General features: G+C 42.4%; 2 long non-coding RNA genes across 2 annotated transcripts; one reads left to right on the top strand and one right to left on the bottom strand.

The window, feature by feature from the left end:
- Positions 1 to 4,737: 4,737 nt before the first annotated feature.
- LOC102155177 lies at positions 4,738 to 10,196 on the top strand. Its single transcript, XR_005378203.1, has 3 exons — positions 4,738 to 4,828; positions 9,138 to 9,451; positions 9,572 to 10,196. It is a non-coding gene; the product is annotated as an uncharacterized LOC102155177 (long non-coding RNA).
- A 41,669-nt stretch (positions 10,197 to 51,865) lies between these two features.
- On the bottom strand, positions 51,866 to 119,034 carry LOC119865917. Its single transcript, XR_005378456.1, has 4 exons — positions 118,768 to 119,034; positions 71,509 to 71,544; positions 52,921 to 53,147; positions 51,866 to 52,304 (listed from the first exon to the last, which is right to left on the bottom strand). It is a non-coding gene; the product is annotated as an uncharacterized LOC119865917 (long non-coding RNA).
- Positions 119,035 to 139,306: the final 20,272 nt, after the last annotated feature.

Below are 139,306 nucleotides of genomic sequence, written 5' to 3'. Positions count from 1 at the left end.
TATTTAAATTATTATTTAATAATTTTTAAAAAAATATTTCTGTTTTGCTTTGGTTTGGTTTGGTTTTGTTTTTAACACACTGGCTCCACTCTGGATGTGGAGCCCAATGCAGGGCTAAAACTCACAACCTTGAGATCAAGACTTGAGTCAGACACTCAACTGACTAAGCCACCCAGGTGGCGCAATTGATATAATATATTTTTAAAATATTTTATTTATTTATTCATGAGAGGCACACAGAGAAAGAGAGTGAGAGAGAGGGCAAGACACAGGCAGAGGGAGAAGCAGGCTCTCCACAAGGGGCCCGATGTGGGACCTGATCCCAGATTCCAGGATCAGGACCTGAGCCAAAGGCAGATGCTCAGCTGCTAGGCCATCCCTGTAATATTTTTTAAAAACAATATAAACTACAGCACAGAAACTATATAGTCATCTTAATAGACCAAAAAAAAAAAAAAAAAAGAATGACATGGTCCTGTTCATAGCCTGATGGGAGAGCTAGAGAGCATCATCTCTGAGAACAGGGACCACTATGCACACAGCCTCTCTAAATGCTAGAGACCTACCCTCCAGTATCCAGCCATAAACCAACCACACATGAACAACAACAAAGACTCCTTCAAGAGCCTGTGGCCTCTTACTAGGAGTGAAATAGGCAAACTCATGTGCAGGTTTTCTGTCTTTCTTTTTTTGACATTTAAAAAATATTTTATTTATTTATTTGAGGGAAAGAGAGAGCACAAGAGTTGCATGAGCAGGAGGAGCTGCAGAGGGGGAGAGAAGTAGACTCCCCACTGAGCAGAGAGCCCAACGCAGGGCCCGATCCCAGGACCCTGGGATTATGACCTGAGCCAAAGTCAGACACTTAACCAACTGAGCTACCAGGGTGCCGCAACGTGCAGGTTTTGATCACTCCTAACAGCTATTGCTGTCAAAGCAAGTAAAACTTCAGGACTCTTAAAATCTCCAACTTGACTTAACTATTGGTCAAACAAACTGAAGAACCAACCTGAGAGTCTGGAGACCAAGGTTTCCTCCAACTCTGTGCAGGTCACTTCACTGCTCCAATGCACCTGCTCCCTCCATCTCCACTGCCATGTCTGTGTCAGTGATGAGATCTCTGCTGGAATACCGCGGATTCCCCAGAGGGCTCTCCATGAACCCAGCCTCTGACAAGTCCCCTCACTGTATTCAGCACTCTTCTACATTACACGTTACCAGGATGAAACCCAGCATGCTCCCCACAACTCTGCCTACTCTTCCCAGCTCATCTTGCACCACCTTCCCCTTGCTTTCTCTGTTCCAGCAACACTGACTTTTCTGTTCCTGAAACTCCAACCTGGCTTTCACACATGCTCTTCCCTCTGTATAGAACTAGTTCTCATGGCGTACGATAGGTCCTGGAGCATATCTGTGGCCTCCTCAAAGAGACCTCCCTTCACCATGCTATCTAGAGTAACAACTCCTGCCCTTCCCAATTGAGACACCTCATCCATTCCTTCATAACACAAATCACCATCCACTTATTCATATTTTTTTTACTGTTTATTTTCTGTTCCTATCTCTAGGTTGGAAGGAGCATGAGGAGGACAGGGCTCTTGTGATTGGCTCACTATTGCATCTGGAAAGACTAGCACAGAGTCATATTATTCAGGCCCCACAGAGCATGCTAAGGATTTTGGACTTTGTCCTGAGGAAGTGAAATTCATGGTCTGGCAGTGACATATATAGGCAAACTTGTACTTTGAAATGGTCTCCCCACTTGACTATGGGGAGAGTGAGTTAGAGAGGGAAAGGTGAGGAGATAGGGTCATCCGTGGGGAGGTTGTTGGGGTGGTCCAAGCAAGAGGTGATGGTGACTAAGTATGATAGCAATGGTGAGAATGGGGAAAAGTGGAATGGACGAGAACTATGTTCACTGGATAGTCAGCACGACTTGGTGGTGGCATGGAGGGCAGGTGAGCAAGAAGGAGATGTCAAGGTTGAGGCTTAGATGGTGATACCATTCAGTGAGAGTGGAGACAGCAGGAGCTTGTGTTTGTGGGGGAAGATAAGCTTCTGCTAGATGGTTGAGTTTGAGGTATTCATGGGACATCCAAGTGGAGATGTCAATAAGCAGTTAGATATAAAGATCTGATGGTTGGGACAGAGCTATAAAAGTAGAAGTTCCATCTGCATCCAATAATGTTCACAAATGTCATGTATACATTCAACTCCAGCAAGAGTAGAGCAAGATAGCCCCCCATATATGAATTTTAATGGGGAAAAAAACGGATACAAGTCCATACAGGATGTAGAAATACAGAGAACTGGGTGGGTGACAAATAAGCATATGAAAAGATGCTCAACATCATACACCATTAAGGAAATCCAAAATAAAATAACAAGATATCACTATACACCTATTAGAATGGTCAAAATCCAAAACATTGACAACACTAAATGCTATCAAGGATGAGGAACACTAGAAACTCTCACTCATTGCTGTTGGGAATGAAAAATGGTACAGCCACTTTGGAAGACAGTTTGGCAGTTTCTCACAAAGCTCTTCTGTGCAATTCAGCAGTCACAATCCTCAGTATTTACCCAAAGGAGTCGAAAATATTTTCATGCAAAAACCTGCACACGGATGTTTATAGCAGCTGTATTCATAATTGCCATAACATGGAAGCAATCCAGGTGTCCAACAATAGATGAATGAATAAACTGTGGTACATCTAGACAATGGAATATTATTCAGCGCCAAAAAGAAATGAGCTATCAGGCTATGAAAAGACATGAAAGAACCTTAAATGCATATTATTAAGTGAAAGAAGCCAATCTGAAAAGGCCACACACTGTATGATTCTAACTATACGATAGTCCGGAAAAGGCAAAACTATGGAGATGGTAAAATGATCAGGGGTAGAGGGAGAGAGGGATGAATAGGCAGGTCACAGAGTAATTTTAGGGTAATGAAACTTCAGACAACCCCTGAGCAACAGGAGTTTCAACTGCAGGGGGTCCATTTTTTTATATGTGGATTTCTTTCTGATAAATACAGTACAATATGGTAAATGCACTTCCTCTTACTTATGATTTTCTTAATAGCATTTTCTTTTCTCTAGTTCACTTTATTGTAAAAATGAAGTATATAGTATAGAAAACGTGTTAATTGACTGTGTTACTGGTGACATTTCTAGTCAATAGTAAACTATTAATAGTTAAGTTTTGGGGGGGTTTGTTTGTTTTTTCTTTTTAATTTTAAATTAGTTACGTTTTTGTAAAGTCAAAAGTTATATGCTGATTTTCAACCCCACAGTGAGGTTGGTAACTCTAACATCCACGTTGTTCAAGTATCAATTGTACTCTTATGACACTATAATGATGGATACCTGTCATACATTTTCTCAAACCCATTGAATATACAATACTAAGAGCAAGCCCTAATGTAAACCATGGACTTGGATGATTGGTACACCAGTGTGCCAATCTGATGGGGGATGTTGATATGCAGGAAGCTATGCATGTGTGGGAGCAGGGAGAATGTGGGAAATCTCTTTACTTTTCAGTCAATTTTTCTGTGGACCAAGAAGTGCTCTAAAAATTAAGGTCTATTAAAAAATATAAGGAAGGAGCACCTATGTGTCTCAGTAGGTTGAGTATCTGACTCTTGATTTCACTCAGGTCATAATCTCTCGGGGTCGTGGGATCAAGACCTATGTCAGTCTCCATGCTTAGCAGAGAGTCTGCTTAAGATTCTGTCTCCCTCTCCCTCTGCCCCTCCTGCCACTCTTGCACTCTCTCTCTCAAATAAATAAATCTTAAAAAAAAAAAAAGTAAATGTAGTTGCTACTTGCTAGGACAACACCAAAATTTTGTCTTCCAGTCGTTGATCCATCAATCAATATTTGTTAACAAATGTATCAGTTAGAAGATAAAACAGTAAACATCCAGAGCTACACACTAAGTTCCATATATATTTTTATCTCCAGGGGAAGAAAACCAAAACTGAAGCTCCACACTCGAGCATAGAGTCTAAACAGAGTTCAGAATCTGAAGTCAGTTGAGTTTTTTTTTTTTAAGATTTTATTTATGTATTTCATGCACAGCAAAAGAGAGGCAGAGACATAGGCAGAGAAAGAAGCAGGCTCCATGCAGGAAGCCCGAAGTGGGACTCGATCCTGGAACTCCAGGATCACACCCTGGGCCGAAGGCAGACACTCAGCTGGTGAGCCACCCAGGCGTCCCATCAGTTGAGTTTAAATTCTCATCCAATTTAGACACTTGGTAGTTATGTGGCTTTGGGTACATTCTGGAAGCTCTGAACCTCAGGTCTGTAAGATGAAAACAAGACCTACCCCAAAAATTGTTTGGGGATCCAGTGCCGCAGAGCAGAATTTAGCTAGCACACGTTAATTCCCAGTCTCCTGGAACCCTGTCTCAGCAGCACACAACTTCCTGTGACAATTTGTCTTCACTTAGAGAATTAAGATCACAAGAACAGAAATGTGTGATCTCAGGTTGCTTAATCCTACTTAGACAGTTGACAAATTCACAAATTAGAGGGTCAGACACAGCTCTGGAGATATTAGAAAGTTATTATTAAATACAGTTGGAAAAAGGAGGCCAGGGGAGAAGCTGAAGGAAGGCCTGAGCCTTGGAAGGCTGGTTCTGGGTGAGCGGCTCATCAGAGTGGCTACAAACCAGCCAGCAACTTGCATCACAAAGGCCCTAGCAGGTCCTTATCTGTCGGCTCCCACAGCAGCTGCATCACCAGCAGTGCCTCCAGGCAGAGAGGCAGGGGCCCCCCTGTGGCCTCCCAGAGAGCCAGGCTCCATAAGATCCAGTGAGTGGGAGATCAAAGCACTTCCCAGGGTGACCCAGGGGAGTGTCTGGGTGGGAAGGAAAGAAGAAGGGCCAGGGTACTTCAGCCAGTTCTCACCTCACTTGAGAATGCCTCATTGCATCCTGCCATTCTCTGACTTTGCAACTGAGTCTTTCACTTAAAAATCTTTAACGTTGCAGTCAGAATGTCTAAAACCCAAAGATTTTCACCTGAACAGGAGCCAGAAATCCTTAGAATCTCATTAAGATTCCAATAAATTACACTACTTGCAGTCCCTGGATGCTGTCCATAGCTAAGGGTCAAGATTGCTTTTTTCCCTGTGTCCCTGACTCAGAGAAAACCAGCATGTGTGATTGGTCAAGTATGTGTCCAAATACTGTCCCTTGGGGTGGGGGTGGGGGCACAATGGGCTGATCAGCAGTTGGCTGTGACTGAGCCACTTTGCAGAAGTGCAGAGGCAAGGAGCCGGCCACTGAGTGAGCCACCTAGCACGGCTCTGGTGCAGGATTAGTGCCAGGACTGGGAGGACCCCAGACCCTTAGTGTCAGGCCTCCTAAACTCCCCTCAACTCCTTCGCTCTAGATTTGGGCTGACAAGCATGGGAGCCAACAGCATCATCAGGTTTTACTTGTGATCCCTGAAGCATCTGGGTGATGCTCAGAGGGCCAGTCTTTCTGGGCATTCAGAGATTTAAGACTACATCCCCCAACTATGTTCATAGAAGGAAGCCTGTTATGGCAACTACACTATTTCTCCATATCTGCTTTCCACCTTTATTGAAATGAGAAGAAAAGGTTGAAGCCACTAGTAATTGAGACTCACTTGTTAGTCCAGAGTAGAGACCGGAATCTATTAAATATGCAATGAATTTAAGCTTTCTTCCCTCCGTGAGCCACCTTTATATTGAACCTCACTTTTCCTCCTCCCTTGGAGGGCTCATCCACTCTTCAACCTACTTCAGCTGCCGCCACTATCCAGGGGCTACCAAGCCGACAGTTCCTACCCACTCTCTCTTCTGGAATTTAGTACTGCCTCTCTCCTGCTTGCGGAAACTCCCATTTGGTATCTACCATGAGAAGGTCTTCCAGAGAACTCAAAATTCCACCTCTTTCCTCTATGTCATTCTTCCCCTGAACTATTTCCTCCAGGATTCATCCCAGCCGCTGAGACTAAACCTTGAACTCATCCTCGCTACCGCCACACTCCTCTGCCTTCTCCCCCGAACTACTTCTGGCCAGTCACCACAGCCTGTTGACTGAGCCATTGAGCTCATCTCCTGAATCCATCCCTTTGTTCATATTTTTACTATAACGCAGACCAAGGCTCTTTTATAGAGTCAAGTTGGGACAATTTCAATCATTTTCCAATTTATTGCCTGTGGTACTGTGATTTATAGTAATACATAATATTGTATATATTTTAGTCTTCACCCATGGCCGTAGTTCTACAGGGACACATGGGGCACATAGCTCCTAAAACTTTGTAATCTCCTAAGTGATAAGAAAAATAGGAGCATCCTTTGTTACAACATTCGGTCTTTTGTCCACGGCTCCTGAGACAAGTCTTGAATAGAAAAGGGGAAAAAAGTGTCTTATTATTCGTAACAAGCCCTTTCAATCTGAAGTCCAAGTTAAGGAAGGTGGTTTTTGGAAAGCCTCTAGATAACCACAATGGGATCTGGTTGCCAGGGAAACAACCAAGAGATTAGAGAGCTGGAACTTTCAGCCCCACCTCCTTTTTTTTTCTTTTTTTAAGATTTATTTATTTATTCATGAGAGGCACAATAGAGAGAGAGGCAGAGACACAAGCAGAGGGAGAAGCAGGCTTCCCGTGGGGAGCCCGATATGGGACTTGATCTGGGATCCTGTGAGTCAAAGGCCGAAGCTCAACCGCTGACCCACGTGGGTATCCCCAGTCCCACCTCCTGACCTCTGAGAAGAGGAGCTGGGCTGGAGGTTGAGTTAATCACCAATGGCCAAGGCTTCAGTCAATCATGCCTACATTACAAAGCTTCCATAAAAAAACCCCAACTGAAGGGTTGGTATACAGGTAGAGGTAGTGGGAGGCTGGAATGTCCAGAGAGGACATGGAAGCTCTGTGCCCTTTCCCCCATACCTTGCCCTGTGTGTCTCTTCCATCTGGCTGTTGTTGAGCTGTATCCTTTTATCATAAACTGTTACTCCTGTAAGTAAACTGTTTTCCTGAGTTCTTTTTTTTTTTTCCTGAGTTCTATAAGCTGTTTTAGCAAATTATTGAACGGAGGAAGGGCTTGTGGGAACCTCTGATTTGTAGCTGGTGTGATAACCTGGCCTGGAGAGTGACATCTAGGGGGAGGGGCAGTCTTGTGGGATCTGAGCTCTCAACCTGTGAGATCTGACATTGTCCAGGTAGATAATGCCAGAACTGAGCTGAATCGTAGGACACCCATCTGGTCGGAAACTGCCCCCAACATCTGGTAGCAGAGGTGAAGTATTGGGTGTACAGGACGAATAGAGTTTTTTCCTTCTCTAGCCCTGACTCTGTGTCTTCCTCCTCAAATTCATTGGCCACACAGCAGCCAGATGACTCTTTCCAAACTTGACACAGAGGACTCCCTTGTTATAAAACTTCAGTGAATTCCCCTTGCATGAGTTACGAAAGTACAAAATGCCCAGTTAAGTCAGAGTTCCAAATAAACCACAAACACATTTTTTTTTTTCAGCAAGACTAGGTCCCATGCAATTTTTAGGACATCATTATACTAAAAGTTATTTGTTATTGATCTGAAATCCAGATTTTACTGGGCACAGTATTTCATTTGCCAAATCTGACAAATCTACCCCTTGCCTCCCTAACAGAAGTCAAACCCTTATGTGGCATTTAAGGCTCCCCATCATTTGACCTTTCCCCACAGCCTTGTCCCACTGTCCTTACAGTCAGGCTTGTCTACTCCCTACCTTGGCAATAATATTCCTCCAGCCCAGGGTCTCCCCTCCCTCTCCTTGCTTGTTTAAATCCAAGCATCTCTGAAACTCCCTTTCTTCCCTGAATCCTTCCCTGGGCTCTCTGAGAGCTAGCACCTTGAGCCTATAGAGTTTATTTACTCCATGGCTCTGATCTGGTTAAGACGCTTTGGAATATTAAGAGCACCCTAGGACTCAGTAACCCCAAGAGCTAGGGGATGCATTGGCCATAAATGGCACTCTGCTCCTCACCTGGGCAGGAGCAGGAAGGCTTGAGTCCCACAGAAAGGCCAGCTGCAGCAGTGCTCACACCGAGTAAGCAGCTCACTGCAAACTGCCTGGAACAATCCTGCGCAGCATGGGAGGAAAGCCCTGCCTGCAAAGGGAGATGGTTCACACGGAAGTGAAGGAAAAATCAGGTAGGGGCGAATTCAACATCTATACAAGGTACATTACTGCAGGTGAGGGAGCCTCCCTCTTGGACTAGGGTCCCTTGGGCTCCCCGCTTTGGTCCAAAAACTCCCAATTTCTGCAGCTGTCCCCACCTAACAAAGCTTCCAGATTCATTACTCTTACCTTGGACATTCTCAAGTCAATCAATGCTGCTTTTTGAAAAGCAGAGCCAGAGCCAAATCACACACTCTGCATTAGGGTCTCCAGGATTAAAGCTAAAAACAAAACAATGGTCTCCCCTTGACCGGAATCCCATGCTTCTAATGGGACACATGAGATTCAGTTAGGTATTCATCACCCCTGTCATTCTCAAGTTTGTTGTTGTTTTTTTTAAAGATTTTATTTATTTGGGCAGCCTGGGTGGCGCAGTGGTTTAGCACCTGCCTTCTGCCCAGGGCGTGATCCTGGAAACCCGGGATCGAGTCCCACATCGGGCTCCCTGCATGGAGCCTGCTTCTCCCTCTGCCTATGTCTCTGCCGCCCTCTCTCTCTCTCTTTCTCTCTCTCTCTGTTTCTCATGAATAAATAAATAAAATCTGTTTTTTTAAAGATCCCTGAGCTACCCAGGGATCCCCTCAAGTTTTATATTTAGTTCATGATTCAGCAAAATACCCAATGCTTTTCTCATAAATTGTTATCAAGCGAGGCTTCCTCTGACCTATACTTGAATTTTCCAATGGAAATAAGTGGCTGGGGACACCTGGGTGGCCCTGTGGTTTGGCACCTGCCTTCGGCCCAGGGTGTGATCCTGGAGACCCAGGATCAAGTCCCGTATTGGACTCCCTGCATGGAGCCTGCTTCTCCCTTGGCCTATGTCTCTGCCTTTCTCTCTGTGTCTCTCATGAATGAATAAATAAAATCTTTAAAAAAAAAAAAAAGGAAATAAGTGCCTTTACATGTCTCCTTGATTTCAGGTCTGTATTCAAAACCTGGTTCTGGCAACTCTTCCACTGGCGATCATTCCCAACCTGTGCTTTCTGATGAGCACGCTCTGGAGCCTCACGTGACCACTGGCAGTCCCACCGATGGGTACTGCGTAGTCACCTGAAATTCATCTGCAGCTCAAGAAATGTACAGCATATCTCTTTCCATGCAAGACACAAGATAGCAAAGATACCCTGACATTTTGAAAAGGAGAGCTCAGAGGGCTGGGGGGAGGCTGCAGAAATTGCTTAGTTCTCTGGAATCAATTGTTGGCCAGCCCACGACTGCACATGGTTATTAGAAGGTAAGAGTGAGGGCCCCAGATTCCCTTCCCTGGGCAATCTAGGAATCTTACAGTAGCAATTCAAGCGACTTCTCCACCCCCGTGGGCTCAGCTCCTCCTCCCTCCCTTGTTCCTCTACAGAAGCTGAACTGGGGGCACATACCCTTTCCCCACCTCGCAGATGCCGCCTCACATTGTACCCGGAGCACCGCCAGGGTGCCCGATTCCCCGACTTCCACCCACATCTCAGCAACGAATTTAAATCGTTCTGCTCCTTTCTCATCCAGTACGTTGCTAAGTTACGGAAGATAATTAGGAACAGGTTTGGGAGCTCATTACAATTCCAGTCACGGTGCTCTCTCTCTGCCCCCCTCTTTTTCTGAGGAGCAGGAGGAAAATACTCACTGAGCCCAGCCTTGGCTCGTAGAGCAGGTAACGCAGGTGCTGGGCAGGGTGCAGCGGGCTCTTGCAAGCTGCACCGATGAATACGGGATGCGGAAATCCAGAAACATGTCATTGGACACCCCCCCCCCCAACACCTGCTTTGAGGAAAATGTCAGAAAAGCACCTGGCCTCTAGATGGGGATTGCTGGCGCCCAGGGACAAGGGATGGAGCAGCCCGGAAATGAGCAGTTAAAACTTTAGAATTGGAAAGTAGCAGGCGGAATCCGTCTAATCACCGTTTGGCTGAACGTGGTACTTCAAACCGGTGAGCGCAGCCTTTGTGTCCGAAGACGGACTCCCCCCCCCGGACTCCCCAGCAACCCTTGCAGGACAGATCGGAAGAAAGCATAGTTTTAATCCTCCCTGATTAATGTTACAAAATGAGCTCCCCTGACACCTGAAACATCATTCTCTGCACAGATGGTGAAGGAGGACAGGTCGGAAACTGAGGGAAATCTAACGAAACTCCAACCACCCGCAAGCGGAGAGAAGGCACCATATGCTCTCTTGAGGTCGGGGTCCCGGTTACTCCCTGAATGACCCGGTACCCGCTGGCCCAAGCCAGACCCATCCTCCTTTGACCCCACCGGCTTGTTTATGATCTGCGGGTCCGGTCCCCGTTTTCTCATAGTGCCCGAAGAGGCAGGGCCGAGGCTGACTCGGGCGCAAGGCACCCTTTGTTAGATGCCAGGAGCTGATGCTCCCTGCATTTGCCTTTGGGCATCTGCCTCTATTCTGTTTCCCTGGGAGCTCTCCATTTGCTGGTGCGGGATCTAGTCGGTCCCCAAATTATTTACTTACATATTTTTAACATTTTATTTATTTATAAATATATTTCTGTATAAATTCATTTATTTATAACAAATAAATGAATATATGGGAGACACAGAGAGAGAGGCAGAAACACAGGCAGAGGGAGAAGCAGGCTCCCCATGGGGAATCTGATGCAGGACTCGATCCCAGCACCTCAGGATGGTGACCTGAACCAAAGGCAGAGCCTCAGCCACTGAGCCACCCAGCCACCCTCCAAATTATTTATTGATGCCTTTCTCTCCCGGAGGTTGTAAGCCCCTCAGGGCTGGAGAATGCCTTGTTACTCTTTGCATCCATAAAGGTTTTTTATTAAACAAATAAGTTTTCACCCTCAAATGGAAGCTATAATTTCTAGTCTGCCTTAGAAAGCTTAGACTTTTCCAACCATTAACCATTTAGATTTATACTCTAAAATACTGAGAAAAAATTCTACAAAACTACTATTCTAATATATCAAAGAGGTCTCTAGTAAAGACTGCCCTTCATACTGAGACTATTTAGGAATCTTGGGGTACTGTTGTCAGTGTATTTATGTGGAAATGACGTGAAGATCTCACTTTTAGTTCAGTTCTAGTTGCAAAGAAGAATTTCTGTGGCTCTCTGAGCACCCCACTGTGATGGGCAAAATTCTGCAGAGGGGTACCCCCTCATCTAAAGGGGAGTGCTTGACCAGTGTCACCTTCCTCCATCACAGCTAGTTATGTGATTTTAATAAAACTAACCTAGTACATTCGGTAGTACATATTTTTCAAGTCACATGGAGCTCAGCACCAGGGACTGAGCCTGCCTCGGTCACAGGAGAGCTGCTTGCCCCTTGATGAGGAACTTACCCTGGCTGAACCTTGCTATCCTCACCTGCCAACAAGATGTTGATAAACGCCTTGCAAAGATGTAAGTATTCTGGATTCTGCACAAGAAGCAACTAGCATACAGCTTGGCAGGTAGCAGATGTTCAACAAGTGGCAGTGGCAGTGGGCATTATTATTATGATGATGATTTGAGGTACCAAGCTGACTATATGGAGAGAGTGAAGGGGTGCTGTGGGTGTAAATGGTGCAGCCATCTGAGGGCAATGTGGCAGCAGAACTCAGTGAAATTAGGTGAGTATCCGACCTATGACCCATAAGTCCCACTTTTAGAAGGAGACTCCCAGTGAGCACAGCACAAGAGACAAGGCTCAGGTGACTGATCATAGCATTCTCTGTGGGTGGGGAAAGTGGGAGGCACTTTAAATGGGGCTTAACCTGGGGGAATGGTTGGGAGAAACAGTGGCTGCCCCTGATCGAAGACTGAAGCAGACACAGGAATAAGCCAGAGGTACCATCAGAAACATGCACTGGTCTTTATTTATTTATTAAAGATTTTACTTTTTAAAAAAGATTTTATTTATCTATGAGACACACAGAGGGAGAGAGAGAGAGAGAGAGAGGCAGAGACAGAGGCAGAGACAGAGGTAGAGGGAGAAGCAGGCTCCATGCAGGGAGCCCGATGTGGGACTCGATCCTGGGTCTCCAGGATCACACCCTGGGCTGAAGGTGGTGCTAAACCACTGAGCCACCCACGCTGCCCAGATTTCTACTTTTTAAAAGTAATCTCTACACCCAGTATGGGACTCGAACTCACAACCCTGAGATCAAGAGTTGCATGCTCTACCAACTGGGGCAGCCAGGCACCCCCATCCACTGGTCTTCAAAACACAGTCTGCCATTTGTTTAAAATTAAGAAATAGGATGACTCTCACGGCACACTATTACTATTACTGTTGTTGTAAATTTAAAATGCTTACATTCAGGCAACCATGCTCAGTACTCTTCGAAGATCTGTACAGACCCAAGGATGTGTGCCAAACGTAACAGGGCAGGTGCTTAAGGGTCGGAGGAGAGAAGGGCTAATGAGAGTGGGGAGTGAGGAAGAAGTGGGGAAAAAGGAGTGAAATAAAACAAGAGAAGGCTCTTCCAGACTATTGGCGAACTGAAGTGATGAACGCATCCCTTCACTTTATGTTAGAAAAAAAGTGTGTTGGTTTCTGCTGTGTGGCTTGGATAGATTTCCTTGAAAGGAAATGCAAGGACCCAGTGGAGTTCTTGGAGACTCCTTTTTATACCCACAGCACCTAGAATGTGACAAGCAGAAAACCCATGCTTGAGTGAATGTCTGAAACCAAACACACTTATGCTCACATAGAGCGTTTATGTCCTGGAGGCTGACCGAAACCTTGGAACGAGAGAAGGCATTTTTGCGAAGTTACTAGGAGGCACAGATGCCTCTTGGAGATGAGGAGGAAGGAAGAGAGTCATCTGGAGCTGGTTTCCCAAACCTCAAGGAGGTTGGTATCATCTCTGGAGGGACGTAAGCCTTAAGCAGAGGAAACAATAGGAAGCACCCACGAGACATGAGAAAGCACAAAACTGGCCAGTGCGTTGGACTCTGAACTTTATAGAACCCGGCAGAAGAAGACTCTGCTTGTTACGGGGTAAGGCACACGGTACACCAAGCAGGGTAATTGATGCTCTGTGACATCAGGGTCGAGGGCCAAATCCCAGGCCTAATTGCAAATTTAAGGGGAAATTACCTCTGCGATGATATATGGCATGTCAAGGCTAATGGATTCCAGGGTCTGCCTGGGCTCAAATTCCCAACTGCACATCCCAACTGCAAATGTGCACAATGACTCCGATTTTCCCTTACTACCCCATTCTGTATTTATTGGGTGAGAATGTGCCTTTTGAGCATTTTATTCATTTTGAAGCAATGAGGCATGTGATGGTGGCAAGTGATCGAGATCAAGCAGCGTGTCCAATTCTTTGTTTTAATTTCTGATACATCCTTGCTACCTAATTAATCTCTTCACAGGCCATTCATTCCATAGCAGGAGACTTTCCCATTTGCTGTGTTGTCCCTAGTTGTCTTTATAGCAGTAAAACTTTTGGAGTCTGTTTTAAGAACCTTTTTCTAGATATTTCTATTCTGACAGACAGAGCTACAGGGGACAGACTGTCATGAAGCAAAGATGAACTTTGGGGTTATAAGGGTTTGGGATTTGGATTGGCCTGTTGTAGGTAAGGACCCTAAGAAACAAGACCATTCAGAATTCTCAATGTTCTCCTTCAGTTTGGTGTTATTGCATATTTTAATATGGAATTACTTCTTGTTTCTGGTGTCATTTCCTTTCTGAGACATTGGTGTTTACAAATCAATGTAAACCACTGGTGGCTCAATGGTTGAGCATCTGCCTTCGGCTCAGGGTGTCATCCCAGGGTCTGTCGAGTCCCACGTCAGGCTCCCTGCATGGAGCCTGCTTCTCCCTCTGCCTGTGTCTCTGTGCCTCTCTCTCTGTGTCTTTCATGAATAAATAAATAAAATATTTAAAAAGAAATGCTGTCAGATCTTACTCTGAAAGTCATAGCATCTTTAGAGAGATGCTGGCTGGGGATACAGCCTAACTTTGTGACTTAGTGTAAAAGGCATGTGGCTACACACAAGAATCACCATCGTCAGCTGAGGGACAGAAGCAGGAGCCAGGAAAGTACTGGAGATCATACCTGGTAGGAATAGCTTCTCCCCCAAATCCTCAAGACTCTCCCCAAATCAGAATCATTAGACATCTGTACATTTTAAGTCTTAAGTCAGGATTCTTAGCTAAACCTTCTAGAAAGACTCCCTGAGAGCAATGAGCTACCAGGTCAGCAAAGAAAGTTCAACCAGAGTCTTTCATGTGGAAAAGTCCAGACCAGAACCCTCTTCTCTCCTTCTCTGACTTCTCTCTAATTCACCCTGCATCAGTGATCTTTTTCAAAAGTGTCCTGGATCATGTCATCCCCTCTCCAACCTGAACTCTGCTTAAAAACCTTTAACAGGGGATCCCTGGGTGGCTCAGCGGTTGAGCGTCTGCCTTTGACTCAGGGCATGATCCTGGAGTTCTGGGATCGATTCCTGCATCAGGTTCCCTGCATGGAGCCTGCTTCTCCCTCTGCCTGCGTCTCTGCCTCTTCTCTGTGTTTCTCATGAATAAATGAATCAAATCTTTTAAAAACAAAAAACAAACAAACAAAAAACCTTTAACAGTTTCCTAGTGTGCTGGGTATAGAGATAAAACCCCACTGTGGCTTCCAAGGCCTTGGATGGTCTAGCCCCTATTTATCTCCAGACTCATTTCATGCCACACAATTTCTGCTGTAGCCACACTGGCCTATAGCCACACTGGCCTTCTACACATCCTGCTCCCTTACACCAAAGGGCCTTTGCACATGTTGTTCTCACTGACGGGGATGTTTTCTCTCTCATCGTCTACTGCTTCCTACTCACTCTTCAGTTCTCAAGTAAATATCACTTCCTCCAAGAACCCCTCCCTGATTCTCTGGTTAGATCAGATGCCATGATAGGCTTATAGCACTCTACACCCGCCTCAGAGCACTTGCCAACTGTAATTTTACATTCACTGGCTGATGTTTTGATGGGGTTTCCCACTGAATCATAAACACTGAGAAGAAAGAGGCTGTGTCCATCTTGCAAATTGTGCTCACCTTCTCCAGAATAGCGATTTCTTTCTTTTTCTTTTTTTAGACAGATCTTTCCACTTTCTCTTTCTTTTTTCCTTAAGATTTTATTTATTTATTCATGAGAGACACACACAGAGAGAGAAAGAGAGAGAGGCAGAGACATAGGCAGAGGGAGAGAAGCAGGCTCCATGCAGGGAACCTGACGTGGGACTTGATCCCGGGACCCCAGGACCAGGCCCTGGGCTGAAGGCGTCAGTAAACCGCTGAGCCAACCGGGCTGCCCAGAACAGCAATTTCATTAATAATTGCCTAAATGGGTAAAGGAAGGGATGAACAAACCAGGGCCAAAATCCGCTCATACGATTGGGATGGCAGACGTAGGGCAGAGGTGGATAGGCTGATAGATTTAGTAACACGACCTTCGATTAGGTCAACAACTATTTCCCAAGCACATCCACAGGGAAATGGAGACACAGACGGGCAGAAACAGCACGTAGCAACGACTGGTTGCTGAGGCCCCCGCGTGCTGGGCACTGTGCTGGGCCTCACGTGATGTCTCTGGAGGCTGACAGTTTGAGTCTGAGATGGAGCTCTGCATCGGGCTCCCCGCAGGGAGCCTGCTTCTCCCTCTGCCTATGTCTCTGCCTCTCTGTGTGTCTCTCATGAATAAGTAAAATCTCCCAAAAAATTTAAAAAAATTTTTTTAAGTATTCAAGTGCTGGAGGCTCCTGCTTTCTCATTTGTAAAATGGGAAAATGATGGCATTTATTTTAGACCGTTATTGTGAGGTTTCAATGAACTAACACACACAAAGTAGTACACAAGGGTAGTTGGCCCATGGTAAACACTACGGGTATCATAGCTATTATTATCATCCTCGTTCCAACCGTAAGGAAAGTGGGGTTCAGAGAGATTCGAGTACTTTGTTTAAAGCCTCAGAGTGAGCAAATGGCTAAGTTAGAACTCAACCAGGGTGAATCTGTCTCCAAAGTCTTTCCTCTCTTGACGCTGTTGCGTTTAGGGGCTGGGAGCACTGAGCCTCTAGGCTGATAGTCTTCAGTGTCTGCAAATTAGCTAGACTGGGTCAGCTGTGGGGTGAGAGCGAGCATGAGCAGAGGTACAGGTGGGCAGGCAGCCAGGTACACAGAGTTCTGGCCACAGGTACCTAGACAAAGTCTAAGTTTACAGGACAGAAGTAAAGCAGGGACCAAGTGATGGGACCAGGAAGCTCCATCAAAATTCACAGTGGTGGGATACCTGGGTGGCTCAGCAGTTGACCATCTGCCTTCAGCTCAGGTCATGATCCCAGAGTCCTGGGATCGAGTCTCTTCAGAGAGCCTGCTTCTCCCTCTGCCTGTGTTTCTGTCTATTTTTGTATTTCTCATGAATAAATAAATAAAATCTTTAAAAAAAGTTTGACAGTGGCTGGTACCAGTTTGAAAAGTTAGTATGGGGTGAACAAGATGGTTGGTGATATTAGACCAGGCTTCAGAGGTCTGTAGCTTGAGACTGGGATTAATCTAGAAGCTTGGGATGGCACTAGGTTGCAGGAGGGAGGAATGAAGGTGTGGCCATGGGAACAGAGTTGTGGGGTGAAGCAGGTATCACAACAGTGGTAAAGCCCCCTCCTGAGGCTTGAAGCCAGGGGTGGGGAGCATGGGGGCAGGTAGCAGCAGGAGGAGTGTGACCCTGATGCGCCACATTGGAGCTGGATGTGCATTTTCCTGTGGACGCATAGTCATACATGGTGTTGAGGTCTACAGTGGAGCATCGAAGTCCTACAATATGACTTCCTGGATCTCCCAGTACAAATCCCATTTCAGTATTCCCATTCTGTTCTTTTATTGTGGTCAGAACATATGTACTTGCCAAATCATGGATCTCAATTTGGGGTTCAGAAAATATGACCCCTATAACTATAGTTCAGCTGTACTGTGAATTAAACCAGCTCTTGTGGACTGGAACTGGGAGTCTAATTCCTATTTCTATTTCCTGTGGGAAAATTCATTCCAAATCCCAGAGAACTTCTTGGAACAGAACCACTCATAGGTTGCCTCCCCAGTGGAAAAACCCATTTGCTGATGATTAAGCTCAACGATAATGATATCATGCTCCTCCTCAACTTTAGTCCTCATTCTCTTTATCCACAAGAGATGGTATTTTAACAAAAACCAGAAATACCGAAAACTGTGGCTTGACAAAGGAACCCAGGGTCCCTTCAACAAAATATAAATTAAAGGGAGACAGCTTGGCATTTTCTGATTGAAAGCTAGTTGTTCTTGAGAACATAGCAAGGTTAATGGGGTCATCCTGCTGTAAGGATGTGCCAGCCCACCAGGCCGCCTAATGCACGAGGATTAGAGGAGGAGTCTCGCCTGCACTTCGGGAGGACCTCACTTGAACTCTGCTTTCTCAGCTGCCTTCTGCTTGGCTTCTGCCTTCCTTTCTTGGGGGGGGGAAAGCAATTGCCTTTTTTTTTTTTTTTAATTTTATTTATTTTTTTATTTATTTATGACAGTCACACACAGAGAGAGAGGCAGAGACACAGGCAGAGGGAGAAGCAGGCTCCATGCACCGGGAGCCCGACGTGGGATTCGATCCAGGGTCTCCAGGATCGCGACCCGGGCCAAAGGCAGGCGCCAAACCACTGCGCCACCCAGGGATCCCAGCAATTGTCTTTTGATTAAGCAGAACATTCTAGATTTTTTGTTTCCTGTAAAACAAAATCTCTCTCTCTCTCTCTCTCCTTTCTTCCTTCCTTCTCACTGCCTTAGTTCTAGCACTCTACACCTACTTCAGCACCCCATGGTGCCCTATGGGTAACCAGAGCCACAACAACTATATGGCCTTGAGTTTTAATGTCTCAGATTCTGCTAGTTTGTTTATAGTAATTTTTTCCTCTATTAACAAAGAGCTCTTTTCCTTCCTTCCTTCCTTCCTTCCTTCCTTCCTTCCTTCCTTCCTTCCTTTCCTTCCTTCCTTCCTTCCTTCCTTCCTTCCTTCCTTCCTTCCTTCCTTCTCCTTCCTTTCTTCCTTCCTTCCTTCCTTCCTTCCTTCCTTCCTTCCTTCCTTCCTTCCTTTCTTTCTTTCTTTCTTTCTTTCTTTTCTTTCTTCTTTTCTTTCTTTCTTTCACAAATGATATCCAATAAGAATAAAGAAACAAGGGACCCCTGTGTGGCTCAGCAGTTAAGCATCTGCCTTTGGCTCAGGTTGTGATCCTGGAGTCCCAGGATCAAGTCCCATATCAGGTTCCCTGCATAGAGCCTGCTTCTCTCTCTGCCTGTGTCTCTGCCTCTCTCTCTGTGTCTCTGATGAATAAATAAATAAAATCTTAAAAAAAAAGAATAAAGAAACAAAACAACAACAAAAATCTGTAAATGTTACTCTCCCTTGGAACATCTACTTTCCTCAGTCCTTGACAATGCTTTACCACTGATCTGTTTAGTTTTTCACCCATCACTCAGTGATGGAGCACTTGCCAGACGAGGCTGTAACCTGGCACACGAAGATGAATCACTCTTACCCCATAAGGAATTCAATCTGCAAAGTTTATAATCAGTATGGACACTGTATTTCATTCAACTTTAATGAGGAAAATTGAATAGATTATTTCCCAGTGGAACGTACTCCCTGTCCATGAAGTAAGCAAGTGGATAGCAGCTGTGTTCTTTGCTAGTTCCTTAAGGACACTGAGTAGAGTATTTCAATTCTAGAAGTGATATAAAACAGATTTCAGCTGACTATCTCCATACTGGATTCCTGGCCCTGAGTTACAAAAGTAAAATCCTAATTCCTAATATACTGGGATCCTAACTTTCAACCTTCCTGCATTAGCTGACGTGCCACAGTTTAGTTACATTCTCAATTTATAGCTGTTCTTAAATTGCTAAAACACATAAAATGCTATGTTTCTGTTTTTATATAAAGATCTCTGAGAACCTCCCAGTCAACAATGTACATTAATGATGCTTATTATCTTAATGAAATCCAAAGTAAACACTTTCTTTATTTTACAGATGGAAAAACATGTTTATATGAGAGGGAAAAAGAAAATGGTCAGCTTGGTTTAGACAGCACATTCTAAAGATACTGATAGGAACAGAAGACCTTACAGAAAATCAAGTTTTCTGCCACACGATTTCCTTATTTTAGGTACTTTTTTTTTCTATTCTAGACCATTTTTATTCCTAAGCTGCTACAGAATTTTTTCTTTCTTTTTTTAAGATTTATTTATTTGAGAAAGAGAGAGAGCACAAGACGGGGGAGGAGCAGAAGGAGAGAGTCTTCAAGCAGACTCCAACATGAGTGCAGAGCCCCCCCAACGGGGCTCGATCCCACAACCCATATAAGATCATGACCTGAGCCGAAACCAAGAGTCCGCCACTTAACCAACTGAGCCACTCAGGTGCCCCAGAAATTTTTTCTTCTATAAGGATTTCTCTTCCACAGGAATTTCTCAATAAAGAGAGAAAGAAAAGAGGCAGATGCTTCTGAGGATTTGGCTTTCCCTTCAGTTCAGGAGTGTCTCTGAGACACAGGTGACCCGGTGACTAGGAGCAGAGTGAGCAGAGCTTCCTGTCTAGTATCTCTTGCACTCCTGATTTGAAGGGTAAGATGAAAAACTTTCACTCATTTTAACTTCAGCTGAAATTACAGACAATCTTCAGGTTTCTTGGAACTAAATACTTAACTTTCATGAAGCTGGATAAGCAACTTTGTCATAACCTTTCCAATTGCATAAAATAGAAACAATGCCAGCATTAAGGTGAATCTAATCAACAGATGCAGCTAGAAGGTATCAGAATAGTGCGTGGTCATTAGCAATGAGAGAATATTTTAGCCATTCTGCTTTGCTCTTGGGTTTATTTAAACCCTTGGCTCAATGGAGAGAATTTCCTATATTAACATCTGCTCTATTTTTAATTTTTTTCATGTGAAATTCTACAAGGGCCAAGCTTATTCCTTTACGCATTCATTCACTGTTATGGCTAACAACTCTTCACCGAGTACCTATGATCTGCTAACTGGAGTTCTAGGTGATGGAGATATAACCTTATAAGGTCAGCACAGGCCTCTGCTTTCATGGAGCTTATGTGGTAGTGGGTGACCGGTGGTGGGCAAAAAAAAGTAAATGAATACTAAGATGTTGGAGAGGAAGTGGGGCTTTGTATGGATTTGAAGCAAGGTACTGTGATAAATACAAACTAAAGTGAGGAGTCATGAAAGGTCTTTCTGAGGAAAGACATTTAAATTGGAATGTAAGTGGCAAGAAGGAACCAGCCATCAGAGGTCAGGACACCATTCCTGGCAGCCAGAAGGGCACACTTCCTCCCAGGAAGTGACTGAGGTCCAAAGGCAGTGTATTCAGAGGCAGCACAGATGAGCATCTCCACACAAGAGCCACACTGGGGCATCTGAATCCTAGTTCTACCACCAGAATTCAAGTACCAGGAATATGCCCCCTAACTCCTCTGAGGGTGTTGTAACTCTCTGTTTCCTTGTTGGTAAAATATGGATAATTGTAGTTTCCCACTCACAGAATTGTTGCAAGCTTCAAAGCGATTCATGTATGTTAGAATAATGCCCAATACATGCTAAGTGTGATACGAGGGACGATCACTACTATTAACATCAAAAGTGCTAAGTAGGGACATCTGGGTGGCTCAACAGTTGACCATCTGCCTTCGGCTCAGGGCTGGGATTGAGTCCCGCATTGGGCTCCCTGTGGGGAGCCTGCTTCTCCCTCTGCCTGTGTCTCTGCCTCTCTCATGAATAAATAAATAAAATCTTTTATAAAAAGTGCTAAGTATATACACTCATGTTCATATCAGCATTATTCACAATTGCTTAAATTAAAGCAACCCAGATGTTTACTGATGGGTAAATGGATAGACAAAATGTGGCCTTTCCATACAATGGGATGTTACTCAGCCTTAAAAAGGAAGGACATCCTGACACACACCACATGGATAAACCATGAAGACATCATGCTATACAAAACAATCTAGTCATAAGAAGACAAATATTGTACAATTTCACCCAATATGGGGTGTCTAGGGTAGGCAAATTCTCAGAGAGTAGAATGGTGGTTGCCAGGGGTGGGGGAGGGGGAACAAGGACTTAGTGTTTATTGGGGGCAGAGTTTCAGTTTGGAAAGATGAAAAAGTTCTGGTGACGATGGTCATACAATGATGTGGACATACCTAACATTATTGGACTAGACACTTAAAAATGGCTAAGATAGTAAATTTGTTATGTGTATTTCACCAAAATTTTTTTTTAAAGTGCTGAATATAAAGTACAATGTAAGAATCAAATCAAGGTAGAGACAGAGTAGCAGCTACACAGTAGCAAAAGTTACTGGGACATGAGAAGTTGTACATCTCCAAGAGTTTCGATTTATCACTTTAGTCTACATGGTTGCCAGCCCAGATCTGTTCAGCTCACAGACTACCTGGATATTCATGGTGACTACGGATGGAATTTTCACTTAAGACTATTTCCCTTCCCCAGACACCTGGGTGGCTCAGCGGTTGAGCATCTGTCTTTGGCTCAGGGCATGATCCTGGAGACCCGGTATCGAGTTCCACGTCGGGCTCCCTGCATGCAGCCTGTTTCTCCCACTGCCTATGTCTCTGCCTCTCTCTCTCTCTCTCTGTGACTATCATAAATAAATAAATAAAGTCTTTAAAAAAATACTATTTCCCTTCTCACACTTCCCTGATGTGTTAGTCAAGGTTCTTGTTGCAAGCAACAGAAATTGGAAGGAGATGAGTTTATTTAAAGGATATTACATGGGTTAGAGAGCTCAAAGCATGCTGCTGTCTGGAGCTGGCTGGAAAACTGTACCACTGATGTCACTCAATCCTAAATGCTATCATTTACACAGCTGTAGCTGTAACTACTGCTGCTGTCAGCAACCAATGTCACTTGTAGGTGGGATAGACTCTACCCCCCACCCCCCCAAAAAAAATACATGCCTCAGCTGTCATTCACCAGCACGGATAAATTCTATGTAGAACTTCCTGTTCCAAATTTCTCACTTGTATATGGACTAGGACTGACGGGTGAAAGTCACCTGCCTGTGCCCTACGTGATATGGCAAAGTGAGTTCTTGGGTTTCTCTTGGGATCATGGGATTCATAAATCTGGAAATTTTACAAAATAGTGTCAGTGAAAAGTACAGGGCCACCAGAATCTTAACAAATGTGTCTGTACAGTTGACTCAGACTTGTAGCATCAACATATGCTCTTCCTTACACTGAAACTCATAACCACACATGATCTGGAAAAATGACCAAAAAGTTGCCATCATTGTCTTGGGTGGAAAAACTTGGTGACATCAAAATATCAATGATCCTTAAATCAACCTCTAAGCTTAAGGAGACAAGAACCAGTGGGGTCAATGTTGGAATGGTTTAGTTTGAAACACTAAAGGGAAAGTCAAATCTGGAATCGAGGAGATGTCTGGTTTGGACATATGAATGGAGGAGTCATTTGTGCATTAGGCTTGCTGTTGGGCATGATTGCCAAGGATAAAATCTTGGGCAACAGTTCATGAGGATGTAAAAGAAAAGCAGCCAAGACAGGATGCTGAGGATTAGGGGAAAAACCGGGAGTGAAGTGAGGCCAGTGGAGTGGCCAAGAGCATCACAAGCACAGAAGGGTGCAGAGACTGGGAAAGAGAAGAGTCTCTAGTCTCGGTGACACTCCAGAACATAGCTTCAACCAAACTGTGAGTGCAAGCTAGAACTCAGGGGACTAGGTGGTGCATGAGTAGGAGGCCCAGAGGGGAGGCAGCCAAGTCTACGCCAACCAACCCTATTATGAAGTTTGTCTCTAAAAGGAAGGGGTGGGGGAATGTGGTAGAAACCCTTACATAACAGAGTGGCTGGTGTTCAGCTCCCACATGAGCACACACTGTGGAGATCAACCCGTCTACGGGTCAACGTGAACATTGATCATCTGTGTGCCCAGTTCATAAATATGCTTGGTCTCTCATTTATATTTCTGCAAAGATTCCATTGAGTTTATTCAGGCACAAAGATTCTAGAGACTGTTTCAATTTAGAATAGTTCTGCAAATAGGTACTTAAATAGAGATGCTGGTTTTGGCAGCAATTCGGGGGCTTTAAGAAACAAGTTTGTACCAGTAACTCTAGATATTTCTGTTTTGTGTTTCTAGGGTGAGTTACAAATCATTTCTAAGAAAACATTTACCCTGTGACAGAGAATAACTTACATACTTGTGTGTTCAATTTTGTAGTGTGTCCAGTTCATTCTTACTTAATATCCTTGATTGGATATGTGCACTTTTTAAGTTTTCTATAAAAATTGGGAAAAGAGGGATGCCTGGGTGGCTCAGCAGTTGAGCATTTGCCTGCCGCTCAGGGTGTGATCCCAGGATCCGGGATCGAGTCCCACATCGGGCTTCTTGAGGGGAGCCTGCTTCTCCCTCTGCTTGTGTCTCTGCCATTCTCTCTCTCTCTCTCTCTCTCTCTCTCTGTCCCTCTGTTTCTCATGAATAAATAAATAAAATATAAAAAATGGGTAAAGGGCATATGAGTTGAATGATTAATATAGCAGCACATGCTACATATTTATGCCAGCAAAACCAGCAACAGCATGCTGTCAACTAGCTGCAGAGCCTGATTTCTTTACATCCTCCGGCTACTGGAGCACCCAGGGACAGCTGTCATCAAGTGCACAAGGAGAGAATTCCCTTACTCAAGAACTCTCTAAATTCCTGCAATGTTTAAACTTTTGCCAATGCAAAAACAGAGCTCATGGGCTTCCAGAAAGATAGCAAAGTGGGTGACAATGCCAAGAGCCTCCTCCTTCTCACAAAATGCTATGACGTATGGAACAACAAAAAGTTTTAGCAGCCAAAATGCCAGCGATGAATATTAAATCTGACCTGACCCATGGCAAGAAGTCTGTTTAAATGTTTAAATTCACAGTGCAGAGATGACAAGAACAAACTCTAGATGACAGAGGCCTGAATCAGACCAAGGTTCACATCTGGGAGGGCCTGTTCCCCACCGCTCACCCCCCGCCCACCATTCCACCTCAGTGAAGTAAGGGCCTAAGCCTTTGCTCCCCATCTATAAATTATGGATAATCAGACCTGTATCACAGGTTTCTTATGAGGACTGAACATATTGATGCAGACGGAGTCTCACTCCCATGCCTTACACCAATAACAGTGGTGGCATCATTATTACTCCACTTTGGTCACAGCCTCTGAAGCTCATCATAGCAGGCTGAGTTCCAACTAGCTTTTGTGCCAGTTCCAACAATGTCTAGCTTCCTTGCCATTTGGCCTTGCTTTCTATTCCAATGTGTTTAGAATGAATTCTAGGCTCCTCTGAGTCTCCTGGGATATAGACTTCCCTTCTCTAAAGGAATGACACTGCCATGTTCAATCAGTTTATGACTGAGTGAAGGCATTAGTTTTCTGAGCACCTCTAGTTCCCCTGATTATAGGAAAGCCCTTCCCTGCACCATAAGTGTATTGGTCAGGGTTCTCAGAGAAACAGAACCAATAGGATGTATATTAGAGATATAAATATAAAGAAAATATGTAAAGGAATGGGCTCATGTGACTGCAGAATGTGGCAAGTCCCAAGATTTCCAGGATGAGCTGGCAAGCTGGAGACCCAGGAGAGCTAACGGGTTAGTTCCAGTCTGAGTCCAAAGGTCTGAGAACCAGGAGAGACAAGGATATAGTTCTAGTTCAAAGGCTGGCAAGTTTGAGACCTAGGAAGAGCCAATGTTTTAGTTTGAGTTCAAAGACAGAAAAGAAGCTGGTGTCCCAATTCAAAGGTTGTTTAGGCAGGAGGAATTCTCTCTTACTCTGGGGAAGGTCTGGCTTTTTTTTTGTTGTTGTTGTTCTGCTTATGACTTCAACTGATTGGTTGAGGCCCGCCCACCTTAGAAAGGACAATCTGCTTTCTTCTGTCAACTGAAATATTAATCTCATTTAAAAGAACTCTAAAAAAAAATAAAAATAAAAAAAAATAAAAGAACTCTCACAGACACACCCAGAATAACGTTTGAACAAATATCAGAGTACCCTGGGGCCCTGTCAAATTGACATATAAAATTTACCATTACAATAAGCATATAGTCCCAAGGTTCAGGCCTCAGCTAATCAGTAAGATTCCACTGGTTAAAGCTGGACACATGACAAACCATTAATGAAACAGATCAGGTAAGTCATATACTGTGGATTTCTGGGAAAGGACATCCTCTCCTCTTTTCCTTTCAATGGGATTCCTAGAGTTGCTATAGTTGTTCACCATCCTGAGGAAATTTAGTGTAAGGAGCACAGAGCAGGCCAGGAAAGTCCCAGAGGAATGCTGTGGCCCTGATCAAGCTATATGTAAAGTCTGATTACCTCAGGACATTTGTATTGCCTGAGCAGATCCATCCTCTACTGTGCAACCCAAAATGGTTGAGTTTTCTGGAACTTGCAGCATAAAGTCTAACTGGCCTATTCACTCCAACTCTAGGACCATTCTTGTCAGCAATCTGGGCTCTGCTCCTGAGCTCTGTCTCTGTAAAAGCAGTCAGTATCTGGGACTCTGTCTGAGCTAAATTATGTACAGAAGCTGGAAAGTCTCCCTCAAACATCACCTCTGCCTAGTTTTACCAGAATGACCTCTCTACCCTGCCCCACCAAACCACCAAATCTCAAGCAGACAGGAATGCTGTCCCAGAGTGAACCCCCATTTGGAACATTCCCTTGGCCCTGAGATTTGAGCTGCGGGTCACCTTTGGGGGACAGCATTCTCCTTTTCTCAGTAGCCAGTGCCATCTGGTCGTGGGTTATGACTAAATGATAGGAAGAATTATTGCATTGGTAATATGACAGGAAAAACAAAATAAATGATCAAAGAGAGAACAGTTGTTACTGGCAAGTATAATTGTGGAAGCAAAAACTGTATTCCATCAAATCAGCAGCTTTTTATTATCCCCAAATTCTTTCCCTGAGAAAAGAAATAGGAGGTAGTTGGTAAGAGAAGAGGTTCCTTTCCATGCTGCCAATTTCAAAAGAAATATTAGCCTAAACTTCCCATCTAATGACTTTTTGATTTCATATTTATTATAGATATGTCATCTGTGAATTTACTTATGTAACCCTCCTCAATCTACTCATGTTTTTGACCTACACAAAGATTTAGGCTTTATCGGGTAGGTATTTCTTCACAATTTGCTTTTTATTAAGCCACGTAGTTTTGATGCTCTGAAGTTAATGAATAAATGCTTATTCAACCTAATCATAATCCTGCTCAATTTATAACCAAAAAAAAAATGAGTAAATAAAACATGAAGCAAGAATCAGAAATCTAGGATCAGTGGGATTTCCACTGCTGCCTGGATTCTGGTATTTATTCATGAAAGTCATAACAGAGTTAACTTCTGACCAGGGATGAGAAAAGTACAGGACTTAGAGGTTTGGTATTGGAAGGGCAGCAGAGCCTGGATTGGGGAGTCTGTATGACAGATTGGGAGAGGGCCGAAGAAGTACAACCAAGTCATCTGCTTCCAATGGAGCCTTGAATTCTTATCTTCAGAATAGCATGGGAGAAATCAACTGAGCACTAGGTTTATAAGATTCATGGAGGCTGCTGTAGCTAGAATAGTGCAAATGGCAACCCCAGGCCTCTTCTTGGTTTGGTCTGTCCCTTCCCAGGCTGAAGTTCCATGACTGCTGGTTGGGTCTAGCCTGAGTTTCTGAATCTGGCTGCTGTAGAGACAGGGTACAACCCTTCTTCCTGACCCTAAGGTACAGAGGATATGGGAGAAGAAGCCGCCCTTACTTGAGTGGGCTTCAGGGCAGCTGTGTTCTTGAGCGACAGCCGGGGTCAGTTCAGGCAACGAGGTGGAGGAAGATTTGGTGATGATGTAGGGGAGTGTGTTTTCCTGCAATGAGAGCTCCAGAGGGTAGGGCAGAAATGTTTGAGTGATAGTCAGCAGAGGCCTTGGGTCAGGGGACAGGAAGCCCAGATCAGTTTGGGGTCAAGAGAAGTGGATGGTGGTTGGCCAGAGGGCCTTATAACTTGGGTGTGGATCAAGAATTACAATAATTCACTCATCCATCCTATGAATATGTATTGAGTGCGCTCTCCATGCCAGATGGTGGTTTGGCAAGGAGAATACAGACGTGAATAACACAAAGTCCCCACCACATGCAGAGCATCTTCTAGTGGGGCAGACTTCGGGCTTTGGGGAGGTGCTGTGAGGAAGAATCAAGCAGGTAAGGGAGTTGAGAGGGACAGGGGTGCTTTCTTAGGTAAGGTGGTCAGAAGAGGCCTATCTGAGGGATGACACTGAGCAGAGAGCTGAAGGGAGCTGGGAGAGCGGGAGGAGGAGTCTTCCCGCAGAGGCCATGGCAGCCATCTGGTGTGTGGAGGAAGGCTTCCAGAACAGAGGGGCCAAAACGCAGCAGCAGGGGAGGGAAAGGAGAAGTGGGACGGAAGGCCTGGAGTAGGTAGGCTCTGGTCTTTGAACTTTATTCCAAATCAACGCCAGGCTAGTGGCACATTGAGTGCGGAAGTGTCACGATCTGATGTCACACCACAGACCTGCGGCGTCAGGCTATCTGTAGCATCACTTCCATCAGCATCCACGAAGACAAGTGTGGCCTGGGCCTCTCAGCCGAATGCAGGAGTAGGGTTTCTTTTCTGCCCTAGAAGTGAGTTGGGAAAAGCCAAAGTTGGTCTTTGGCTCCCAAGACTTACAAGATACTGGAAACAGGGGGGCTTGGGTGGCTCAGGGGGTTAAGCATCTGCCTTTGGTTCAAATTATGATCCCAGGGTCTTGGGATCGAGCCCTAGGTCAGGCGCCCTGCTCAGTGGGGAGTCTGCTTCTCCCTCTCACTCTGCCTCCCTAATGTGCATGTGCTCTCTCTCAAATACATAAATAAAATCTTAAAAACAAAACAAACAAAATATGGGAAACAGAAATAACTTCTGGTGAGGGGCTGTGGTCTCTAAAAACAGTCAGCATCCACCTAGACGGATCTGGCCCCTCCGGAGGAGGCACACATAGTCTACTGAGCCCGGGCTCTTCGTGGCTCACATGGGTTCCAGAGAAAGGCCTATTAGTTCCAGGCTGCTGGCGGGAAGCTCTAGGCAGAGGTGGGAAGTGTGTCCTTGCCGCCTGCGGGCTCTGAGCTCCCCACCCGAGGGACACCCAGCCTGAAGGGTGCTGGAGCTAACCGAGGCCGGGCCGTGTCACAGGCAGGACCCTAACTGTAGCCAGAACAGCACCAACAACTAAAGCACCGTCTGCAGTAGCCCCAGAGTACAATCGATCTGAAATCAAAGTGTAGCAATTCTGATTCTTCCTTTACTTAATCCTACGATGGGACTCTGAGATGAACAGCAGGACAGCAATGACACATGCAAACAGGTGCACATGCAAATGTGAGCACGCACGCCCTCCTGCCCCATACAGGTACCGCACTGCTTCTGCCCTGGGTCCCCTTACTGCGCTCCACCCACACTCAAGCCTCGGATTTGTAAAGACCTGGAAACTTAGAGCTGGATAGAAGCTCTTCAGTTACCTGAACTGATGTCCTCTGTTTTGCAAATAAGAAAGGAGAGTTCCAGAGGGTGAGGTGGTCTGACCAGGAATGCGAGCCTCTGGGAAGTTGGAGCTAAGGGGAAGGCAGGACCCCTCCCTGTTGCTGCAGACCAGCCTCTACCCTCACTATCCGGGTGAAGGCCATCAGAGTGAGAATCCCGTCAAGACCACCTGCCCTAAGTTGTCCCGGATGGTCCTGTTCAACCGCTCCCCTGCCTTCTCTCAAATGATGCAACCTCACCCAGACCCACAACCATCTGGGTGGTGCTCAGTAAACAGAACTCTGAGACCACAAGAACTGGGCATGGGGCTAGAAGTTCTGACAGCTCCTCCTAGAAAAGCATCAGCATTAAGCAATAACTTGGGAACAGTCACTGTTGGTAAAACAGTCTGAGATGCCACCAAACCTGTTAGCAAGTACACATGGAAATGAGCGTGCTCTCCTTCGCAGTTCTCCCATTGGTGGATTATGTCTCTCTCCAGTGAGGTCTCTATTGCTCACCACATCCCTGGACCTCCTCTTCAAGATAGCAATAGCAGTGCAAAGTAGGCTTTTGAGGCAAAAAGTTGGGATCCCTGGGGGTGGCGCAGCGGTTTGGCGCCTGCCTTTGGCCCAGGGCGCGTTCCTGGAGACCAGGGATCGAGTCCCACGTCGGGCTCCCGGTGCATGGAGCCTGCTTCTCCCTCTGCCTGTGTCTCTACCTCTCTCTCTGTGTGTGTGTGTGTGTGTGTGTGTGTGTGACTATCATCAATAAATAAAAATTTTTTAAAAAAAGTACCCAAAGTAAATCTTAGTTCTAAAATATACTAGCCAGCTGTGTGACTTTGGGTGAGTTACTTAACCTTTCTGAATTGTACCTTCTCCAATTAAAAAAGAGCCGTAATTATGCTTAGTTTACAAAATTGATGAGATTAAATAAGATGACGGAAATGAAAATACCTGTGCTCAGTACATAATAGATTCTCAGAAATAATGTTCTTTCTTTCTCCTTTGGGAATTCTCCTCAAAAAGTGAAGCATTCATTTAAGTAACTGAGTGGTGCCAAATCGTTCCATTCTGAGGGCGAATTAACCTTTGAACATGGACCAAAGCTATTAGGATTCAAGTGTGATAAAGGACAGCGATCAAACGGACAATGCAAGGTGCAGCTGCTGTGTTCGCAAGAATAATTTTCTGCGATGAGAAAGTTTCTGCAAATGAAAAACTTTTCTAGATGTTCACCATGTCCCAAGCACTGGACTGGGTGGTGTGGCTACAACAGTAAACAGACGATAGGCCTTGTCCTGAGAGGCTCACGGGTCTATATGAGCTACTGTGGCATTGCTAGTGGAGTTTTTAAAAATAATGTATATAGGGTTAAAGATATTCTAGAAACTTTGTTTAAAAATAAATTTTAAAAAATAAATAAATAAAAATAAAAATAAATTTTGCTGCCTCATATCTTAACCAATAAACCTATAAAGACTGTACATAAATCATTATAAAAATCAAGTAGATAATTCCCCAAATAATTAGTTATTCTTTACTAATCTGGCATGGTTTTACCATATAAAAATAAGCAATTAATAAATTATTTGAATTTCATAATTATGTAAGCATTTTCCAAACCTGGGGTTGCAAACCAAGAAAGTTACTAATAATTTTCTTTGTTAGAATCTCTATCAGGGGGTGCCTAGGTGTCTGAGTGAGTTAAGCGTCTGCCTTCAGCTCAGGTCATGATCCTGGGGTCCTGGGATCGAGTCCTGGTCAGGCTTTCTGATCAGCGGGGAATCTACTTCTTCCCCCTCTCCCCTTGTTGCTTGTGCATTCTCTCTCTCTCACTTCCTCTCTCTCAAGTAAAGAAATAAAAAAATTTTTAAAAAGAATCTCTAATCGGGTTATTAATTATTACTTTAAATAACAAATGGCCTTTATAAACACAAAGACAAAGCTTCCACTTGTGAGCTGTTTTTTTATCCTGTATACAACAAAAGCCACCCTAGGTAGGAGGTTTAACGCTCTTCTATTTTGCCTTGATTTCCTTAATTGTGAAATGGAGATATTAGAATTACCTACTCAAAATACTGTGGTGAGGATTAAATGAGCCCATAGGATTTAAACGGTTTAAATAGGGCTAGGAGCACAGTGCATTGCTATGACCATTGTTATTCTAATCCGATACCCAAACAATAATACCAGGTAGTGGGTTATTGGCAGCTTTCTGTATTGGAATCCTGCATTCCCCTTATAATTAAAAGATGTCATCCAAAGTAAGCTTTCTGGGTTTTGTTTCATGGTCAGAAAAAACTCAATTTATGTGGCATAATGAGTATGCAAAGAGAAACAAAAATAAAGATACATCCTCTGATGTGGCATGAGGCATGGAGGCCATGAGTGTGGTGCAATGGGAGTTCATCCAGGATGAAGCCTACGAGATGCTCATGTTGCTATGCTGGCAGCAGATTGCCAAGTTTGAATCTGACCCTGAACATTCCTTTCTGCATTCTACAGCCCCTTGCCACAGCGTCCACAGAATGAAGATACAGCAGCGTGGGGTTTGGCAAGTCACATCAGCAGCTGAGATCACAGGAAAACAAAGGAAGGGGATCTGGTGTAATGAACCTCAGTCTGATTTCCTCTGAGTCCTCCTGGACCCCTGAGGTTGGGGAATAGGGGATGGGCTGTGAACCTTCTCACCCACCCCAATTACGGCCTTAGTTTAGAGTCATTGCATGCAGAAAAGAGAAAAGAAAGCAGTGACATGTGTGGCGTGGAGAATCCAAAAGACAAATACCGTCCACCTCTGAGACTCTACATCTCTAGTGCCATGATGGTTGAAGGTTGGGGAGAAGGTGGTAGGGATGGGGTAGACCAGGAGAACAAAGAAACAGAGTTTATATCACACTGAACCAGACCTTTCAGTGTCTTCAACATTTAGACATTCATGCAGAACGTCCCACAGCAACCTGGTCTGACATGGATGCTATCCTAGGACTCAGGGAACACTGGCTTGGTTGAGGGCCTCTCCACTGGAGAATGTCAGAAAACTGCTCACCAGAAGTGAAGTGAAGACACCCCTTTGCAGACTGAGAGGGGAAGTTGAGGATATTCTCAAGAAGATCAGCAGCTGCAGGGGGATGGCGGGTATCAAAGGCTGAAGAGGGGGTGAGTCTAAGAAGTTCCATTTCTCCTTTCCCCCAGAAGCCTGGTGGGTAAGGAAGCCCGCCCCCTTTATCTCGGGACAATTTGAGGAGCACAGTGGGACCTGTGGTTTGCACAGTTTGGATATCTTGTCAGAAACACAGGGCAGCTTGCTTATTCTTGTCCTCAGTCCTCTCTCCCAAAAAAAGCCACCAGAGCACATGGAAATGGACAAGTCTTTCTTTCTTTTTTAAAAAATTTTTATTTATTTATTCATGAGAGACAGACAGAGGCAGAGACATAGGCAGAGGGAGAAGCAGACTCCTGGTGGGGAGCCAGATGCAGGACTTGATCCCAGGACTCTAGGATCATGACCCTGAGCCAAAGGCAGATACTCAATGCTGAGCCACCCAGGTGCCCCAGCAAGGTCTTTCAAGTACTGGGAATGCACAGTTCAGAAGACAAGTCCACTAAAACAAACTAATCTTTTCATTCACTCAAGATACAAACATGTCTGCATATTCTCCTCCTACGTGCTGGACATTGTGCTAGGCCCTTAGGGCATAACAACAAACCATCAGATAACATCTCCACAGCCACAGAGCAGAAATTCTGGAGGGGGAAACACAGCACAAAGCAAGAAAGTAAGAGTGTCATCTCAGCTGAAGAGTGGAGTGCTCTGGGAATGTGTAGGAGGAGGACTTAATTGGACATACCTCTTATATGGAGAAAGAATAACAGATCTAAGGTTAAGTTTATTCTGTTACTACTTTAAAAGTTCAAACACCAATCTCCTGGGTTAATCAGATGCTTAAGCCTTGCCTACCTGCCCCTTTCTGGAACTCCCAAAGCATCTCTAACTGGATCCTAAATACTTTCAGCTGGGTATACCACAGACACTGCTGTTCAGACCCTTCTTCTAGTCTCTCATCTCATCTAGGGGTAACTTGCTCTATTTACTCATTTGGTAAAAAGTGACGAATTTCCTCTATTTGACTGTTTTTGCATCCATGAAATGATAAAGAGCTCCCTCTATCCCATCTTCCGCCTGCAAAAGACAAGCTACAGTGTCCAAGAGGGCTTTCATTGAGAGCATTGCTGGCTCCTCACATCATGAAAAACTGTTGTTAATATGCTCCCTTAATATGCTCCCTAAATTGTTCAAACCACTAACATTAATATGTGATATCTTTATATCCCCTTTCATCCCAACCATCCAGAAACTGCTTTCCATAATAAGATATGACATTGCCAAGGTCATTCATCTAAGACATCACAATCACTTTTTTCTAGGTCTGTGGGAATTAATAACCTCCTTAGTTCACTGAGATGAATTTTCACCAAGCCTATTTGACTTCATGTTAGAACATCCAAGAATATGTAGAGTTGGAAAGTACTTTTTGAGATTATTGACACCATCTTTATTATTTGGCAAAAGGGAAAAACTAAAGCCCCAGAGCTACCTGGCTGGTAAGATTTAGTAGCCCCTAAGGACTGGTGGGGGGGGCCTTGGTCTCTGGTGCTCTTCCTACCATCACCACTGGCTCCCTATGGCTTAGTATAGTGCCTGGTATGTGGTGCCATGAAATATCATGCAATACATACATTTTAAATGGATGAATGGTTAATCCTGAAGGTGTGATTAAGACCTTTGTATGTGTTAACTCATTTATTCTTTACAACAACCCAGTGAGGTAGGTACTGTTAATCCCCTTAATATACCAAGGTGTGCAGAAGTTAAGAAGTTTGGGGGCACCTGGGTGGCTCAGTGATTGAGTGGCTTCCTTTGGCTCAGGTAGTGATCCCAGGGTCCTGGGACTGAGTCCTGCATCAGCCTTCCCCGAGGGCTTCTCCCTCTGCCTATGTCTCTGACTCTCTGTGTCTCTCATGAAAAAATAAATAAAATCTTTTTTAAAAAAAAGTTTGCCTAAGAGAACACAAATAGAAAAGGTCAGAGCCAGGATTTTCCAGGGCCCCTGGCTGAGTCTGTGATCTTGAAGACTATGCGGTACCAACAATGAAGGGATGGACACATCATAACAGATTATATAACCCTGAGGAAGAGAAGAGGGCTGGGGGAAGAATTTAAGAACCACAAAACCAAAATTGAGTGTCATACAAATGTGTAAAATTATCAGAAATATATGCGTTTTATACTGTATACACATTAACCACAGTCTGATACCTTTACAGACTGCTAGACACTGTAGGGTTGCTGATCCGGACCTCAAAGGCTACGTAAAGTAAGGTAGAGCACAACATTTGCTTTCTTGCTTTATAAATTTTGAACTATAGCAATTGATACTAGGTTGCTCATAAAAATTTGATTTATAAATGTAAAATGGCAAAAAAATAAAAAAAATAAATGTAAAATGGTAGTCATAATAACCACCTTCTGAAAGATACCTAGGTAAATCTAGTGCCAGAGAACATATAAAGATAAAAGAAGTTAACATCATTATTGCACCATTTATCAGTAAGAACTATGATTCTCGCACTATCATACAATTTCCCCCAACACTAAATTGGAACGTTACGTCTGGATGTGCTGATATTCCTAATGCCCTACCATGTACACTTCCTCTTGGCGGTTATTTTCTAGAAGTCCCTCCTCCTCAAAAACTTAAAAAACTTGAATGGAGCTAATTTTGCCAAACTTGACATTTACCTATCCAGGACTATTGCAAATGGATTTGAAGTTCTCTTTAAACTCCCCTGAATGATTTTCTTCCTTTCCTGGCTAAATGAACCAGTGGTCTACCACACTGGCTGCCAGGACAGGGTGTGATGGGAACCATGGACTTTCCCACGATGGTAGTAGCGTAGGAGGGATCTGTCATGTTGCCCTTGAAGTGACTACTCTTTGTGGGCTTCTTCACATCCTCCTCCACATCTCCCCTCTTCCTCTCCCCTTTGCAGAGCTGACCCTGAGCACAGGGCACCCATTATTCAGAGTGACCCAGCACAGGCAAAGCCATGCAGGAGCCTCAGGCAGATGCTGAACACAGAGGGGATGCCTGTGATGGCTATTTCATTTTTCAAAATGTCTACACCTTAAGCTTATAAATAATCCATAATAACTCTTCCTCTGTTGATTCATATATGTTGGGAAAATCCTTGTAAATTCCTATTCCATGGCACACACAATAATCCATTCCTGGAAGTGTGATGGTTCCCAGTCAGGTTTCAAAGAGACATCAGGAGAATGAAGGGATTGTTTTGGTGTCTCTTAAAATTCTTGTCTGAGTGTCAATGGCTGAGTCACCAGCCCCCAAATATTACAAACATGAAACCAACACATCACAGTCCTCACATCTGCAGGATTCAGGAGCTCTCAGAGAGGACAAAGCCAGCAGAAGCAGCATCAACAGGAAGTAGCCCCAGGGTCTCCCAGAAACATCGGTATCGAGTGGCCTATTGGCCTAGTGGCCTAGCTCGCCACCTCCACTCTCAAGAAAGGTCTAGAATGGTGCTTACGCAGCAAGCTAGTTTACACTCCTCATTTCCAGGTAAGAAAGTTGAAGCCTGGGGTTAGAACAGCTCACCCAATTTCACACCTGTAATGGGTGGTGTTAGTACTTATGTCCCCAGGTCACCGCTACCTGAATATTAATATGCAGGAACTCGGTGCAAATCACCCATGCAACAATGGTTAGTGGGTGAGGGAGTTCAGTGGTTTTATGGTTCACTAGGTATTTGCATCTAAATGCAATGATTTTCCAAATTCTATCATCCATTTTTTTTTTTTTTCCTATCATCCATCCTTTATTGATCAGGGCACTCACTGCTTTATGAAAAAAAAAAAAAGTCAAAGTTCACATCCCAGTCTAAATGAGGAACAGGTCAAACAAGCTTAGAGGAGGCACATGAGGCAGTGCTCTCTCTAGCTCCGAAATTCTGCAAACTTAACTCATACAAGACCTTTTCTGCATTTCATGATAGTAAAATGCAAGCAAACCAAATACACTTGCTCCCCAAACGCTGGATGTTTTGTATCTAAAATAAAAGTTTGTAATAAGTCTAAAATAAAAGAAGTCACAGAGGTAAATAACTTTATGCTGTAGATACAGGGTGGTCCCATAAACTTAAAACAGGATGCTAAATGAGACTTGCTATTTTACAGATTAATGAACAGCAGGGGAGAGAGAAAATTCAAAAGAGTTGGGAATCAGAGCTGTTACACAAGGTAGAGGGGGGGAAAGAAGAAGCCAAGGTTCTTAGTCCCAAAATATCCCTACAGGAAGCTCAGTGGAACAATTTTCCATGGCAAGCAGGAGACATGTCTCATAAATAACAAGCCGGGCAGGGCTGTGAGCAACACAAGTCATCTGTGGAGGAAGGAGGGCAAAGCTGACCAAGCAGGCGCTCCGGTGTCAGCCTGCCCTCCCCAAAGGAAAGCTGTGAGTTCCAAAGCCAAGACTCTGAATATTTATATTCTTCTTGGAAAATGTGTCTTATTTTATAAAGAAATTTCATCACATTCTACTGTGTCCAAAGAGTTCCTTAAAGCAAGATCCATTTATAATTCCCATCTCCCCTTGAAATCAGGCCAGCAGATGTGGAAACTGGCCTTCATTTGGAAATGGGGGGGAGTCAGGCAGAGATGCTCTGGCGGAGGTTCCTAGCCATCTGCCTGGAACATTTATTTCTCCTATAGTAGATTAAAAAGTGAAAACAAAACCCAGGTAACAACTATATATATTATATATTATGTATCAGACCTGTATGCCTGAACGTAAACATACCTGAACGAACCTGGTCTGCTCTGAATTTAAATCTAAGATCAAAAAATAAAATAAAATAAAATAAAATAAAAAATAAATCTAAGATCAGTTCTTAATGGTGATCAAGAAACAAACACTTCATGACCAAACTACACCACTGAGGCCCCAAGATCCTTTCGAGCCATGCTTGTCCTCCATTCTTCCATCTGGAACTGCATTCAGAACAGAGGCCTGAGGAGCCCTGGAGGCCAGGTATGAGTGAGTCACGTGAAAAAGCCAAGCCTCACCTACAGCCATACTCACTCCCAGCAAGTAGCAAGGTTTCAGCTCCTCCACGAGAAAGGAGACAACTGATGACGAGCACAGATGTCATGGAAAAGCTGGAGACAGGAGATCTGAACACGGCAGGAGAGCCAGGCAGGTGACTGCTGCTGCAGGGAGGGGCAGGGAGGGGACCCAGGCAGGAGTGGACTGGGAGATAAGGCGACAAGGGGGCTGTGCACAGAAGGTCATGGGAACTCGTGGGGCCCCAAGCCTCCACCGCCTCGTCCGTCCACCACAGCACCCCTCCCTGTCCCCTGCCTTCCTCCTTGTTCTCGCAGACTCAACTAACAGCATGCTTTTCCCCCTAGGATGTTCATAGCTCTGCTACCTCTGCCCCCATCCCCGGACCCTGCCTGCCCACTTCTCTTAGGATTCATCTCAGATGTTTCCTCTGTGGAATCTCTTCCTAGCCTCCCTTATCCCTCAAGAACCCCTGAAAGGGGTCATTCTCTCCCTTGGGCTCTGCTGTACTCAACTACGGACACACAGCATTTATTCATCCACTTCCTTCTACTGACCCCCTGGGTTTAACCTCCCCTTACCTTCCAGGTTGCACATGTGTGTGCCCCAAATGCCTCCCCCCAGAATCCCATGCCTGGCATCCTCGAAGAACCCCCAAGCAGGAGGCGAAGGGCATGCAGGCATGAGACGGAACCCTGTGAGTTGCACCTGTTGCAGCTGGACAGAACCTGCAGAGGTAAGCGGCCAGGGTGCGGCCAGAACGTGACAGGCCAGCAAGCCCTGAGGGAGTCCATAAGGGCTGTCTGATGTGGCAGGACAGGCTGCAAACTGGAGTTTGTAGGGTGGGGGCGAGGGTGGTGACAGGTGTCAGTGGGGCCACTGGACAGACTAGGGCGGGGTGGGGGTGCCAAGCAGGAACACCAAGGACAGGAAAGATCTGGCTTCTGAGGAAGCTTTACCTCCAGCCCCAAGCAGAATGTCATTCGCTTAAAATGTCAGGACAAAGACAGGCAACTCAGACCTCTGCAGGCACAACCTGTCCACCAACGTTGGAAACCACCCTCTGCTGCTCACATCCTCGTGGCCGATCACAAGGCCCCTGCAACAAGGTATGTGCTGTGTGGACAAACAGGACAGGGAGCTAACAGCTCGGAGAATCTAAGGAGGTTAGCACCAGAAGCGTTCCCGTAGAGGTCACACACTCTATGCTTCTCTTGTATGTTCAGGAAATCCAGAGAGGAGAAGACGCTTCTCACAGCTTCCCACCTAATCGATGGCAGATCTGGTCTAGAACACCGCTTAACTCCTAGGACATGCCTCTCTACGAACATGATGGGGGGCAAAAACCCCCAAGTAGCACAACTTAGATGTTTTACTACAAAAGTACAAATGGGGGGGGGGTAGCTGGGAGGCTCAGTTAGTTAAGCGTCTGCCTTTGGCTGAGGTCGTGATCCCGGGGTCCTGGGATCGGGTCCCCCCCTCACAGTGGGATCCCTGCTCAACGGGGAGTCTGCTTCTCCCTCTCCCTCTGCCTCCCCTCTCCCTGCTTGTGTACTCACACACGTGCACTCTCATTCTGTGTCAAATAAATAAATAAAATCTTTATTTTTTTTAAGATTTTATTTATTTATTCATGAGAGACACAGACAGAGAGTCAGAGACACAGGCAGAGGGAGAAGCAGGCTCCATTCAGGGAGCCTGATGCAGGACTCAATCCCAGGACCCTGGGATCATGACCTGGGCCAGAGGCAGATGCCCAGGAGACCCAATAAATAAAATCTTAAAAAAAAAAAAAGGTACAAATGGCAGGTTTCTGAGAAGTGGGTAGACCTCGCAGGACATTATGGGAGCATCTATTCAGGCTTCCCCCTCGATTTTGTTTCTGAGTGTTGTGCAAATCAACACAGTCCTCGGCTGTGGGCCATACACGGCTCCTTGCGCACAGAGGTCCTGCCTGCACCGCCCAGGACCTTAGAGACGGTGGTCGTCCACAGCACGCCCTGTCCCGGTTTTGGAGGTAGACCAAGGCAAGCTTTACATAACATTAGGACAGTGCATTAGCATCCAGGCATTTTAACTTCCTCTTGTGGACTGTTGCCCTCTGTGGCCAGAGCTGCTCTGGCTGGCCACCACCCCGGTCTCCCCTTCCTCTTTTGTTGGCTGTTGCCAGACTCAGGAAAGTGGGCCCTGAGGTCTGGTAGAGGGGCTGAGCCAGCCTCGGATCCTGCAGACTGTAGAACGTAAGGCACCTCAACTACTCTGAGTGTGTGGTGTTGTGTGTGTGTGTATTGTTTGTTTGTTTGCTTCAACATTCTCTTCTTATAACAAGGATGTTTGGCTTCTTGGGAGGACCAGTTGAGCAGGTTAATCTGGCTCTAGGAAAGTGACCAGTCGGGGTTATCAGATTTCACGGAGCTGGAAGCACAAGGAAGGTTTTAGTCTTCTGTTAGCTAAAATCAACTTTCTACCTGTTTTCTAATATCTTCTATATACAAGTAACATTACAACAATTTCCCACAAATTCTTGGTTAGTATCAATCTCTGACGTACACAGATGGTTCAGAAAGAGTCTGAAAGCATCCACAGATGTAAATAATCAGACTTAATGTCCTCTTGGCTTGCGGATGACTATGGTGGCCTCACTGTAAAGGTACTTCAGGTCCTTTCTTCAGAGTATTTACACACCTGGCACAAAACCCTCCTCTATAAATAGCACCTCTGCTCTCCCTTTAACATCAATTTTGAGTCTTTAGTATATAGAAGCGAGATAGCAGATATATGGAGGAAATCTCTACCCTGAGTTGCACTACAACAATATTACATTTTTTTCCTCTAAGATTTTATTTACTCATGAGAGACAGAAAGAGAGAGAGAGAGAGAGAGAGAGAGAGAGAGAGAAGCAGGCATCATGCAGGGGGCCTGATGTGGGACTCGATCCCAGGACTCCAGGATCACACCCTGGGTGGAAGGCAGGGACTAAACCACTGAGCCACCTAGAGATCCCCCAATATTACATTTTTAAAACCTATTATGACCATTTACACTGTCTTAGGTATTATTATTATTACTGGTACTGCAACTCAGAGTACTGCTATTATTAATTTTACAATGAAGGAAACTAACTGGAGAAATGATATGTTTGTTTTTAGCCTCTCATCTGATTTCAGTTAGAATTCAGACATTTCTGAACCCTAATACAGAAATCAAGGAGCCAAAGATTTAATAGTCCTCCTGTCTACTTCATTAGCGTCAACTTATTATTATCTTAGTTAATTTCCTTTCGTAAGTCTTTTGGGGGTTTTTGGTTTCCTTCATTTCTTAAAATGAATTCTAACCTTTTTAAAATTCCTTCTCTAGTGAAGAGGTATTAAAGGCTATTTCCTCTAAATACAACTTTTCCTGGAGTCCATAGGCTTGGTATAAGGTCTCCTAGCTTTTTTTTTTTTTTTTAAGTGTATTTAAGTAATCCCTATACCCAACATGGGGCTAGAACTCACAACTCCCAGATCAGGAGCTACACACGCTTCCATGCTTCCTACTGAGCCAGCTAGGCACTCCTAAGGTCTCCTAGTTTTTTTTTTTTTTAAGTTTTTTTTTTTTTATTTATTTATGATAGTCACAGAGAGAGAGAGAGAGAGAGAGACATAGGCAGAGGGAGAAGCAGGCTCCATGCACCGGGAGCCTGATGTGGGATTCGATCCTGAGTCTCCAGGATCGCGCCCTGGGCCAAAGGCAGGCACCAAACCGCTGCGCCACCCAGGGATCCCCAGGTCTCCTAGTTTTAAAGCTTTGCTAGATACCTTGAAACTTCACCCTCAACCTCCTCTTTGCTCTGTGCATACCCAATGAGAGTGTTCACTAATTTCTAAGTATTTTAGACTGGGTCTTTATGTAATTTATCTAATTTGATTGGATTTTGAGGCAGATGGTGCTAACTAAAATCTCTACTTTCGGGATGCCTGTGTGGCTCAGTGGTTAAGTGTCTGCCTTCGACTCAGGTGGTGATCCTGGAGTCCAGGGATCAGGCTCCCTGCATGGAGCCTGTTTCTCCCTCTGCCTATGTCTCTGCCTCTCTCTCTCTTTCTCTGTGTCTCTCATGAATAAATAAATAAAATCTTTAAATAAATAAATAAATAATAAAATCTCTACTTTCTTGAGCCCTCGAAATGTCTCTCATTATCAAGTAGCAAACTGAATTTTATAAATGTTAAAGAAAAAAAAAGGAAAAATTGTATATTCTCCACTTATAGAATACAAATTTCATTATGTATTATTACAGGAAATTATGAATGTGTGAAGATCCTATTTTTCCTGGATAATTTAAAGTATACCAGATCTGCTGAATCATGAAATAAAAATATTTAAAACATTCATTATATTTGTGCTTATCAAGTTCTGTTTATAGTTCTAATAGCTTTTGCTTTATGTTTAGATCCACGTTGTTTTTTACGTCAGTATCTAACTTTATCCCAACACACAAGGTAATGTTAACAATGCAACAGAAGCATTAGTCACCCAGGAAATACGAATGAAGAGCATAATGAAATCTCGCTCTGCCGCCAGATAGTGGGAACACCAAAATGAAAAAGACAGACAAGGCCAAGTGTTGAGGAGGATCAAGAGAGCTCCCACCCTGTATTGGGGGTATAAATTGGCACAAACACTTTGGAAAACTGATGGGATTTTTTGAAGCTGGTCAATATGCACAGCCTCACATCACGAGCTACATTCTCAGGGATCTAATAGAAATGTACGCACACACTGACTGTGAGACACGTACAAGAATGCTCATAGCGGCTCTCACGCTGGAAGCCCCAGTTTCCGTCAATAGTAAATTTAATAAATAAATTTTGGTATTGTATAATGGACTTCTATACTGCCACAAAAATAAACAAACTATAGCTTTATACACATTGCGGAGGGATCTTGCCAATATTATGTTGAATGAAAGAAGCCAGACACAAAGAGTACACACTAGAGAATTCCATTTATATAAAATTCTGAAATAGGCAACACAAGTCTCTGGCGTCAGAAATCTAGATAGTGGATCGACACTCTCTTAGGGAAGAGTTGTGGCAACAGGGATGGGATGAGGGCACCCGCGGGCTGTTTCTCAATTTCAATGCTAGTCCATGAGTGTGGTCGCTTTGGGAAGATCCCAGCAACTGCCTGTGTACGTAAGACTTCAGGCACTTTTCTGTGTGTGTGATATACTCCAGCAAACATTTTTGGTAAAAATCTAATACAGGCTCTCCACAGGATTTATCATGAAACAGAAAATGTCACACTTTACCTCTCTCTTTTTTTTTTACACTTTACCTCTTTTACGAGGTTGAAATTCAAACTTCAAGGAAAAGTGTGCCAGGCACCATCCGAATGTCTTCTCATAAGTCATTTTGTAAAATCATCAGCACCGCCCAATGAAGTGGGTTTTATGATCCCATTTTGCAGATTAGCAAAGGGAGGCTCTGAGTAGAATCAGTTTGTTCAAGACCACACATCTGCTAAGTGGCTGATCCCTCCCCCTTGGAGGCTGCTGGATCCAGTTGGCAGCCTGCTGAAGCTGCAAGCCTGGAGCAAGTACAAGTCACCGCAACCCTGGGTGCAGTGGGTGTTTTCCCTTCCTTCATGGTATTTCATATGATTGCTTAGAGATAATTCAAACTGAAATTAAACTTTAGTGTTCCTCCATCGAACTTCTCAGCTTCCCTTGCACATTGGTTTTCTTTTAGCACCCTTTCTCATAAAGCCTGATGGTGTTTATAGTGTTATTTTAAGACTTTATTTATTTATTATTATGTTTTTAAAGATTTTATTTATTTATTCATGAGAGATACACAGAGAGAGGCAGAGACACAGGCAGAAGGAGAAGCAGGCTCCATGCAGGGAGCCTGACAGGGGACTCGATTCCGAGTCTCCAGGATCATGCCCTGGGCTGAAGGCGGCGCTGAACCGCTGAGCCACCCGGGCTGTCCCTATAGTGTTTTATACACTAGATTTCTTCTGCTACAAGATCTGTCCTTATAGTATTTGCAATGATAAAAAACAACAACAACAACAACAACATGTATTATGTGATCCACCCAATTCCACTTAATAATATTGCAGCTTTATTTGGGGCATTTGATGTTTTTATTTCATAGCAAGTTAAATTCAGATCAAAAAGTGTTTATTCAAAATGTATACACACATCCTGCCTATTTCCAAGCAGTTTTGGCACATAATAAAAGGTGCATATAAAATAAAGCTGAGGGCAGCCCCGGTGGCTCAGGGGTTTAGCACTGCCTTCAGCCCAGGGGGTGATCCTGGAGACCCAGGATCGAGTCCCACATCGGGCTCCCTGCATGGAGCCTGCTTCTCCCTCTGCCTGTGTCTCTGCCTTTCTCTCTGTGTGTGTGTCTCTAATAAATAAATAAAATCTTTAAAAAAATAAAATAAAATAAAGCTGAAATACACAATTTAAAAACCTCACGAAAGGGAAAGAAACTAATTTAGGATAATACAAAAGCCATCACTGAACATTGAAATCAAATCACTGAACTCTAACCTTTCTGGAAAACAAGTACATAAATCTCCTAATCTGACAGAAAGAAATCAGTTATACAAAGAAGATAATTTTCCAGATATAAATTTCCAAGAGGCATGCCAAAGAAACTTATACAAAAGGTTTGATAATGAATGATACAAATCATATGTAGATATAAAGCGACAGAAGTATCATTGCAGGGGCGCCTGGCTGGCTCAGTAGGTGGAGCTCTTGATCTTGGGGTTGTGAGTTTGAGCCCCGCATTAGGTACAGATCATTTAAAAATAAAATCTTTTTTTTAAATGTCATTTTAGGAGGACATGTTCCAAATGATATATCCCTGGATTTTATTTTTCAAGAATAAGTTCCAAGGAAAAAAAAAATAGAAAGAAAGAAAGAAAGAAAGAAAGAAAGAAAGAAAGAAAGAAAGAAGAAAGAAAGAAAGGAGAAAAGAAAAGAAAAGAAAGAGAAAGAAAAGAAGAGAAGAAAGAAAGAAAGAAAGAAAGAAGAAGTAAAGAAAGAAAGAAGGAAGGAAGGAAGGGATAGGAGGAAGGAGGAAGGAAGGAAGGAAGAAAGGAAGGAAGGAGAAGAGAAGCAAAGAGAGGTTCTGGTTTCTTTTTTTTTTTAATGATTTATTTATTTATGATAGACATAGAGAGAGAGAGAGGCATAGACACAGGAGGAGGGAGAAGCAGGCTCCATGCTGGGAGCCTGACATGGGATTCGATCCCGGGACTCCAGGATCGCGCCCTGGGCCAAAGGCAGGCGCCAAACCACTGAGCCACCCAGGGATCCCCAAGGTTCTGGTTTCTAAAAGGCAGCGGACACCCACTGGGCTGGCCAGGCGGTTGTGGTGCCTCTGTCAGCTCTGGGAGGCCAGGAGGCCAGGTTTGCCCTTCACCTTCATTCAAGGCCTTTATGTTTTCCTGCCAAGCAAAACACAGAAATAGCAATCCTCACCCTGCCTGCTGCACATTACAGCATTCTGTGCAAGGCAACATGCTCTACCAGGATAAACCTACCTTCTCATCTCTAGCAGGGCTGTCAAAATAGGGGAAAAAACCAACCATGTTTTCAAGGTTGAGAAATCTGTCATTCTCATAACCTATGTCTTGAGGGTGATTTCATTTGTTCCGCCTTAGCGTCCTTTCCATTTTTGTCAGGAAGGGCATTTATTAGAAGATCTCAATGTGTGATGAATCAGCACAGAATTACAAAAATGTGACCTTTCACTATGAGTTGTTGTTGCCCAGTGTTCTGTTCTTCCCCTCTGGCATGAGTCTACAAATACAAAAATTCCCCCACTTAAAGTTATGAGAGGCAACTCACTGAGCACTTTATCCTCCAGAGAGGCATGCTCGTTTTCTCTGAGCTGACAACCATGCATTCCAATCTGGAAATTACCAGGGAACCCCACACTCGGTGTGTGTATGTGCATATGTGTGATGTGTGTACATAAACATATGTTCATGTACATATGTGTGTTTTTGTAACTATCGCACAATGAAGGCCCAGAATCTGGCAGATGGAACCTCCTCTCTTCCCTGAGTAGAAAAGTGATTGCTACAAATCTCTCAAGTTGCAAGAGCCACCACCCTTGAGATGGGAGAAGTTGGCACAGTGTTCGATTTTTTTAAAGACATTATTTGACAGCTGCTAAGATAGTAGGTCTTAAAAGTTCTCATCATAAGAAAAAATTGTAATTAGATGTTAACAATAAGTTCACTAAACTCATAGTAATTATTTCTTAAGTTAACAAGTCTTTATACTCTGCACCTTAAAAACACACATGATGTTGTACATCGATTATATCTCAGTAAAACCAGAAGGAGAAAAAAGCATAACATATGTCACGTAAGCATCCTATCCTCTTGTGCCTCACAAGTGTCATTGCCAAAGCAAATATCCATGGTAAGGCAGCTAAGGCCAAGCAGAGAAGGAACATGCCATTGAGCAAAAGAAAGGGAAAATGGAGACTGTTCCAGTACCCAGTACGCTGTTCGCATCTCTCTATGAATGTAAAGCCGAAGAAGAGAAAGGACCTTGCCAACACCAAAAATAAGTACCTGAGATTTAATGCGTTTGTATGATCCATTCAACTGAGCCATGATTGGCATTTTTAACCAGGCCACACAATGCCAAAGTCTTCATTATCAACTCAGACAAGATGAAGTTATATTTGTGTATCTTTTCATACCACGTTTGCATCACCCTATCACCTGCCAAACTGTTGTTAATGCTTTGAAAGTGTGAGCTAAACAAACAGTAGATTGGGTGCCTGGCTGGCTCAGTCGGAAGAGCACGTGACTCTTGATCTTGGGGTAATGAGTTCGAGCCCACGTTGGGTGTAGAGACTACTTAAATAAAAGGTTTTGGGCAGCCCAGGTGGCTCAGCGGTTTAGCGCTGCCTTCAGCCCAGGGCCTGATCCTGGAGTCCTGGGATCGAGTCCCACGTCGGGCTCCCTGCATGGAGCCTGCTTCTCCCTCTGCCTGTGTCTCTGCCTCTCTCTCTCTCTCTCTCTGTCTCTCATGAATAAATAAATAAAATCTTTAATAAATAAATAAATTTTTCTAAAAATTAAAACACAATAAACAGTAGACCTCTGAAGAACCAATTTCTCTACTGTACATTCCCAGCGGTACTTCTCCAAGTGGGGTTCTCAGAGAACATGTGTGAGAATGGAGAGGGCTTGATCAAATGCAGATTACCAGGCTCCAGCACTGGCCAAATAGGGCAGCCCTTCTTGGGGTTGATGATGGGGAATTCCTCTTTTGGTCAACTGCTCAGATTAGATCTATGTACAATACATCTCGAGAAGGTCCATCCTAGAGTTAATTCAGGAAGGCCGACCTGATGGTCAGCACACAAATGACTACTTGGGAGCCAGTTTTGTGAAATGATGAGCTAGAGCAGGTGTGTTGATGCACCCTGTGCCTCACACCTACGTGACTTGTGCGGAGGGTGGTCAATGGTTTCGTCTGGCAACCTCGTGTGCTTTGAAAGCTCCAGTATTCTAAATATGTAGCATTTAAGAACACGGCCCAGCACCTCATCACTGCCTCCCCATCCCATTTGTGCTTTTTAGTTTTGTGTTACTTTTCCCTCCTTCTTCCATTCAGTTAGAATTTAAAATTTCCACTGAGACCAATGTTACTCCTCCATGAGCCTTCAGAGCAAGTACTGAGTCCCTAAAACTATCTTCTGACCCCTGCCTTCTCTCTCACCATCTACATAAACTGCCTGCAGCCTCGGCTCTGGTAGTCAATGTACTCGAGGGAAGACTTACCGGGTTGCCAACGTTGGTCCACACACAGCCTTCACTGTGTCCCACACACAACCCCAGAGCAAGGAATTCCCACTGCATTTTCTAATAAGATGATGAAAAGGAGAAGGCTGTGTGTTAAAGCATAAATATTGACCTTGATGACTCACTCTGATTCCAGCTGGCCTTTGCAGTTCTGCAGTGGGTTGCCAAGTCCCCTCTGTCCTGTTCTCAGGTGACAGGAACCTCCCTTTATTTACCTATCTTGCCCCTTGCCTCCTTCCTTGTAGGTATAGTGTGCTTGTGACCATCTTCTTGAGTGAATGAGACTAAGCCAACAGCCCTGATCCACCATCTATGCTAATGCTTGCTTTTCCCCATGCCCAGCCCATACCTCCTATATTTCTACTCTCTGATTGGTATGTCCCCTCCAAGTTTGGAGGCATGAAAATATGAGCTGGGTGGTAGGGTGGTGCAAAAAAACTAAAACGAAAGCATTTTCTTAATACCACCATGATTCCCTAACCCAACTCCAGGCTTGTCTGTGTTTCTATTATCTTTAAAACTTCGATCTACGAATTATTTGACAAAACTGATACGGACTTTTTTGTTTGGTTTTATATAACATATAACAACATCTTTTATACCAGGGCTATTTACATGTGAGATTCTAACTCTGAGGCATTTAACTTTGACATTAGCATCAGACTATACTAATTTGAACCTGGCCAGAAATTTTCAATTAGGAAAATGAGCTTTAAAAGGATATTTTTGGGGTACCTGGGTGGCTAGTGGTTGAGCATCTGCCTTTGGCTCAGGTTGTGATGCCGGCATCCTGGGACAGGGTGCAACATCAAGTTCTTCAGAGGGAGCCTGCTTCTCCCTCTGCCTGTGTCTCTGCCTCTCTCTGTGTGTCTCTCATGAATAAATAGATAAAATCTTTTAAAAATATAAATAAATAAATAAATAAATAATAAATAAATAAATAAATAGATAAATAGATATTTTTATCAGAAAGAAAGAGAGGGGAAGAGCAAGAGCAAGTGAGAGAGAAAAAAAGAATCAAAAAACAAAACAAAAAAATCTTTATATCCAAAATCCAGGTTGAGAACCCATCCTTTTGAAAATCCAAGTCATCTATATAACATTGAAACTGCCAGGGGATTCTACAAAGAGAACATGTCGTTTTTATTACAAGAAAAAGCTTTCCAAAATTTCCGGTGCTTTTTGAGCATACTGTGGGTTGAGTTGAGCTAAGTGTGCAAACTTGAACTATTTCAGCTCCATCCTATCCCCACCCTACAGTGTTCCCATAGATAAGACCACAGGTTGGTATTTATATATTGTTCTGTTTGTTGTTTCAAAATAAAACTGTTTTTGCTGCACATGTCTGGATGTGGCTTTAACTGACGTACTAGCACCTACCCCAAGCTTCCTTCTCTCTGCTTGCTCCCACCACAAGGCTGGGGTCTCCTGGCGGACCATGACCACAGTATTTTAGTTCACATTGTGATCTGATCTCAGCCAAAATTTCTTGTATTGGCCAGCCACAGTCCCTGATCTCAAAAAACAAGGAAGAGCTTTATAAAAGGTATGATAATAACTAATTAGCAAGAGCCAGAGGAAGCAGATTTAGAATATTAATTAATAATTGATATTAATAAAAATATTTAAATTGAAGCGCCTCGAAGACCCTTCCAGTTGGAAAAATTTGTATCCATAACAGAGATATCCCACTTGGATCTTCTTCAAGGAATTTCTCCTCATTAAAACTGGGCTTCACAAAACTGGGCTTCACAAAATTGGTCTTGCTGGTTTTGTGTTTTGCCTTCTCGATGGCTACAATGCCAGGGTGAATGGCTTTGTCTCTCTCTCCAACACATGGCCTTGTCTCTCTCCCCAACCTATTTTAACTTAGAACACAAAAGTGGAGATCTGCCAGTTTCTCTTCACAGTATTATCAGTTTCTGCCCCATACTCTAATTACTATTTGGTAAAAAAAAACAAAAACAAAACAAGACAAAAAAAATCAATTTGTTTAAAAGACTATGAACAGACAGCCTCAGACAGACTTTGTTTCAAATCCTGGCTCCATCACTTACCACCTATAAAGCCTTGGAACTTCACTGCTCAAAGGTTTGTGGAGCTTTAAATAAGACATGTGCCTTGCCTGAGCTTGAAACAGGGTAAGCATTCAGTAAAAAGATTAGTTCCTTTCTCTTTGCTCCCTCTCTAGGACCAGAGTCCCAGCTCACACTGTCTATCCAGTTTAGCTAGAGTAGTGGGACCCTTGCTATTTGGTTTGGCCATCCAGCACCTCGACCCTGTCTGTATTTTGGGAATGTCTGTTGATTGGGTTTTAGTGGCAATTCAGGGGAATTGCTACTGAGGGTGCTAATCTAATGACAAGTTGCTTGTGATTGGCCAAACATAGTCTGGTCTTCAGTCTCCCTTGTTTCTAGGGCAGTGGCATGCAGTCTGTGACACGCAGTGGCACTCAGCACAGTCAGAAAAACCTCACCAGGGACGCCTGGGTGGCTCATCAGTTGAGCATCTGCCTTTGGCTTGGGTCTTGATCCTGGGGTCCTGGGATCGAGTCCTGCATCGGGTTCCCCACAGGGAGCCTGCTTGTGTCTCTGCCTCTCTCTCTCTGTGTCTCTCATGAATAAATAAATAAAATCTTTAAAAAAGAAAGAAAGATAAAAAAAATAAAAAAAGATAAAAAATAAAAAAATAAAATAAAATAAAAAAGAAAGAAAGAAAGAAAAAGAAAGAAGAAAGAAAAAGAAAGAAAGAAAGAAAGAAAGAAAGAAAGAAAGAAAGAAAGAAAGAAAGAAAGAAAGAAAGAAAGAGAAAGAAAAAGACCTCACCATACTTTGACAGAGAATAGCAACCCTAGAGAGAGAGGCCAGGGGTCAGTCTCTCCTGAGTGAGGACAGCACCAGAGGTCACTGGAAGGGTGCTTTTTTGGGGCAAACGCGGCATCACCAATGACAGCATTAATAGTTGCCAGAAAACCAAGTTCTGGTAGAGAAGACACAGGACCAGAGCCAGCTACAGAATTCTCTCCACTCCCAATCACACACATGACTGGGAGAACACATGGCAACTTACTAAAGACAAAAAAATAAATGTATATAACTCATCAATCCCTCTAGTTGATAGAGCAGCAAAAGACAAGAAAGGACCAAAGTCAAAGGATTCCTCTTGAGATCCAAGGCTTCCTTTTATAAAACTTGATAACAAAAAGAAATCTAAAGAAGTCTAAGCATTTGCCGTGTTTTAAAATTCTGATTTGCAAGTTGAACTGCTTAAACCTCTGTTTCCAGATCATTAAACTTGTAAAATAAATTGTGAATCAACTTCCACTATTTGCGCTCTCTTAGCCATGACACTATCAAGTTTCAACCTATGATTCCTGCTCCCCCCCAGGCTTTCCTCCTGCCAGGCAAATCAGTGGCGGGGAAGCTGACAAAGCCAGTTTGGTAAATGAGTAGTAGCTGGTAGAGAAACGACTAGCAGCTGCAGCCACAGCCGGGTGCAAATGTAGAATTTAACGTGGAACAATCAAGAGATTGTTTTTAGAACTCTGGTGACATCATACACCGTGAGCCTTTTATTCATCATCTGCACACAACAGAGAAAGAAAGGGTGACTAATTACAGAGAGGCTGATCAGGGAGCAATCTGGATTTTATAGCAGGAGCCTGCCCTCTCCTTGTCGGTGGTGGTGTCAACAATAACCTTTTTTTATTGTCTCTGATAAAGGGTGCGTGAGAACTGGAAGAGTGACAACAAAATCACCCCTATTTCCTTGCCTATGTCACTGGGCTGCCAGTCTGAGCCATTACCTGGGATGAGCTGGTTCCTTTGGATTCACATGCTCATTTTTCGGCCAAGATTAGAATTACATGCTATTGGTGAAATGCAGAGTTTTCAAAGGCATGCCTAATTAGTCAGTGTTGTGCCTTTTGGTTATAACTGGGATTTCCTAGGTCCCAGTGAGCCATGAATTAGATCAGAGGTTGGCAAACTCTGGCCCACGGGCCAAATGTAGCCCCTGCCTGACGGTGTAAATAGAGTTGTACTTGGACACAACAACACTTATTGTTTGCCTATGGCTATCTTCATGCAACGATAGTAGAATGAGAAGTTGCAACAGGCCATCCAACCGGCAAAGGCTGAAATATTTACTATTTGCCCTTTACTAAAAAAGTTTGTTGAGTCCTGAGTTCAATGCTTGTCTTGCTTCTTAGCACTACAGGGGCACAGTGATAAATATTGTAGTCATCTGGCCTATTTTCCGAGGACTAACCTCATATTTGCATGGGACAAGACAGAGGGGGCAAACCAAGAGTTCTCTTCCAAACACAGACCCCCTTGTCAACACACAACAGAGAGAAATAAAAGCCCACTGGCACAGTTCAAGAAGGATTTGCATTTATAGTTGAGGGTCTAAAGGATGAGATGGTCTGTGAGAACTTTCCTGACCATGTTATAATAGATCTTGGGTTTAAAATCCCCTAAAAACCACGGTGCCTGGCCGGCTCAGTAGGTAGAGCATGAGACTCTTGATCTCAGAGTCGTGAGTTTGAGGCCCACATTGAGGGTAGAGTTTACTTAAAAATAAATAAATAAATAAAATCCCCAAAGAACCAATCAGAGTATATCTGTTGAGAATCTAGCTTGGTTGTTATTAACCCTTTTGGGGAGAAATGGTTACTACTTCTGCAAAATGACATATACGTAGGCATCCACAATTTCATTTATAATTTCCAGAGGTTCTTCAACTCCAAAAAACCAGATTAAGAAACTGATGGTTTTTTTTTGCTAGTTGTGGGAAAATAAATTTTATTTATTATTATTAAAGATTTTATTTATTCATGAGAGAGAGAGAGAGAGAGAGAGGCAGAAACACAGGCAGAGAGAGAAGCAGGCTCCCCGTAGGGAGCCCAATGTGGGACCCAACTGGATACTGGGTCTCCAGGACCACGTCCCGGGCCAAAGGCGGCGCTAAACCGCTGAGCCACCCAGGCTGCCCGGAAAATAAATTTTAAAAAGCACTAGGCAAAGAACCTGTTTTCAATTAACTTTATTAACAATTAACAAGTACATACTTGGCAACTAACTTTATTGAAATTGAGGGAAAAAGAGATTATTGTTGCTCAGTAGGGTGAGAGAAGCCTTCACAGAAGAAATGTGAATCACCTAAGCTCTGAAAGAATAGCTAAGTGTTAGAAGTGCAGAAAGAAGCAGGGACGGATGGTTCACAAATGTTTTCCAGGCTCAGACAGTTCTTAGGTTTAGTTCCAGTCTTAGGTTTCTTTCCAACAGGCTCCAGGCAGAGGAGCATCCAAAACATCCCTAAAAGAGTCACCTTACACATCTCCAGTTTCTAAGGCCTCAGAAGAAATCTCTGTACCTTGTTTATTGGTATTCTTGTGATTTGCATTCAGGACAACAGTGGATCTCAGCCAGAGTGGGCTTCATGCATGCTCAGCCTAATGCTCTCCTGTTGCCTTCTTGAAATCTGTCATAATTTTTTAAACAAAAAGACAGCATTTTCATTTTGAACTGGGCCCTGCAAATTTTGTAGCCAGTGTTGATCCTAGGGGAAGAATGGATCCAATAGTAATATGATCAAACATGGATAAGAAGACAAGAAAATGAACCACTGCCCCCATCCCCAAGCGGGGACACTAGTCTCAAGGGTGAGAGAGCCCCAATTCTTATATGCCATACTAAGGACTTGTCACCTGGTCTTATGAATAAATTTAAACTCCTTTGAATGATTAATATGAAGCAAATTATAATCTTCTAACTTCTCTCATAGCAATGGCTGTCTAATCTTTCACTTGTGTGATTAAAATTTGCTTTCCTAGGGATCCCTGGGTGGCGCAGCGGTTTGGTGCCTGCCTTTGGCCCAGGGCGTGATCCTGGAGACCCGGGATCAAATCCCACGTCGGGCTCCCGGTGCATGGAGCCTGCTTCTCCCTCTGCCTATGTCTCTGCCTCTCTCTCTCTCTCTCTCTCTGTATGACTATCATAAATAAAAAATTTAAAAAAAAATTTTTTTTTTTAAATTTGCTTTCCTAAATTTTAGGATTTCCATCACATTTTTTAAAAAGAAAACCAATCCATAAATGCTATAACTAAATGAGGGGAGAAAGATTTTAATATTTATTTTTAATTTCACTATTTATGCCTTTTATTTTAAAGCTTACTCTGTATTTTTATTCCCGCAAGTTGCTGTAACAATTCGGGTTGGTCCCTTTTACCCATCCAGAGTCTTTGGTTCAAGAGGCTCCAATCCATTGACCTGCATGAAGGACCAGCCTTTTCTTCCTTTATAAGGCTCATGATCTGTTCATTGCACAGTTAATTCAAAGCAATTTCCTTCAGGACTTCGTTGCTATTGGAGATTTTGCTTTTCTTCTGAGAATGAAGAACTCTAAGTTTGAATAGAGTGAAAAAAAAAAGGTGGAATTGTCAAGGTTCGAACTTGGTTTAGAGAACTCAGTATAGGGGTGCCTGGCTGGCTCAATGGGTAGAGTGTGTGACTCTTGATCTTGGGGTCTTGAGATCAAGCCCCAAGTTGGATGTAGAGTTTACTTAAAAAAAAAAAAAAAAAAAAAAGGATGGGTGCCTGAGTTGAGTGCCTGACTCATGATTTTGGCTCAAGCCATGATCTCCAGGTCATGAGATCCAGCCCCATGGCAATCTCTGCACTGAATAGGAGGCTTACTTGGGATTCTCTCTCCTTCTCCCTCTGCCTCTCTCAGCTCAGGGACTCTCTCTCTAAATAAATAAATAAAATCTTAAAAAAAAAAAGAAGATGTAGAGAAAGAACCTAGTATTTATCCAACAGACCACCACAATGATTCTGTTACTAAGAGAATGAATTTGAACTCTTCCTCAGGGCATAAATACAAAATGTAAAATAAATGAGCAGAAGGAAAGTGTTAATGGACCACATGCTTTCATGATACTTCATTTAGGGGAGCCAACCATTTTCTATAAAAAGTATAATATTTGAATCTGACAATTAAAAAACTAGAGCTTGGCTAAGCTAAATATGGGCAGGAAGCTCTAGAGTCAAATTCAGCTTGCTTTGATGGGAATGGCCAGCCATGTAATTTAAGTCTTTTGTAACTAGACAAAAATGGAGACGTTTGTATGGTTCTAAAAGATCCAGATGCCTTAAGTCAGTGGTATTCTAGTGGGGTCTCTATAGGACCCAAGGGTTCCAAGACCCTTTTGAGGAGCCCTAGAGATCAAAATTATTTCTGTAATAAAATATGAAGATGTCATTTGATTCTAACTATATTGATGCTTGTACCAAGGCTGCTAAAGCAATGGTGGGTAAAGCTACAGGGTCTTTGGCCTGAGTCATGGCCCCCAACTGTACTAGGAGTCCCAGTAAGTTTGTCACTACCCTGTACTTGTAGTTACAAAAAAACAAAACAAAAACCAAACAGTTTCACTTAAGAATGTCCATGATGGGGCAACCTGGGTGGCTCAGCAGTTTAGCGCCGCCTTCAGGCCCAGGGTGTGATCCTGGGGACCCAGGATCGAGTCTCACATAAGGCTCCCTGCATGGAGCCTGCTTCTCCCCCTCCACCTGTGTCTCTGCCTCTCTCTCTCTCTGTTTCTCATGAATGAATAAATAAAATCTTAAAAAAAAAACAAAAAATGTCCATGATGATGTAGTAAAACTTTAAATTTCAACCTTTTTAATATTCTGTGTAACAAAATGAAAGAACTCATAAAGCACTCCTGTTGTACCCCAGAAGTACAATAATTGCAGAAGAATCCTTGTGCAATAGCTTGAGTTGCAAAAGCATTTGGTTACCATGGTGCACTATTTTTACTTGAAAGAATGACTGACAGACAGACTCTGGTTACTCACACTTGGGTTTGTTAGATATTTTCTGAAAAATCCAGGCACTGAAAGGAAAACAACAGGAGGTATTTGTTGCCAATAGTAAAATTCAAGTTTCAAGCAAAAATGAGGTTACTGAAAACCTGTCCATCACCATTAGGTTGACAGCTTTCCAATATCTCAAGACTTTTCTGATAAGATTGGTGTTGATATTAACAGATGTGCTTTCTTGATATGTATGTCAACATTTGGAAGATCTGTATAATTCAGTGAACCAATATTTTTCAAGTGATCAATGCATGATATTATCAAATCATGCATGAGTAAAGCAGCCATTGAGAGTGCAAAATAGAACAACAGATTTTAACATAACAGAATGAATCTGAAACTGATAGGACTTTCGATTCTACACTGTGATTCACTTTTAAGAAACTACGCTTGTCTAGAAACTCAAACCCACCATCATTTGAAAGGGTTGTTTACTTCTTTTTTCCAGTTATATATCGTGTGAGGCCAGATTTCCTCATACACTTCAACCAAGACAACATATTGCAACAGATTCAAATTAAATGCAAAAGCAGAGATGAAATTCCTATCTTCTATTAAGCCAGACATTAAAGAAATTTGCAAAACTCCCAAACAGTGCCACTTCAAAAAAAAAAAAAAGATTTTACATAAATAAATAAATAAATAAATAATAAATAAATAAATTTTTAAAATAAAGATTTTACTTATTTATTTGAGAGAGAGCGAGTATAAGAAGTGGGAACAGCAGAGGGAGAGGTAGAAGCAGGCTCCGCACTGCTCAGGGAGCTAAACTTGGTGCTCGATCCCAGGATTCCGAGATCATGATCTGAGCTGAATTTTTTTTTTAAGACTTTGTTATTATTATTTGAGAGAGGCAGCATGGGGGTGGGGGGAGAACAGAAGGAGAGGAAGAAGCAGGTTCCCTGCTGAGCAGGCAGCCTGATCTGGAGCTTGTTCCCAGGACCTTGGGATCATGACTTGAGCCAAAGGCACATGCTTAAAGGACTGAGCCACCTAGGTGCCCCAAAAATGCCATTCTTCTTACTCAATATTTTTTTGGAAAATATACTTATTTTCAAAAAATATGTCATTTATGTAATAGGGTTATTACTGTGCTTTTAAAATAAATCAGTATTTTTTAAATTTCTCAATTTTATTTAATATAGTAAATATTAGTAATTTAGCCCATTGTAAACAAAAGCTCTTGAGGCTTTTCAATTTTTTTTAACTAGGCTCCCAATATTGGGCTTGAACTCATGACCCTGAGATCAAGAGTCACATGCTCAACCACTGAGCCAGCCAGGCACCCCCAGCCTCTTCAATTTTTAAGAGCACAAAGGGGTCCTAGACCAACAAGTTTGAGAACCACTGCCTTATATGAACTAAATACAACTTGACATGCAATCAATTAGTCTTACTTCTCTGGCATGTTTTTCCTCATGTCTGCTTCTTATTTCTTCTAAGTTAAGCTATGTGTCCAGGAACCCCTGGGTTTTAAGGTTTCTACCACTCTGTTCAATGTCTCCATGGCCAAAGCTAAACCAGGTGGCTTAAAAATGTCATTTAGGGAGAGAGTACCTGAATTGATGGTGCAGTGGACCAACATTACAAGTCACCTCATCTACTGAGACCTGAGAGGGTTTATTGGACAATGAACCAACAATGAGTGCTACAGACTCTAAAGTAAGCATTCATCATGAAATGATTAAATCCAGCCAATTTCATGGAGAATTTGGTCTCTTGCGTTGTATTTGATCCAGAGCAGAAAGGATATTAACCTTTTTTTTTCCATTAAATTCTGCCACTTGGCAGTAACTATATTAAGAGGAGCAGATTAGTAGGTTATGTAAGGAAGGTTCCCCTGGTTTTGATTTAGGTGGTTATACTACTTGATTTTCCCACTCTTGAGTGCCCTTTTTGCCCAAGACTGTAAATCCAAGAATTTCCCAGCATCATTCCAGGGAGTCTAAACAGTCTTTTAAACAGCTGCAGAATGTTGATGGTTTCATGATTCCTTAAAGGAATTTCTCTGTGGGTGGGGGAAGCCACCGCCTCTGACTCTTGATTAAATGTTTGAAAGCTCACCCACAACAATGAAAGGAACAGTGTGGGATCCTCAGAATCTCAACATAAACTGTCCCCTCTTCCATAAATAAGGACTTGCTATAGAAAACTCCCTATTGCCTTCTTCCTTTCTATTTACTGAAAAGACTATTTTTTGATAAACGGGTAGCTTCCATAACTGCATTCACTTTAACACATTTCTCCTGGCACTGACTACCTAAAGCAGTCACATGGTTGAACTGTAAGACTCACCTGCCATGGAATGGACGGAAAGGCAGCCAGGGCAAAGGTGATTTTCTCCTATGACACACTAAGCAATATCCTAAACAAAGCTTTGCCTCATTTGGGATAAGACCAGAGGGTACACAGAGCACCCACAGCTCCTCCAGCATCGTGCTGGGTCCCACTGCAGGCTAGGACAGGGACCAGGGCCTTAATGAGCCCTACAAAACGGAGACTGGAAACAGCTGATTTGTGGCCAGTTTCTCCTTAGTCCTCTCTTCCATGTCAGAGTTAATTACAATAGTCAATTTTACCATTCTGGGTTGAAACCAGTAAGTTAGCAGAATACTTTGGGTCAGGGAAGATGCCACACAGATCATATTAGCATACTTATTAGTGGAAATGAGTCTATCTCTGATACTGTGAGGATTTGGCTATGGATAATGTAGAGAAATCCCATGGACCCTTCCAAACACAAAGCTGCTTTTTACATGCCTCTCAACTTGGCTGTTTTTGGCTTTCATTTTTATTAGATTTTTGAAGTTCTATTTTCTCAGCAGTTTTATAAAATTTGGGGACTTCACACATCCTATGATGTTAGGTGAGTGATCTTGCTCCTCAATGGTACAGTCAACCCTGCAGGTCCAGGGTACTTTCATCAGCTACCTAACACCAGAGGACTTGCTACAAGCCCCTAACAGTTAAATATCTTTAAAAAGCTAAACTAATATCTTATTTATCTAGATAAAATGTGAATTTCTTCTTTCTCCTCATCAAGAGGATTGTATTAAGCTAACCTTTCCAATCTACTCCAAATTGAATCAAACAAATAAATGAGTCAACCACTCCCCAGCCAAGACTATATCAAATGCCCCAGTATTTCCAGTTTTTAGTGACTCAGAAAACAAAGATTAAGTCTCAGACCTACTGACTCAACTAAACTGAATTATAAGGATGAAAACCAGACCCTGACCTATGGCAACCCTCTAGGGAAGGCCACCCTGATGTAGTGAGGGGATTTAGGTTTACTCTCATTTAAAAGTTTGGTTACATTTTGAAGCAAACTTAACTCTCAAATGTAAAATTAATTTGAAGTTATTCTGGTCAGGAACTAGGTTTTCCTGTGTTCCCAAATCTGTAATGTCTTATTTGCAACCCAAAGCTTCATACTCTCCATTACTACAGAAAAGAAATAAGTAAGCAGACTTTCCACACAACCACCCCTGTGAACAAATACAAAAGGAAACTCAAGATACTTATAATCACTCCTTGTGAAATTTCTGGCAGATGCATAGGTGGATTCATTCCAAAAGCATTCACTTCTTGCTACTGCCATATGAGTAATTGCTAAGAAACAACAGTGCCCCCAAGTACTCAGCACCCAGAGGACAACTGTGGGTGAAGAATTATCTAAAAATGGAGAAGAGTGACCCAAAGAAGCAACTTGCCCAAAGAGATAGCTTGTAAATCTGGTACTGAGAACATCTTGGGGGCCCAGAAGTCTAATTGGGTATCTGAAGTCCATGTCCTTAAGTCTGGATTTAACTAAAGAACGTTGCATATAGATATAAAAGAGAGAATTTTCAACTTTGGTTGAGTATTGTTTAAGGGAGTGAGAACATATGAGATCATAAACTCATCAGGGACAGGTCACTGTTTTATTGATCTTTGCATCTACAGTGTGTGGCATGGTGACCAAAATGAAATAAATGCTCAGTACGTGTTCATAATTGATCTATTTTATGGTAGAAATCTTGGTTATTAGAAACATTAATTTTATCAGATATCCCTACTGGGCCTGGAGGCCATTTAATTTTCTTAGTTAATTTTCCTTTTCCTAATTCAAACTTTGCCAAGCATACCAGTCACCACAGGTATGTTTCACCCACTGTCTTGATATCTAGAAAGACCCTGGAGAGTGGGTACAAATAGTCTAGTCACTGAAAAGGACTGTCTCCCACTATAAATTTTATATTGGAATTCTGGCTCATGATTTGTTAGCATGAGTCAGTATACTAGAGTCTGATTAGCTCCAGGTAAACTGATAATAATCAAGTCTCCAAATCAGTAAAGCTCAGGAAAAGACCTTAGTCTTGCCAAACCCTCAAGAGATGGCAGTCGAAGGGAGGTCCTACCTATGCTGCAGGTCAGTCCTGATACCAGCATCAGTGCCACCCATTACCAGTCCTAATGGTGACATAAATAGAAAAGACAAAACTATATAAATGAATATATTTTTTTTTTTTTTTGCTGCTTTGAATGGTAAAAGGTATCAAGAAATAGTAGAGAATATAGCAAACTAGATGAAAATATAGGTTTTAGAGGTTAGAAAAACTAGGGTTGCATTTGGTGGTTACTTTGTGAATTTAAGCAAATTATTTAACCTTTCTAAACCTCAATTTTCTCTGTGAAATTGAGATAATAATAATATCAATTTCATTAGGCAATGAGGATTGAAAGAGAGAATCTATGTAAAGATATAAAATTTTCCATTGCTGGCAATATAGTGAACTACAGATTGTAAAAATCTTCCTACTACAGAATACTTAAGAATGCTAAGTTCAGTATTTTTATATTTTTTAATCTTTAAAAATGTATGGACTAGGTCACAAGAGAGTAAAACATTCCTCTGTAACCAGGAATGAAGCTGTAGGATAAATCCAAGGAAATGAGAAGTTCTTGGCCATTCAGCTAGCCTGGAGGCATGTTCCAGTCCCAGATGGTGCAAGCTTTCATCTTAAAGGAAACATGGGTGGGCAAGGGATTTGGTGGGAGGAGAACCAGAGACCACTACAGAAAGACAAGGCTCTTAAAAGGCTATGCCCTCAGAGAAATGTTAAATAAAGGGAAAACATAAACACCCTACCCAAGCAGTAGATGAGGAAAGTTACCTGCCTTGGTCTTGACTTTTAGTGTAAGAAGAAAAAGTATCCCATGAGTCAGGTTGTCATATTTAGAAATAAAAATACAGAGTGCCATGGATTTCTAGGGTAGTGAAACTATTCTCTGATACTATAATGGTAGATACATGTCATTATACATTCATCAAAATCAATAGAATGTACAACAACAATGAACCCTAATGTAGACTACGGACTTTGGTGATAATAATGTGTCAATGCCAGTTCATTGATTGTAATAAATATACCATTCTAGGAAGAAGATGTTGTTGGGAGAGAGACTGTGCGAGTATGCGGAGGAGGGGTATGTGAAAACCCTATGGTTGATGCTCAATTTTGCTATAAACCCAAAGTTACTCTAAAGACTAAAGTCTATTTATTTTATATAAATAATATATACTACTAATATATTTATTATTTATTGAAATTCAAATTTAACAAGTCATCCTGTATGTTTTATGACAACACTACCCTTGAGACTCCGTGGCTATTTGCCAGACCTAATATGGATTTGGGTCCTAAATTCACATTATCTGTCTAAAAACTGTAAGTTAAAATACTTATATTAAATAGATAAATTCTGTGGTATCCCTAGGTGGCTGGTAAAAGCAAACAAAAAGTCTCTTCCTGTAAAAACGTATTTTTACTTCTGTAAAAATGTATCTTTACCTCAGGCCTTAAAACATTCTCACGATAGATTTTCTTTAAAGATTTTATTTATTTATTCATGAGACACACAGAGAGAAGCAGAGACACAGGCAGAGGGAGAAGCTGACACCCCACTGAGCAGGGAGCCCAATGTGGGACTTGATCTCAGGACTAAAGGCAGACACGCTCAACCACTGAACCACCCAGGTGTGCTACAAATAGATTTCAAACAAATATAAGATTACAATAAAAAAAAAATATATATATATATATATATATAAGGAAACAAAGAACCACAGGAAAAAAAAATAATGGAATAGATTCACCAGGACTTTAGATATAGGAATGATCAGATATAGAAAATAAATTGTTTACAGAAATAAAAGAGGAATTGAAACCATGAGCAAGAAGAATTTTAAAACCAGAAATATAAAAATAAACCTCTAAAGTAAATATAATTATTGAAACAAAAACCTCAAAGATTAGACATGATTGAATAAAGAATCAATGATTTAGCATCCGGATCCAACACAGAGAAAAAGAAAGAAAAATATGATGGGTAAGTAAAGAATACCAAAACTTGAGTAAGAAGAACCAACATTCAGTTAAAATTCCAAAAGGAGAGGAGATCAAATTTTCCAAAACTGATAGTAGTTTTGAGGATTGATAAATCCTCAGAATTGAGAATTATAAAGAATACCAAGCAAGATCACTTTAAAACAATAAACAAACATTACTAAAAAAACCAAAGAACACCAAAGCCACGCACACACACAAAAAAAGAATCAAAAGCAGCCAATGAAAAAGATACTACCTTATATCTAATTAGACAGTCAATTGACATCACAGTTGCATCCACGGAACTCTGAAGAATATCATTTATAAGGTACTAGGAGAAATACAACTATCAATCTAGAATTATACATCCAGCAAAACTATCTTTCAAGAACTATGACAAAATAGAAACATTTTCAGATAAACAGATACATTCTGATAAATTGGGAACTGTATACCAACAAGAGACTGTCCCTAAAGACTTTTAGAAGAATTTACCACAGGAGGAAGAAAATAAGCCCAGATACAAAAAGGAATGATGAGTGAAGAAAGGGGTAACTATGTAAGTAAATCTAAACAATGATCAATAGTATAAGATAGTATTAATAGTCTAACCTGTGGGAATAAAAACAAAGCAAAACAAAAAAATAGTTATAAAAACACATTAGACCACAAATCAGGTCTTGCAAATTCTGAAAAGTTGTTGTCAAATAGACCATGTTTTCTGATCACACTATACTTACATGATAAATCAATTTTTAAAATGCTAAAAAAAATCCTCTCATATATTCAGAAATTATAAAATATAAATAATTCATGTATCAAAGAAACAGTATAATGGAAAGTAGAAACAACTAAAATTGAATTATAACAAAAATATTTTTTATCAGAGTTTTTGATGTTTGATAGCTATGTGAAGTTTAAGAAAAGGAAGAGAAAGAAGAAGATGGGAGTCACGGGGAGCACTTGTCTACTTTTGACCAAGTGTTATTCTAAAGATAAGAGCTGAAGTTCAGGGCAGCCTGGGTGGCTCAGCGGTTTAGTGCTGCCTTCAGCCCAGGGTGTGATCCTGGAGACCTGGGATCAAGTCCCATGTCAGGCTCCCTGCATGCAGCCTGCTTCTCCCTCTGTCTGTGTCTCTGCCTCTCTCTCTCTCTCTCTCTCTCTCTGTGTGTGCGTGTATGATGAATAAATAACTAAAATCTTTAAAAAATAATAAATAAAAAATAAAACCTTCCTATAAAAAGAACAGTAGTTTTGTAACCAATTTCTACACACACTATTATAAACAATTTTACTAAACAGTAAAGGATCAAATAATTCTATCTCACCCAAACTCAAACAGAACAGAAAAAGAGTAAATAATATTGAAACAGATCTGTGAGATAGGAGAGGAGCTCTGCTTCACCTCATACTTCCTTCCCCTACACCCATGAATAATAATTCATGGCACCCTTAATATTAAAGACATAAAACTTCAAACTTTAAAAGGGTATTTGGAGGAGACTATATGATTTTGGGATAGGAAAGAACTTCTTAACTCACAAAAAGCATTAATCATAAAAGGAAAAAAGAATGAATCCATTAAAAACTTCTGTTCTGGGCAGCCCAGGTGGCTCAGAGGTTTAGCGCCGCTTTCAGCCCAGGGTGTGATCCTGGAGACCCAGAATCGAGTCCCATGACGGGCTCCCTGCATGGAGCCTGCTTCTCTCTCTGCCTGTGTCTCTGCCTCTCTCTCTCTCTATGAATAAATAAAATCTTAAAAAAAAAAAAAAAGAACTTCTGTTCTGAAACTTCTGTTTCGCCATAAAAATAGATGAAATAATAAGTCACGCATTAGGGAGAAGATGTTTGGAACCTATATAACTAACAATGAATTAGTACCCAAAATATATAAAATAAGCCAATTTTTTTTAAAAAAGGACAAAATATATGATCAGATATTTTATTGGAAAGAAATGTAAATGGCTAATAATTATGAGAAGATGCTTGGGCACCTGGCTGGCTCAGTCAGTGGAGTGTGCAACTCTTGATCCCGGGTAGTGAGTTTGAGTCTCACAAAGGGTGGTTGAGATTACATAAAAACAAAATCGAAAGAAAGAAAGAAAGAAAGAAAGGAAAAAGAAAGAAAGAAAGAAAAAGAAAGAAAGAAAGAAAGAAAGAAAGAAAGAAAGAAAGAAAGAAAGAAAGAAAAAGAAAATCAACTTTATTAGAATTCACAAAAAGGAAAATTCAAATCATAGTGAGATATAATTTTGTATCCCACTCAATTACAGAAATTTGAAAACTGAAAATATTGACTTTAATAAGGATTTAGAGCAAAAAGAAATTGCACCAACCACTGGTTTTATGTATAAATTTGTACAACTACTTTGGGAAAGAATTTAGGATTCTTTTTAAAAGTTGAATATAGGGGGATGGCTGGTGGCTCAGTGGTTGAGCATCTCTTGCTTTCGGCTCAGGCCGTGATTCCAGGTCTGGGGATCGAGTCCCACATCTTCTCCCTCTGCCTGTGTTTCTGCCTCTGTGTGTGTGTGTGTGTGTGTGTGTGTCTCTCATGAATAAATATATAAAATATTTAGAAGTTGAACATATAGGGATGCCTGGGTGACTCAGCAGTTGAGCATCTGCCTTTTGCTCAGGGTGTGATTCCAGGGTCTAGGATAGAGTCTCACAACTGGCTACCTGAGAGGAGCTTACTCCTCCCTCTGCCTATGTCTCTGCCTCTCTCTCTGTGTCTCTCATGAATAAGTAAATAAAATCTTAAAAAAAAAAATTTGAACATATAGCTCCACTATGATCCAACAACTTCTAAATGTATGTCCTAAAGAAATTTATATATGGATTCTGGGAGACCTGTACAGAATATTCATAGAAGCGTGTCTGCAACGGTTAAGACAAATGTTTATTCATAAGATAATATGGATACATACACATACACTTTGTGATATAAGTACAGTGAAATACTTTAGAGTAGAGAAAATGCATACATTATTACCTCAAGAATCAGTATGATGAATGAAAAAGCAATGAGAAGGAGAAGGCATACACTATGATACCATTTTAATAAAATTTTTAAAAATAAGCAACAATTGAGGAGCCTGGGTAGCTCAGTTGGTTAAACAACCAACTCTTGATTTCAGCTCAGGTCATGATCTCAGGGTCATGAGATTGAACCCTGCATCAGGCTCTGCACTGGGCACGGAGGCTGCTTAAGACTCTCCCTCTCACTCTGCAAACCATCCCCCAACTTATGTGCACATTCTCCATCTCTCTCTCTCTCTCCCTTAGGGGCATATGTATTTATGGTAAAACAACAAAGAGAAGAGAATTGAAAACAATATTCAGAAATGGGAGAAGATATTTGCAAATGATCTATCCAATAAGGAGTTAGTATCCAAAATATATAAAGAACTTATTCAACTCAACACCAAAAAAACAAATAATCCAACTAAAAACGGACAGAAGGCATTTCTCCAAAGATATACAGATGGCCAACAGACACCTGAAAAGATACTCAGCATCACTCACCATCAAGGAAATGCACATCAAAACCACAATGAGATATCACTTCACACCTGTGAGAATGGCTAAAATCGAAAACATAAAAAACAAGTGTTGGAGAACATGTGGAGAAAAAGGAACCTTCCTCCACTGTTGGTGGGAGTGCAAACTGGTGCAGCTGCTGTGGAAAACAATATGGAGGTTCCTCAAAAAATTAAAAATAGAATTACCCTATGATCCAAGAATTCCACTACAAGGTATCTACCCAAAGAATACAAAAACACTAATTTGAAAAGATACATCCACTCCTGTGTTTGTAGTCGTATTATTCACAATAGCCAAATAATGGAAGCAACCTGAGTGTCCATCAATAGATGAATGGATAAAGAAGATTTGGTTATATATAAACAATGGACTATTAGTCATAAAAAATAAAAATCTTGCCATTTGCAACAACATGGATAGATCTAAGTGAAATAGAGAAAGACAAATACCATATGAATTCACTCATATGTAGAATTTAAGAAACAAAACAAACACAGAAAGAGACAAACATAAAATAGACTCTTAACTATGGAGAACAGGCTGGTGGTCACCAGAGGGGAGGTGGGTGGGACAATGGGCAAAATAGGTGATGGGGTAAGATGCACTTATCTTGATAAGAACAGAATAATATACAGAATTGTTGAATTACTATATTGTACATTTGAAACTTAAATAACACTGTACACTATACTAAAATTTAAAAAAATAAAAATAAAAAAATTTTAAAAACCAATTTTTGGAATACTATCTTTTGAGAGAAGACAGGGTACATAATCAAGGACTAACACACAGGGAACTCTATTGTATTATATCATTTTATATACTATATATTATTATAAAACATTATAAACATAATGTTCTATCTCTTAATATATATGCAGTGGTCCAGATGTTCAGTCTATTATTATGCATTATAACACACACAAGTATTCTTTTGCATTACCAAATATTTATAAAAACATGAAAAATGTTGAAAAAGAACTTACTGTATAGCACATAGTCAGCATTCAATACTTAATGATAACACAGTAGCTACTGCGTCTGCTGTTCTGTAGGAATGGTGTTGTGCAGCCACCAGATCTCCAGTGGCAGAGGACTCAGGGGCACCAGGTCACTAACTTTCCAGATAGGACTCCCTATTCATGTATGTGGCTGGTCTTATTGACCCAACCACAACCCAGGAGAATAAAGTAGTGTTTCTTCTTTAGCCAACAGCCTGGTTTGTCTTTACCTGTTCATCCTCCTCGTCCAGCCATTCATCCAACCATCCATCCATCCATCCATCCATCCATCCATTCAATAAATATTTAAGCACCTTCCAAGGTCTGAAAATCTCCAGACTTCAGCTTTCCAACTTCCATGAGTTGAAGAATCTTAGGGAGATGATTGGCAAACGATTTGGCAAATTATAGATACATGGATGAAGTCTAGTCTAAGGTACATCTGATCACTCTCTCTTGGCCACCTCTCCTGCTAATGTGTCATGACATGGATTATTCAGATTTATAAACCTGCATAGCATATGATTCATAAATCTTTCCCACATGTTGGCCATTTTCATCCCCTCAATCCTAGTAACTGAAGCTCACAGCTCACATGTACTAACATGAGATATCTACATGACAGGTAATCAGGGGATTTTTATTATGAACTGACTGTGATATTAGAGAAGGTCTATATATATTAGTTCCTATTGCTGCTGTAATAAATTATCACAAACTTGGTAGCTTGAACACAGATTTGTCACCTACAGCCCTGTAGGTTAAAAGCCCAACAGAGCTAAAATTAACATGTCAGCAGGGCTGCATTCTTTACTGGAGGCTCTAGGGAAGAATCTATATTCTTGCCTTTTCCAGCTTCTAGAAGCCACCCACATTCCTGGGCTCCTGGTTCTTCCTCTACCTGCAAACCTAGCAATGTCAGATCAAGTCCTCACACAGAATTCCCCTGACCTACTCTTCTTCCCCCTCCCCCCTTTTAAGGACCCTTGTGATTCATTGGGTCTACTGGATAATCCAGGATCTTTGTTCTAGCACTCTTTGCCATACAAAGTAGTATATTTAGGTTCCAAGGATTAGGGCAAGGACAACTTTGGAGGTAGGCATGGAATTATTCCACCTATCACACTATGAGACATCACTTGTTATTCCCTAATTTTCTCTCTAAATTAGACAATCTAAGCAAGCTATCAGGACCATGTTATCTCTACTTTCCAGAGAAATTAATTACTTGAGTTATGCCTTAACATCTACGTTTATAGAGGATCCAAGGGTGATTGAACAACCTCTATGTAATTTTTAGAAACAGCTAAAGTTATTGTCTGGCATACTATTAAATGTTCTTTTAATATAACAGCCTACAGTATAAATTTTTGCTGGAGTTTAATTCCAGGAAAACTTCTAATTCGGCAGATGGATTCATCAAATGCAAACAACGTGGACCACAGGACTGCCTGCCTTGCACTGGTGGTCAGAAAACTTCAGAATGAAATTCATCCCACTTCCTGTAGATAGTTTCTGTTTTGTTTTAACTCTTAAAAATTTCTCTTATTTTGTATTTTTAAAGATACCACAGTACTCTAAGAAGCAGTCATTTCTGTCTTAATAAATATAGAAGTTTCTATTAATCATTTTTTAAAAGAAGATCACTTTCAATGACTTTTGAAAAATTTACAAATGCTTTAGCAGGTTCAGAATACTGTAACTAAGGGATCCCTGGGTGGCGCAGCGGTTTGGTGCCTGCCTTTGGCCCAGGGCGCGATCCTGGAGACCCGGGATCAAATCCCACGTCGGGCTCCCGGTGCATGGAGCCTGCTTCTCCCTCTGCCTATGTCTCTGCCTCTCTCGCTCTCTCTGTGTGTGACTATCATAAATAAATAAAAATTAAAAAAAAAAAAAAAGAATACTGTAACTAAAAACTATTAAGATTTTCTAAGAACTTGGGGTGTCTAGATAGCTTAGTTGGCTCTTAATTTCTGTTGAGGTCATGATCTCAGGAGAGAAGATCAAGAGCTGCATCAGGCTCACACTCAGAAGGGAGTCTGCTTGAGATTCTCTCTCCTTCTGCCCTCCCCCCCACCCCAAATAAATAAATAAATCTTTTAAAAAAATATTTTCTAAGAACTTATGTCTAGTATGTGCTCAAGAGATATTTGATGAATAATGCCTAATTAACAGTGAACACTATAGCATTTAATAGTGTTAGCATGTGCAGGCTAAGAGTTCCTTTGGTCACACTTTGACATTCAGAGTAATTAGGTACAAATAAGTCCTCCAGTATTTATTTACATGGGTTCACAATGCATCCTGACCTGCCTTTCCTGCTTGATATTCCTTTAATTACCTTTACATAACTGAAGCTTCAAGCAAATGGGAATTTTCAGGCTTCTCCTAAGTTCCTTTCCTTCATTTATGCTATGTTCTGCGCTTAGCATATTTCCCCATCTCCTATTGTCACACCCCCGGGGTACCCCTCTGTGCATCCTTAAATGCCACCTTCTCCAACCCACCTTGCAGGATGCCAGTTCTCTCTTTTGAAACTCCATGGTACTTTGTTTCTTTCTTATGGTTCTTATATATTATGTTCTAATATCATCATGCAAGTGCACATACCCAGACATACACATCTGCTCATGAACCATTTGAATGCTTTATATCCCCTTTTAAAAGAGAGTGACTTATGAACAACATGTCTTTAAAGTATTCATCGAATTGAACTGCAGTACCTCTTAATTATAGGCATAAATTTTGTCCTAATAGGAATGAAAACCGTGCTACTGCTTATTACAATGCATTACATTGTTTAGACCAGATTATCTGGGTAGTTTACCCAAAGGTTTGTTGAAATTCAAATATATTTGGTTTAAGATTCAACAGCTCCCTCTCGTGGCCTCTGTGGGAAATTGAGCTTGCTGGCCTCCAGAGTTAAAACAGAATTTCATTTTATTTTTAGAATTTTCATTTGAAGTGATTCTCAATCAATTTCAGTTTTGATATTAAAAGTTAATTATCACGGGCACCTAGATGACTCAGTCAGTTAAGCATTTGCCTTTGATTCAGGTCATGATCCTGGGGTCCTGGGATGGAGCTCTGTGTTGGGCTCCCTGATAGTTGGGAAGACTCCTGCTCCCTCTGCCTGCCGCCCTGCCTACTTGTGCTCTCTCTCTCTCTCTCTCTCTCAAATAAATTAATAAAATCTTTTTTTAAAAAGTTAGTTACCACCGAATGGTAAATTTTATTTGACATAAAGGTGTCATTTTTATGTGAAGAATAGAGACAGTTATTGGTCAATGGTTTCCATCTCAAATGACTATAAACCTGCTTTTAAAAATTAACATATTTTAATTTAAATGTTAATAAATATTTTTTTAAAATTTTTATTTATTTATGATAGTTACAGAGAGAGAGAGAGGCAGAGACACAGGCAGAGGGAGAAGCAGGCTCCATGCACCGGGAGCCCGATGTGGGATTCGATCCTGGGTCTCCAGGATCGCGCCCTGGGCCAAAGGCAGGCGCCAAACCGCTGCGCCACCCAGGGATCCCTAAATGTTAATAAATATTTGATTAAGGTTTAAAAGCAAGTTTTCAGAAAGTCACATATGTTTTTTCATTACATGAGAATGAACATACCTTGGAACTCAGTGACAATATAGAACATTCTATTTTTGCTTTTTCCAAAATTTGGAACAGTTTCAATGACAAATAAGTTTAAAAGCTCAAGCATTGTAACTATACAATCAAATGCTCAGTTTGCAATGGAACAATTTAAAACAAGGGACCAAGAAAATTGCAAAACCTTAAACTCAAAAGTACAGCACTTAACAAGGTCCAAATCCTTCAAGCCACCATGCCTAAGATCCCAGGGGGTTGCTGACATAAAGGGAAAAGCGACAGAGGAGGTCAAGGTCTGGCTGTGGGTGGGTCTCCACGCTCTGTGCTGGGCTTCCTAAGGAGCAGCCTGCCTCAGTGCAGCACATCACACGGTGAGAGGCTAAGCTTCAGTAAAGATAAAGTGTCTGAATTCTGGCAGCACACAAAGAGCTCCAGCTGGCCAGAAGGCTCTCCAGAAGGACTCCAGGGACAAAGGGGTGGGGATCCTAACCTCCCCCAGTCCTCCCTGGTTCCAGAGCGGAAGAGAAGAAAGAGAGGGGCATCACTGAAGTCTCCATCTGTCATTGCTAAATGACCTCGTTTGAGAAATTAAAACATCTATTTAACAGAAGCTTTTCTTGTATACAGACTGTCTCTTTCCCTTTGGGTTCCCATTGTTGTCTAGGATTCCAACAATTAATTCCAAGCAACATAAGTTCTGTGAACAGTTTGATGGTTCCCTTCTGTGGTTGTATTTTTGTATAAAATCTGACTTCAGCAAAGCATTTTCATTAATGATATTTATTCTAATTGGGAAGGAAGCACAAGATAAAAGAGGAGAACACACGTATGCATTGTAAGTTAGATCATCCTTTAGCGTGTGACTAAAAATGCTTTAAAATACACATAAATTATTGCTAGGTAAGAGATTTTTTTTAAATCACAAGTTTACCAAAAAAGCAAAACAAAACAAAAAACACGTAGAAATTGTACCTAGTTCTATTGCTATTAAATTTGTAGTTTTTCTACAGTAAAAATGTATACTGTTTTTCTCCATCATTAATAAAAATCATATAACTTTGGGGCTCCTCCTTCTTTAGAAACACATTCACCTTCCCTGAGTATCACCTAAATTATAATAATATGCCCACTGAAATCCACCTGGTCAGGGATGCTTCAATATTCTCCTTCATCCTAAATATTAAAAACATTGTAAAATAGGCTGAGTAAATTTTTAAGAGTTTATCATAATTGCTTTTCATCTGAATGTACACCAAATGATTTTGAAGTAAGATATTTAAAAAGTATGTGATAATCTATCCACTTAATAAGAAAAAATTTTGGAACCCAAATCCCATTATGTAATTTTTCCACAAACACAAATAGCTAAAAATTTTTAAAAATTCATCAAGTAAGCAAAATATGTTTAAAATTGCCTTTATTCCAGGTCAATGGTAAATGGCAAAATGTCAGGTAAGGTTGATGGTGTGCGAAATCAATGAACTTCAACCAAGCCAGCTGATCACCTAGCTAATAAGTTGCACCTTATTTATCATCTACTTGTCTACTAATGGATAGACATCATTGGGTTTCTGACATGTGAATGTAATCTCAAATTGGATTTCCTAAATTATGTATTGCCTAGCTCAGCTAAAGCTTTCCATAAGCTTTCATCTACTTCAGTTGGAGAATAAGGAGTATAAAAAGATATTTCATTCAAGACCTAAATGGCCTTCCTTAGATTCTTTTTTAGTCTTTAGTTAACCTCAATGGGTAAATTATGGCTATAAACAATGCTGAGATGAAAAACATGATCTTTTGTAACATTTCTATCTATCCATCCATCAGAAAAGACATTTTGGCCTTACAATCATGAGGTGGTTGTTAATACAACTTAATTTGTAAGAAGACATGAATATGTTATATACATGGACGTGTATACTAAAATGTGTTAAACCCTAAGTGTATATCCATCCAATAAAAAACAAAGAGCCCCAAAACACTCCCAGGTTTTTTATCACAATAAAATATCCTAAAAATGTGAGAAATCTCATGCTTGACTCTCCACTGATGTGAGGTGACTCATTTGCATTTGCTTACAAAATAAAATCATCCCAAAGTTTGCCTACAGATGGATAGGCCACAACAGCAGAATATTTGGTACCAATACTGCAGATTAATAAAGTTCATTTATGGTCTAATTCTTAATTATAGGAAGAGGAGGCCTAACCTCAAAAAGGAAGATGTCACTCAAAGGCTTTGATAGAAGGTGAATGTTGAAAGTCAAGAAAAGCATAAAGCTGTCAGTCTGAGTCTCCAGAAGTGTAGAAGAGATAGTGGGGTAGGGGAGGGGACAGGAATGGAAGCCCTTCTTACCAGGTTTGGAGCACTGGAGACTCGTAAGGACAAGTCCTGGAAAGGAAGGAAAAGATGTGCTGTTAGCACACAGATGTGTGAAAGATTGTTTGAAGTTAAATTTGGATGTTAGATCTCTATTTGACCTGAAAAAAAATGTATAAAGAAAAAAATATATACACATACATACATGTAGACATTTACATATACACACATACATCTCAAATGGCCTTAATAGCAGATTTTAATAGCATTGAGAAAATGACATGTTCTACCCAACATACTTGGATTGTGCAGCGGCCCCATGGTTCTGGCTGTGTTATTTTATAACTGAAAGCACTGGGTTTCAAATCCATTGATCTTTGGTTAAGTGCATGGACTCCAAAGTCAGAGTGCATAGGGTCAAATCCCATCATTTCTTGCTGCAGGACCCACAGCAATTATGTAACCTCTCTGCCTGGCTTGAAGCAGAATTGAGTGAAAACTACGTGAATTAATGTATAGAAAGGGCTTAGAGCAGGGCTTGGCACTTGTAAACATATGCAAATATATAGTTATTTTGGGGATTTGCTCTCCATGGCTAAAAACTGGACACTTTCTCAGGAATCCTTATTCCTTTATAGATATTTATTAGACTCTCTCCCCTGGCTCACTACTTGGCTCCCCGTCTGTAAAGAATTTCTGATCCCCAGTCCCTATGGCCTCATTCCATGCGTCCCGAGCTCATCACCATCTCTTACCTCCAGAAACCACCCTTTCCTGGATGTTGCCCGCCAATTCTTAGTTAGGTTCATGTTAATTTATGATCATCATACCATCTGGGTGAATAGAGAGCTGTTCGCTCTTTCGTTCACCAAGCTAACGCATATTTAGTGAATGCTGGCCCTGGGTCGGGGTGGGAACAACATAGGCATGAATGAGGCCGGCAATCTCTGCACCCACGTGACTTATCATGTCTTTATTCCCATGCTGGGGGTCCAGGCAGGGTGGGAACAGAACCTCCACCCTATTGCTGGAACTATGTGGCAAACTGCGTACTCCACATTCTGGAGTATCCTATAGGGCTACTCTCTGAACAAGGAGGCAATAAAACTTTTGGAAGAGAGAATACTAGAGGCACGATGGCTCAGAGGGTAAGAGCAAGGGAGGAAGGGAGCTGGTAGAGGGTGCTCAGGCTCTTGGGTTATGCATAGGTTCCTGGGAAAGGGAGTCGGCTCCAGGAGCATCGGTGGTGTCAAGGTCAGCCCAATGACACCTTGGCTGTAGGAATGGGAAGGCAATTTTAGGCCCAATGGTATAAGTGTAGTTTGTATCACTTTCTCTCCCTGCTGTTGAAGGATAGATGTCCCAAGTTCTTTCAGCAAGAACTCAAGAAAGCTGAAAGCCAGTTAAATAAATTAGTGCAGGGGTGCCTGGGTTAGTGAAGCATCTGCCTTCAGCTCAGGTCATGATCCCGGGGTCCTGGGATCCAACCCAGCAAAGGGCTCCCTGTTCAGCAGGGGGTCTGCTTCTCTCTCTCTCCTTCTGCCCCCCCCCACCCATTCATGCTCTCTCTCTCTTTCTCTCTCTCTCTCTCTCAAATAAATAAATAAAATATAATAAAAATAGAATTAGTGCAACATGCAGGGTGCTGTCAGAAATGGGAAGAATTTCCAACCGGACACTGATGAGAACTGAAACTGCTGGGAAACAGACATCCCAGCTCAGGAAGGGCAGCTACTGCCCTTCAGAGCTACTAGAGTCCTGTCAAAGGAGGAGTGCTCCCAAATCATACTGGCCTCAGCCTGACCAATCAGGAGAAACCACCAGGAGCAGAGTAGAAGGATAAAGCCACAAGCCAAGCCCAACGATTGACAGACTGTAAGAACATCTGGGGAAAATGTACCAAGTGTCTCAAATCCTGCCAGGGGACAGAAGGGCTTGGATTGGGGCTCCTACTATTTTACTGTAGGGCTCAGAACCCAGACACTTGTCACCATGGCCACCACGTCCTAACACACACACCCTACACCCACCACATCACCATAGGGCTGGGGTTACAGGTGCCGTCAGAGAACAAAGCACCATCAACTCTGTCTCCACATGGGAAGAGGAAGCCAGCACTCAGGGGGTGTAGGGAACACAAAACGGTGCTTTGGCTTCATGATAAAGTCTCACTAAATGATGAAAGTATCCCTTTTGGATGGTATATTATTATTATTATTATTATTATTATTATTATTATTTGTTGTTGTTGTTGTTGTTGTTGTTGTTGTTGTTAAGATTTTATTTATTCATGAGAGACACAGAGAGAGAGAGACAGAGGCAGAGACAGAGGGAGAAGCAGGCTCCATGCAGGGAGCCCAACGTGGGACTCGATCCCAGGTCTCCAGGATCACGCCCTGGACTGAAGGCGGCGCTAAACCGCTGATCCACCCGGGCTGCCCGGTAAATTATTTCTAAGTAAAATTAACTTTGTTTTAATTATTTAGATTTTGTCATGATGGAGACTCTAGAAGGTTTGCTAGCCAAAATTCATGATCCAAGGGGTACTCAAGAAAACCATCCTGGGAGAGGTGGCTCCTGTGAAGGCTGATGAAGGAGCGGGGGCATCGGGGCATCGGGGACCAAGAGGACTGCCTGGGGGCAGGGGGAAGGTTGGGAGGAAGGACTTAGAGGCTACAGGTGTAGGAGGTGGTTCCTGTGCTGCTGCTGTGTGGGGAGGTGGCTGCAGAGAACCACAAGTGATTAGCAATGACCAGAGCAGAAGCCCGAGCAGCAGGGGGTGGCAACAAGTGTGGCTGAAGAGCTAGACAGATTCAGATGGCTCGCTTGGGGGTTTAGAACCCATCCTGAAGATCGTCAGCCACCGTGACACGGTCAGATTTGTGCTATTGATAAATCACCCCCTGGGGGAGAAGGGACCTCAGGGAAAGAAATGACCTAGGAAGCTGGGTATTATCTCTGAAATTTCGTGTTTATTGATCCGCACTGTGAAGAGTTTTCTTAACGTGTCCAGTCCATCTGGTACCTGGCAGGGAAAGGTAAACTGGTAAGGCTTTAACTGACATTCTCAGAATACTTTTTAAAAGAAACATTTAATGGGAGCCTGGGTGGCTCAGATGGTTAGCAATCAACTCTTGATATCCGCTCAGGTCTTGATCTCTGGGTCGTGAATTCAAGCCCCATGTTGGGCACCATGCTGGGTGTTGAGCTTACTCAAGGAAGGAAGGAAGGAAGAAAAGGAAAAAAAAAAAAAAGAAACATTTAATAACTCCATGCATCAGTTTTGGAGTAAGCATTCATCATAGTAGATTTTCTTCTTCCAAGGCCGGTCTTGTTAAAACTCATATTAGGTCATTGTTTAGAAATATCATGTCTTGCTCTATTGAGAAATTATTGTTGTTCTTACCACTAAAATCCAGAGTCATAAAAGCACCAGAAAGAGGGATGGTAGGAGGCTAACAAAATGTGTGTAGATCACAACTTTAGCCAGCAGGGCAATTATTTCCTTTCGTCTGTCCCACACTAAACCAAGCAGTCTTTCCTTCTAAAGGAGGCCAGTAAGTAACAATGATCAACATGGGGAGGAAGACCTGCATGAGTTTGTCACAAACTAAAAAACTGAGGAAACAGAGGAATAGATGGTTAAACATCGTGTGACTAAAATACTTGAGAAGATGGGGTACCTGGGTGGCTCAGTCCGTTAAGCCATCGGTCCCTGGCTCAGGTCATGATCTCAGCGTCCTGGGATCAAGCCTTGCATGGGGCTTGCTACTCTGTGGAGAATCTGCTACTCCCTCTCCCTCATTCCCTCCTACCTGCTCATGCTCACTCTCTCTCTCTCTCTCTCACAAATAAATAAAATATTTTTTAAAAATAAAAAATAAATAAAATAACTGAAAAGACATGGCAGTCAAAAGAACACCTGAGAGAAAATTAATTTTTAACACTTTACATGATTGTATTTTTAAACTTTTTTTATAGTAAAAATGTTCAAGTACGCTAAAAAATAGAGTTGAAATTCCCTCCATGGGGGTACCTGGGTGGCTTAGTTGGGTAAAGTGTATGACTCCTGATTTCAGCTCAGGTCTTGATCTCAGGGTCATGAGTTCAAGCCCTGTGTTTTTAAGCCAAGAAAAGAAAGAAAGAAAGAAAGAAAGAAAGAAAGAAAGAAAGAAAGAAAGAAAGAAAGAAAGGAAGGAAGGAAGGAAGGAAGGAAGGAAGGAAGGAAGGGGAAAGTAAGGAAGGGAAGGAAGTGAAGGAATAGTAACAAAAGAAAGAAAGAAAGAAAGAAAGAAAGAAAGAAAGAAAGAAAGAAAGAAAGAAAGAAAGAAAGAAAGAAAAAGAAATTTCCTCTATGAACCCATCACCCAGATTTAACAGCCATCATTTCACTACACTCATTCCATTAATTTTCATTTTGCTGTTTTTTTTAAAAAGCAAATCCCAGTCTTCATGCCACTTCACCCCTGAATCATACAATATCCTCTCAAGAAGGGCCCATTTTCCTACATAAACATAATGCCATTATCATATTGAACAAAAATAGTATTCCTTAGTTAAGCAAGCTCTTGAGTTCAATGATTGATTTGCTGTAATCTCCAAGTTTACAAATAGGTCGTGTTCCAGAAATTTGGTTATAAGCCAGTTTAGATTTCAGGAAACATTTCCCACAAAAGCAACTTTAACTCAAATGTCACCTGAAATGGAACAATAAAAAAACAAACAAACAATTTTCCAGCTAAAAATGGTAGCAAGTAATGCTTACCGCACAAAAATGTTTTATTTCTATGGAATAACCTGGACTAAACTTCTTTGTATACATTGTTTTTGTCCATCTTTAAAATTATTTCTCTTCTAACTGAAATTGGACAATTAGGATCATCCTAAGAATCTTGCTTCATGCTGCCATACTTCTTTGCGGAAGGTGTTATAGACAAGCATTTCTCACATCTTAATGTGCATTGGAATTGCCTGGGCATCTTGTTAAAATGCAAATGCTCCTTCAGTACATCAGGGGAGGGGCTTGAAGGTACCATCTACATTGTCTGCTTATGGGCTGTCCATGGATCACCTGCTACCCCCACCCCCATATTCATACGTTGAAGTCCTAAACCCCAGTACCTCAGAACATGACCTTATTTGGAAAGAGGGTTGATACAGATACAATTAGTTTAGATGAGGTCATCAGGGTGGGCCTTAATCTACTATGACTGATGTCCTTATAAAATGGGGAATCTGGACATAGATGTGGACACCCGGAAAATGCCATGTGAAGTCTGCAGTCATGCTACTGGAAGCCCGGAGAGGACCCTGGAACAGAACCTCCCCTAGAACCTTCAGAGGGAGCATGGCCCTACAGACACCTCGATCTCAGACTTGCAGCCTCTAGAATTGTGTGAGATGCTCAATGTCTGTTGCCTAAGCCTTCGGTTTGTGGTACTTGTTTCCAGCAGCCCTAAGCAAACGAATACACCCCCCTCAGCACAGCCAGGGTTCGGAGGGATCCGACATTGAACACATTCCAGCACTGTACTCAGGGTTAGAATGATGGCTAAAAACTTAGCCCCTGCGGTCAGGCCCGTGTTCCATCACCTGTCCTGACTCAGGCCAAGCTTTGATTTCGTCCTCTGTGAAAGGGCCATGGTAACATGCAGGCCTGTCTTGTCAGGGTTTTTCAAGAATTAAATAAAAAACACATGTGATGGGCAGCCCGGGTGGCTCGGCGGTTTAGCGCAGCCTTCAGTCCAGGGCGTGATCCTGGAGACAGGGGATCGAGTCCCACGTCGGGCTCCCTGCATGGAGCCTGCTTCTCCCTCTGCCTGTGTCTCTGCCTCTCTTTGTGTCTCATGAATAAATAAATAAAATCTTAAAAAAAAAAAAAAAAACCACATGTGATGTTCCGAACTCTGCTGACTTTCAAGAAAGTATTTTCTAGGGCAAAAAAAAAGGGGAAAAAAACTCAGAAAAACTTGTAGGGAACCAGGGAGCAAGTGGGTAATAAGGAGTGGAAGAAGTAGGTGTGAACCACTCTTTCAAAGCTTTTGTTATTGTTGCTGTTTTTAAGATTTTATTTATTTATTCATGAGAGACACAGAGAGACAGGCAAAGACATAAGCAGAGAGAGAAGCAGGGTCCCCAAGGGGAGATCGATGTGGGACTCAATCCCAGGACTCAGGGATCACGACCTGAGCCAAAGGCAGATGCTTAAGCACTGTGCCATCCAGATGCCCCATTGTTGTTTTTTATTGTTAAAAGGAAAGTTAAAAAGAAATGGGACTTTGAAGAACACACAAGGTCAAGAAAAAGTGTTTTGTTTTGTTTTTTAAGATTTTATTTATTTATTCATGAGAGACACAGAGAGAGAGAGAGGCAGAGACATAGGCAGAGGAAGAAGCAGGTTCCACTCAGGGAGCCCGATGTGGGACTCAATCCCGGGTCTCCAGGATCATGCCCTGGGCTGAAGGTGGCACTAAACCGCTGGGCTACCAGGGCTGCCCAAGAAAAAGGTATTTTTTAGGATGATCTTGGTTGTAGATATCTCATCCTCATTCTCAGAATGGGTGGAACTGGACTATGTCCTCAGGTGCTGGGGAAGGCACAGGGTGAAGTGTGGCCCTGCCTCTTCCGGGTGCTCCAGAGCCTGGAGCCGAGATGCCAAGAGGCAAGTGGAGTCACAGACCAGACAATGGTCATCTGAGGGGGTCAGGCAGAGAGGCACGGGTCAGGTAGAAGGAATGAGATGCTCTGCAAACCAAGGAACTCAAATAGAAGTGAGAGCCCCACTCAAGGAGCAGGCAGTGGGACCTGGAGAAATTCTGTGAGGGGGGAACATGGGATCGGAGCAGCATGCATGGGGAGGGCATACTAAATGCACCGAGTGCTGCTCAGAAAAGCCAAGCTCACACCCCCTTTCAGTCTGTGTTTCAGGTCAAAGTTCCTCAAGCTTTGGCGACATCTCCCAGGTGACCCTGTGCCATCCTCCCACCCTGGTTCTGGGGCAGATATGTGGGCTTTGCCCAATGGGGCACTAACACATGGGACACAGCGCAGGTTTGGACTTGCTCACCTCTCCCCTCGCCCAAAATCCTAAGGACATGTCCAGGCTAACCTGCTGGAGAAGAGACCTTTGGCTCAGTTGGACCATCCGTCTGGGCGCCCGCGAGGTGAGGGAGCCTGGGCCAGCCCAGGTAAACCCCCAGCCTGCAGACCCATGCCCTAACTGAATGCTGAGAGCCACTAGGCTTTGCAGTAGCTCATCACATGGTAGAGATGTGGGAACAGATGACTGACCTGGCAGCTATGGCAAGGACTCCTCTTGGAGACCAGAGCCTCCTACCACACACCTGGGTTGTGGGGCTGGTAACGAGAGATAGGTGAGCCACAGACGCCAGGGGCAGAGAGAGGAAGGAACCACGGGAGCCACTAAAATTGGAAAGCCATGACCATGATCACCTTGGCCAATTTCAGGGGTCCTAACCTGACATCCCAAAGGGCAGCCTGTCAGAATTTCCTATAAGGGGGTCTCTCTCACCCTTAGATCCAGGAGGTATAATCCTTGTACTCATCCTAGTTACCTAGATGATACCCCAAAGGTACTTCCAGGTGGCCTGTGGCTCCTCCAGATACTGACCAGCAGGGAGCATCTGAGAGGAGACCATGAGAGTTTCGTCCACAAGCTGGCCTGCCCTCCCCTCACCCCATGATACACCATTTGGAATGTTTTGGGGAGGTTGGTAGGGTCCAGAGCCGGCAGCCAAGAAAGACTTCTTGAAACGACCTCAGTGCAAAATTGTGGTTTTATTAATGCACAGGGGCAGGACCCATGGGCAGGAAGAGCTGCTGCCCCGGGATTGGGAGGGGCGACTGATTATACACTTTGTGGTTGGATCGAAGAAAATGTAAGAAACTTTCAAAAGGGCTTTCATATGCTAATGGTGGAGGCCTGGCCATTGTCAAACCAAGGTTGTTTTTCTCTCCAGTAAGGCATTAACATTAAGATAGCTGGGAGCTTCCCGGAGGAACAGGACACTGCCGGCCTCAAGTACTTGGCGGGCTGCAGGTTATAAGGACAATTCCCTTCATCTACATTTCCTTCTGCCATTGTTTCCCATGTCACCCAGGGTCTAAATGTATTTTGGTCTGAAAGCAGAGAAAAGTGCCCAGCTCTGGAATGGTCCACAGACCCGGTGCCCATGATGGAGGGTCTGGCTGAGATGCAGAGGAGGCAGCAAGATTCCCGGGCAGATCTTGCATCATTGGCCAGTTATACCCTGGGCTTCTCGGCAATGGCTTGCCAGCGACCAGGTCCCTCACCTTCCTGCTGGGCCCCTGGTCACAGGCAGCGACCACAGGCAGTCGCTGCAGGACACCCAAGACCTCTATCCTCAGTGAGTCCCGCACTAAGTTCTATTTCAGATACAGTGGTGGGCAAGACTAGGTCCTGTCCCCGAGTCTCACAGTCTAGAAGGCAGGAGGAGGTGGACAGGGAAGCCACCACTACAAGTGTATAAAGAAGGTCAAAGATGCCTGGGGATGTCACCCGCTCTGAGAATTCTGGGTTTGTTAGTGCAGAAAAACTACAGGGCTTCATAAGCTCTGGCCAGTTCCTTCTTTGTGCCCATCCTGGGCCCTTCCCAGACCTGCTTGTGCAGGGAGGGCCAGCCCTGAGCCCCGGGCCGGGGCCTGCAGTCGGCATCACTGGCTGCCTCTTGCCACCCTGACCGGGCAGGCTTGGATGGACAGGTGTTGGCCAGAGGAGGAGGCCACTGTCTCAGTGTGTTCTCTGCCAGGCAGGATATTAGAGACAGGAGCTCTGCTCCCCCAGTAAAGTTACAGGCCAGTGTTTTCAGCCACACCTGAAGAAGAAAGCAAGGCAGGATCAGTCTGTTTTGGACAAGTCTAAGGGTCCTGGTGCCACTGGGTGTGCCAGCAGAGTCCGCCGGCTGTAGGACAGCCCCAGGCCTCACGGACACCGCCCAGCCCGCAGAGGGAGCAGTGGTAGGATTCCAGGACTCTTCTGTGGCTCCGGGATTTGTCCTCGGCAGCAGCCCCACTCTCAGGCCCCCGCAGCCGGGTCATGGTGCCCAGGGGAGGGGCAGCAAGGCCAAGTTCCAGCCCAGGACTGTCTCGGGGCCCAGACCAACTGTGGAATGTGACGACTGAGCAGGAGAGCCACGCTGGCATTGCCTCGGGAACGGGGAGAGGAAAGAGCCCCAGGACCGGGTGTTGCACCCACTTCTCCCTCGGGGGCAGGTGAGACCTCTGAGCGCTGACTGAAGCCGGGAGCAGACACCCCAGTGTGGGCCCAGCCTAGGCTGGAGCTGGCGGACCCAGGGCCAAGCACGGCCGCGCCGGGAGGGGGCCCCGCTCATGGATCAGGTCCAGGGAAGAAGGGAACCTCGAGGTCTCCCAGGGGTCAGCCTGCTGGGGCGTCCAGACACATCACAGCAGGACGGAAACGGGAAAAGACTAAGAGTTCAAGGTGGAGATGCCCTCCCAGGCTCAGGGAGGGAGTTTGCATAGGGAAAGCCAGTGTGCTGTCCCTCGAGAACCTGGCAGGGGCAGGCCAAAGCATCCGGACACGCGGCACGGGACACACTCGGCAGGCCACGGGTAGGGAGCCACGGGTAGGGAACCAAGGCAGGAAATAATGGAAGGAGGCGATGGATGGGAATAGATATTTGTGGAAGGAAGATCAAAGGACATGGGAAGTGGCACCGGCAGTAGAAGAGGGGAGCAGGGACGGTGGGAGAGAAGGTGGCCCTGCTGGACCGCGAGGGCCCAGAGAAGAAGAGGAAGAGACCAGCAGGCCGGCTCTGGCCCCCGAGTTGGCATGTCTGTGACGCGCAGACCTGTATTCGGCAGCTCCTGACGGAGCCGAAGCAGAGTCTGGACGGCGGGCTGCAAGCCGGCTCACACCTGCGCGGTGACACCCCCCGCCCCCCACAACACACAGGCCTCTGGCAGGGCCCGGCCATTCAGGGACCTGCAGCAAAGTGCTCCTTGGGTTCACTTCCCAGTGCTCCCATGTGTTCCCAGAGGCCACATGACCCTGCATCCTGCTTTATGAGTAGCCTCCAGCCCCTGGTCCCGTCACTGTATCCTTGCCACCTCTCCTCCCACTCAGCCACATGGGCTCCTGGGCCTTTAAGTCACCCTATCAGCTGGAGGCACGAAGTGTTTTTCTTAGTAGAGGCTGCAGAAAAAGAAAACTAAGAGCTCTCTGGGATGTGTGAGGAAAGGGAAGGGAGCATTGAGGGAAGGGGTAGGGAGGAAGCACTCAGGGAAGGGGTGAGAAGGGAGCAATCTGAGGAGTGGGGAGGGAGCACTCTGGAAAGAGGCGAGGAGGGAGCACTCAGGGAAGGGGTAGGAAGGGAGCACTCATGGAAAGAAAGGGGAGGGAGCACCCATGGAAATAGAGGGGAGGGAGCACCCAGGGAAGGAGAGGAAGAGAGAGCATGGGAAAAGGAGTAGGAAGAATGTGGGGCCACAGTTTCTCTCATTCAGCAGACTAGGAAACTAAAAAGGAAAGAAGTCTGGAATACTGGTCTCTCCTTGAACCTACTCATCTTAACCTTGCTTTAAGAGAGTCAGGAGACACACAGTCTACACCTGAGCTCCCCCGAGTGTGACCCCACCTCTAATCGCCCACCCTACTTTGCAGCGCAGGCCCACACAGCAGCCTTTTAGCTGCAGCTACCACAGTTTTCCTGCAGAACTTCCCAGTTACGCTTCACGGCTTAAAGTAGAAGTAAAATGTGCACTTTCTGGGGTGGCACGTGCACAAAGACTCTGATGAGAATAAATGCTGTTTATTATGATTTACTATGTATCAAGCACATATAAAATTTCATTTAATCCTCACAGCGACACCTGAAGCAAATAGTACTATTACCCCTAAATTTAAAGTGGAGAAAAGCCTGAGCCTTAGTAACTTCCCCAGATTGCACAGCTTGTCATCGGAGGAGCAGGATTTTGGGCTCCAGGGCCCCACTCCTAACCCCAGCTGTGATGCCACACACAGAGGAGGCTCCCTCCCAAAGAGCAAGCTCTGGTCCCAACTGCCCCCTAGGAAGACATGAGGAGGTTGTCCAGCCGGTCCGTCCCTTTTCCCAGAGGCCACTCAACAAAATTCGTCCGGACTCTACACAGGTGCTGTGCCTATTGTTTTAGGGGACCCCTACGGGACCTGATGCTTTCTAGCTGGGCAAGAGGTCACCAGAATGACTACAGTAACTACAGGTAGAAAGTGATTCTCTTAAGAAGCACAGGTGGGGGCCAAGGCAGGACAGGTGCTTTGAGCTGAGGGGAGCCGCAGGGAGGGCTCTGTGAAGGAGCAGGCATTTCAACTGGATCTGCAAGGAAAGGCCGGCTGTGGGCGAGTAAGATCACCAAGGATGGGGCAGTGGGCACAAGGAGAGGCTGGTCCAAAACGATGAAACAGTGGGAGCTGCAGGGACCTTGTGCATTGTCCTTCTGAGCCGCAGCTTTATGTTTATCACACAGCAAGAGCATCCCTTTCCCTGCCCCCGCGGACCTGGCTCCCTCTGCACTTGAACAAAACCCACAGCACTCACTGGGAGCTGACGGGCACGATGGGTAAGTGGGAGGGGCTTGGGTCATGTTTCTGGGTGTTCTCCTGCCACCACCTGCCACCAGCCTCCCCCCCGCCCCCGCGCCCCCTGCCTGAGGTGCTGGCCTCCCTGAGACTCAGTCCCACAGCCGTGACCTGGGCTGGTCACTGTGTACCTGCCATGGCATTATCGTGAGGATTAACACTGGCCCGTGTCAAGTGCTCACATCAGCACTGCACACAGTGAGTGCCCAACAGCACAGCTCCCCTTTGCACTAGCAGTAAGAGTAGCAGTAGTTACTACAGAGGCCTGCTCGCGGGCCCCACCAGCTCTTCTGCTGTACCCCAACTCTCCCTTCATTGGCTGCCCTCCATGCTGGCCTTCTTTCCATTTCTTCATAGATCACAGTACATGAAGTGAGAACACACTGGAAAAAATTTTGCCATGTGTTTGTCTGAAACTGTTGCTTACTAATACCAGTTACAGATTTTTTTTAAGGTTTTATTTATTTATTCATGAGAGACACAGAGAAAGAGGCAGAGACATAAGCAGAGGAAGAAGCAGGCTCCCTGCTGGGAGCCCGATGCGCTACTCGATCCCAGGACCCTGGGTTGAGCCAAAGGCAGATGCTCAACCACTGAGCCACCTGGGTGCCCCCAGATTTTTTTTTTTTCTATCACATTCTCAATGCCTAGAAGACTGTTTTGTGCAATGCTCAAGGACACTAGGCAAGCCCTATATATTCACCTGCTAATGAATTGGTGGGTCTCCTAGACTCAGGGTGTCAGCCCATAGATACACTCAGAATAAGAAAATTTTTATAGAAATTAATAACTCCTAATGGATGCTAACATATAAACTTACCCTCATATCCTCTCAGATATGTTTTTACTCTGTCCATTATTCACCTCTCACTTAACAGAATTATGGATGGTTACTCACAAAATTGCTATATTTTCTCTGTGGCTCACAGTGAAAACCGAAGGAATGTAGAAGGCACCTATGGGTGCTTCCAGCTCAAGTGGTCTGAACGTCTTCTATCCAGAAATGTGAGTACAAGCGTGGCAATTGTGTAGCAGAACAGGTGATAATTATGCAAGAAATGGTGGACTGTATCTTAGAAGGTCAATTCTAAAGGTCAAGGGAGTGGAAGTCTTTATTAAGGAGAGAAAAAAATGTCAGTTATGTTGCTGTGTATGTAGAAAGGAATCTACTCCTCTATTGACAAAAATGCCGAGGCTGCTGCTTGTGCCTCAGAGGCAACGTTTAGGTTTGTTGACAAATCTGAAAGAATGTGCATTCCTTGGAAAATGCCCTTTTAAATTTTGCGTGTCCTCAGACCCTTCAATGTGACATTTATCAGCTGTTCTTCCTCAGAGTGATTCTTTGGAAGACAGTTTCATGAACTACAATCTTCTCCATCTTACCCTCATCCCCACACCAAGAGTGGTCAAAATACATGAATTCATTCTTTCACCAGATAAGAAAGCTATCCAGTTGCACTTTTTCAGCCTTGATTCCATATTTCCCAAGCACCCGTAAAAATACTGTTTTTTTGATACCTGCAGATACAGTTGACCCTTGATCAATGTGGGTTTGAGGTGCAGGGGTCTGTTTATATACAAATTTTTTCAATAGATTGGAAAATTTTTTGGAGATTTGTGACCCTTTGAACTCACCCACAAACTGTTTAGCCTAGAAATAAAAAGTTAAAAAGTCAGATATGTCATGAATACATAAAATATATGTAGATAGTAGTCTATCATTTACTACCATTATAATATATATGAATCTATTCTAAAAAGTTAAAATTTATCAAAACTTACACACCCAAAGACCATACGTGGCACCACTTCCAGTTAAGAAAAATAAAAACATGGGATGCCTGGGTGGCTCAGCGGTTGGGCATCTGCCTTCAGCTAGGGGCATGATCCCAGGATCTGGGATCGAGTCCCACATCAGGCTCCCAGCAAAGAGCCTGCTCCTCTGCCTGTGTCTCTGCCTCTCTCTCTCTGTGTCTCTCATGAATAAATAAATAAAATCTTAAAAAAAAAAAAAAGGTAGCTGCTTAAAATGCCTATAATGCTAATCATCTTCTGGTGAGTAGTTCATCTCTTCAGTAAATTGTATATCACAGTAAAATGTGTGACTACAATTAGCAGTTAACTACTACTAGTTAAGTTTTGGGGGAGTCAAAATTTATACATACACAGATTTTAGACTGTGTGTGGGGTTGGTACCCGTAACCCCAACATTGTTCAAGGGTCAACTGTACTCTATCTTTCATACTTAAATCTGAACTCTTGCCTCTGGACCTCCCCTGCTAAGCCCTGAGCTAGCACCCTATTTGTGAGCTAATTCCATGGTCTGAGAGACTAGGCAATTGTCCATTTCACCTAAATTGGTCCTTGATTCTTGTTTGCTACTAAACATGCATATCTTTTAGAACATGGTTTCATATATCCATCTAAATTTACTCAACTTTATCAGAATATGAGAAATGAAAACAATATGAAAATGTGAGCACTGTATGCAGGTTGTCAAAGAACAGAATTTCTTTTTTTTTTCTTAAGACTTTATTTATATTTATTTATTTGACAGAGAAAGAGAAAGGAGATTGCACATGACAAGCAGTGGGGAGAGGCAGAGGCAGAGGCAGAGGGGAGAAAGAAGCAGACTCCACATGGAGCAGGGAGCCCGATACAGGGCTTGATTCCAGGACCCCAGGATCATGACCTGAGCTGAAGGCAGCTACTTAACCAACTGTGCCACCCCAGCACCCCAAAGAACAGAATTTCTTTACAATTAAATGTTATGTCATCTAGCACTTAACTCCTCCCCTAGAGAGCAGAAAAAGCAGGGTTATTATAAAATAAGGACTTTCCAGGTATTATTTACTTAAGGAAATTTTAGAGTTTTTTAAATTGAAAGCAAGTTGGCAAAGATAATTTATATTTAGTAAAAGGTAGAAATATAAAAGGGAATGTAACGCATTTTCAAATGCCTATCAATTACTTCCTCTGATTTATTCTCACCTAGAGTAGATAATTAATAATAATAATAATAATAATAATAATAATAATAAAGAAGCAAAGTAGGAGCTAAGTTCTCCCTGGGAAGCTGATGGTGGGAAGAGGTTTATTATTTTATTATCTGAGTGCCCCTTTTCATCCTACTGTTGGCTTAAGCTCACTGTAGAGTCCCTGGTAACTGACATTGGATAATGTGAATGAACATCATTTGGGATGATAAATAGTATGGAAAGTAAATTTTCAGCCCTTGTAACAGAATAATCTTGGAACTTAATTAATTGGTACAGTGTTTTGATCCTTCCAGAGTCTTCCCAGTAGTAGGGAAGACTCTATGATGTCTTCTATGATGCCTCTACCAGTTCTAGGAAAACACCTGAAGGAACAGAGTCATGATGGAGGAAGTCTCTTCTTCACCGACTGTTCAGTCTTCTCCCCTAAGGGGAGCACCACACTCCTGGATGGCCAGTGAGTCAAGAAAGCAAAAACCTGGAGAACTACATAGCCTGAAAATAAATGATCTGTAGCACAGGCTTCCATATTTCATGAATCACAAATATATAAATGTCAATCCAACCTAAATTATATCAATTTGATAAGGAAGAAATAAGCAATTGACACGTTAAAAACTTTGAACGTTGATATAAATGATATGCATTCAAAATGCACACATAGCCTGTCAGTATAAGGAGTCACTATTTTACTCCTAACTATGTAGTTGACAGCAAAGCAATATTTCGTGGTTTTATTTCATTTGTATAATAACTTCCTTCTTTTTGTAATTTACAAATATTGTTCATGATACTTGGAGATTTTATTTTTTAAAGATTTATTTATTTATTTATTTATTTATTTATTTATTTATTTATTTATTTATTTATGAGAGAGAGAGAGGAGCAGAGACACAGGCAGAGGGAGAAGCAGGCTCCATGCCGAGAGCCCGACGTGGGACTCGATCCCAGGACTCCAGGATCGTGCCCTGGGCCAAAGGCAGGCGCTAAACCGCTGAGCCACCCAGGGATCCCCGATACTTGGAGATTTTAAAAAGCAATCCTTTACCAGGGCACCTGGTTGGCTCAGTCAATAGAGCATGTGATTCTTGATCTCAGGGTTATGAGTTCAAGTCCCATGTTAGGCAACAGAGCCTAGGAAAGAAAAGAAAGGAAAGAGGGCAGCCCCGGTGGCACAGCGGTTTAGTGCTGCCTGCAGCCCAGGGCCTGATCCTAGAGACCTGGGATCGAGTCCCACATCGGGCTCCCTGCATGGAGCCTGCTTCTCCCTCTGCCTCTCGCTTGCTCTGTATCTCTCATGAGTAAATAAAATAAAATCTTTAAAAAGAAGAAAGAAAAAAAAAGAAAAAAGCAGTAATCCTTTACCAAAGGCAGAGAGGCTCTGCCTTGGAGAGGATATAGCATGCCTGGAAAGAACCCATGTCCCTGAACAGCCTTTAGAGGTAGACCAGAATTCCAGACTGCTCACCAGGACATACGAAAGGAGAGAAGAGTAAATTTTTATATTTAAAAAACAATAGTAATATAGATTGTTCATATATGTAGTAAATATACAAAACGATTTATGAGGTGGCCAGAGAAGAAAATGGAACTGGCAGGAGCTTCAACTATATTGGTTCTTTTTATGGGTACTGTGTACACAGATGTGTACTGTGTTTTTATTCATATATTTTAAAATGTTTCTAACATTGTATTATACATATAAATTAAATTAAATATAGAAAAAAAATAAATATAGAACAAAAAGTAAGCTATATTTTAAGATATCATTAACATAGTGAATAATGGCTGATGAATAATGTAAAAGAAATTGTTCTGCAAATATTTTGCATTTGCAAAAGAACCACAGACTTTCTCCTTTCATATTATTAATAATTTATTTTTTGCTTTAATTCAAGGTTTTTTGAAATGCATCATATGCAGTTCAGTCTGTGTTAGGGTACTACCAATACAGTATATAAAGAGCTGATTACATAATGAAGATGCTAATCTTAACTCTATTATTGTTTTAATTTTAGGTTTTCTCAAAAGCTACTTGTTATCATCAAGTCCCTTCATGCCTCCCAAGAGGACATTACTCCATGTTTAGCACAGCAGCCTATTAATTCATGTTCGTCACACAGATACACACAACACCGTCTTTTCTTTGTGTGTTCCATTCATTACTTAAGCTGTCAATCTTTTTTAAAGTCTAATTTACCAAACCTCCTCTTGTAAACTTGCTGTTATCTCAAGGCCCAGCAATGCAATTGTCACTAGTGTCTGAGAAGCAATGCTTACTTAGCTTGAGATGTCTGTTACTGAGACATGAAAATGAAGTAATTCAACCCTTTCCCGGAGTTATTTGATACAGGTACTCCCCCTCCTTCTCTATATATGTACACACACACACACACACACTGCATTTATAGACCAATGTGGGGAGACAGGGGGAGAGTGCTATAAACAGAATGATGTAGAACCAGACAAAAAGGATTCTGAATTACTGCAAATGCTGTTCTTCGTAAGACTTCGTGATGGCCTCAGGGAGCCAGGGAGCCAGCCACACACCCAGGCCTGAGTTCACAGGGACAATCAATAGAAGAAACGACAGAGATATTCTCTGGTCACCCCATATGCAAAAAAAAGAAAAATACTTAGCTGCACCACTTCTGGGAACATCAGAAGCAAAGGTTCTGACAGGGACCCAGTTCCTAAAGGGGACAGCAGGTGACGTTAAGGTTGTACCAATCCTGTATATTATGACTTATGAGGACAGGGAAGCGGGGGTTCCTAAGGACACGGCTGAAGAATGAGGGAAGCAGAGCAGCATCAGGCAGGAATCTCAGTCAGAGAATACAGCTGTGCCCCACCTACAGGATGGGTTCTAGGGATGCTGAGATTCTGAATCCATCCCTAGATGAGCCAGACTAGACTTGGGGCAATCTCCTTTCATGGAGACCCTGAGGGAACTGGGGAAACTCTTCCCTGGCTTCTAATCCTTATAGTCAGGTCAGTCCAACAGGCATGGATTGAGGAATCCCGAAGACCAATACAAATCCCACTTCTGTCCATACCTCAAGCCATGTAGGCCAATTGTGTGTTTTTCCAAGCCCAGAATGCTGTCCTAGGAAAGCCATCACCAGCTCCCCTACTCTCTCACCCAAATATGTTAACTCTCTCCTCTATGAAATACAGATCCAGAGTGACATTTATCCATTACTGGAATCAATCCATTTCTCAACACACCAGGCTTGCCTATGACTGCAAATACCCCAGGAAGAGACTTTTTCTTTTACCCCTGGAACTGCAAGCCTAACTCAGAGTTTGCTATATTCTTGTCATTCAATATATTTTCATGCATGCTTTTAGATCCTAGGTCCGGTGATAGGATGAGCTATGGGATGGATAGATGAATAAATAAATGGATGTGACCAGACCTCCTCTGACACAACCACGTCATGTTATGGGGGAAGAAAACCCTAACACTGCTTTTTAGAAGCTCATACCTCAAGCATGCACCAGATCATGTCTTTGCAGCCTGGGTATGGGGCTCAGTCAACCTCTCCATCTCCACCATCACCTTAAGTGAGTTAAATGTCTACATAAATGACTGCTGGCCTCTCAATTCCCCTCATCTCCTCACCTCCCATGATCTTTTCCTTTATTCTGCCAACTTTCCCATAGTCATATCCTGGACCTGTCCTCTCCCAGAATCTATGTCCCATTCTCTTCAGCAAGCTTCTCCATAGCCTTTCCCCATAGATTGCCTGCTCAGTTATCACCTCCCTGGAGATGCTCTAGAGGACTCCATTAAGTCCTCTACTTTCTCCAACCCATCAGTCCCCTCTTTTCTTCATGGCCCTCCTTATCTAAGGGTCATCATTTAAATAACAGCCATGCCAGTATCCTAGCCCCCTCACCCCTCTGTCATCCCACCCATCACACTCACCTAGATGGATTCAACTCCCTGCTTCATCAGTTTGTGGGCTCTCCTAGTGAGCATCACAGTCAAGTAAGAAGAGACAATTCATGATCGCCAACTTCAACAAGGACATCTCTCTGATCAACTCATTCTCCCACGTCCTGTGGTGACTACTACACACTTTCTCCACTCTCCTCAAATTCCCAACCACTACCCAATTATCACAACCTCTTGCTTGGTAGACAGCTTCACTTCCTATTTCTCAGAGAAAATACATGTCATCAGACAGAAAGTCCATTAAGTCCCTTGCCATGCCTGTAAACCTATGTATGGCTACATGTGTCCCTTCTCCTTTGTCTTACACTTAGAGCGGAGGGCTCTCCTCTCTGGACCCCACATGCCTCTGGCTATACCACCCTACCCCATTTCTCCCTGAACAGTTAAAGCAAGATACAAGACATGCCTCATCTCTTCCCTTCAGATCCTTCTTCAACTGGGTTCCTCTCTCATTCCTAAACTCATATAAAAGGGCACCAATAATGTCTGTGCTACGAAATCCAATGGAGATATTTTAGTCCTCAATGTACATCAAAATACCTGACCTTTCGGCAGCCTTTGAAACTCTTAATCATCTCTCTCTCATAAAACATCTCCTCCTTTGAATTCTGTGATGCCATGCTCTATTTGTTGTCCTCTCTAACAAGGCCCTTCCCTCTCCTTCCCAGGTTCCTCTTTTCCACCTGGCCGTTACCTGATGTGGTTCTTCTAGGCTTGGTCCTTGACCCTCTTCTGTCTTATTCTACACTCTCTCCCTAGGTAAGTTCACCCAGGCTGCATTACTGTCTGCTACAGGTTGAATGGTGCCACCATAAAAATGTGGAGTCCTAATCCCCAGCACCTGGGAATGTGACCTTCTTTGGAAACAGTCTTTCAGATAATGAAGGTATGATGAGGTCATTAGCCTGGGCCCTACTCTAGTATGACTGTCCTTACAGAAAGGGGAAATTTGGACAGAGAGACAGACATACACATAAGGAAGATGATGCAAAGACATGAGCAGAAAATAGCCACTTACAAGCCAAGGAGACAGGCCTGGAACAGATGCTCCCTCACATCCCTCAGAAGGAACCAGGCCTGCAGATGCCTTGACCTCAGCATCCAGCCTCCAGAACTGTGAGATAGTAAGTTTCTGTGGTTTAAGCCACTCAGTCTGTGATGTTTTGTTACAGCAGCCATAGGAAGCTGAGACACTCTCGAGTCCCACAGTTCTATCTCCAATCTAAGACCTCTCTCACAAGCTACCAATCCACTATCTTAACTGGCTACTCGACACCTTTTGTGGAATGTCAGAAAAACACTACAAATCAAAATTTTAAAAGAAAGAAGGAAAGAAATATAAGGTTTCCTATTGCAATAAGTCATATTCCCCTGAAACATGATGATAATTCTTAAAACCTCTTACTCCATCCGCATGGTCCCACATCCAACCAACTCTGAATGCTCTCAAGTCATCCTCTATATTCTATCTGTCCCAACAACTCCAAGGCAAAAGGTGTCATCATTTCCTTGCTGGAAGAGAGAGCTCAAGATCACTCAGGAGGACCGGTAGCAGTGCCACTTGCTCTGAGCCGGTTACCTCTCTAGTCTCATCTGGTTTCACTCTCCCTTGGCACCACTGTTCACTGGTCTTTCATTTCCTTAAACACAACACAATCCTTCTCCCACACAGGGATGCTTCATGTACTCCCCTAGAATCCTCTTCTGGGGCTGCCCCCGGTTTTACATGGCTAGGTCCTCTGTGTGATTTAGTTCTCGGCTTAAATGTCACATTCCAGAAAGGCCCCCCTGGCCGGTGCTATCCGGAGTCACTTCTTCTGGAGCAGTTCTCTATCTTAGCCTTATTTATTTCCTTCATAGATCTGATCCCATTAGTGAACTTTCTGCTGTCATGTATTTTGCTGTGGTCTGTCTCTCCACAAGATTTCTTTTGAGAAACCAAGGGCTGCTTCTGCCTTGTCCATCATCACATGCACAATGTCTGGGAATGTTCCTAGACACTCAAAGCCTGCCTGGCTTTGCAGTCTCTTCTCCTACCACACTATCTCTCATTTGGTTCCACACACCCAGCATGTTCTCCTCCAAGGCAGGACTCCTTTTGTCTATCCATATCTGTCCGGTTGAACTCCTACTCATACTTCAAAGGTTCTAACACCCACCACTTCCTCAGTGAAGGCTTCTCAGCTCCCACACAAGGTCAGGCTCCCTGTTGTACCTTCTGGCACAACATCTTCCTCCTACCAGAAATGAAATTTTCCATTGGATCAATGTCTAACTCTCCCAGAAGACCATATGCCCCTCAAGGCAAGAATCATAATCAGTTTTGATCACCATTGTATCCTAGTGCCCAGCACAACACTGGCATATCACTGCTTTAAAAAATATTTGTTTGATGAAGAAATGAAGCAATTTGCTCAAAGTTACATAGCTTATTATTAGAGGCCAACCAGGGACTAGACCCCACATTTCCTAACTCAGTATCTTGCATAGATACATATGCAAATACATGATACATTAAAATGTGTAAAATGCGTATGTACAATTTAAAGGAAAAAAGAGTACTCACGTCTGCTCAGGTTCAACAATAAAATACCTTTGTTATCTTAGAAGCCTCTGGTATGCTCTCCCTAATAGCATCCCCTTACTATTCCCAGGGGTAACTGCCATCCAAAATGTTATTTATTTTTTTAAATTGTTTTATTTATTTATTTATTCATGACAGACATAGAGAGAGAGAGAGAGGCAGAGACACAGGAGAAGGGAGAAGCAGGCTCCATGCTGGGAGCCCGACATGAGACTCGATCCCGGGACTCCAGGACCGCACCCTGGGTCAAAAGCAGGCGCCAAACCGCTGAGCCACCCAGGGATCCTCCATCCAAAATGTTATTAACTGTGTTCCTGCTTTTGTGATAAGGATGTATCTCGAAGTAATATACTATTTAACAGAGCATGTATATATTCTTTTGTGCATTGCTTTTTTGTTATTGTTTAGCATTATGTTTTTGAGATTCCTTCATATTAATGTGTACAGTTGGAGGTCACCTTCACTGCTGGACAGTTATCCCATTTTATGAATATACCACAATTTCTCTAATTTTTTACCGTTCATAGCCTCTAAAAGTCCAATTTGTGACCGTTACAAACAACCCCAACATTGTCATGAGCATCCCTACGCTTATCTCCTTGTATGTGTGTTTGTGTCTCTGAAGTAGTATCTAAGAGCACAGCACACGTTCACCTGTGTTGGCATACCAAACATCAGTTTTCTGACACTTCAGAACCTCTCAGCCATCTCCAGGAAATCTGATTACACATTCTGTCCTGGTGTCCCTGCAGCAATCAGCTTGGTGAGTTTTGCTCAGCTGCCACCAGCAGAGACAACTTCAGGCAGTTTCTGCCTCTACTGCTAGCTCCTAATTTCCTCCCTGCTTCGAACTCTGATGAGGCGCCATGCTGGCCATGAACTCTACCTTTCTAGCTGTTAGGCCACATGTAACCTGAAACCATAGGGAAGTCAGCTCCCCATGGGGCAAACTTGAATCCATGGGGAGCTGGAGGAAGGAGGGAGAGAGAGAGAGAGAGAGAGAGAGAACCAGCAGGCAAGTTCACTCTCCCTACCCACTGCAGAACAGCCCAGTAGGTCACTCAGAGAAGCAACTCCCTCTGCTTTCCCTTCTGTCTCCTTCCTTCCTGCTTCTTGGGACTGTGCTCCCCAGTAACATGTGAGCAGAGCTTTGCCTAAAGCTCTCTTTTCCATAGAATCTAGACTAAGATTCTAGATAAGGCAAAGTTCTATATTACTGTGGTTATACCAATTTTTTACTTCCACCAGTAAAGTTCAATTGTTCTACAACCTCTTCAATACTTAGTATTACCCAACTTTTAAATTTTCTGCCAGTCTGGGGAATATCAAATGCCATCTTTCTGTGGTTTTAGTTTTCATTTTGATGCTCACCAATAAGGGTGAGCATTTTTTTATGTTTTGGGGCTGCTTGTTGTTGAATATATTTTACTATACTGTCTCTCAGGTTTAGTGAATTGACCACTTAGTATTTTTTTTTTTTTTATTGGTGTTCAATTTACTAACATACAGAATAACACCCAGTGCCCGTCACCCATTCACTCCCACCCCCCGCCCTCGACCACTTAGTATTGTTACAGGCCAGATACTTGGCTTAGGAATCTTAATAATAAAGTGGCTTTGGATTCATTTTACCTAAATATCTAAGTAGAGGAAAGTCTGATATTAAAAATTAAAAAGATTTCTGATTCTGAAAAAAATGGAGTATTAGGAACCAGAGTTACCATCTCACCTTAAAAAATACCAAACAGCAATAATTTTTTTTTAAAAATCTGAAAATATGAAACAACAGTTTTCAAACATTAAAAATCAGGCAATACGTGAGAGTGATCCCAGAGAGACAGGAGACAAATTCAGTAAGCCCTTTGGGGTACCTGGTAGACTCAGTCAGGAGAGCATGGGGCTCTTGATCTCAGGGTCATGAGTTCAAGCCCTAGGTTGGGTGCAGAGTTTACTTAAAAAAACAAATTAGGTGAGTTTTGATTGCTCCAGTGAATGCCAGGAGAGAGCTAAGCTACTGGACAAGGAGGAAGGATCCAGACTCAGTCTAGAGATCTCCCTGAATTGAGATGGAATTGTGTTTTCAGAAGAACATGGTCCATACACTTAAAATTACAAAATGCTGCTGAGACAAAAATGAGAGATATGCTGTGTTAATGGATCAGAAGATTCAACAGTGCTAGCATGTCGGCTCTTTCCAAATTGATCTAAACATTCTATATAATTCCAGTCAAAATCCCCACAGTCTGGGGCACCTTGATGGCTCAGTTGGTTAAGCAACTGTCTTTGATCTTGGGGTCTGGGATCAAGTCCTGCATCAGGCTGTCTACTCAATAGGGAGCCTGCTTCTCCCTCTCCCTCTCCCTCTTCCCCTGTTTGTGCTGTCTCTTATGTGCATGCTCTCTCATGCTCTCTCTCAAATAAATAAATCTTTAGGAAAAAAAAAAATCCCATCCTTTTTTTTTTTTTAAGAAATAGAAAAGCTATTTCTAAAATAAATAGAAATACAAAGTAACTGAAATAGCCAAAACAGCCTTGAAAACAAAAGTTGGAGGGCCTCTAGTACCTAAAAAATTGAGAGTATACAAATAGACTCATACATACATAGTCAATTGATTTTGACAAAAAATGCAAAAACAATTCAATAAAAAAAAATAGTTCTTTCAACAAATGGTGCCAAAACAAATAGAAATACATATGTTTAAATTGGCTAAATATATATGGAATACATGTTTAAAGGTTAAAAAGGTTAAAGGAATACATATGTTTAAAGGTTAAAAAAAAACCCTTACTTATATCTCACATCATATATAAAAATTTATTGAAATTGGATCATAGCCCTAAATGTAAAATCTAGATATGTAAAACTTCTGGAAGAACACATAGAAGAAAATCGTTGTGACCTTAGGTTAGGCAAAGGTTTCATATATATATAACACTGGAAAAGAAAAGCATAATCCACAAGAGAAAAAACTTGATAAATTGGACTTGATAAAAATTAAGAAATTCTGCTCTTTGAAAGACACTGTTAAGCCACAGGCTGGGAGATAATGTTTGTATATCACATATCTGATAAAGGACTTTTTTCCCCATAATATATAAAGAACTCTCAAATGCAACTATTTGGAAACAAAGAATCCAATTTTAAAAAATGGGCAAAAGATTTGGATAGTCATCTCACAAAAGATATATAGATGGCAAATTAGCACATGAAAAAAATGCTCAGGGGTGCCTGGCGGGCTCCATCAGTGGAGCACATAACTCTTGAGCCGCTTTTTGGGTGTAAAAATCACTAAGAAAAATATCTAAAAATTTTTTAAATGTTCAGCATCATTAGTTATTGAGGAAATACAAATTAAAACCTCTCTAAGATGCCAACTGGAATGGCTAGAATTTTAAAAATTCACCATACTAAGCATTGTTGAGAATATACAGTAACTGGAACTCTCGTTTACTGCTAGTGGGAATATAAAACGATACAATGACTTTAGAAAAGTTTGTCAGTTTCTTAAAAATTTAAACACATCTACCACATGACCCAATCACTCCATTAGCAAGTGTGACCACAGGAAAGAAGAAAGCATCTATCTGTTCATGCAAAGACCTATATGTGATGCTTACAATGGTTTTACTTGTAATATCCAAAAGCTAGAAACAACACAAGTGTCCATTCATAGGTGACTAGATAAACAATAGAATACAAAGCAACATTTGATCTTATAAAGGGGAAATTATTTGGGGGCCCCTAGCTGGCTCAGTCGGTGGAACAAGCAACCCTTGATCTCAGAATTGTGGATTTAAGTTCCATGTTGGGTGTAGAGATTACTTTAAAAAATAAAATCACTAAGGGGGGAGGGGTTTTATTTATTTATTTAGAAGATTTTATTTATTTGAGAGAGAGAAAGAGTACAAGTGTAGGGGAGGTGCGGAGGGAGAGGGACAAGCCGACTCTGTACTGAGTGGGGAGTCCAATGTGGGGCTCACGTGATCTCAGATCATGACGTGAGCTAGTGTCAGATGCTTAACCAACTGAACCACCCAGGTGCCCTGGGGGAAATTATTTTGATACATGCACACGTGCACACACATGCAAAGAATACTACTAAGTAATATAAAGGCATGACCTAGCAATATATTCAACGACAGGAATAAATCTTAAAATAATGTTTAGTGAAAGAAGTCAGACAAAAAATACTTCATGCTGTTTAATTTCTTTTATGTAAAGTTCTAGAAAATGCAGACTAATCTATAGTGATAGGAAGCAGATCAATGTTTGTCTGGAAATGAGGGTATGAAGGTGAGATAGATTACCAAGGGGCATGAGGCACTTTTGGCAGGAATGGATATAGTCATTGTTTTTATTGTCATCATTTCATGGGTGTGTACGTATGTTAAAACTTGCCAGATTGTACACTTTAAATATATGCAACTTATCCTATGTCCATTATACCTTAATAAGTTAAAAAAAAAAAAAAAGCAAAGATAAAACAAAAATGGTGACCATTTCCACTCATAATATTCCTAATTTAAACTTAGTGGATGTTTAAATAGACAAAAAATAATTATTTTTTTAAAGATTTATTTATTTATTTTAGAGAGAGAGACTGCAAATCAGGGGAGGGAGAGGGGAAGAAGCAGACCCCCTGCTGAACACAGAGCCCAATGTCAAAATTAGGAGTCTGACCTTTAACTGACTCTGCCACCTTGGTGTGCCTAAAAAGTATTACTTTTAGGTGCCTAGGTTTTTCTGCTAATCATAACTGATCTTTACAAGAGTGATTAGAAACTTAGAACTAATACGACTTATTCCATTTTTCACTGTTCTTAAGAGAAAGAGCAAGAACTCTGAGCCACATTTTCTTACCCATAAAATGGGAATAATAACACCTATCTACAGGGTTATCCGGATGGACCCAATGTAATCACAAGGATCCTTATAAGATCCTTATAAAGAGAGAGAGGGAAAGGATAGCCAGAGAAGGTAATGTGACAGTAGAAGCAAAGGTTGCAGTGATGTGCTCACTCACTTTGGAGGAAGACACCACAAGCCTAAGATTGCAGGTGGCCTCTAGAAGGTGGATTCTCTCCTAGGGCCTCCAGAAGGAAAGCAATTCTGCTGATACCCTAAATTTAGCCCAGTGAAATCTATTTTGTACTGCCCCCTAGAACTATAAGATAATAAATTTGTGTTGTTTTAAGCCATTAAGTGTGTGTTTTGGTAACATGTTACAGCAGGGAGAAGAAATTAATATATTCATAATCTATGCACAAGCCTTCATTTCCTCAAAGACCACCATCAAGGGTCTGTTCTCTTCTAGAATGAATATCTCGATTCCTATGCATCTCATAGACACCATATTGACCTGTTCAGTATCTCTGTACCTCTCCACTTAACCTGCTCTCCAAACTCACATGCCCCTCTTCAAAAAGGAAGCTCAGGTGTGCCTGGGTGACTCAGTCAGTTAAGGGTCTGACTCTTGATTTCGGCTCAGGTCATGATCTCAGGGTCCTGGGATCAAGCCCCACATCAGGCTCCACACTCAGTGTGGAATCTGCTTGAGGATTCTTTTTTTCCCTCCTCCTCTGCCCCTCCCCGAACTTGCACTCCACACATACATGCTCTCCCTCTAATAAATAAATACATCTTTTTTAAAAAATGAAAATCAGATATGGAAAGAACACATGCTATTAGGAGTCTGATCAGTACTAGGAGTAATGGATCACTGATTCCCATCCAATTCAAGGCAGCCTCACTCTTAGGAATTCTCATGGCCAGAGGATGAACGTTTTCATTTTTTCCATGTTGGGAAGGCTGCCAATTTGAATTTCTGTGCCTTTTGCCCTATCCTCTCCTCTTTTCAGACTTAGATCCTTTGTTCTCAGTTGCAAATAAATATGCTACTTAACATCACCTTCTTCATTTCCCTGCCTTTCACTATCTACATTATTTTTTCAGTGGATTTTTTTTTTCCAGTGGATTTTGGTAAGAAGAATCAGAATGATCCAGATCACAGAATGTGATTATTATAAACATGAAAATGCATATCATATAAAGATGAACATAACACCACATATTTATTACAAAAAGAAAACCTCAGTCAGCCACAGGATTGCATTTTTTGGTGTTGATATTGTCATCTTATTTTAAGGCCACCTGCCCAAGCTGATTGCTTTCTGTGGCTCTGCATCTGGGCATGATTCATTTCAAGTTATCAGTATAATCAATGTTCTAAAAATAAGCTAGAAATAATAACCAGTCTAGAAACTAAGACCCAGTAGTGCTGATGTTAATGTCAAACCGAGTTAAATAGAATTCATCCAAGGACAACACTGAACTCTCCTTGGATCTGATCAAAGCAAAGTGGAAAAACAAAATAATCTTTAACTCATATGTGTTCAAAGATCAATTCTTTCTTTGTCTTTCTAGGAATCAGAAGATCAGCCATGAATGATAAATCATTTTAACACATAATTTTTCATAGTTTTCCAAAAACAAATAAAAGATTGCTATATATCCTATGACTACCAAGGTTTCTCAACATTGGCGCTATTGACATTTTGGACATCATTCTTTGCTTAGGGGCCATCCTGTGCATTGAGAGATGTTTAGCAACATCTCTGGTTTTTACCTTCAGATGCTAAAAGCATCCTATTTCATACCTCAGGACAATCAAAAACATCTCCAGACCCTGACAAATGTCCCCTGGAAGCAAAATCACTCTTCTCCCCATTGAGAACACAGCTAAACTAGCTCACTTATTTAGTAACAATTAAAGCAAACATTTTGTAGATTAAAGCAGATACTTTAAATTTACTTTCTCCCCATGTAAATTTACTTTCTAATCTGCTTTATATTCCTAAAATGTAGGGCTTGGTTACAAGCTATTTTCTACATAATTCCAAGGAGTTATAGGAGAAAATCTATTGCTTGTTGCCTATTACAATTCTACTTTTCTGTATCCCAAAAGTAGTACTCAGAGACACCAGTTTTGCAAAGCGAAGCAATCAATTAATAACAACTAAATAAAATTTTAAAAGTCACTCTACATTCATTTTTCCCCTCTTTGTCATTACTCACTGAAGAACAGGAAGCTCCAACATTTCCCACCTGTAGCCATTAAAGACAGGCTCCCAATTATGTATGGGTGGGGCCTTTCCACCACTTGGAGGATCACAGAATTCACCTCTGAAAGATGCCTTCAGAATAATGTTGGCCAACCCTATATGTGAATCTTCTCAACCATATCTCTATTTTTATTCGGATAGAAAGTGCTGCCTTTATTAAGAAAGACTCCAACATCCTCTAGCTTTCACCCTAAGTCTGCTTTCCAGGGCCACGGCAGAATCTGTCAAGGTCCTCCTTGGAAGGAAGCTCTTAGAGATGTTAGTGTTCCATTCATGCTACATTATGTTTCAAATTCTTGACAACTTTATGACATAAGCCCACATAGGACCTTTTAAACCCTAGTTTTGCCAAAAGTTTTTTAAAGGTGATTTTGTAAGCCAGTATTATGGGTATTAAGCCCCTAATACATTTTATAGTAGTGAAATTAGAGAATGTTTCCATTAGAGAATTTTTCCAAGTTGAAGTTTATGGTGCCAGGAATACACCTCCTTTACCCCAAACTGCAGCAGCCTGCCCCAAACCTGCAAGAATGGGCTCTGACTCCAAAGCTTGGCCATCACCTCATTATTGAGAAGAAGGATGTTTCGTTGTAACTGCTTGTTACTCGTCAGGAAAAAAAAAAAAAAAGACTGAAGAAGCATGACACACTTCCCACTTCTCAGACTCCAGAGAAGCATCCCCCGCCTTCCAAACCACTAGTGCCTTGAACACAGTAAATGAATTTAATTTCCTAACGAAATCTGTTGTTCAAATATTCAACAATCTCACCCTCAAGCAGCATAAATATCACCTGCTGTGAGTAGGATTGGTTTTGCAGCCAGATGAAGGGGTTCTCTGGGAAAGCACCCAGAGACCCCATCAGAGAGGGATCCACCAGTTTCTCTCCATCTTGCCAGAAGATGGGTTTTTCTAGGTAAATTCTTTATCTTAGCTTTGTGGGTTTGAATCTATGGTTCAAGAATGTAATATAGGCAGTCTGTGAGGAGGGGCGGGGGATGGGGATGATAAATGCACATCCTATCGGTTCCCTGGCTGAGAATGTCATTAGCAGAATCTGGCATCAAGTACTTGGCATCCATGAAACAATGTCAGCCTTCTTGAGAGGTGGTGTTATCTCTTATTTGCAGACAGGCCTTATAGCTGTAAATTGCTGACAAGGGAAATATGCCTGATTTTGTGCATAACACATTGTTAGAAATAACAGCATTTTAATGCAATTTACACCAGTCCCAGACTACTTAGTAGCAGATCAACCAAAACCATTAATAAAAATGACCACATTTAGTAATTTGTCATCCATCTAAAGCTGTTGCCTTGAACTATAAATGCCACTGACCCCGGGATACTCTGTCCTTCTCCAGGAGGCAATAAATTGTGTGTAATTCTGCAGGTGCAAAGTATCAGGCTTAGGATTCTGATCTGCCATGGCAGGACACGCTTGGGGGATTCTATGTTCATGGCCTTTCATAGAGCTGGCTCATTTCATCCTCTATGTGGCAGCTCAGGTCGCTGACTTTTTAAAACCACATCTTTCCTAGTGCTTTCCACTCTTTTCTGAAAGCGCAGGTGACACCACTGCACCTTGTCAGTAGATAATGTGGCTAAAAGTGAGACATCCTACCTTGATATACAACTAAAGAGTCCCTTTGAGAATTGCACTTTAAAAATTAACACAGGTTCCAAGCAGAAAAACCCGAAGTTAGGCAGGGCTATTCTCAGACTTAAATATATGCAGCCTTCTGGATCTAGGGAACTTGAGTACACCTAGTAAAGACATTAATTACTATAGTCAAGAAAGAACCAAAAAGGGAGGTAATGGTCAGCAATGGAAAGAATGCAAACTGGAAGAAAGAGTATAACTGTACGTGAAGGAGGGCTACATCCCAGACATCTGCTATCTCGCTGAGGGGCCACAAACATATGAGGAACAATAACTGACATTACTGAGCACTAAGCAAGTGACAATTAATTCTTGCTCTGAACACTCTTTATATATTAACTCCATCTTCTCAACAATTCTAGAAGGTAGGCTCTGTCATTAACCATCTCAATTCTGCAGATGGGTAAACTCAGGCATGGATGAATTAGAGGAAGGCTCACAGCAGGGTGGCAAAGTTGGGATGTGAGGGGTCCCATATATGACACCATCCAGCCTCGCGGCCCCTTTCTCCTGCCCACATGCTCACAAAGCCATCTTCCAAGTACAGAACCAGGCTCCACTCCCCACCTCTGTTGGCCATCGGGTAGGAGGGGTGGGGGGTAGCTATCTATTCCTATCTATTCCTCTAAGTGACAGTCTCAGATGGCAATTAGTCCTCGTAGCACTCTGGCATCTTCCTCAGTCCTATGCTTGGCCAGTCTGAGCCCACACCTGAAACAGAGGGTCACTTTCTCAGTGCTGACCAATCACATTTCTAACACCTACAATGCTACAGAGAATTTGTCCCAATTCTCAGTCCCAACCACTTGGGAACCTTTTGTTGTTGTTGTTGTTGTTGTTTAAAAGATTTTATGTATTTTTTTAAAGATTTATTTATTTATTCATGAGAGACACAGAGAGAAAGGCAGAGACACAGGCAGAGGGAAAAGCAGGCTCCCCACAGGGAGCCCGATGTGGGACTCAATCAGGCCTTGAGCCAAAGGTAGCCGCTCCACCACTGAGCCACCCAGGCGTCCCTAGGGGACCTTAAGAATTAGAAATGCTTGGAGAGCTTTTAAAAAAGGTCCAATTAGGAGCAACCCGGGTGGTTCAGCAGTTTAGTGTCTGCCTTCGGCCCAGGGCGTGACCCTGGAGTCCCGGGATCAAGTCCCACGTCAGGCTCCCTGTATGGAGCCTGCTTCTCCCTCTGCCTGTGTCTCTGCCTCTCTCTCTCTCTGTGTCTCTCATGAATAAATAAATAAAATCTTAAAAAAATAAAGAGGTCCAATTATATCAGAATCTTTGATTGAGGGACCCAAGCGTTGGGATTTTTTTTTAAAGCTCCCCATGTGGTTCAACAGGCAGCCAGACTGAGAACCACCTTGCCTAACACTGCTTTGCCGCAAGGACCTAACCAGCTGTGTCCATCAGGTTTCTCCACAGAAACAGAGCCAATAGGAGATATCTACCTATCTATCTACCAATTGAGAGAAAAACTGATCTATTATAAGGAATCCACTCACATGGTCATGGAGGCTGACAAGTCCCAAGATCTCCCCGGTGAGTCAACATGCTGGAGAGTTGATGGCATAAATTTCAATCTGAGTCCAAAGGTGAGAGAAGACAGATGTCCCAGCTCAGAGACAAGCAGAAAGAGCAAACTTCCCCTTGGGTGGACTGGATGAGGACTACCATACTGGGGAGAGCCATCTGCTTTACCCTGCCCATCAATTCAAATGTTAATCTCTTCGAGAAATAACCCCATAGGGATCCCTGGGTGGTGCAGCAGTTTGGCGCCTGCCTTTGGCCCAAGGCACGATCCTGGAGACTCGGGATTGAATCCCACATCAGGCTCCCGGTGCATGGAGCCTGCTTCTCCCTCTGCCTGTGTCTCTGCCTCTCTCTCTCTCTCTGTGTGACTATCATAAATAAATACAAATTTTAAAAAATTTTAAAAAAAAGAGAAATAACCCCATAGAACACCCAGAACAAAATTTAACCAAATGTCTGGGCACCCTGTGGTCCAGGTAAGTTGACACCTAAAGTTAACCATCACATCAACCTTCAAAGACAGTATCTTTCTGTCTCAGAGTGTTCTTTTAAAATGTCTGTACTGTACCCAGTAGGTGTGTGCATATTAAACTCTAAAAGGTTGGGACACCGGGGTGACTCAGTGGTTGAGCATCTGCCTTGGGCTTGGGGCATGATCCTGGGATAGAGTTCCACATTGGGCTCCCCTGTAGGGAGCCTGCTTCTCCCTCTGCCTGTGTCTCTGCCTCTCTCTCTCTCTCTCTCTGTGTATCTCTCATGAATAAATAAATAAAATATTTTTTAAAAACACTCTAAAAGGTTATGTTGCCATTTTATTCCTAGGGCATCTACTGTCAAGTTAAATGGTCTCCATACCTTTCCAATTACACATCCCTATAAACAAATTTTAAAAATTCTATATGTCCCTATACACATGTTTTATTAATTTATAAGTTAGGTTGTTTCAACTGGATAAAGATACATGTATATTCTGATATATACACACATGTGCATGTATGTGTATGTTTGTGGGTATGTGTATACACACATTCTGATCGGTCTGCCCACCCCAAAAGGATTACTCGTATAGATACTACATTTGTCTCTTTGGTGACAGGGTTTTGTATTGTCCATTCTTTTTTTCTAAAGAAACATGGTATCTCTTCATCTAGGCTGTTGAACACTTAAGCTTGCTTGTAGGTCCAGCATTAACACAATGCCTGACACACACTGGTATAAATGGCAAGTAACCATCAAGGCATGCTGGTCTTGATAGAAATCCTCATGCAGCATTATAAACCAGTGGCTGGCACTATTATTTAGCTTTTGCCATGTGCTAGAAGTACTTTCATACATGTAGCAGAGACTTCTAGCAGTGATTTCACCTGGACATACCAGACATGTTTCTGGGTACTCGACAGCCCCCAGGGTCCAGCCAAAGGAGTGTAAACTACAGAGGTGCATGTGCCATGAAACCAATGAATCTCGGCTGCAGGGCCCCATCTGGGCCTTGTAAGGATCTGTAGCAATTTGGTCACAGGCCACTTTTTTTTTTTTAAAGGTGTCTCCCAAATGGTATTCTCTCCAGGCCTCATATCTGCCACCACTCCTGCCAACACCTTTCCCCTGGCCTGTGGGTAAGTCATCCAGGCCCTGGGGGCCTGGAAATCACCTGTTGAAGGTGCTAGAAGCTTCAGGAACTGAGGTCCCTGCAGACTGTGAGAAAGGAGCCACCCACCACTGACCAGGAACATCTGCCTTCCGCCGTTAGTGAAACAGTACATTTTTCCTGCATCAAGCCACCAGAACATTGGGCTTTGTTTCTTGTAGGACTTAGTGTTACTCTAAGACACGACGCTGTTATATTTAATCCTAGCAACAGCCTGTGTGCCTCATGTGGCTCTGAAGCGGGGCCTTCTGTAAACTGCACGGGTCACCCAGCTGGAAGCAGCTGGCTCACCCCAGGCCATGGCTCCTGGGCACTGAGGGGGTGTGCTGTGTCCAGGGCTCGGAGCACCTGGGTCAACTCCAGCTCTCTGCCGAACACTTGGGGAGCATCAGGGAGTGTGCTGTGCCTCAGTCATCCAGCTGCAAGTGGGCCTAATTATTTTACAGACTCTGTATCTTATTGCAAAAGCTATGTGGAATAATCCAGGTAAAACACTTAGCAGAGGGCTTGGCTTTAAGAACATTAGCTCCTATCATTACAATAACCATGTGGTCATCATGACCATTTCTTCCTCCTGTTCAGGGTCACTATATATATTTACACATTTCAGTGTATTAAAAATCTTCATTCCCGGGCAGCCCCAGTGGTGCAGTGGTTTGGAGCCGCCTGCAGCCTGGGGTGTGATCCTGGAGACCCGGGATCGAGACCCGCTCCCTGCATGGAGCCTGCTTCTCCCTCTGCCTGTTTCTCTCCCTCTCTAATAAATAAATAAATAATCTTTAAAAAAATAATAAGATTTTTCTTCTCAAAAACAAAACAAAAACTGCATTCCCCAACACCAACTAGTACAGTCTCTCTGGCCCAATCTTCTATAAATAGAGGTCACACAGTATTTTGAATATTCGGTTCTCCTGGTATTAAGGAATGAGATGAATATTTACCTCTTAAACGCTTGTCCTCAAAAGTGGTGCCTTTGATCCCAATGGCAACATGAACTGTACTACAGTTACAATCCCCTCTCTTTTTCCTTGTTAACCTCGCCATGAAAACTAGTTCTATTGACCTATGGAGGGAGAGAATAAAATAACAGCACAAAGACCACTGGTCACCGGGAAGCTGGATCACACTAATTTTGCAGGGGAAGCCCGGCAGAGGAAAAATTTCTTATGACCACGACATTCACGGTAAATTTCCAAGGAGAATTGGTGAGCAGGAGGGATGCCCTTCAAGAGTGTCTTAAGCTCACGATTTGCTTGCTTACTTTAGACAGAATCCACTAAAGCAGGACCTTTATTATTTTTACTCTACTGCATGCTAAGTCCCAAATCAGCGACTCTGTTTTGCAAACACGGGATTCCTTGTCCTGAATCAGCCCCAAACCACACTTACTTCTCAAAAAGAGGACGTGATGGTATTAAAAAAGAAAGGACAGCAGAGACTCTCTTGAAGGCTATACTCCAAGGCAATTTATGTTATGCTCAAAACCAATCCCCTCCTCACAGACCACAGCTGGGACCTCTGCCCCAAACCTGAACACCCCAACTGCCCTCAGGGAGCTCCTTCCCTATTTGGGACTCTGCCCAGAATATTGGCAGGTGCCCTTTGTTTCCCAGCTACCCAGTCTTGACCTTGAGCAAGTCTTATGCTCAGTGTCACACTCATGAGGCCAGCATGCCATTAAGCAAATAAAAGCACAGCTAACCTCACCCACTTGCTGCACAGATTTCAGAATTTGCAGGGAAGGCATTCAAGGTTTCAATATGTAACATATTATCACAACCCACTCACACATAGCAACACTCCATTCCCAGAAGACACTCTCTTTCAGCTCTTTAGGCATCTTTCAACAACCATTCATCACACTTATGAGCAATCAATGTGTTTAGTTGTGGGGGCAATGGAGACATGGTCCTGCTCCTTAGGCACTTACTGTCTGGTGGGGAGCACTTATTTGTACAAGGAAACAGGCCCTCCAAGTAAAGGGTGGTCAAGTAAGATAAATATTCAGGGGCCCAGGAGAAACCCCTGACTCAGACTCGGGGAGTGTTGGGCAGGTCTTGCTGGATCAAGAGTGAGTAGGAGTTTTCCAGGTGGAGGGGGTAGAGGGAATGGAACGGGGGAGAACATTCCAGAAAAGTCAAAGTTCCCGGGACACCTGGGTGGCTCAGTGGTTTGGCGCCTGCCTTCTGCCCAGGGTGTGATCCTGGAGACCTGGATCGGGTCCCACATCGGGTTCCCTGCATGGAACCTGCTTCTCTCTCTCTCTCTGCCTGTGTCTCTGCCTCTCTCTCTGTATCTCTCATTAACAAATAAATAAAATCTTTAAAAAAAAAAATGTCAAAGTTCCCAAAACATGAGTGTGCACCCTGAGTTTGAGAAACTGAAAGATGACAAAGGGAAGAAGAAGTGTAGAAAAAAGGGTGAGTGAAGGAGGCTCGAGGGATAAGTGAGAGCTGGTCAGCTCGCCAGGGCGAGCTGACCTTGGAAGCCCTGTTAAGGAGTTTGAGCTTTATCCTAGGGGCAAAAGGGCACCATCAAAGGATTTTATTTTTAATTTAATTTATTTTTTTTAATTTTTTATTTATTTATGATAGTCACACAGAGAGAGAGAGAGAGAGGCAGAGACACAGGCAGAGGGAGAAGCAGGCTCCATGCACCGGGAGCCTGATGTGGGATTCGATCCCGGGTCTCCAGGATCGCGCCCTGGGCCAAAGGCAGGCGCTAAACCGCTGCGCCACCCAGGGATCCCTCATCAAAGGATTTTAAGCAAAGATGTGCCAATCTGATTTGCATTTCATAAACTTCGCTCTTGGCTACAGATTATAGGACTACTGAACAGGGACAACTCTGGAGACAGAAGATGAGCTGGAGGTTGCTCCAGTAACCCCAAAGAGCTCCAGTGGGGGTCTGGACACGATGATGGACATGGGGACCCAGGCTGGTGGGTACATGGTAGGGACACTGGCAATAAGCCAGCTGGATATGGAGGAGAGTTACAACTGCCTTAGAAAATCCACATGGGAAGTTGAGGAACTGAGGACGAGCTTTGTGGGTCCAAGGAACATGAGTCCAGAGTGGGGCCTATTGACTTGGAGGTATCCAGGATGGGGTATTTGGATTAGCAAAATGAAATTTAACAATATGCTATTTTGTTTTGTTGTTGTGGTGGTTTTTTTTTTTTTTTTTTTTTTTTCAGTATATACCAAGCTATTTATTACCTTGGGTTTTTACATCTACCTTTTGGAAGATGAGTAAATCCTAAACAGCATTAAAACACATGGTGAGAAGTTTTTATAATGTTCTCACAGCGATACACTTTCTTCTGAATATAACCTCTTCAATAAAGCCTCCTACAGCATCAGATGGTCTGTCCCCTCAGTAAAATGTATTGTCATGGAGCCAGCATTTGGTCAATGGTGTTGAAAAGCAGGTTCCATTATTCTTAGACAAAGCTCCTGTTTCACAGCAGAGCTCCAAAAAGTCTCCAAAAGTCTCCCGTAAGCTATATTAAGGATTCCAAACAAAAGCAAATTTTTCAACAACAGCCAATATAATAGCAGAGGTGGTGGGGGGGATTCAATAGCCCAATTGAGAAATGAACAAAGGAAATGAAGATAGTCCTGGGTGGAGGGAAGGCCCTAAAACTCCCAGAGTTCACTCAAGATAAGAGAAATGGAGATTGCAACTATTCTGAGACACTCTTTTCCACCATAAGATGAACAAAGATGATGGGCAGCCCAGGTGGCTCAGTGGTTTAGCACCGCTTGCAGCCCGGGGTGTGATCCTGGAGGCCCGGGATCAAGTCCCACGTCGGGCTCACTGAATGGAGCCTGCTTTTTCCCTCTGCCAGTGTCTCTGCCTCTATGTCTCTCATGCATAAATAAATAAAATCTTAAAAAAAAAAAAAAAGATGAACAAAGATGAAGGAGTTTGGTAACACTCTGTATTGGTAAAGAGGTAGGGAAACAGACAGCCTCTAAAGAGTGTGTAAAATTGGTATAATTTCCATGGAGGATAATTTAGTAATGGCCTCAAATTTAATATACCTATAACATTTTTTCCAGCAAATCCATTTCAAGAAATGAGTTTAATAGATATACATGTATGAAATGGTTTTAGTTCACAATTATCCACTGAAACATGGAAATAACCTGACCATCAATAGGAAACTGGTTTTTGTATTGTTATAACCACAGAACAGAATACTATGCAGCCATCAAAAAAGATGAAGGAAAGGAGAAACAACCCAAATGTCCCTTGACAGATGAACAGATAAATAAAATGTGGTATATACATACAATGGAATATTATTCATCCATTAAAATGAAATGAAATTCTGATATAGACTATAACATGGATGAACCTTTAGGACATTATACTAAGTGAAACAAGCTGGACACAAAAGAACAAATATTGTAGGATTCTACTTGTTGGAAGCAGCTAGAACAGCCAAACTAGAAGAGTCAAATTCGTAGACACAGAAAGTAGAATGGTGGTTACTAGGGGCTATGGGGTATGGGGAGCTGTTGTTTAATGGGGACAGAGTTTCAGTTTGGAATGATAAAAAAGTTCTGGAAATGGATGGTACTGATGGTTGCACAACAATGCAAAAGTACTTAATGCCACTGAACTGTATGCTTTAAAATAATAAAATTTATGTTATACATATTTTACCACAATAGAAAAAAGAATGGAGAATTGCTTTATGTACCAATAAGGAATAATCTCCAAAATGCATTATTCACTGAAAATGAAAGATCCAGAATAGCATGTGGATGATGTCATCACTTATATAACAAATAGAGAGGGGATAAAAGAAATTATATTCACTAACACAGGTCCAGACTTCCTCTGAAGCATATGGAAGAAGCAGGTAATACTGGCAGCTTCCAGGGAGCTGGTGACATGGAAATGGTAGTGGGGTGGAAGACAGGAGAAGACAGGAGGCGACTTTTCAGTAGATGCTGTTTTCTACCCTCTAATTTCGCAGCACATAAATAAGTTACATATTTTTTTAAATTCACACAATTTTTAAAAATTAATACACTTAATTTTCTAAGTAAAATAAGAGTTTTTCGTGCTTTCCTGCCATCTTTCCCACTATGAAAACCCATGTTTTAAATCATCAGTTTTTTAAGTTAGATTTTTAGTAAACCAGCGGGATAGATCTTTTTGTTCAATTAGCAAATTAAACCATCAAGAACACTAATGTTTAATATGAAACTACTTGAATAAAAATAACTAATGAAGGATGTTGTTTTCTATCATCTAATTCATACATAGCCTTTAGCCCAGCTACTTGGGTTATATCTTTCCCATCTTCTCTCTTTTTTTTTTAAGATTTTATTTATTTATTCATGAGAGACACACAGAGAGAGAGAGCGAGAGTGAGAGAGAGAGAGAGAGAGAGAGGCAGAGACACAGGCAGAGGGAGAAGCAGGCCCCATGCAGGGAGCCCAATGTGGGACTCGATCCTGGGTGTCCAGGATCAGGCCCTGGGCTGAAGGCGGTGTTAAACCGTCGAGCCACCCGGGCTGCCCCAATCTTTCCCATCTTCTCATAAGCTGTTTGCATAAATCGGATGCCAGTAAAAATTCCAGAAGCACCTTTCCCAAAGAAAGAGCCAAACAAGGACACTGGGAAGCACTGTCCCTACCCTCCTTCCAGTCTGCTTCCGTAGCTTCTGTCCTGCCTGGTGCCTTCCATTCAGTGGCTGGGGACTTCTGCTGTCTCTTCTCCTTTACACCCATCTAGTCATAACTAGCACAAAGTGCCTGCGATTAAAATCTGCAGGTATAATACTCATCAAATCTTGATCATGTTGTCTCCTATTGCCTTTAGAAGAGGCAATGTGACTCCTAAACTTCTGATTAGAGTTCTAGTAAAAACTGTATTTTTACTAGATGGACAGAGACTCCATCACTGGTCAACATTCTTGGAAAATTCTTTCACTTTTCTCAAGTTTAATAGGAAAAGAATCTTAAGTCATTTTCTGAAGGAATTGGCCCTTCTTTTTCTTTTAAAAATAGTTTCTCACTGCTAGTGGCATTCTAGTTTTTCTTATTATCCTCAATACCTTTAGTATACGGCTTGCAGTGTGGCTGTGAAGACTGGCCAATATGAAATTAAAATTTTTACATCTGTTATTTATTGTGGGGGGTAAAAAACTATTTATACTTTGGATCATTAAAATACCAAACTTTTCCAAATCCAGAGCTTTTAGCTCCTAATTGGTGAACATTTAATTGCATAGCCAAATTCTTACCGGCCAAATCATGTCTTTTAGGGGTAAAAAAGTGCTTCATTCAGTGGTTGACTGTTCAAGTTGGCTCAACACAAACATTGCTGGAACAATGATTTGTTTGGGCAGATTCCCAGAGCTGACAGTGATTAATATATTTAATTGTAAAACTGCTTACACTTTTCTCCAGAGAATATATTCCCACAGAGGAACAGTTGATTTCCACATTATTTTAACTATCTTCCAACCCACTAAAAATGTGAGTATAAGTAGTGTGGTTCCTAGCTTTCAAGTCACAGACATATTTAAGAGATAGATGGGAAAAAATTGTTCTCTTTCTTTTTTTTTTCTCTTAAGCTTTGATCCACTAGTTCATTTAAAATATAAATTAAAATACCAAAATTTAAAATTTTTCAGAATTTCATGTTATGCTTCATAGTTTACACTATTTGTAAATATGTAAGTATTTACCCTATTACATATTCTACACTAAATGATAATTGTACTTCACTTTGTTTTGTTGCAATTGACTACACAGGGATATCCTTCTAAGTTCCCAATCCAAAGAAATTACGCGTTTGGGTTGAGGATACATCCTGTGATATTCGACTTGAAATATAATATAATCACAACAAAAACAGCCTCAAAGGACTGTGACATTTTATGGCACTATGACTGCTGTATAGCCTGATGGCTTCTCAAAGCTGAGAGCTCACAGTCAAGACACGAAAGCCAGGAGCATCCAAAGACAATTACATTTTTACAAAGCCATGAACCGAGAGTATGAATTAAGAAAAGCTAGTAACTTCTCACCTCTAAAACTTTTCCTGGACTTTCCCAACTTTGTGCATGAAAACAGGTTGGTAACATTATCACTGACAGTTATAGTCCCATAGGGTCCCTGGAAAACTAATGGGTGAAAAGGCACAGGACTGAGCATTTGGGATTCTTAGAGAAGACACATTCCATTTCAGGCTGCCTTTTAGAAAGGACAGGATTCCAGACAATAAAGAGCCTTAGAAATTATGTAATCAAGTCCCTCCTCTTACAGATAACAAAATGTAACCTCTGGGAATTTGGCTTGCTAAACATTTCTTAATTGGTATTAGACACAAAGCTTACATGCACATGTCCTAACCCTCCACTGATGCTCTTTGCTCTTACATTTGGCCAGCCAAATAAAGTTCTTGTTGCACTAATCTTCACTAATCTTCACAAACACTTAGTGCAATAAAAATACATTTCACTTGTTTGGAATTTGGCATATATTTTCCTTAGCAATAGATATACAATGACTATGTCTCGGAGCCAGCCCCAAATACTGAATGCATGCACATGAAACAGTGGTATGCTTGAAAAACAAACAAGCAAACTTGTTTTCTTGTAAATCTAACACTGAACTGAATGTATGTTCCGCCTTGAAAGGCAAGGAACAGAGGCATCTACACTTCCTACAGAGGACCCCTCCAGCTCCAAATCCCTGCTGCTCAGCTGGGGTCCAGTGGGTGAGGAGTGTGAAGCTTGGGGCTTCCGGAGGATAACCCCAGGGGGTACTTCTGTTTCCGGAGCTGGCTTCCCAGTTGCCATGTTTATTTTCTTCCCAGGCTTGAGATAATGACCACTTGCTGCTGCCCTATCTTCTGTCACCATCTAGGGTTCTGGACCAGTGTTTTTCTCCTCTCTGCCCTGCTGCTGCCCTCAACACAGTCTCATAGTCTTATGTTGTTGCCACATACCTTTCTGTCCTTCAAATGTACACTCAAGCAGTGTTTTTATGGCTTGCCAAGGATTTACAACTACTCTTAGTGAGGGAAGAGATTAGAAATGGTTGTCTCTTCTGCTCCTTCAACCCTAGCCCCTTCTTTTATTTCCTTCAAATGGTGATGAGTTTCCTCCAGGTGTATAAAGGCTTAGAATCCTGTGGCCAGACTCACCCAGGTGTAAACACATTCAAAGATAGGATTTCTTGAGCATCCTTACCGGATTGAAGCAAGACTCTGAAAGCCAAAAAGGGCCTGGGCTTAGGGGGTTGGGAAGATGAGAACTTGAAGGAGATAAGCATCTTCAAAGCCACAGAGAGGAAGGAGGATGTAGCTCCCTGGCCACCCAGCCCCAGCTGAGGCTGCCCTTTGTCTAGCGGTGCACACAACAGAGCTTTCCTATTTTCATGCCTGTTTACCCGGAACTCCAGGATCAGCTACCTGAGGAGAAAACTCATGATACATCTTCTTATGCCCTGTCAGCACTGAGTAGATAGTAAGTGATTGATAAATACTTGCTGACTGCCTGGGAACTTTCAAGCCACTTCAAGGGCATGATTTTCTTCAGTAACACAGGGGAGTGAAAGGTATTTCACTGTACCAAAATCTGGAGAAGTCTAAACAGCCATGGACGGTAGGTTTTCCTTACACATATCTTTGGCACTTTTCTCCTAATTTAAGGGGAGTGCCTCTGAGGCAAACTTTTAATGAAAAAGTGTCACAGAAGTAGCTATGAAGCAGGTCAACCCACCTCCTGGACCGATGTCAGCCGAAACGCACAACTGACCAGTTAGACCAACATCTGGCTCATATCAGGAAAAATACATAGTTTTGCCCTTCAGGGACTTACACTAACTTTCAAAGCTGACTTTTCAAATTCCAGGCACTGGCATCAATCCCTTTACTAATTAAGTATGCATTGCTCTGAGAAATAGGCACTCTTTTTTTGGCTGGGTAACAATAGCTATTCCACACAAGAACCTGTTTCTGAAACCACCCATCATGGAATGGAAAGCTACTGGATCACATCCAGAGAGTGCATTTCGAAAGCTTCTGGTATTTCTTGAAAAAGCTCCACCAAGTATATTGGATGCATATTCTTCAGTAGGGATATTTCAGAATATAGTCCGGAGCCTCATACTTGACGTAAATAGGATGGTCCCCAAAGGGAACAAGTCAGGAAGGTGCCATGAAGACATAAATAACAACTCCACAATGCCAGATGGTGAGGGGTAGCTTTTGTGGGACTAATAGAAACAGATTCCTAAAAACAATGGACAGAGTTTCAGTTCAACTTACAAAAAAAGGGCCAAGAAGTGACCTATAAAAACTCTTTTAGCAAATCACAAGATATTGCATGAAGAAAAGTAGACAGGTATGTTTCAGCCTTTTCTGAAGGCTGAACGTGAAGTAATGAAGGAAGTCAAGGAAACAAAAGTACTTTGAGATTCTGATGACTGGTTAGATACAGAAACTTTTATTATAGAAGACTCTGGAATCTTCTTTGGCTGTCTTGAAACACAGCACTGATTCCTACCTTTACAAAGCAGTCTCTGTGCTTTGAGCAAGGCGCTGGCCACAAGACTCACAGGCTTCCCCCTCGCCCCTGTTATTCTATGACCACAGCTTTTTAATACTTTGAGTCTTTGCAACACATTCCAATTATAACTTTGTAAGCTGCTCAGTGCCTCAGAGAAAACTTTCAAATTCTTCTGGCTGCCTTTTACAGTCTGAAGTTTTACGCTGAACACATCTTATTTAAATAAGCTAGAAAAACCATTCAGATAGGTCACCCTAGCTTAGCTCCATGGCTGTGAGGGTTGTAAAATCTATGCTTCATTGTCCTCTCAGTATTGTGTGTTCATTTTTACTGGATTCATCACGGTACACAGGGAGTGCATAAGACTGTAGGACTCAAATTGTATGCACTCCAGAGCTCAAAAAAAGGCAGAGAGATAGGTTAGACCTAGCTGGCAATGGGATTATCATCTGCTTCGTCTGCCCTTGTCAAAACTTGACAAGGCTTGAAGCTGGCCCTCCAGAGGTGAGAGTGAAAATAAAGTATGAAGCAAGCTAAATATAGAAGAATCCAGTTCTGAATATCTTCTCATCTTCTCTTTTTTTCCCCTTTGTACATCCAGTGGAATACACTGATGTAAAAAAATTGCCACAACTTGCTCAAACATTTATTTGTGCCAGGAGAAAATACTCGCAGGAAGAAAGCAACTGCAATAGGCCATGTCTTCAGAATAATAGATCAAGTTCACTTTTCCATTACGGACTGAAATGAGTTCTCCCCAAGTTCACATGTTGAAGTTCTAACCCTCCCTCCGAATGTGATTGTATGTGGAGACAGGGCCTTTAAACAGGCAATTCAGGTAAAATGAGGTCATGTGGGTGGGCTCTAATCCAACAGGACAGGTGTCCTAAGAAGAGATTAGGACACAGACATATGTACACACAGAGGAAGAGAATGTGAGGATACAGCATAAAGATGGCCATGTGCAAGCTAAGGAAGGGTATCAGAAAGAAAACAACCCCACTGACACCCTGACTTGGGACTTGCAGCCTCCAGAACTATGAGACCATGAATGTCTGTTGTTTCAATCAACCAGTCTGTGCTACCTTGTTAGAGCAATCCTAGCAAACTAATATATCCAGGGCTCCTCACTACCAATTGTGGACACTGGTTCCTTCTTTTATGAACTTCATTTCACTGTTTCCCTTCACTTTCTTTTACCCTACTGAGCATGTCTTCCTTTCATTGGCCTTGACTCTGTCTATACTTGTCTTTTAAAAGAGGGTCTCTTCCCTTCTGCCCAGATGTGAAACCTTGGAAGGCATCTTACATCTGGCATCCCCGTGTCTGTCTAGAGGCTTAGGTTCCCAAAGCATCTAGTTTTCAAGAGCCTAGTGCATAAAATCATTTGGTATCCTCTCTGGCTGACTCTGACCACGTCACTCAACTTCTCTGAGTTTCTATGTCTTTATATATTTAAAAAAATAGTAATGGGAATTATTGCATGGGGTGGTTGTGAATTTCAATTCAGACAGAACATTGGAAAATGCTCTTTTATTTTTTTTAAAGATTTTATTTATTTATTCATGAGAGACACAAAGAGACAGAGAGGCACAGACACAGGTAGAGGGAGAAGCAGGCTCCATGCAGGGAGCCCGACGTGGGGCTCCATCCCACATCTCAGGATCACGCCCTGGGCCGATGGCAGATGCTCAACCGCTAAGCCACCCAGGCGTCCTCGGAAAATACTTTATATACTAATCACTGTGGCTCAGTTTTTCTATTGGTAAAATAGGTACTGCCTAGAAGTTTGTAGTATAGTACCATGAAAAAAACAGATCAGCAAATAATTAGAACTTTTGTGACTCTTGATACTATGTATTTTAAAGGATTATTTCTACTCTATATTTCATTGGCCCAATAAAATTTACTTTTGTTTCTCCTGCCACTTAATATTTATGAAGAATGTTGTACTTGATACTGAAAGATGGGTTCTGAACACAAAAAAGACCTGGTTCTTGCCTTCATGGATCCTGTAATCTATTTAGAAAAATATTTTTTATAGTAAAATACGCTTATAAAATCAGTTCACAGTGGTTTTCAGGGTTCTGATCAGGTCAAATCAGGTACCTACCTGAACTCTCCAGGACAACTACTCAGAAAGCACTTTCCAACTATCATGTACTAAAGCCACTGCCAGCAAAAGCTAATAAATCTGATTTAAAAGATTTAAAATGAAGAAAGGTAATAAAAACCGGAATGCTAAGTAGTGTATTTTACTTTAAACAAATCTAATTCTATAATTATTTATAAAATAGAATGCTTTCATAAACAAGTATCTCTAATATTCTTAAAACTTGATTTGAATAATCAAATTCTTTGTTTTTCATTAGCTCCTCAGGGACCCCTGAAAATAAGATAATTGACAATAGCAACATTCCAGTAGAAAGAACATATACTCTTCAGAAATGCAACTAATATTTGACTTTAGAGATATCTGACTTTGAAAACATCTCAACCAAAAAGAAAACCACATAATTATTTTTAGATATTTATAGTCACTATTAAGAATGATCCAAATACAGTAATTTGGTAGGGATATGGGGATAAAAGATTTAATGCTTCAGCAGCAGCATGTCCTAGCAGTCATATTTGGATTTAGATCCTGACTTTACCACTTACTAACTGTAAGACCTGAGGCAAATTACTGTACTTTCCAAGTCTCATCTTCCTCAGAGTTTAAATCGGTCCATGAATAACGTGTGCATTGCAAAGGCAAAGGTGATGGCATAGATGAAGCACAAAGCTCAACTCTGTTCAGATCAGTGGCAGGGGATATCCTGGGTGCAATTTCTATATAAGAACATATCAGAATGAAAAAAAAAAAAAAAAGAACATATCAGAATGGATTTATAGTTGCTTTCTAGCCTTTTCCTCTCCCTAAACTGTGAATTTTTCTAATTCAACTTTGTATGTCTCTCTCACCACTTAATCCCAAGTCTGGCTCTATTCATAGGCACGGGGGGCTCCATCCCAGGACACTGGGATCATGACCTGAGCTGAAGGCAGACATTTCACTGACTGAGCCACTCAGGCGTCCCCACATAGATAATTTCAAATCAGAGGCATGAGGGGCACCTGGGTGGCTCAGTGGGTTAAGCGACCCACTCCTGATTTCGGCTCAGGTCAGGATCTCAAGGTCATGAGATGGAGCCCCCACGTGGGGTTCTGCCCTGAGCATGGAGCCTGCTTAAGATTCTCTCTCTCCCTCTCCCTCTGCCCACCCATCCCTACCCTCGTGCACTCTCTCTAAATAAGTTAATTAATTAAATAATTGGAAGCAGAAAAAGAAATAAATCAATGTGTGGAATGCAGCTTATGAACTATTAACAGATCAGTATCTTTGACAAACACAATGAAAATCTGAGAAACAAACTAAAAACACCAAAAGATAGCTTTAGCTATAATAGGATAAATGGGAAAGGCAGGGAGGGTGTAAAAATACTACTGTAGCTGTCAATCACTACTCTGGAAAAGAGCATTCAAATTCCTTTCCAATATTTTTTCTGCAGTGTATGGCTAAAACAAATAATCTTTGAGATAATAAGCCAAAATTATCTGGCACATTTACATGTAAGAAAATGTCCAGTGAAAAAAAGATATTCTCCTTCAAGCTTTGTGAAATTCGTGTCTTTGTAAAACATGTTAAGATGCAACTGTTTGAACGTTTCACACTGTGCCTGCTACCTACTGCATGTGCTTTTATTTTGCAAAGATTTTGGTCACTATGTTGGAAGGTTGAAGGCCAATTCGTCTGCATGCATCCAAACCGGGTTCCGTATTTTTTTAATAATAAAGGGACGCCTGAGTGGTTCAGGGGTTGGGCCTCTGCCTTTGGCTCAGGACGTGATCCTGGAGTCCAGGGATTGAGTCCCGCATCCGGCTCCCTGCATGGAGCCTGCTTCTCCCTTTGCCTGTGTCTCTGCCTCTGTGTGTGTGTGTGTGTGTCTGATGAATAAATAAATAAATCTTTTTTAAAAAATAAAAATTAAGGAATATCCTTCAGCTGATGCTATATGAAACAGAGTACTTATTGTTATTACTTTAGAAAGGAGTATTTTCTAACTTTTCCATGCCTTCTATCAGACCACAATCCAACATTTCGAAAGCAGAGGACTACAGCATTCAGCAGGTGGTAGCCTGATTGCCTCACCGAAGGACAAGTGTCGGCCAATACACTTGAGTTAACGATCGGGGCGAGACAAAAGTTGGCTCATCTTGGGGAAAAGCTCCCGAAGATTTTGCATCCCCCCCTCCCGCGCCCCTCCGTCGCCCGGCAACCCAGGCACGCCGTGGCTCGGCCCCGCCCCTGCTGCCATGGCAACGCGGCCGCGCCGGCGCGCGGGCTTTGTGCTCGGGGCGCCAGGGGACCGCTCGGCGCGCTCGCCCACTGCACCTGCTGGGCACCAACTTTCCCAACCTTCGCCGTCCAACGGCTCTGCCCGGCTCCTCCCCAGAGCCGCCGACCCCCGCCTTCTCTCACCCTCGTTTCCGAAAAAGCGTTACACGCGCACAGGATTGCAGCCACCTGCTGCTGGGTGGTCCCCCCTGCAAACGTGAGGGAGAGGGGACAGCCGGCAAAGGACACCCACTTACCTTCCTCAGCATCCCTCCACGATGGCAGGGGGCTCCCCGGGAGGATCCGAGCATCCCGCGCCGAGCTCAAAGTGTGAAGGAAGTCTCGGAGCAGCCGCGCGCAAACTTGCACCCGGGCGAGCGCCGCCCCCGGGGCCCCTGAGCGCCCCTCATTTGCACCACAAAGGGCGGGACCTCGGGCCCCGCCGTCGGGAGACGTTAATCCGGCCGGCGTTGGCCTTCCCGGCGGGAGTTCCCTGCGGCTCCGAGGGGCTGCTCAGATGCCACATGCCCCCGGCGAGGGCAAGGGCGCTGACCCTCCTCCGGGCGAGGGGCTCCCCGGGCCCGCGGCTCGGCCGGCGCGCAGGTCGGCGGGGGCGCGGGCGCAGGGCGGGGCGGCCGGCGGAGCCGGATCCCGCGACCCTGGGTCAATTTCCTCGCAGGGCTGGTCTCCCCGGCTCCGTCCCCGCCCCTCGCGGTTGCATATTCATGAGAGGGCGGAGTCTCTCTCCATCTTTTTTGAATCCTCCGGGTTGAGGAAGCCGAGGGAAGGGAGAGGAACGGTTTGATTTGCAAGGAAACGCTGCGAGAAGAGGGTGGGAAAATAACTGGTAACCTAAATAAGCAAACGCAGGACCCCTATTTCACCGGTCGCATGCGCGTACACACACACACACACACACACACACACACTCACACACTCTCACCATTTCTCAAAGCCTGAATTGGGCAAAGGAGATTTCAAGACGGTCCTGACTAAATTTCTTGCTCCTAATTATACTATTAGACTAACTGGTGTTGTTTGTTTGTTTGTTTGTTTGTTTGTTTGTTTTTCCCCGAGGATTTTTAACAATGATTTGAACCGTGTGCTCTTCATACCGAAGAGAGCGGTTGAAAATTTGTATATACAGACCCCGCTAATTGCATCCATTCTATTGAACTGCATCATCATTGATTGGCACAGCCCTCCACCATTCCCCCCAAAAGCTAGATATTCTGATCTATAAACAGTCAAGTTGCTAATTGGAACCCATTTTCAGAACATAAAAATAGAGTAAGAAAAATGATAAGCCCTAGGAAGTTCACTTAGGGGACAAGGACAGTCTGAGAAGCAGTAAAAGCCATTGGCGGGGAACTCTTACCCAGACAAAACAAGCAGCCCTCCAGAACGGTTTCTCTTTCCTACCAGAAATTTCCACCAGGAGAATCATCATTAAAGCACAGCCTGGAATTCAGATCCAGTCTACCACTTAAGGTACAGGTAGTTACCTGGGTAAGGTGATCTGAATGGATGCAAAGATTCTTCTGCCTAAGGCTCAACCCCCAAACAGCCTGCCCGGTGCTTTTACTATCAGTAAATCTGATAGTAAATCTGAGTTAAAGTGCTACAGAAAACTCCCTGTTAAGATATAAACCTGTTAGCTGAAAGAGATGACCTGTACTCATTACCCCTCTGCAATTGCAGGTAGCTAGACTTACAGACTTTAGAAATCCATTCATTGCACAAATCCTCACTGGCTATCTACCGGTGGATGGTGCATGCTGGGGAGACCACTGACAAGGAAAGAGCCCAGGTCCCTGCCTTGGGAGCCAAACTTGGAGTGCAGAACAGACAACAAAGAAATAAGAGTCAGGCAGTTATTATTGCTATAAAAAAAAAAATAAAGCCATTTAGAAAGGTGCTGGAAGCCCAGGGAGTGTGGAAGTGTCATAAATTCCCCGATGGAACCCACTAAGACTGGAGACTAAATTGAGGTTTTCTGGTAGGGTTTTAGGTCCAATTAGGTATATGGGCAAATGGGTGCCTTTCTGAACCTGTTTCCCCATCAAACAAACAAAGAGTAGTCTCTATTTTCAGTAGTTTTTAGAATGGACAGAGAAAGTTGTTGTACTAATTTAGTGTACACAGAGATTCAGAGGGTCTGACAATGTTGCTGGTCAACAAGCACTAAAGACTGAGTTCTAAATCCATCAGCTGGGCAAGACACTTAATCTCTGACTCTGGTTTCCCCACTTGTAAACATGGGTAATAAAACCCACCTCAAAAAAAATTAAAAATAAATAAAAAAATAAAAACCACCTCAGCAGTTGCTAAGAATATTAAATAAGATAATGTACAAAAATCTCAGGGTTAGTTATTATAATTTCTCACTGGAGCCACTGGCCTTCAGGAGGCTAGCCTGTGGCACATGCTTTGAAAGCTGTGGTTGCTTGATTATAAGACTATGCATCTTTCTAATTCTTGCTGGTCATTTGTAATTAATTCTTTCCCTATAAAGAGAAGTAAGATGTGAGTGGGAGAAGGCTAATGGTTACCGAGGCACCCTGCTAGCCTTCTACCCACATTATCTCTTTGTCATAGCTACCACGAACCATTGTACAAATTCAAAAGAGGATCTGAGAGGTCAATTTCCCTGCCAACAGCTTGCAGCACATTACTGTGGAGCTGGGCTTCTAATCCCTCCCTCCCAAAGCCAGGTTACAGCCCACAGCACCGGGCTCCTTCAGGGCATGTGCTACTTTGGGCAGCAACAAACCACTGTGAAGCAAGAGGAGAAGATTCTCCTTGTTTGCTGTTTCTTTAATAATAGAATTGCAGTGCTGTTGGTGGGAATGCAAGCTGCTGCAGCCACTCTGGAAAAACAGTATGGAGGTTCCTCAAAAAGTGAAAAATAGGGGGATCCCTGGGTGGCGCAGCGGTTTGGCACCTGCCTTTGGCCCAGGGCGTGATCCTGGAGATCTGGGATTGAATCCCACGTCAGGCTCCCGGTGCATGGAGCCTGCTTCTCCCTCTGCCTGTGTCTCTGCCTCTCTCTATCTCTGTGACTATCATAAATAAATAAAAATTTAAAAAAAAAAATTTTTTAAAAAGTGAAAAATAGGGATCCCTGGGTGGCGCAGCGGTTTGGCGCCTGCCTTTGGCCCAGGGCGCGATCCTGGAGACCTGGGATCGAATCCCACGTAGGGCTCCCGGTGCATGGAGCCTGCTTCTCCCTCTGCCTGTGTCTCTGCCTCTCTCTCTCTCTGTGTGACTATCATAAATAAATAAATAAATTTTTTTAAAAAGTGAAAAATAGAACTGCCTTATGATCCAGAAATTGCACTAGTAGGCATTTATCCAAAGGATACAAAAATACTAATTCAAAGAGATGCACGCCCCTTGAGGTTTTTCCCCCCCCCCCTTAGGTTTTATAAAAGTGTTGCCTACAATAGCCAAATTATGAAAAAAGCCCAGGTTTCCAGAGACTGATTTATGGATAAATGTGGCCATATTACATGACCATAAAGGAAAAATCTTGCCATTTGTAACGACATGGATAGAGCTAGGGTATTATGCTAAGCAAAATAAGTTAGAGAAAGACAAATACCATATGATTTCACTCATATGTGGAATTTAAGAAACAAATGAGCAAAGGGGGAATAAAAGAGAGAGAGCTGCAAACCAAGAAGCCTACTCTTAACTATAGAGACCAAGCTGATGGTGACCTGAGGGGAGGTATGTAGGGGAATGGGAGAAATAAGTGATGGAAGTTAGGAGGACATTTGTTGTGATAGGTACTGGGTGTTGTATGGAAGTGTTGAATTACAATACTATATACTTGAAGCTAATATTACACTGTATGTTAACTAACTGGAATTCAAATAAAAACTTAAAAAACAATAGAATAATAATAATAATATGTGATTATTTTCTTATACAAAAATGAGAGGGAGGTACATCTTCTAGCTCCTGGGAGCCAGCTGGATGTATCTCTGGGGTCATAGCAGTGAGTTAGAGAGAAGAGCTGCACCTGACCTGCCTCCCATCACCACCCCCACCCTGAAAGGTGCCAGGGAGAAACACACCACAGGAGGTTAGTCTGCACCAGCCTCTGGGCAGCAGGGGGTAGAGCAGAGGAGACCCTACCTTCGGTCCCCCCTGTCAAACTGCTTCCCAGAGGGCCCTGGTCAGTCCTCCTGTGGGGTGTCCACTGAAGGCTGCTTCCCAACAAAACAACTCCTCTCATCACCCACTTCCCAAACGTAAGAACATGGAAGACACCCAGATGTCTTTACACCAGACATTGTCAGAGCCCACTGCCTAGAAATAAGTCTTCTGATTGAGGACCCAGTAGAAGAAACCATGGAAATATTCCAAGGTTCCAAAGGGAGCTTATAGAGCAATCCCCCCCATATGGCATAGTGCTTTGAAATGCATAAATTTTGATGGGCATCAGATGCATCAGGGAAATGGGAAAAATGAAATTAGAGGTCAATGAAAAGAAAAGAAGGATTTGGAGCATAAAGTTGCCCTGAGTAAGGGTTCTATCTAAATTAATGTGTGCAGATCTAAGAATAAACCTCTTGAATGTTCCACTTAAACTGAGAAAGAGTTTGTTTCCTTCTTTTCTAGGTACAATGTTGCATCACTTCTCTAAGCATTCATACTTGGTTTTATTGGGAGATGTTATTCAAAGTATTATTTTCCGGGGGCGCCTGAGTGGCTCAGTGGTTGACTGCTTGCCTTTGGCCCAGGTCATGATTTCAGAGTCCCGGGATCTAGTTCCACATCAGGCTCCCCAGAGAGAGCCTGCTAATCCCTCTGCCTGTGTCTCTGCCTCTCTCCTTGTGTTTATCATGAATAAATAACTAAAATCTTTTTAAAAAATAAAATATTATTTTCTGATATATGTGTTGGAATCCATTTTTAATGGATTAAACTTTAAACTTTTGGAAACGCTAATTTTGGTTGTCAGTATGTCCTGAATAAGTCTGTTTTTGTTTTTTTTTTGTTTTTGTTTTTTTTTTTTATTTTTTTTTTATTTTTTTTTTTTATGATAGGCACACAGTGAGAGAGAGAGAGGCAGAGACACAGGCAGAGGGCGAAGCAGGCTCCATGCACCGGGAGCCTGACGTGGGATTCGATCCCAGATCTCCAGGATCGCGCCCTGGGCCAAAGGCAGGCGCTAAACCGCTGCGCCACCCAGGGATCCCTGTTTTTGTTTTATTAACGTCACACTTTGGTCTGGAAAGAATTTTAGGTGGCACATGTAAATACATCCAATCCAATAGAACAAGAAAGAGAATTAAAAACAGGCAGATGAGGAAAATATAACACACGGGAAATGAGAACAGAAAAGATGAACACACATTCACATACTTATGTAAATTAGTGCATTTATATCTGTTTTCATCAAGACCCTTTTAGAACTAACTCTGAAAGCAATGTAAGCAAACCGTACAAAAATTAATCTTCAGTCCATTTAAAATAAGTAAAAAGACATGATGTATTTCATGAAAAACTATATTTTTTTTAAAGATTTTATTTAATTATTTGAGAGAGAGAGTGCACAAGATGGGTGCAGGGGACAGAGGGAGAAGGATAAGCAGACTTCCCACTGAGCAGGGAACCCCACTCTGGACTTGATCCCAGGACCCTGAGATCATGACTCAAGCCAAAGGCAGATGATTAACTGACTGAGCCACCCAGGTGGCCCTGAAAAACAGTATCACATTTAAGGGGAAGGATGGAGTTGTGATGAGGCAAGAGATCTAGAAGCTTCCAAGATGCAAATAATTATAATTTTTTTAATTGTACATATTTGTTTTGTGTACTTTTGGAACATTTACTGTTTTGCTTCCTGATGATAGGAGAAAAATCTAATATACCTGTGTCTGTGTGTGTATATGTGTCTGTAATTGTCTTTCATTAGCACTATAGTAGAATTACTACAGTGATTCTGAGAGTAAATAAAATCACTTTAAGGCAGCCCGGGTGGCTCACCGGTTTAGCACCACCTTCGGCCCAGGGCATGATCCCAGAGTTCCGGGATCAAGTCCCACATCGGGCTCCCTGTGTGGAGCCTGCTTCTCCCTCTGCCTGTGTCTCTGCCTCTCTCTGTGTGTCTCTCATGAATAAATAAATAACAATCTTTAAAAAATAATAAAATAAAATCATTTTAGAGACCCAGGGGTTAACAATTATGTCCATTCCCCCAGGTTCTAGTCTAAGAGGGTCCTCTACAACCTATGAGCAGTAAGTCCTTGTTAACTAATTTGCTGATCAGCCTTTCTTCTTTTGTTTATTCCTGTGAATGACTTTGACTAGTTTTCTGGATGGGTATTTCTCCCATCTCTGTTGCAAGCCTACTTTGAGAGCTCACCGAGAAATAGATCTGACATTAGCCATAAATTTATCTGTGTAAGCATTTAGATAGTGTTTCTGGGTTGGAGATTGACCTTCACACAAAGGATTAGGAAGAGACTAATGAGGAAGGAGAGAAGAGGGGAGTGGGGGAGGCCGGGCCATGGTGAACGGCAGCCCCGTGGCACAGCAGCATGAATCAGCAATGCCTGGGACTCCAGGAAAGACAACCGGTAATTCAGCCACACCTGGAGGTGCCAACTAGATCTCAGGTAAGTAGCTCCGCGGGTGAGCCTCTGCCTTTGGCTCAGGGTGTGATCCCCGGGTCCAGGATCGACTCCCGCATCAGGTTCCTTGTGGGAAGCCTGCTTCTCCCTCTGCCTGTGTCTCTGCCTCTCTCTCTCTGTGTCTCTCATGAATAAATAAATAAATAAAACCTTTAAAAAAAAAAGTAAGTAGCTCACAAATGATGGCCAGACACTAATGTTACCTCCTAGTAGCATGCTCTAAATACAGTAAAATATTTGTTCACTTGTCTGGAGATCTTGAATCTTGTTATGAACACACTACTTTGTTAGATATTGTCATCTACAAGATTTAACTCAATTTTCACCCTTGTTAATTCTTTTCTTAGCCTCTGTGATCATGTATGGTTAATTGATTTGGATGAGAATTTCTTCTGCATTTGAAATACACAGAAATGCATTGTGTTCTCTTCCTGGATTCCTAATACACAAATACTGTTAGGCTAATTATGGGGGAAGTTTATTATTTTATGCTGCTTACAAACACAAATACATGCTTTAGAATCTCTAAATTTCCAAATGTAATATTATTCCGACTTCCCATGAATTGCTCTAGTGCATTACTGGGACTCAAATTAAATGAAAAGAAATTGGGGGGTGGGGTGGTGATAAAGATTCACATATGTCTACTGTTCTCAATTCTAGGCATCAAACTAGGATTTTACCTTGAGATCCTAATTAAAGTCAGTTTTCATCATTTTCATTGTGTACCCCTGAGAAATAGGCTTATAAGCAAAACTGACAAGCTCTGACAGTGTTATTAACCACCGACGTCAAACTTGATCATCGTAGCACAGAATCCCCTTATGATATGCTGCTACATACTAACACCTCCTGGCTCTCAGTCTACCAGGTAGATACGGAGGGAGGAGAAATGAGATGAGCCAAGGTTCTGTTGTAAAGTCACCACTTAGGAAGCCCTTATCAATTGCTAATCAGATTTTCCCAAAAGCATTAATTATGACCAGCTCTGCACATGGCTCTGTTGCTATTGAAGAAGTCATTACAAATTGTTCTTCCTCACTTTGACTTGTGTTCATTCGTTCACTTGGCAGCTGTTTTTCGCACAACTCTGTATGAAGCAAGACGCCTGGCACATGGGAATTTTTTTAAAAACCTTTGTCCATAAGGACATGAAAATATAATGAGAACATATATGTGTAAATCTACTTCCTGTAAATTAAATTGCTGCTTAAATGTGACTTTAAAAGAACAATTTGTGGGGCTTCTGGGTGGCTCAGTCAGTTAAGCTTCTGGCTCTGATTTCAGCTCAGGTCATGATCTCAGGGTCACAAGATGGAGCCCCCTCATCAGGCTCCACCATGCTCAGCAGGGAGTCTGCTTCTCTCCTTCCCCCACTCCCTACTTGTGCACGCATGCTCTCTCTCTCAAATAAATAAATAAATCTTGAAAAAAAATAAAAGAACAATTTGAAGAATTCTGTGAAAAATTCTTTTATAAAGCAAAGAATACAATTGTAAAACAACAGTCTTAATTTGTAAATTGGAATTTCAGTATAAAGACACATTTTTAAGGTGAGAGGTTGCTGAGGAACGGCACATTTCTTTTTTTTTTTAAGATTTTATTTATTTATTCATGAGAAACACACAGAGAGAGAGAGAGAGAGGGTGAGAGAGAGAGGCAGAGACATAGGCAAGGGGAGAAGCAGGCCCCATACAGGAAGCCCAATGTGGGACTCAGTCCTGGGACTCCAGGATCATGCCCTGAGCCAAAGGCAGACACTCAACCGCTGAGCCACCCAGGCAACCCGACGGCAGATTTCTTTATGAAAGTTCCTCAAGCTACATAAGTAGTGAGAAGGGCATTGGACACAATGAGGGACCCGGACCAGGGTGCTAAATGGAAGGAAGGGGGGAAGGCCACAAGGTGGGAAATGGAACCACAAAGAGCAAGAGATACCATGGCACCAGTTGAGAAGGGGCCTCTGATCTAAGGCACAGCTATTAAATGACCACTGTCACCCTCAAGGACCTGGGAGTTTGGTTAAAAAAAACAAAAAACAAAAAACAAAAAAACAGCCTTTAGTAAGGGCTACCATCTTGTATCATTGTGACAGTCCTGAGGCCCAAAGCAGTAAAACAATCACAGCTGTTGGTCACCCAGGAATGGACAGCATGGGGCTGGGGCTCAGGACAGGGCAAGATTGAGACAGATTCAAGGGACTCCAGGAGAAAGGAATTGTGCCCAGGGAGACTGATGTGGAGGAAATGGAGAGGCAGCTAAGCACACCCCAGCTCTCTGCCAGCTGCTCCTTACCACACTCGGATTCATCCAGGTTCCACTAGTTCTTTAAGTTCCACGGAGACAGGCAGGCGCTTCATTAAACACACAGAAGAGCCAATGTCTCTGAGAGCCACAACTTCTTGCCATGTAAAATAGCAGCCTTTCCAGAGAAGCATCTTTACATCACTGGCGACAGCCTCCAGTTGATCAAGGACTATTCACCCTGGAACAAACAAGGGAAGGTGACAAGAGTTTTATTGAACACATTCTGCATACCTGGCACCATCACCTTTGTTCAGCTCTCTGGATACACACACCTTTGTGACATGTTTTATCTTTTCCTGTCCTAGCTTCCTTCAAATAATCCATGTGGAACCGTCAACCATTAGCTTATTTAAATCCTTTCTGAACTGTTTCTATTTTTAGCCTGTGCATATCTTGGAAATAATGAGCTGTGTCTTTATAATCATTGAAAAATGATCTACTTTTTATTTTTTATTTTTTTTTGCTTACCTTGGTAGGATATTCATGTGTCACAGAGTACACACAGAGTACATAACTCATTCAGCACTCAGCTTACTGCCCTTCACTCATGCATTTGCTCAATAAGCATTGCTTCAGCACAAACCAGGTGCTGGATTCTGTGCCACGCATGGAAGAAACAAAGCAACATGCTTCCGGCTCTTGAGGAATTCATAGACTAATGGTGGAGACAGACTGGGAAAACTGACACTATAGTTGGAACACGAGTAGGAGTGTCTGAGCAAGGTGCTGTAGAAGCAATGAAGAAAAGTGCCTTCCTAAAATAATATGCAATACTTTGGGAATTTGCCTGCCACTTCCAGTCTAGACATTTTAGATTTCGATGATTTTTTTTTGTTATTATCTTTAGTTTTTCAATATAAATAATTTTTATCTTTTTATCCAGCCCCTTATGGAAGCCTCTGTAGATTCTTGAATTTTTTTTTTTAAGATTTTATTTATTTATTCATGAGAGACACAGAGAGAGAGGCAGAGACACAGGGAGAGAGAGAAGCAGGCTCCTTGCAGGGAGCCCGATGCGGGACTCGATCCCAGGCCCCAGGATCACACCCCGTGAGCTAAAGGCAGAGGCTCAACTGCTGAGCCAGCCAGGTGTCCCTTAACTTTTTAAATGTACAATTTGTTATATCTTTCTTGGCATTTGACTTGAAATCAAAGAATCTTTCTTTTTCTTTTTTTTTTAATTTTTATTTATTTATTCATGAGAGACACACAGAGAGAGAGGCACAGACACAGGCAGAGGGAGAAGCAGGCTCCATGCAGGGAGCCTGACGTGGGACTCGATCCCAGGTCTCCAGGATCATGCCCTGGGCTGAAGGCGGCACTAAACCGCTGAGCCACCGGGGTGCCCTTGAAGAATCTTTCAACTGTGGGCACAACATTATCAAAAGGTAAGATTGTGCCCTCAGGCTATTTCCCTCTTAAATATCAATCTCACATATAATTTTGCAGTTATTAGTTTCTTTTGAAATCCTCTTGAAATTGTAGTTGTTGGGAACCTGGCACTCTAGAAAACTTCTCTTCTTGCCACGAACTGATGGTGTGTGTGCACGTATGCTCATTTGTGTCTGTCTCTTCATGGTACACTGTGGCTAACGTTGGCTAAATTCTTTCATAAATACTAAACCTCCTGCCCAGAATGCTTTACTTAGAATGTACCCGTGACAACTAACTGTTCTTAAAAGGATGTGTGTTTTCTTGTAAGACATTTGAGTAGATATATAAAATATCAGTGATAGGCCGGTGAGAAAAATCCCAGAGTCACCTACAGCCAAACAGGATATTGTTGGCAACTAACTATTACTTTTGAAAAATGAGAGCCATTCTGAAGTTTGTGATTCAGGTCACGGATGCTGAAAGTTCTCTGGCTGCCCTGACAGGAGAAAGCTCCTGAAAGCATTTGATGGAGGGCTTTTACAATTACCTTGAGACCTTTGTTAGGAGGGTGTGAGAGCCACAGATGCTAGTAGTTGCACCTGTAGATGCGCCACAAGCCTCCTTTTGGAAACTAAGAGATCACACATGAGAAGTCCTCTCCTGCCTCTTTGTCTTTCAGGAACACAGAAGGATACACATTCCATTAAAAAGTGTTTATGGCCTGAGTAAAGACAAAGCAATGAAAATAGAAAATAAAACACATTGATTTATGCCATTTAACTAGCAACCTTGATGCTTTTAGTCCACTAAACTATACATGATATGTTCATATTTATATTTCCATCCCACATACAACCACTTGACATATTATATGCTTAATCATGTGCTCACTGCCTCTCCTCTCCCACTATAATTGAGCACCAGAGGGGACGTCTGGGTGGCTCAGCGGTTGGGCATCTGCCTTTGGCTCAGTTAGTGATCCTGGGTCCTGGGATCGAGTCCCGCATTGGGCTCCTCGCAGGGAGCCTGCTTCTCCCTCTGCCTATGTCTCTGCCTCTCTATGTGTGTCTCTCATGAATAAATAAATAAAATCTTTAAAAAAAAAAAGCACCAGAAAGAAAAGATTTTTTTCTATTTTGTTCTGTTCTATCTTTGGCTCCTAGAATATTTGAGAACTATTCAAAAATATTTATTTAATGAATTCTGAATTTCAAAATGTAAGACTTGATCTTCAATCCTCATGAACTTAGAAGGAGAGGGACACCTGGGTGGCTCAGTGGTTGAGCATCTGCCTTTGGCTCAGGGCATGATCCTGGGGGCCTGGGATTGAGTCTGGAATCGGACTTTCCATGGGGATCCTGCTTCTCCCTCTACCTATGTCTCTGCCTCTCTGTGTCTCTCATTATTAAATAAATAAAATCTAAAAAAAAAAAAAAAAAAAAGGAGAAAGATACTAAATGTCTATGACCAGTCCCCATGAATTTAGAAAGTGTTCAGGAAGATGCTGAGCAGCTAGCAAACAGGTACTTTTGTTTTCCAGCTATGGTCACTAGTTAAAAAAATACCAACAATGGAGGCATAAAGAAGGTCTCAGAACATAGGACCTGCTGAGGATTCTCTGCATCTTAATACTGATTGAAAATCTGTGGGGCCTAATGGCAGATCCTGATCTCTGTGTTAAGTCATCTGAGATGACTCATCTTTAAAGGAAGTTGCATTTGATAATGGATTCAAGAAAAAAAAAATCAGAGAGAAGACGAGGAAGTTAAATGGAGAAAATTTCAAAAAGCTTTGAGTGTTGTGATCTGTGGATCAAATTCTATCACACTTGACAGTGTTTTGGAAGCATCGTGCAGCAGCTGTGGACCTGCTGCCACAGCCCCATCTCCTTGCAGCTCTGAGGTCCCCTAACTTCCAGGAGCTGGGCGAGGAGGGGCACAGTGGTTACTATTCCCATGGTGTTCCCCACCCCAGCACCCCAGTCCAGACAGCAGGACGACAAAAGCTGAGATGAGGCTGGAAAGACATCAGGACTGCTACTTTGTGCCACCGGCATTCCCTGAGGTAGACAGCCTCATGGTGACACCTGAGTCCCAAGGAGGGGGAGGAAATGGATTCGGATGAAAAAGCATAAGTGTAGCTGGTGGACTGAGGTGGCCAGTGAGCAACAGTGCACACCGTTTCTGGCCCCCAACACGTATCCCTGTCAGCCCTGTATCCTAAACTGTCCCGCTTTCGTAGCAGTGAGGCCTGCCCCCATCTGGCTCTCAGCCAAGAGGAGTAATAGGTGACCTTAGCTTCCTGCTCTTGAGAGATCTTCACCCTGAGTGAAGCTTCAGTGAGGCCAAATAAGCTGTGCTGTGAATAAAACCCCAGCCATCAAGCAGTGAACACACCCCTTAGGGTCTCACCCTAAACTTCCAATATGCTGAACTCACTTGCAGTTTCTTTCATGGGATTCTACAAACCCTCTGTCAAGAAAACCTTTTTGCTCCCCAGACTCATTGGCTTGGCTGAGCTTAGGACCGCTGCCAGGAAGCATCCTCTGACCTCCCAGCACAGGAGATCCTGCTCAGCGGAGCATCTCTGGCACTAATGTCACTGTTTAATGGCCTGTCAATTCATCTATCCACCTCCCTGATCCCCAGACTGAACTACTTGAGGGCAGGAATTACCCAGGGGTCATAGATCTGGTATACAGAGGCATTTAGTTCATGCACATGGAATGGCTGCATGAAGAGAAATAACGTACATGTAAGTGTTAAGAAAATTCAGAAAAAGACCTTCCATTTGTGTTTCTCAAGATTTTGAATCATGCCATGAAAGATGAGACTAGATTTGAACAGGTGGAAATTGGAGAGAGGAAGGGGGCTATGAGAGGAGAGAGGGTGATAAGAAAGCCCATAGGGGGCAGCCCTCCTGGCCTCCTGCCTCTTGCCGGATGTATGAGACCTCAAGCAAGTTACTTAGCCCCTGTGTGTGCTGGTTTCCTTCTCTGTGAAATGAGAATAACATTGGATCCATTTCCCAGTGTTCTGGGGACTGAATGAGCTAACATTTGTTAAGCCTTAAGACAAAGCTTGGCATATACTAAGCCTTTATGTAAATATCAGCTATTATTAATGTTATTATTATTTTAAGTACAAATAAGAAATGTAGCAGGAATTCAGAGTCAGAAGATTGGAAAGTGATCCAGAACAGACCTGGCTGCTGCTTTTTTTTTTTTTTTTTTTTGGCAGCCCAACATTCTAGATTTTTCTGAGAGTGCCACTTTCAAATAGAGTATTCCAATAGTTCTAAATCTATCTCAAGATTTTGTTGAGAACAAGAGGGTCATTGTGCCCTCATAAATAAGTCCCTGGATCTTTTTATTTAAGTTTCTAAAATGATCTGTATTTTGACACCAGGCATAATGCCTCTCAATTTCATCCTTAATTGATAAAAAAAAAAAGGACAAAGGAATGCTTGGGGAGCTCAGAGGTTGAGCATCTGCCTTTGGCTGGGGGTGTGATCCCAGGGTCCTGGGATCCGGTTCTGCATCGGGCTCCGCACAGGAAGCCTGCTTCTCTCTCTGCTTGTGTCTCTGCCTCTCTCTGTGTGTCTCTCATGAATAAATAAATAAAATATTAAAAAAGGGAAAAAAAGGTCAGAGAACAGATAAATTATATAAGCAGGAAACACAAATACATATGTACACATTAGGGCCAAGTCATACTTCTCTAAAGACCATGGCTACATGAGATATATAAACTGATTAAGTTAAATTGTTGCAAATCCCATTTGCTATTTTTTTCTTTAAATGCTCTGGTTGGGATCCCTGGGTGGCGCAGCGGTTTAGCGCCTGCCTTTGGCCCAGGGCGCGATCCTGGAGACCCGGAATCGAATCCCACATCGGGCTCCCGGTGCATGGAGCCTGCTTCTCCTATGGCCTATGTCTCTGCCTCTCTCTCTCTCTCTGTGACTATCATAAATAAATAAATAAATAAGTAAATAAATAAATAAATAAATAAATAAAACAAATGCTCTGGTTGACACAAGCCCCGTTTGCATTTACATGATCATAAAAATCATGGGGGAAAAATACACTAATGTGAATAGACGTAAATACACAAGATGACAATAGTAGACAATAGTACACCTATATTTTCCTTAATACCTTCAGTTAAACCCCCATTAGTCCAGGTCCTTTGTTTTTTAGTCACTCATATGTCAATGTCTTGCCCCTTTCTTCAGCTGTTTTCCTTTAAAAAATAAAAGAAAGTTATACAGAAGCAGTGTTGGTTGCACTCCAGAGACCCATAGCAATGATGGACCCGAAGCCAGCAAAATGAGAGGGAAAGCCAATGCTGTGGGCTGATCCAAAGCAGGAAGCTAAGTCAGGCTCAGTTTTGGACCTGACCCATCTATGTCTGAGCATTGAAACTGGATTCTACCATAATCTTGTTTTCCCAGTCAGCTTAGGTCTACCAGAGCCCGGGCACCTGCCCCAAAAGCCCAAGTCCCCCTTCTGCTGTGTGGCTACCTGGGCAGGGGCAATTAGTCTCTACTCATGGCACACAGAGATGCTCTGTTCCCTCCTTGCCTTCTCTATATGGAGCCACAAAAAGAGCAGGTGCTTAGGTCAGCAAAAGAGCCAGGTTTGAAGTCCAGCCAGCACTTACCAGTTTGAGACTTGAGGCCATTCTTTTGGCCTTAGAGCCTTTTTCTAAAATTGGTACACATAGTATCTTAAGGATGTCTTCTATTCAGATGAGGAGTAAACTGGAAAAGAGATGAAAGTGAGGTGGAAGACTGAAGAACCAGAGAATAACAACAAAGGACTCTCCAGAGGGCCAATGCGGGATGACAACTGATCCCTGAGAGCAGAGGGCCGTTGGTCCAGCCTGGGGGCACCAGCCACCCTCAAAGACAGAGCCTAGGGCACTTGGCATGGTCAGCCTGCCTCTGTACCAACTTTTAATGAGTGAACTACTAGAGGATGAGCCCCTGCAAAACAAAAGACTGAAGCAACACAGAGGGGGTCATGAGATCCAGGGAGTGGGGAAATGCATGGAAGAGGTTAGAAAAAGCTAGATGCCAGCTGCAGCAGACTGGACAGTTGTCACCCTCACAGGAGGAGAGAGACCTTAAGGAGGATCACGGCCAAGGAACTCTGGAATTCCTTAGCCATGAGAGACACTATTGGAGAATATGAGGAAAATCATTAATTGATTGATAAGCCAGGGAATTCCTGACTTCCAGAAAAGAAAGGAAATCATCACAGTACACTAAATCCTGAACTGTGATTAATAGTTGCATAAGCAGAAAAATGTGGACAGTGAACATAGATTTAATTTAAAATTATCACTATTTCGAGGGGCACCTGGCTGGCTCAATTGAGCATGTGCCTCTTGATCTCTGGGTTGTTAGTTGAAGTCCTGAATTGGGTGTAGAGATAACTTGATAGTAAAATCTTAAAAAATAAAGAATAAAAAATAAATTATAACTATATTGAACAAAAGGAGGAGAAAAGGCAGAAAACATGATGGTGGATCAGAAGTATAGAAAGTCAATAAGTCATGTTGAAATTGATTTAAAAAAACCAATATACATATATTGTTTAGGCCTCTGGGAATGTTTAAGTGCCAGAACAAACATCACAAAGAGTTAAAACTGGTTGTTTCTGAAAAGGCAAATGATAGCAATGGATGGGGAAAAGCAAAAGCAAGGAATGGCTTTATTTTGATTTGAGCCTTCCACATTTGATTTTTTTTGAGCTATGTGCATACATTACTTTGATGAAAATGAAAACTAACTTAAAATCTCCACTGTACCAGATTGTTACATGGGTTACTGATGATATTTATAAAGTGCTTAGCACACAAGGACTGGTGCAGAAGGACACGCAGTCATGGTGATGATGGTCGTCATTACTGTTGCTGGTATCAACTCATGAGGTGGTCCAAATAAATATGCATCTGGTTACTTACCATGTGCCATGCACTACTCTGAGTTCTGTATGTGTACGTGAAAGACATTTGCAGAGTACTCTTAGTGCTGTTACAAAATGTTTATGTTTAAATGTTAATGCTTTTTATGAGGTAATGTTTGCAAAATTGAATTTGTAATTATGTTCCTTGGTAGGATTTAGATCACTCTTGAATAGGGAATTTTGCCATCAGATCTTTGTTGTTAATGAATGAACTTTAGTTCTGTGACCCTCCTAAAGTTGTGAGCAAATTTTTGAGAATGCACGTCAGTGTATTTTTTCCAGAGAGCCTATGCTTTTCATAAGGTTTTAACGAGGTCATAAGATCTAAAAGAGCCTGTAAAAATGTCTCTAGAGAATATAATATATTGATATGACTTTTTAATAAGTTTTGAGTGTTGAATATAAACGTCTTTCTTAAATCCAAACTTTACAGTGTAAGAAGATCTCATTTCAATAGACTAAAAAATAACTTCATTTGAGACTTAATATATGTAATATAATTCCATGACTCTAGTTTTTCTTGGGTCACATCAACCGAGAGAAGTTAAAAAGGAGAGATTTTCTTGAAAGCATCATAAGTGACAAATGAGAGAGTGTCAGTGATCTACAGGACGGGATCATTGGCTACCTGTAAAGAAAAAAATGTATAAAAAGTAGTATGTTGGGGTATTTGGGCAGCTCAGTCAGTTAAGCCTCTGACTCCTGATTTTGGCAAAGGTCATGATCTCAGGGTTGTAAGATCAAGCCCTGCATCCAGCTGCACTCTCTCTCTCCTCTCCCTCTGCCCCTCCCCCATCAAAAGTAGTATATTTGTGGTGCACTTGGATGGCTCAGTCAGTGGAGCATGTGACTCTTGATCTCGAGGTTGTGAGTTTGAGCCCCAAGTTGCATGTAGAGATTACTTAAAAATAAAATATTTTTTTTAAAAAGTAGTATGTTTGTTTGTATGCCTATGAACATGCACATGCAGAGGGGGAATAGAACAGGGAAAGAAATTAAGAAAGAAAGGAAATGAGAAAGAGTTAAAAATGTTTAAATCTCTTTAAACCTAATTCTCCTACCCCTTTTGCCTTTGAATTAGTCTTTTAACTCTTTCTTGAGCAGATAAATGTTCATTTACTTTTAAAAATTCTTTTATCTGCTCTCAGATTCTCATATGATCTCTTCTACAAATCAGAATCACACAAAGGTACTTGATCTCTTTCATGCCCCAAAAGTTGTGGCACAAAGTCATAGGAGCTGTCACTCAACAAGCAGGTAATGAGCAGTGTGTGCAGGCTCTGCTCAGCTTGGGGCTAGCCACACAACCAAGAGCAGAAATGGATGTGGTTTCTGTCTTCTTGGAGCTTACAGTTTGCTGGAAAAGATAGATTCCTTAATTAGTCACACAAATAATGTGAAATCACAGGGGTGGGAAGTGCTGTGATGGAGGAGGCCACGTGCCTGGAGAATCTGGGCAGGTGGTTTGGGCGGAGCAGTGACTTGGGAAAGTCGAGTGATGCTCCAGCTTAGATCACAGGATGCTGGGGCTTTCCCAGCTAAGAGGGGGAGGAAGGAGTGCTTACGACAAGGCCTGCAGCCTCTGCCAAGTCTAGAAAGAAGTTGGTGCTTTAACTGTATTACTTTGGAGAAATAGCTTTGATTCCTCATATGTGTGCTGTGATCTTGGTTTTTCTTTATACGATGTAGACTGTAGAATTAAGGTATAAAGTATCTTCTTTCTCCTAGTCACTTATCAATATACTGACAATATCCTAGGCCAGATTTGTGGGCACTAATTGATGGGTTCAGCTCCCCATTGCTGATAATTAAGGCCATCTGCTTCAAATTGTTATCTGATAGGGAGACTAAATCTCCATTACAAGGTAAAGCTTCTATAAGCTTAGCTGATGTTGACAGATTGTGAGAGTGGGAAGTGTTTCTGTGGATGAATTGCAAATGAAGGCAGCTACACAATGAGGAAAACTGGAAAATTTTGCCTTAAAAATTAAGAATGTGTTTTTTTTAAATAAATATATATGTAGCTATTTAAAATGATATATGACCCATGAATATGATACTATCTCACACAAACACTGACCACTATACATGTGCTAAATAAAGATAAGATCTAAAAAGATTGTATGGTGAGAAAGAATGCAAAAGATTTCCAGAATATAACCAGGAATAAAAGATCAATATGAGTCGTTTTATTTGTATATATTAACAGCAAATGACTGAAAATGACATTTAAGAAGCAAATACTGCCATCTTAGAGCAACCACTAAAAACTAAATTAGCTTAAAAGCCAAGAAATTAGTTACACAGTATACTAAAAAAAGTTTAACACATAAAAAGGAGGATAAAAAAAGCAGGACTAGAGTAATTTAAAAAAGAGAGAGAGATGTGACAAATAGAAAAATGGCAGACTTAAAATAATTCATATCAAGAATTAAATATAAGTGGATGATTAAACATTCCAATCAAAAGACAGATTGGCAGATGGAATATAAAAACAAAACCAACCTATGTGCTGTCTACAAAAGATGTTCTTTAAATGCAAATATGCAAATGAGTTGAAAGTAAAAGAACAGAAAAAGACATATCATGGAAACAGCATGAGAAAGCCCAAGTAGCTATGTTGTTATAGGTTAATAGATTTTAAGGAAGGAGTTTTATGAGAAACAAAGAATTTCAAAACGATACAAAGATCAAAAGGCAGGAATATGGAACATTTACAACTGTATATTAACTTAATAACAGAGTTCCAAAACATTAAACATTCACAAAAAAAGGAAAGAAATAGACAAATCCATGATATCAGCTACAGAAGAAACCATACTTTCTCAGTTAATGACAGATCATGTAGACGGAAAATCAGTACAGAGAAAATTCGACGAATATTGATAGAGCAAGTAGGCAGAAAATCAGTAATGATAGATAAAGCCTGAACAACATCATCAACCAACCTGACCTAATTGGCATTCAAAGAATGTATTGGCAATATGTTCTTTTTTAAGTGCACATGAAATACTCACCAAAATAGAATATCTAAAGCCATAAAACAAGTCTCAATAAATATAAACATAATGGGATTGCTTAGAGTATATTCTCAGACCACGATAGAATGAAACTAGAAGTCAATAATAAGAAGCTCCCTGGAAAATCCTTAAATATTTGGAAATTAAACCTACTTCTAAATAACCTTTGAGGAAAAAAGAAGTCAGAAGAGAAATTATAAAATATTTTGAATTGAACAAAAATGTAAACAAATATCACATAAAATTTGTGTGATAGAGTGAAAAAATGCTTAGAGGAAAATTTATGGCATTGCTTATATCAGAGATCAAGAAGAAATGAATAAATCCAATGATATAAACTTTTTTCTTAAGGAACTAGAAAAAAGAGCAAATTAAACCCAAAGCAAGTATAAGGAAAGAAATAATAAAGGTAACAGTGAAAATCAATGAAACAGAAAATGGACACAACTAAAGAGAAAATCAATGACATTGGAAGCTGGTCTCTTGTAGACATCAATAAAACATAAATTTCTAGGTAAACTGGTCAATTACAAATGCACAAATTACCAATAAGATGAAAAACTGAAAGAAGATTCTTACTATATAGTTCTATACTCACTAAAAGATGAATAATAAAGGAATGGTCTGAACGTGAATGACATTATGCCAAAAAATTCAATGACATATGAAATATACAAACTCCTCAAAAGACACAAGTTACAAAAACAGACTCAGGGAAAATAGAAGACCTATAACAAATAAAGCTTAAAAATGTTTTATATTAAAAGTCTTCTCATAGAGAAAACCCCAGTTTCAGCTGATTTCATGGTAATCCTATCAAACCTTTAAAGAATAAATGATGCCAATCTCTCACAAATTACATCACAAAAAAGGAGGAAATACTTTACTGTATGGCTCTGATTTAATGTCTAACAAAGACATAACAAGAAAAAAAACACTATAGACCCATATTCATCATGGATATAAGTGTAAAAACCCTTGAGGAAATATTCAGAAACTGAACCCGGCAATATAGTGAAAGAATCATGAATCATAATCAAATGGGGTTTGTCCAAAAAACGTAGTATTGGTTTAATATATGAAAATCAATTAATGTAATTCATCATATTAATAAAATAAGGGAGGAAAAACCACACATTCATCTCAACAGATGCAGAGAAAGTATTTGACAAAGTTCAATACCCATTCCTGATAAAACTCTTAGCAAACTCAGAACAGAACGAAATATCTTCAACCTGGAAAAAACATCAGTGAAAACCTTAGCATGGAACATCATATCAAATGTTGAAAAAGTAAATGCTTTTACCCTAAAACATGAACAAGACAAAGATACACACTGTTGCAACTTGTATTTAGCATTATTATTCAGCTGCAGGTCCTAAACGAGTGAATAGGCAAGAAAACATAAAATACAAAGCATAGAGGTTTTTTTTTTTTTTAAGATTTTATCTTATTTATTTATTCATGAGAGACACAC

The sequence above is a fragment of the Canis lupus genome, chromosome 25 (assembly GCF_011100685.1).
Source record: "Canis lupus familiaris isolate Mischka breed German Shepherd chromosome 25, alternate assembly UU_Cfam_GSD_1.0, whole genome shotgun sequence".
In the NCBI taxonomy this organism is placed as follows: domain Eukaryota; kingdom Metazoa; phylum Chordata; class Mammalia; order Carnivora; family Canidae; genus Canis; species Canis lupus.
The sequence above is the reverse complement of the archived record's forward strand: the minus strand, read 5'-3'. Positions and strand labels throughout refer to the sequence as shown.